At 39.5% G+C, this 144179-nt stretch overlaps 3 protein-coding genes across 5 annotated transcripts; 2 read left to right on the top strand and 1 right to left on the bottom strand.

The window, feature by feature from the left end:
* Positions 1-7104: 7104 nt before the first annotated feature.
* Positions 7105-58946, bottom strand: AP3S1 (adaptor related protein complex 3 subunit sigma 1). 2 transcript variants are annotated; one of them, XM_049771461.1, is made up of 7 exons: positions 58869-58946; positions 41870-41961; positions 35210-35321; positions 23162-23233; positions 17905-18012; positions 14429-14469; positions 7606-7815 (listed from the first exon to the last, which is right to left on the bottom strand). In XM_049771461.1, exons 1-6 carry the CDS (start codon positions 58935-58937, stop codon positions 14434-14436), a joined length of 489 nt encoding a protein of 162 aa, XP_049627418.1. In that variant the 5' UTR covers positions 58938-58946; the 3' UTR covers positions 7606-7815; positions 14429-14433. The 2 variants fall into 2 exon arrangements, with proteins under 2 accessions (XP_049627417.1, XP_049627418.1); XM_049771460.1 differs by lacking the exon at positions 14429-14469 and having other exon boundaries at positions 7105-7815.
* A 313-nt stretch (positions 58947-59259) lies between these two features.
* ATG12 (autophagy related 12) lies at positions 59260-66647 on the top strand. 2 transcript variants are annotated; one of them, XM_049771463.1, is made up of 4 exons: positions 59260-59447; positions 60354-60490; positions 65653-65715; positions 66539-66647. In XM_049771463.1, the coding sequence occupies exons 1-4, from the start codon at positions 59276-59278 to the stop codon at positions 66596-66598; spliced, it is 432 nt and encodes a 143-aa protein (XP_049627420.1). In that variant the 5' UTR covers positions 59260-59275; the 3' UTR covers positions 66599-66647. The 2 variants fall into 2 exon arrangements, with proteins under 2 accessions (XP_049627420.1, XP_049627421.1); XM_049771464.1 differs by lacking the exons at positions 60354-60490; positions 66539-66647 and having other exon boundaries at positions 65653-65714.
* An 8809-nt stretch (positions 66648-75456) lies between these two features.
* CDO1 (cysteine dioxygenase type 1) lies at positions 75457-88741 on the top strand. Its single transcript, XM_049771459.1, has 5 exons — positions 75457-75663; positions 79191-79268; positions 80990-81144; positions 86872-87041; positions 88305-88741. The coding sequence occupies exons 1-5, from the start codon at positions 75494-75496 to the stop codon at positions 88332-88334; spliced, it is 603 nt and encodes a 200-aa protein (XP_049627416.1). The 5' UTR covers positions 75457-75493; the 3' UTR covers positions 88335-88741.
* Positions 88742-144179: the final 55438 nt, after the last annotated feature.

Consider the following 144179-nt stretch of genomic DNA (forward strand, 5'->3'; position numbering starts at 1 on the left):
ATTGCCTGAAAGTTTCAATTTCTGGAAACTGAAAATTATTAGATAAATATATACTTACATGCTTAAACAGATGTAAGAAAATCAGGGTTTTAATTAGTTTCTATTAAGCAATTAATGACTTTTTATGAAGGATGTGATAAAATTTATTGTACTCTTCTTATATCTTTTCTGAAAAAAATTAAAATATTTTCCAAGAAAAAAAAAACTAAAAGAGAATGATGTCCCAAATACTACATAGTTACTAGTTTATTTCACTCAAAAGTTAATTTACCAATATCCCTAATTTTCTACTTTATTGTAGGGCACCAGTAATCAGCTCAAGAATAGAATGAATAGTAAGTAACCAGTTTCTATTGTTTCTATAAACAACTGCTATAAAATATACCATATGTCTAGGAAATGGCACAACTTTCTAAGGGAGGCCCGGGCCTGCTCACAGAAACGGTACACTGGGGAGGAGGCAGTGAGAAAAACAGGGAAAGGAAACAGTGATAATTAAAGGGTGGGATGTGAAAATAATCTCATTAGGTCTTTATATTGGAGGGTCTTAGGAGAAAAAAAATCTTGCCACATATTCTAAATCCAGAATAATGGTTTTGTAGTTTGGGTACTATTGTCTTTTCTGAAAGACATGAAAGAACTTATAAAAAACGAACCCTAGGAAGTAGAAGAAAAATCACAGAGAGGAGTTTTATATATAATAATTCAAAATCCTGCCTTCCAAAATTTAGACAACGTTATTTTGGAAAAGTCTTTGATTTTTTAAAAATGGAAGGGCTGTCCAGTCATTATTTACCTTAAAAATACATTATTTTTTAAAATACTTTGTTTTTTGGTTTTTGGCCAACACCCAGCAGCACTCCTGGCTCTACCCTCAGAAATCACTCCTGGCAGACTTTGGGAATCATAAGGGATGCCGGGGATTGAACCCAGATTGGCCGCTTCTAAGGCAAATGCCCCACTTGCCACGCTATCGCTCTATCCTGAAAAATACATTTTTAAAGTCACTGTTTCATTGAATCCTGATCTGATGGTTGATACTTGACATAGTTTATGATGTCAGTATTAGATGAGGGGACTGAGGATTCCAGTCTACGAACGGAGGGAACTAAGGCTTAAATGAATGGCATATAAGGTGTAGCCAAGTTAGGTTTATAGAAGAGGCCATTTTACTTTTAGAGGACATGCAACCAATTGCCCTTGAACATGCAGCACATGGGATTCTTTCAAGGAGTCAAGTGAGTCTCGAGCGATAGCACAGCAGGTAGGGCGTTTGCCTTGCACGTGGTTGACCCAGGTCCAATTCCAGGCATCCCATATGGTCCCCGAGCTAGCCAGAAATGATTTCTGAGTAGAGCCAGGAGTAACCCATGAGTGCCACCAGGTGTGCTCTCAAGAGGATTTAGGAGCCTGGTAATTGATCGGTCCTGGTAACTCTTTACCAACAAGGGCAGTGATTAAGGATTCAGTACTGCTCAGCCCTACAGTGCTTGGGATTACCTGGACTAGGTCCAATGGGGATTCCAGGGCTGTGCCCAGCAGTGTTCAGGTACCAAATGGTGTGAGGGTCAAATCTGGGTCAGCTAGTCACCTTATCTGCAGCCTGCTGCTTGGCTTTTTTTTTTTAACAAGGCAAATATTTTATTTATTTTTATTTTTAAATATATTTTTTATTTACGTAACATGATCATAGTTGGGTTACAGTCATAACCAGAACACCCCCCCTTCACCAGTGTAACATTACCCCTCCCCCCTTCCCATCCCCTGCCTGTATTCGAGACAGGCATTCTACTACAGTTATTTGTTTTTAAGTTCAGTAAGTTGTATTTTTTTTCCTTAAAGGATAAGAGTAAAAAAATATAGTAACGGTGTGATAGTGGCAATCGCCGTTGTTTGCATAGGTCCAGAAAAATGGGAAAATGAAAAAAAAAAATCCTTGACCTGATTACAAAAAGGCCTCACCCCAGAAGTTTATTGGCATAAGCCTGACTCTGGGTTCCAGGCATACCAGTCCGTCCAACCCGAGTCATTCTCTGTAGTCTCGGTGAAACTTTTTCACACTTTAGCTATTGTTGGTATCAGATTATATATATATATATATATATATATATATATATATATATATATATATGTATTTTTGTTTTGTTTTGTTTTGTTTTCGGGCCACACCCATTTGATGCTCAGGGGTTATTCCTGGCTACACGCTCAGAAATTGCCCCTGGCTTGGAGGGACCATATGGGACGCCGGGGGATCAAACCGTGCTCCTTTCCGTGGCTAGTGCTTGCAAGGCAGACACCTTACCTCTAGCTCCACCTCACCGCCCCCCAGATTCTTATATTTAAAGACTCTGGATTCTGTGCATTTCTTTCATTGATATCAGGCTGATGTGGAGCATCCTCTAGTTTCAGCATACCATTAAATGCGGAGCGATCTGCCCTGCATGCAGACTGTTGCTGAGTCGTCTGGGTGTTGGGAGCACTCTTTGGAGTAAGTCAATGCCAAAGCAGTGGTAGGTCTTCCCTGGTAGAGGCTTGGATCCTGGTAATGTTATAGACAACTGTGGTTGTTTCCATAGATGGTATCCATTGTTCAGGTGTGTGTGGGCGAAGCCCATTCTTCTGAGGCCTAACCCAAATCATTATGCCAATGTTCAGGGTAAAAGGCCTAATTACATTACCAAATTTGTGTTCCCATCTCTATTAGATAAGAACTTGTTTGCATATGTACTATTTTCCCATTTTAATGTGCCTATGCAAAAGAGAAGCAATGCTGCAAGATATTGTTGGTGCATCTGGGGGCCGACGAATAAAGTCCAACATTCCCCGTAACTTGGTTCAAACAGAAATCTATACAGAGATACTCTTCTACCAGTAATGCTTATAAAACAGATCTCAAAGGGGGAAAAATCAAACAATCAAATAACAAATCCAGTGGGCAAAATTGCCACTATATGAGGATGTTCAAAAAGAGTTATAGATGTTAAGGGAATACATCTGATATATACAAAGGAGATACTTGTGTCCCTTTTCTGTTTTAGAAATAGTCAAGAGGGAGGGGGGTGTTTCCGAGACACCACTTTGGTCTGTGATTTGGGCAAGCGAAGAGCACATGGAGCCATGTCCTCCCCTTGTTGCCTGCTGAAGCTTCCGACTCCCGGAGACGCGTTTGCTTCCTAATTGCTGGAAGTTGAAAGTTCACCGGTTCCCTCCCAGACCCTTGCAGGAGCAAAGAAGCCTGGGGTCTCTTTTAAATTGCACCTCACCGGAACCCACTTGCTGGGACCCTGAGCAGGTGTCCAGGAATAACCTTGGGGACGGGGAGGAAGGAGAGAGAAGGTTGTGGGGGGCAGCCGAGGCTGCATCTATCTTATCTTGGCCAAAAAGCCTACAGCATGAAACCTTACCATGATGCGTTGCCTACTGAAGCTTCAGACTCCACTCAAAAAATTACTGTGAAAGATATGTACTCCACCTTGGCCAAAACAAAAATCATAGTACAGAAAAATGGTTAAATGTGGGGTAACAAGATGGGAGGGAGTAAAGGAATAAAACGAGCTCCAGGACAGCATTCAGATAATGACAAGCAGATGAAACACAATGATATCCATATATTTGTCATAATGTTACTAGCCCCCGTGCAGCTTCACAATGCACAGATTTAATAAGGAAACTTCCCTGGTAAGTCCTAAAGCCAGAACCTATTGTGCTGCTATTCCCACCTCGCTGGCTTGCCCAGCCATGTGGCCAGAAAAAGCCCTGGAGTACTGGAGAAAGGAGGTAGAGGGGTGTTGGGGTGACCCATGTCCCGTACCCCTTTCTAGGCCTGGTTAAAGAGGCCTTTAGTATGGCGGAGGGCTGTCAATCGCCATGCTGGGAGAACCTCTCGGCTCCCAGAAAGGAAGGAGATCCTTCCCCAGCTAGAAGGCTGGAAGGTCAGAGCCCCTACCCCAGACCCTCCCTTTTTTGCCAGGAGGGAAATGGGGAAAGCCTAGGAAAACCAATAAACTCCTCCAAGGGACCCACCTCGCTAGCTTGCCCAGCCATATGGCCAGAAAAAGTCCTGGAGTACTGGAGGAAGGAGGTAGAGGGGTGCTGGGATGACCCATGTCCTGCACCCCTTCCTAGGCCTGGTTAAAGAGGCCTTTGGCATGGCAGAGGGCTGCCAAACGCCATGCTGGCAGAACTTCCCAGCTCCCAAGAAGGAAGGACTTTGGTTTTTTGTTTTTTTAACCCAATTGACAGTATTGCCAGTGAAAGAATTCAAGCATAAAAAATTAAAACTTTGAAAAACTTATCTGTCACTCCAAGCTTGACATAGGGCAAGAAATAGCTTCAGGATCTTTATGGTGATTTTCCTCTGATCTACAGATGTGTTGTGGGGTAACTGCAGCGCCTCTAGTCTCAAAGCTTGGAAAACATGAAGCCAGAGGTGTGTCACAGCCAGACTAGATCTGAGTTCCCTCAGGCACTCACTGCTTCTTGCTGGAAGGTTCTTCCCTGATGTGTCTTTCAGTCTGTGTGATTACACCGGCTTGCCATGACCTGGGGAGTCTGGAACCAGCTGCCCGCAGAAAACGTGCAGGTTGGTGTTAAGCCCATGAGCTCTCAGAATCCTTGGCCACCAGCACTATAGGAAATGCCTGGCCTAATCACATCAGTCCCAGCCTCGGCACAGGTGCTCTGGGTTCAGAGCCTTTCTCTCACAGAAAAGAATTTCAGGAGTCAAAATGGTAAAGCAAGATTAGTTCTCACTAAAATTTATTTAGAAAGATGTGAGGGGAAAGAAAGAGGTATGTACTCAAGAAACAACACAGTCTACTTCAGACTAGAAATAAGAGATAAGCAAGATACATGTTCAGAGGAGAAATGATTTTCACACACTATTTGTTGTTATCTTTCTATTCCAGCACAATGCCCTATAGGTTAATTCATGTTGTCATAAATGGAAAATTTCCTTTAATCAAATCCTTTTATCTTTCCATTGACAGTTGGGCTATTTTGTATTTTGGCTATAAAGATTAGTGCAGCAAAAAAACCATGGATGCATCTTATCTCTCTGATATCCTGATCTGGGAACATACATACCTACAAATAAAATTTCCAGATAAGATAGGCCTATTTTCTTTTCTTCCTTTTTTTTTCGGGCCACACCCATTTGATGCTCAGGGGTTATTCCTGGCTAAGTGCTCAGAAATTGCCCCTGGCTTGGGGGGACCCTATGGGACGCTGGGGAATCGAACCACAGTCCTTCCTTGGCTAGTGCTTGCAAGGCAGACACCTTACCTCTAGAACCACCTCGCCGGCCCCCTATTTTCAATTTTTTTGAGGAACCTCTGTATTGTTTTCCAGGACTGAACAAATTTGTTTCCACTAACAATGGACAAGGGTTCTCTTTCCTTTTTATTCTTACCAGTTGCTAATATATATAAAAGCATTTGTTGTTATTTCTTGTCTTCTTAACAGATTTCATTATCACAGGGGTGAACTGGACCACATTGTAGTTTTGAGAAAGCAACGACTGCCAGAGGGAAGCACTCAACTGGCAAGAGGAGCAGTGTGAAGTTGGCACAGTGTTACGTATAAAAACTTATCAGCAACAGCACTGTAAATCCACAGTGCACAAACTAAAAAACAAAAACAGGGGTGACGGGGAGTGGCTTTCCTAGAAGCAGACAGTGGATAGGTAGCAAATGGGGTGGGATGGGGGATACTGTTGGACAGAAGTGGACACCAATGAAAGGAATCTGTGTTGAAATATCTGTGTTGTATGTGTGAAACTTAATGATGAGTAACTTTGTAGTTTCATAGTGACTATAAAAACAGATAATAGTAAAAAGCTATTTTGCCACTCTCAGCCTAGCAATTACTGAGTTTTGCAGTGAAAGATAAGCAGATTTCATGGTCCTATATTTACTGCTTCAATTTCTTTTGCTGCACAGCAGATTATTCGGTCCTCTGTAAGGTTAAATAAGTCCTGTGTAGGCTGATCAAATGATGGAAAAGAAAAAGCTTTTATCTAGAACATGGATCAATTCTATTTAGGATTTAATTCCCTAAGAAGGCATATAAAATTACAAACTGCCAGTGGCTGTTTGTTTTCTTCGAGTAAGATGCTGTACCCAGGGACCCAGCATTCATCTCTGTTGTTGGTAGACAGGAAATTGGTTACAGATTGCTGAATCAACCTTGGTGAGTGGGAATCAATATTGTTGAGCCAATCTTTTCTCCAGCCTTGGCTACAACTGCTAACACTATGGTGGCCAATAACAAATACACACTATCTCCTCAGAGTCACTTTATTTTGCTCTATGGTTTCTCTTTTGTAATAGCTTCTCTCGAAACAATAATAAAAAATTCAAAAAGTCATACTTTGTTTTCTTCCCCAAAGATCCCTGTTCACAATCTTCAAATCCTCTTTTTTCCAGGTCCTTGACTAGTGAATTTAATCTATAAGTCATTTGCCTGAATTTAGGCCACTTTTATTTTCACACACAGTGGATACTCAAATGTGGATACACAGCTTTGCTCACTGGAAGAATTTCACCTAACCAGTACCTTTTCCAGAACAGTGAAAAATAAAACTGTGGTCAAGACTTACAGTGTATCCATGCCTTTTGGTTCTATTCTTTCCCATAAACTACTTACATCTTATTATAGATTCATGTTGGCTTTCCATTTATAGGGGTTATTTTTCAAATACACTGTTGACTGTTAATCATATTAATTATTTACATGGTTTTAAAAACTAGGCATACATCAAGAAGACTAGTTTTTATTCTCAGCTCTTTTCTCTGAATTCTCCTTTCACTACTGTTATTTGTATCCCCTTTATTTGTAGGGGATATGTTTTAAGATCTCCAGAGGTACTATGAATAATAATGACCTTTACATATAGTTTCTTAGATTTTCATATATATCACTTTTGATAAAGTTTAATTTATAATAAGACACATTAGAGACACATATATGCAGTATAAAGTAACAATCATAATATACAGTAGTGAAAATTCTGTGGTTTTCTCACTTGTAAAATAACAATTTTAGAATAAATCAATAAACTATGACTATTAAGTAAACAGTAAATAAATCAACATTAACTGCTGCTTTAACAGTGATAAAATATACTTTTATTTACCTTGAGTCAGAGATCATAAAAAAATTATTGCTAAAGTATGTATCAGGCAAACAGAAAGGTACTTTTGAAGTCCAGTTACCTTGGAGTTTATTTCAACTAAGAGAAAAGTCATGTTTTCATGCAATACATACTTGGTTCTTAAACAATTGCGACATATAACAGAAATATATAAGGAATGCTTCAACTGTGAACCATACAAAACACCAAACATTTTCAGGTTGTACATAATTGAAAGAAATGTCTCAAACACTTTTTGAAATACTGTAATAGCAAATACACAGAAGCATGCCTTAGGTGGACACAGGAATGCAGTTTAGGAAGAAAAAAGAAAAGCTCACCAGAACCACTCAATTTCTTTAAGATTACTGAGCAAGAAAAGGAACACTGAGCTTCCATACTGATTTAAACAATTTCTATACAGTACCTTGACTTAAATCCAAGAGCAAAAGTTAAGACTCTCCTCTCCTTTATTTTTGGTAAACAACTGCATGGTAAACTTAGATGACTTGTCCCCCCCTGGAGTTTTACCTGGGAGTGGCCTTTTTAATTGTTTATTTAAAAGAGGGCAGGTTTGGCACTTTTATACTGATGTCACCAATGTTAATATTTCTTGGGATCTCAGGAAGATTCATATTCTTTACAGCTGATACAGCACGGGCTGGAGCTCCTGCTAAGCCAGCCTGTATACAGAAGCAAATAAAAGAAAAAGAAAATGTATAACTCAGGTGTAGATCAGCAAAAACACAACGGAGGTCAAAGATAAGAATTTTCAAATAACGACTAAGAGACCAGATGGTAGTTTGGATTGGTATGGTATGATTACTTTGATACTAATCTATAGAGAAAACAGTTGACACGTTAAAAAAAAATACAGTGAATACATGCAATGATAACAATGTAAAGATTTAAATACAAAGTAATCTTTACTACCTTAGTTGTTATATTTAATATTCAAATGACAAATGCTTTTTCTTCTACATGACTCAACTGCCTTATCATAGAAAAAAGTTTAGATCAAATAACTAACAATAATCATAATAAATTTGGGGGGTGTTTGCTTTTAAAATGACATTATTAGGGCAGAAAGAGATTATTGATAGAGTGCATATAAAAAGCCGATGCCGGGGGCCGGAGAGATAGCACAGTGGTAAGGTGTTTGCCTTGCGTGCGGAAGGTCGCTGGTTCAAATCCCGGCATCCCATATGGTCCCCTGAGCCTGCCGGGGGTGATTTCTGAGCGTAGAGCCAGAAATAACCCCTGAGCATTGCTGGGTGTGACCCAAAAACCAAAAAAAAAAAAAAAGCCGATGCATATGGCATTGATCCCTGACTTCAGGAGCCAAACATCTGTTATCAGTATGTGATATAAAATAAAAATGGAAAGTAATAAATAGATTATGTATGTTTCTTGATGGTTAAGCCATTAAGCATTTCAAAATGATGAAAATTTTAAATTAGTTTGGAGGCTCTCAAACTTTTCTAGTAGAAATATTTTTTAAAATCACATTTCTTTTTAAAATAAAGCTTTAATTCAAAACGAAGTTTTGTTAAAAACAAAATAGCAAAAAGAGGACAACTGCAACACTTCAATGATTAGTAAAAATATAACAAAATATTTTTTCATATAAAGAGGACTCAATATATGTCTGGCTTAAAGTATGCAAAATTAAAGGACTGGAAAGTGTACAGTGGGTAGGGAATTTGCCTTGCATATGGTCAACCCAGCACCACATATAGTCTCCAGAACCTTGTCAAGAGTACAAAGCCAGGAATAAACACTGAGCAGTGCCGGGTATGGTCCCAAATAAACTCCAGTATACAAAATTAAAAACTAACAGAAATGTAGCAGATATCTGTTTTATTTCAGTAAGTACTACTCATGCATAATATTTGACTTTCTTCTTAGGAGAAACATTAACAATTTGTGAAGTAATTTTGAAAGAAAATAAATTTCAATTAAAAAGCTTAATATAATTTTTATCAAGTAGCTTTATATACAACTTTCATATTTTTGGGGGTTTAGTTTATATGTTATAGTTTATCAATTTTCTTTTGTTGTATATGGGACCACATAGGCGATGCTCAGGGGATTACTCCTGGTTCTGCACTGAAGGGACATTTGGGATGCTGAGGACTGAATCTCGATCAGCCACGTGCAAGGCAAGCCTCCCTTGCCCCCCACTGCTGTACTATCTCCCCAAATCTCTATTTTTATTCAGGCTTCATAAGAAAACTAGAAAACATATCTGAGTTCAGTGGTAAATATCATTTGGTACCAAATAAGCAACTGAATAATAAAAATAAGTCTTTAATTTTACTTAGATAAGGCAATGTTTTATATAATCTGAAAAGGGACTTATAAACTTTCATTTTGTAATTTTAGGGCTTTTTCACCTCATGTAATTCTACCTGTTTTGTTAATTTAAAAAATTAAATAAAGCTGTCACCTGAGAAAAATTCTGACTGAACATGTAGTAAACTATTTACTGAATAAGGTCACAAACATTATTAAGCAATGAAATAAAAGCCATGGATTGTAAATTCAGAAGTGGAAACAATAGAAAAATCAGTAAGACAGTATTAATGATTGATATGGTCCACAAAAGGCAATGAAAAGGGCGATATGGATGAAAAATCCCATAGCCAATTAAAGAGTGAAGAGGGCAGGATAATCCGTTTTTTTATAATTTAATGAAAATTAGGTGTTTTAGCATATAACTAAAAGTTTGCTTGATTTCCATATTTATACCTACCTGAAGCAATGAAGGCTTTACTATACCCTACTTCCCTCCCATTGCTCAAAAAAATTTTGGAGATACAAAAATGAGTATTAAGGTTGCATGAAACTTATTCAAAAGGGTTTTTAACTTGACAGTTTTAAGTTCAATGTTTAGCTACCAAAATATAAAAGCTTAATTTAAAGATAAAAGAATCCACTTCCAAGAGTTTTACCATCTTGCAGACCTTCTGACTTTTACCACGAAGTATGCTGCTTGGCAAGAAAACATACATAGATGTGCATGTTTATGGGTACGTGTATGTGTGTGAGAGAAAAAAGACTTCATGCTATGATTTACATTTGTACAGTTAAAAGTTTTTAGTATTAAATGTCAAGAAGAATAATGTTTTCCCAGAATATTCCGTACAATAAGTAGCTACACTTAATTTAAACAAAGAAAATGAAAATGCTTCTTGTTTCATTAGATTAAGTCGTTTCTTTACTCAAAGATGAAGCCAACTGTTTGCTGCTAACAAGAATACATAAAGTCAATATAGCAATTGATTTACATAACATAAATGTGCCAAGTTCTTATTATGTAAAGCAAAAAGAAGTTTCTGAATACAACAAACTACACATCTTCTAAATATAAGCAGCAAGCCATAGACATGCAAGTGAATCATGGTAACTATTAAGAACACGCAAATGAACAAGAAAATCAAATTATTTCTCAAGCATGTTCAATACTTTTGTGTAGTATGTCATGAATTGAAATGGTAGGAAACAGAAAGCTGTAATTTGTTCTCAGAAAATTTTAATTAGGTAGTTTTCAAAATTCAAATTCGTAGACTATAAAACGTGAAAGAAAAACATGAAGACTGCTGATCAGTAAGTTGATGTTTAAATGAGCTGTCAATGTTCATATAAAAAGCAGGGTATTAAAAAAAACTTCATGATTCTTAGGTAGCCAACACCAGAATTGCTATAAAACAAACTTTATTTTCAGACTTATACAAAAGTGAAGTCTGAAACATTTGGCTAAGGAATAGAATGTAAAAGATGTGATTTGCCATTAGAAAATTAGTATGTCAAGAGAGAGATATAAAGTAATTTTAATCTTGGTTAAGTTTTTCTTCAGTTAGATACACTCAAAATAGCAAGATAACTTTTATTAACATAAATTTTAAACACTAAATTAATAGAAATTAAGTTTTATATGACTTCTTGGTAGTACTGACAATTTAAAATGTAAAAGATTTTTGATTATACACATAATACTTAAGATACAAGATTATACAGCTGATACAAAGCAGGGTGGGGGAAAGAATGAAACCCTACTAGAGAAATAACTTGTTTCCATCCGTTATTATACTCGAGCACCACTATAGCAGGAAAACTGCAGCAACTCCACTAACAAAAACAAATATATGACTCCAAAGCAGCTAAGAATATGAATTATATGAAAGAGTGAAGTACAATATATAAAAGAATGGTCATGTTTTCTCTCCCATGAGATTAAATAAATTAATAGAATTAAGAGAAAGAAAACAAAATGAAGTCTGCAGTATACCAAAATGAGGCCAAACAGATAGAAGACTTATACAGACATACTCTCGGAAATTTCAAGCACTTGAATCACAGAGATAGTAATGGATGGGTATGATTTATTTTTTATTTTGTTTTTAAATTGCCAGACCCAAAAATAAACAAAATATGTGCAAGCAAAACTAAAAAAGCAGCATTACTAAAATGTATTTCAAAGGATCTGAAGATTCCCTTTTCCTCATGCAATAGGCTACTAACATTTTTTGAAAGGAAAAGGAAAGAATCTAGGTATTTATCTCATCTAAGACACAAAATCCTACCTTACCATCTTAAAGCATTTTTTTCAAGCTTCAATTACAGCATAGTAAGATGGTAGTTGGAATAATTTATATATTTACTAAAGCCTTTACCCACTCTTCCTGCTGGAAGTTGATATATGCACATTCATAATTTTGACCTAACAGCAAAGTGAAAGAACATCAACATTAATAAACACAGCATTAAATGGTTTCAGGCTCAAAATCATTAACAAAATAACGGCAGACTCTGAAAGCATGTTTTGAGCAAAATAGAAAATGTCACTTTTAATTTCTAACCATAAAATCGAATAACTGAATCTGGGTACCTATACCAGAGTTGGTGCTTGCTTTTAAAGACAGTAAACTAATACTGCAATTACAAATGAGAAAGTATAATATGCAATAACAACTTAGTATTTTATTAAGATTTTCGATCAAAATTCTAGTATTTAAAATGTTGATATCTATAAGATTAATAGTCATTTTATTTCATCTTTGTTTATAAATTTAAGTTGGAATAACACAGGGCTTACAACTATGTGAAATAAGTAGTCAAGTACTACTTATTATTAAATCATTAAAAGATTTAGTATGACTGGTTTTCCCTATTACAAATGGCCTCAGGGATCCTTACTATAACTGTAGAAGGAAATAATAATATGCATATCAAGGTAAAGGGGCAGAACCAATTTACTATCTTTCATAGCATAAAGGTAACTTCTTATTTTCTACTCTTTGAAAAATATACTTGATATTTTTACTAACTAAAAGGCTAATTGTCAGCTCTAATTAGTAACAGAGGTAGAGAATCAAGTTGTTGATTCTTTGCTAGAAAATAGTAGTCTAGTAAAAACTGAGTACAATACAGGAGTGATTTACATTAAGATGAATGATAACACAGTGTACTTTCTATTCCAGGAAGAAAGTATATTAATCCCAAGGACCAAAAGTCATAAGACCCACAGTTTTATGATATAGTCCAAGACCTTGGGATAGAATATTATAAAGCCACTACCTGCATATTTGTACTTCTCAAATTCATCCAAAATGTAAAGATAATGGCTAAATTCAATAATAAACTCTCAGTAGCATTTTGCATTCATAAAAAGTATAACTATCATGTTAAATTTAGGGGCCGGGCAGTGGCGCTAGAGGTAAGGTGCCTGCCTTGCCTGCGCTAGCCTTGGATGGACCGCGGTTCGATCCCCCGGTGTCCCATATGGTCCCCCTAGCCAGGAGCGACTTCTGAGTGCATAGCCAGGAGTAACCCCTGAGCGTCACCGGGTGTGGCCCAAAACAAACAAACAAAAAAAAAATTTATATTTTAGTTTTCCTTCATGGAACTCAACGAAGTGTTTTCCTTTAAAAATTTTATGGAAGGGCCCGGAGAGATAGCACAGAGGCGTTGGCCTTGCAAGCAGCCGATCCAGGACCCAAGGTGGTTGGTTCGAATCCCGGTGTCCCATATGGTCCCCCGTGCATGCCAGGAGCTATTTCTGAGCAGACAGCCAGGAGTAACCCCCTGAGCACTGCCGGGTGTGGCCCAAAAACCAAAAAAAAAAAAAAAAAAAAAAAATTATGGAAGCCTAAAAATATGATACTTTTTCCTAAAGTGATTTTATAAAAAAGTGTTTCATCACCATCTACATGAAAAAAAAAGTAAATTGCTGTTAACTTGTGGTATCAACAAAGTACAAAGGAAATATGAACAATTCAGTTTTATAAAGCAGTTGTCTATTTCAAAACATTTCAATATTTATCAAATGCTTTGCTTTTTATGTTCAGGTTTATAGTATTTTAATAGGTTTTATTATGATATGCTTAGGTGGCAGAAGGTTTTAGAGCAGAAATCCATTTTATTTTGATCAATATATTTAATTCAATTTTTTGTTTTTGTTTTTTGGCAATATTCTGGGATTATTTTTTGTGCCCCGGAATCAGTTCTGGCAGGATTCAGGGACAATAGGGGTATCAGAAATTGACTCTGGCCATCTGCATGCAAGACAAGCACTTTGCCCACTGTCCTATCTCTTGGGCCCTTTAGTCACATTTTTTAGAACAGTTAATTCAATCTTTAGGTCCCCTGTCTCTCTCTCCCCCTCCTTTTTTGCCACTTTTTATATGTACTTGTTACTCAAAATTGTATAAGCAACTCTGTTAAGACTTGGAAGCTGAAAACTTGTGAAGGAAAAATGCTATTTAAGTCACTATGCTAAAACCTTCACTATTTTCTACTATGTATGCAAAACTATAAAGACTGCATTAAGTTCCTACACTCACAGCATTTTATGAAATTCGGCAGACAATTTTATGCCAGTATCCTAATTTAGTATGGAAAAACATATCTGTGAGAGTTAAATTAAGATTGGTTCTGCCACATGATGCTCAAAATGAACTCTGAATTTCTGTATACAAATTAAATTGACATTTCTACAAATATATTTTGTCAGTTAAATGACAATATTTGGGATAAACAAAAAATTTAAATTTCTTTTTACAATGCAGGCAGACAAAACAGAACAAACATGACATCAATGATACACTACTAAAATATACTAAGTTCAATAAAAGATGAAACTACAAGGAGAAACTAGAATGAAAAATAAGCTACAGGGACTATATGGGTTCATTAACACAAAGAATTTTTGAGTCTGGCCTAAATAATTAATTGCCTTTGACATCATTTTGCTTTCCCTTTGTGAAAGTACATTTTTCTCAAAGTCAGCAATACCTTGTCTACCTGTCCTGTCTGGGAGATTGAAAGATAAAGGTCTGTAAAAGAGAAGAATGGAAAGAGCTAGAAAGATCAGGATGTTCAGAAAAAAAGAAGACTGACTTTTTTAAAAGTAGTGACTATATTCAGACCCATCATTTAACCACCTTAAAAAAATAACATGAAACATAAAAATTATGAAGTTTTCCCAGACATAGCCCTTCAACCCCACTCCCAGAGAAGTCTTTCATTCCTAGGCAGATTCCAAGGTACCTCTAACATTTCTCCCAAATCTCACAACCTCTCAGCTGAAACCAACCTTTCCCAAGATCCCAATGTTGTTATAAACCATTTTTCTATCAAAGCAGAATAGATAAAAATACCTTCAGAGTATATCTTTGTTTCTAATTTCCAAGGTCCAAGAGATCTTATATCCACTTGTCTAGGTAGATGGAATAAAACTGGCTCACTATTCTGAGTGATTGAACAAATCCTTTTTAAGCCTTAATAAGATCTTCCATTACTGACCAAAGAAAGGCACCTAAGCAAGCTTATGTTGTATTGTAAAAACTACAGCTTACTTATACCATGGCTGATTTTTAAAAGATAAATGCTATTATCAGCATAGCTTTTCTGTTTTAAATTTATAATAGCTAGATCTTTTTATCAACCATGATATTCCGTATTTTAGTTGTTTTTCTTTAGTAACAGTCAGAGTAAAAGCAGCCTAAATATTTTGTTCTCAAATAATTCTGAATTATTCTGTATTATATCCTACATTTAGTAAAGTTAAACAGCTTGACATGAAAATGGAATCCATTTAAAATTTTTGACATTTCAGTGCATCTGGTATAAAATTGGTAGCATTTCAAATGCACTTGAAGTATATAAAAATTACTAAAAAAGTATACAAAGGGGGACCAGAGAGATAGTACAGTGGGTAAGGTGCTTGCTTTGCATGTGGCTGCCTGGTTTAATCTCTAACATCCCATATGTTCTTCCAAGCCCATGAGGAGAGATTCCTGAGGGCAGAGCCAGGAATAATCCTGACCTCTAAGTTGGCCCCCAAACAAAGAAAAAAATATTATAGAAGGCAACATCTATAATAGAATTTCTAGGTAACAACTTATTACATGGGTTAGAAGATGACCAATGGTTGAGAAATATATATACCAGTATTAAAATTAACTTTGAACAACATTGCCTTTATAAAAGTTTTTTTTAAAGTTATATATAGCTTGGGGGCTTGAGCACAGTGGTGAGGCATTTGCCTTGCACGCAACCAATCCAGGATGGACCTGTGTTCGATTCCTGGCATCCCATATGGTCCCCCGAGACTGCACAGAGCCAGGAGTAATCCCTGGGCACCAATGGGTATGGCCCAAAAAGCCAAAAAAAAAAAAAGTTTTATATAGCACTTTTATAAAAAAAGAAAACATAGATTAATAAAAGCAAATATATACTACAGAATTACAATAGGCCTTTCACCATGTTCACACACAAAAAGACTACTTTAGTTAGTATCTTATACCATAAATTAAGGAGAAAAAATTTTTTCAAAAAGGACATTGCCAAAAAAATAAGATAAGTACCTGGAAATTTAAATATGTGAGACAGGAGATCAATATGATTTTACAGATAACTACACAGAACTCACAAATTACCACATATTGATTAATTTTATATTAATGAACTGATCACTTTCTGGGTATTTAAACTCTACATATAGATAACTTTTATTTTTCTTCTTTTTTCTTTTTTTGTTTTTGTTTCTCTTTCTACATAGAGATACTTTTTAAAGCAAAGTTTAACATCAAATACATTTCAAGTTTTCATTTCGATTATTTGGTTTGGGCCACACCCAGTGATTACACCCAGCTCAGAGGTTACTCCTGGCTCTGGGCTCAGAAATTGCTCCTGGCTCGGGAAACTATATGGGATGCGGGGGTAGGGGATCGGACTTGAGTCTGTCCTGGATCAGCTGAATGCAAGGCAAACAGCCTAGACTGTGCTACCACTTGCCCCTCAAGTTTTCATTTTGAGACAAAGAATTTATAGTATCTACAATTTAGTATGATACTAAATAAGAAATTGTAAGTCAACTATACTAAATACTGAAGCATTTTCCTGTCTTAGAACTAAGTTTTCTCTATCATTCTTTTTATGTTTTCTCCTTTCAAAAACTAATACTTTTAAAACTAAAAAGAGATCACATAAAATATATAGTTACTTAAGAGCTATAATTTTAAGCCATCATGACACATCTCTCTTTTGGAAAACAGCTGTGATGGTAAGATGCGAGAAGGAGGAATTCAGGACTATCTTAATTTAAAACAAAGCACTGGAAAACATTTTCACATACCGTTTCAAAATATTTCTAACCCTCAGGTTCATATATATCCACCATCCAGTGCTATATTCAATTTCATCAAATATATAGTAGGCAGTGTATATATGCATCTAACAGATACTTCTGTGTAATACTGATCTTTCACAGTGAAAAAAAGATAAAAATTGTCTAAAATTCACTTGCTACAATTAATGGTAGTATATTTTAATGTCTTGCTGCTTCTATAGTTCTTTTACTTTAACCAAATTCCTGAATTTTAATTACCAATAATTACCAATAAAATGCTTTTAATCTGAGTCATGACTACAATAGCAAAGTAGTCATAAAATATCCTTAATAAGAGTATTCCTAATAGTATAATAAAACTATTCTCAGAGCTAAATAAGACTTTAAGATTACTGACATTTCTAAACTTCTGTCTGCTATAGAAAAGAGCAACAACCAAAAATAATGTGAACTTGAGTATTTCAGCGATACCATCTGTTACTAATATTAAAAATTTGAGTAGTTTGGCTATAGCATCTATTACTGATATTAAAGTATTAGAGCAAAGATCCACAAATTCTAAAGTGGGATTTTACACAGTGTAGAAGTATTCACCCAATCTTAACACTATGCTAGCTCTGTATTACTAATAAAATAGTTCTTTTAGAATGCAGCCAAAGTTATGAGTACAGGAGTACAAAACATGTGACAAGTTAACTGGCAGTGACCATTAGGAAAGATCCAGAATTCTTTTTTCAAATGTGCACTTAGACTTGCCCACTTACATTACCTCTTCATGAGAACTTCATTTACTCACCTTTCTTAATGTGTATATCTTGAAAAGGTCACTTTTAAGATCCTTTGATTATTATTGTTTTATAAAGTAATTATTAATCATTTAAAATAATTTCTTTAAAGTAACAAGATCTTGGAATGTATTAACTACCAAGGGGGATCACTAAAAAAATAAACAAAACTTGGTGGTAAATAATAGTTATAAATCATTTAGCATACTAAATGTGCTTCTGCAGCTAGACAGTATAAATGAGCATATAAATAACAGAATAAAGAACAGAGAAAGCTACAAACGATGAGAAAATATGGTCATACTTTCTATGACTTACTATGCTTTATTTACTAAAGCACTGTCCTTTCTTACCTCAGATTTCTCCAGTTTGTTTTGTGCATCAATTTGTGTGACAATTTCATTCATGTTGGTCTCCAAAACCATTCCCCCCATCACCATTTCTGCAAGGATATTGTGAACCTAAGAGAAAAAGTAATACATAAAAATAAAGAAGTTTCTTAATTCAGAGGGATGGAGTAAACAGTACAGCAGGTAGAAAATTTGCCTGGCACGCTGCTGGCCTGGGTTCAATCCCTAACATCTCAAATGGTTCCCTGTGCTAGTCAGAGGTGTGTGGGTCAAAAACAAAACAAAACAAAAGTGTTTCTTGGGGCTGGATAGCATGGAGGAAGAGTGTTTGCCTTTCATGCAGAAGGTCATTGGTTCAAATCCTGGTATCCCATATGATCCCCAAGCCGGCCAGGAGCGATTTCTGAGTGTGAAGCCAGGAGTAACCCCTGAGCACTGCCGGGTTTGACCCAAAAAACAAAAAAAAAAAAAAAAAAAAAAAAAAAAAGGTGTCTCTCATAACTAACTCCAATAGCTTTTATTTCAAGTACTGCTGTATATTTTGCAAGTATGATCTGTAAAACCCAATTTGGAGTAGGATTCATAAATGCTCTAATTAGTTTTTAATTATTAATAAAATTTTAATTGCACCACTGTGAGATAGTTACAAAGTTGTTAATGATCGAATTTCATTCATACAAGGTTCCAACATCAATCCCTTAAGCAATGTACATTTCCTGCCACCAATGCCCCTGGTTTCCCTCCCGAACTCCCCTTGCTTGCAGCTCTGGCAGATATTTTTCTTCTTCTCTTTTTCTCTCTCTCCCACACTCATTTTACTTGATAGGGTATAATCCATAACACTTTATCTCCTTTTAGCACACAGTTCTTGTCCACAGTGATCTATTCCAACTATCATTCTAAAGCTGCTTAGCAGGGACTAGTCCTCCTGAAAAGCTGCCAGTTCAGATTTGATCTCTGACCCAGTATATGATTCGCTGAGCAGAGCCAGGAGTGATCCCTGAGCATGGCTCGTTGTGCCCTCCTTCCATGAAAAGGTTCTCTTTCAGTAGACAGTTATAGAATCTCTTTAAGTCTTGTTTTAGTAGGCCGTAAAAGAGATAGTGATCATTCTGTTTATTGAAAGGTATTATATTTTACACCACCTATTTATTCTAATACTGAAAGAAGAAAATATGGTCCTTGCTGAAGATGTACAATATATATAATCTATAAATATTACCTACTGTTATCTATGAAGCTTAATGCTTTTATTTGGTTTTATTTTGTTTGGGATTTTTGTTTGTTTTGGTCAACATTTGGCAGTGCTGTCCGAAGCACAACTGGAAGCAACCTTGAAGTATATACAGAGCCTGAATCAGCTGCCAGAATTTACTGAGTATGACCCTAACCCCTCATTTAAAAAAAAAAAAATCAGGTGTCTCTTCCTTCTGCAAAATATATAGCTCAGTCCATTTAAAATCTCAACCAAGGGCCAAAAAAAAAATTATAGCAGGTAGAGTGTTTGCCTTGTAGTAGACCTGCATTCAATTCCCAGCATCCTATTTAGTTCCCTGAGCCAGCCAGGAATAATTTCTTTTCTTTTCTTTTCCTTATTTTTTGGGGGGGTTGGGGGGGGGGTTGAGTCACACCCGGCAGCACTCAGGGGTTACTTCTGGCTCTACGCCCAGAAATCACTCCTGGCAGCCTCGGGGGACCATATGGGATGCCGAGATTTGAACCATCATTCTTCTGCATGCAAGACAAACACCCCACCTCTCCATGCTCTCTCTCTGGCCCAGCCAGGAATAATTTCTGAGGCCAGAAAGTAACCAGAAGTAATCACTGAGACAGAGCCAGAAGTAACCCTAGGGTTGCTGGTGTGACCCAAAATTTAAAAACAACAATAATAACAACAACAAAAAAGACTCATCTCAGTCTCACTTCTTGACCATCATAAAATTCCTAACCTTTTACTGAGTCTTGCTCTCCCCAGGAAACTTCATTGTGTGAGAAATCAATCTTTTAAGACCTCCTTTGTGCTGATTCCATCATCAGTATTTAAAAAATCACCAATTTTGGCTGAGTGGGTACGATGACTAATTCAGATAATTACTTATGAGGAGAAATTGCTAACATCGTAAGACAAAGCATGAAATATGAAATAGGAGGTAGGAGATTACACTATATGATAACCATTAAAAACTTTTTCTGTTGAGCTCCCATTCCATCCAGCTATACCACTCCTAGGAATATACCCTAGGAACACAAAAATACAATACAAAAATCCCTTCCTTACACCTATATTCATTGCAGCACTTTTTACCATAGCCAGACTCTGGAAACAACCAAGATGCCCTTCAACAGATGAATGGCTAAAGAAACTGTGGTACATATCCATAATGGAATATTATGCAGCCGTCAGGAGACATGAAGTCATGAAATTTTCCTATACATGAATGTACATGGAATCTATTATGCCGAGTAAAATAAGTCAGAGAGACAGAGAGAGATGCAGAATGGTCTTACTCATCTATGGGTTTTAAGAAAAATGAAAGACATTCTTGCTATAATTTTCAGAGACAAAAGAGAGAAAGGCTGGAATTTACAGCCCACCTCATGAAGCTCACCACAAAGAGTGATGAGTTTAGTTAGAGAAATAACTACATTGTGAACTATCCTAACAATGAGAATGTACGAGCGAAACAGAAAGCCTGTCTAGAGTACAGGCAGGGGTGGGGTGGGGAGGAGGGAGATTCGGGACACTGGGGTTGGGAATATTGCACTGGTGAAGGGGGTGCTCTTTACATGACTGAAACCCAACCACAATCATGTTTGTAATCAAGGTGTTCTAATAAAATATTAAAAAAAAAAACTTTTCTGGAACCGGAGAGATAGTACAAAGGGTACGGCACTATGTTGTTATTGACGAGCCCGGATTTTATCCATTGTATCTCATATGGTTCCCAGAGCTCATCAGGAATGATCTTTAAATGCTGCTTGCTGGTTTGGCCTAAATACCAAGAAACCTTTTTTGCTTCAATACAGAAACTGACAATATTTCAGACAGCTTACACCTAGGGAAGATGTGAAATACAATACAAATTAGGAATATTGTTTACAAATTCCTCCTTTGATTTGCTCAGTTGTGATCCAAAAGCACGCCAAGAGTTTTGTGGCAAAATTCACTATAAATGAGGCCAAATCTATAATACAGTGGGTACGGTGCTTACTCCACCAGTGACCAACTCAGCACCACTTTCTATCCTTAGCCCCACATATTGAGGAATCGGGTAGTACTGCAGGGTATAGACCAAAAACCAAAGAAAAATACATTTCAACCCCTTTAAAAAAATGTAAGTATTTTTCAAGGGGGAAAAGGAGTTTGTTAGATTACACCTTTTTTATCCAAAACAAAAATGATCTCTGGTTCCTTTGTATCTGTTTGTTTACAACTTGGTTTCACTCAAAACAAAAGATTATTCCAGGTTCCTTTGTATTTTTTATTTTTATAATTTAGCTTTACCTCAAAACAGAGAATGTCTTACATCTAAACCAGTGTGGGATTAGCTCAGGATAGCCTGAGCTATTTGTCCTTATCGTGTGTGTGTGTGTGTGTGTGTGTGTGTGTGTGTGTGTGTGTGTGTGTGTGAGAGAGAGAGAGAGAGAGAGAGAGAGAGAGAGAGAGAGAGAGAGAGATCCTCTAGTCTGGATTATTTCATGTAGTGATTCTGCGTTAGACTCATCTGGGGTTCGAGATATGGGGCGTGGGGTGATTTTACAGAGGTTCATCTTCTGAACATTACCTCTGGGAACAATCAATGAGCACAGAGCCAGAAGAAGCACCCAAGAACTATTAGGTATAGCCAAAAAGAAAACAAAACTATCAAAACAAACACACATAACTTGAGGGGTAGGATCAAGATGAGGGCCAAAGAAATGATGTTGCTAGGGTCTTCAAGTGCCAGGGATTTCCTGGGCCACCTTTACAGTACTGAGGACTCCAGAATAACATCAGTAGTGCCTCTATGGATGTAACCAGCAATGATCAGGGGACATGAGATATCAAGAATAGGACCAGTGTTGGTTTTATGCAAGGCAAGTACTTTAACCCATGTACAATATCTCAAGTACAACGTATTACTTTATGCTTGATGTTTTATGTTGTAGTGACATAACTACAAACATTTGTCAAAATTTAGTTGGCTGCATACTTAAAACTGATATTTAGGGGCCGGGCGGTGGCGCTGGAGGTAAGGTGCCTGCCTTACCTGCGCTAGCCTAGGAGACGGACCGCGGTTCGATCCCCCAGCGTCCCATATGGTCCCCCAAGCCAGGAGCGACTTCTGAGCGCATAGCCAGGAGTAACCCCTGAGCGTTACCGGGTGTGGCCCAAAAACCAAAAAAAAAAAAAAAAAAAAAAAAAACCCTGATATTTAGTTTCTAAAATTTTACTACATTTTGTATAATTGTATCAAAATGAAGTCCAGGACCAGAAAGACAGTACAGTGGATAAGACACTTGCCTTGTACAGTTGACCCAGGTATCACATATGTCACTGAACAATTCCAAGAATGAACTCTGAATGCAGAGCTACAGTAAGTCCCCAAACAAAAACAAACAAAAAAAATGAAGTCCAAAATTCATGGTATGGGACCGGAGAGATAGCATGGAGGTAAGGTGTTTGCCTTTCATGTAGAAGGACGGTGGTTCAAATCCCGGCATACCATATGGTCCCCCGAGCCTGGCAGGAGCAACTTCTGAGCCTGGGGCCAGGAGTGACCCCTGAACGCTGCCGGGTGTGATCCAAAAACCAAAACAAACAAACAAAAAAAAAAAACACCAACAAAATTCATGGCATAAAATGCAATTTAAAATTAGGAAAATCAGATTTCTATATTAAGATTAAATTTCTTTAAAAAAGCCTTTTAAAAAAATGTCTATAAAATCATGCTATTTTTTGTCTGAAATATCTACTATTTCCTTAAAATAAATTTACGCATATTTTCTCCAATCAACACTCTCTTAGACAGAGGCTAAAAGGTCAGTTGCATTAGCATTAATACTCTAAATTAATGTTATTAATGTTATTGTTTCCGCCTTCAGATGTGCGCATGCTTCTATGGCAGGGTACAATTTCTTCACCAAGCAATGACACTTAGTAAGCATAATTTATGAATTGCATAATAAATTAAAAGACAAAATAGAATGTTGTATTATGTTCATTTTTGCATATTAATTATTTTCTTAAATAAAATATGTGATAATACAGAAACAGTACCTTATCTACATGGAAAATTAAATCCAATTCACACACATTTTCAAAACACTTGTCCAGAGTTTCCACAAATACCTATAGAAAAAGAAAAAAATGTTTAATGTTTTAATTATAAAGTCCATTTAAATCTATTCTCTATAAGGCAGATCATTCTGAATTATAAATAAAAACTTTTCTAATTACATTTTAATTATTTTAAAGTTTTAATAGGAACAAGTAACTAATTATAAGCAATTCTTCATGAAAAATATTATTAAAAATAATTAGAGAATCTTAAAAGAACCCTAAGCTGCTGAATTGTCCTAGATAGATAAGTTTCTGGGCTGAGACTCTGAGGCCTATTCAGAATGCAGGAGGACAGATTCCCCTCCCTGATAGAAGGACCTGCAGCCCACACCAACACCCACCAGCCTCTGGCACAATAAACAACACTGCTTCACAACTGAACCTCATGATGGCACCAAAAAATCTCTACAGCTCCTGGAGTACATGGCTAAGTAAATGCCTATAAATTTCACAGATGGCAGCCAAGTACGAGCAATAAAGGCACATTTGATGGGAAAGTTGTACAGAAGCCTACCATGCTCAATGAATCAAAACAGTAAGACAGAAGGCTCAAATAACACGAACCAGGGGCCAGAGAGATAGCATGGAGGTTAAGGCGTTTGTCCTGCATGAAGGACAGCGGTTCAAATCCCAGCATCCCATATGGTCCCCCCAGCCTTCAAGGGACGATTTCTGAGTGTAGAGCCAGAAGTAGCCCCTGAGCACTGCCGGGTGTGACCCCCCCCAAAAAAAAATTAACATCAACCAGCTCAGAAAAAAACTCAGTGACTTTAGTAATATTGTGTGGTATAACAATTACCACAAATTGTTTTATTGGTCTATTTTGATCATCCCATATGCTATTTTGTTGTAATAAGCAATATGAATTAAATTTGTTTACACCTGCTAAGGGGCAGGTTTGGGTAGTGGGAAGGAAATTGAGGCTACTGGTGGAAGGAAGGTCACACTGATATTGGTATTGGAACATTCTTGTCTGTAACAACTATATTATGAATGACCTTATAAATCACATTTTAATTTTTTAAAAAAGGAACTACAAATTCTTTTAAAGATTAGATATTAAAAAAGAACAGATATTAATACCACTATCATTTACAAAAGCACTTAAAAATACTCAAATTAGGGGCCCGAGTTATAGTACAGTGAGTAGAGCTTTTGTCTTGCACGTAGTCAACCTGGGTTTGAACCACAGACCCAGTTTTGATTCTCAGCATCCAATATGGACCCCCAAACCTGCCAGGAATGATTCCGGAGCCAGAGTCAGGAGAAGCTCCTGAACACCACAGGGTATGCCCCCCCCCAATACAAACAAAAGAAAAATTACTCAGATCAAGCTGTCTGCCTTCATGTGAGAAAATTAGCTTATTAGAAACATTCATTTAGAGGCTTGAGAGATAGCATGGAGGTAGGGCATTTGCCTTGCATGCTGAAGGACTGTGGTCCGAATCCCGGGCATCACATCAGGTTCCCTGAGCCTTCCAGGAGTTATTTCTGAGCAGAGAGGCAGAAATAACCTGAGTGCTGGCAGGTGTGACCCAAAAACTGAAAGAAAAAAAAAAAAGAAAAGAAAAGAAAAGAAAAGACCAAAAAAAGACAAGAAAAGAGGAAGGAAGGAAGGAAGGAAGGAAGGAAGGAAGGAAGGAAGGAAGGAAGGAAGGAAGGAAGGAAGGAAGGAAGGAAGGAAGAAGGAAGGAAGGAAGGAAGGAAGGAAGGAAGGAAGGAAGGAAGGAAGGAAGGAAGGAAGGAAGGAAGGAAGGAAGGAAGGAAGGAAGACATTTATTTAAGAAAGACATTCATTTTATGTAGTCTATTTTTATTATTTTGTTGTGTTTTGTTTTGGGGCCACACCCAATGGTGGTCAGGGTTCACTCCTGGCAGTGCTTAAGAACTGCTCCTGGCTAGCTACTCAGGAATCACTTCTAATTGGGCCAGAGTAATAGCACAATGGGTGGGGCATTTGTGACCTGGGTCCAACCCGGGTTGGATCCTCAGCATCCCATATGGTCCACCAGAGGCTGCCAGGAGTGGATTTCTGAGCACAGAGCCAGGAGTAGTCCTGGGCACTGCCAGGTGTGGCCCCAAAACAAACAAACAAAAAAGGAATCACTTCTGGCAGGTCACAGGGAACATATCGAGTTTTGGGGATTGAACCTGAGTTGGCTACATGCAAGACAAGTTCCCTATCCACTGTACTACGCTTCAGCCCAATCAATTTTTAATTAGCAAACCAGTACACAAGATAACTAAGAATTTCTGGGGAATAAAACAGCATTTGGAATCAGATTTAACTGTCCAAACTCTAGCTCTTGTGCAGCTTTGTATGGGAAAAGGTTAACTCAGAAGACTTAGATTGCTCAAATTGGGCACTGTCCTCAGAATGACTTGCTTTCAGACTAGTTCTTGGCTAGATTCTGGGATCTGAATTCTGAATTCTTGCAATGTTCTGCCAGAAGTTTTTTGGTGTGCCTATACTCTTGGACCACAGCGAACAAGTCTGAGCAGTTTATGCTGTGTGATTCATGACGACTATTTTTTTTCTCAAGGGCTGGAGATCATATGCAACCTAGGTCAGGCACAGAGATACTACATGCCTGACCTCCAATAAATATCTTAGACACCAAGATTACGGTGAACTCCTTCCACTGGGACACTTTGTATGCTACATCACATGTTATTCTGGAGGGATTAAACACATCTTGCATGGCTCCACAGGGATGGGACGTCTGTACTTAATTTCCACAGATTTTAATATGCATCTTTCATTTAATAAGCATTAACAGTAAGTATAAAAACCTCTTAGTATATGAAACATAATAAACCACTGAGATGGTCCTGAGGAACTGTCACAAACCTTCAAAAGTAATCTGCTTTTTTCTTTTATTGCTTTTGGAGTCATACTTGGTGGTACTCAGTTGCTATTCCTGCCATTACGCCAGGAGATAAGTGTGCATATTAAGGGTTGGGGAGTGATGGGTCTCGTAGGATGTCAGGTATCGAACCTAAGCTTCCTGCACCAAAGAGCATGCTGTAGCTTATTAATCTATCACTTTATATCAAATTTAATTTCTCAAAATTCACCTTGCATAGTTTAAATGATCTATTCTAGTCCTATTTCTAGTTTCACTTTTTTCAAAAGTAACCATCATTAACATAACTATCATACAATCAAAAAAGAAAAAGAGCAAAAGGGAGTAGCTAGCTCAGGGGTCTCTGTACAACGTTTTGTGGCCCGCGGCCGGCCTTCAAATATCGCAGTATTCACGATTATTCGCTTACCAAATAATCGCAATAAAAATCGCATTAGTAAGAGAAAAATCGCATTAAACGTTCCCATACCCCGAGCAGTTCCGTTCAGGGTATGCAAATGTTTAATGTGATTTTTTTCTTACTAATGCGATTTTTTATTGCAAATATTTGGTAAGCAAAATCTCTATGCGGCCCTGCCTCACCCCGACTTTGCCTCCTGCGGCCCCCAGGTAAATTGAGTTTGAGACCCCTGAGCTAGCTATTAGTTATTATCTTACATAAACAGCCTCCACTAGTTGATATAAATCAGGACTCTTTCAAGAAAATGAAAATATGTATTTTCATATTCACCTTACTCATATGTGATCCAATGACACAGTAAACAGCTGATCAGCTGTTTACTAAACAGGCTGCTTACTAATCAGCTCTATATCCTATCTGCATCAACCTCTGGACAACTGACATAGATTCGCAATTCAAAGTTCTCTAATAGACTTTATATTGATTAATCATCCATATATATCCATATATGGTCAAACAAATTAGGTAGCTAATATATGACTATTATCAACTGTCTTACACTAGGAGTTGGCTAACATTTTCTTTCAAAGAAAATAAATATTTTTAGTTTTGAGGGCATATAACACAAAAGCAGTCAAAAACAATACATAAATGAGCAGATATGGCTCTGTTCTGATGAAACATTTGTTTTAGGGTGATACTCAACTGTGCTCAGGATTCACTCCTGGCAGACTCGGGAGACGTTATGTGGTACTGGGGATCAAACCCAGGTTGGCAGCGTGGAAGGCAAGCACCACACTTGCTATCTCTCCAGCCTCCAATGAAACTTTTTATTTATAAAAACAGACAACAGGTTGGATTTGACTTACACCTGATTTAGATCAAGGTCAAAAGAGAAATATATCTATAGTAACTAAGTATACACAATTTTATTCAAAATCCTCTTTTGGAAATTTAAAAAGCATTTAGGAGAAACAGACAAGTTATTAAGATTATTGAGAGGGCATATATACTTGAGATGAGCCGCAAGTAAATTTTTACTTTTTGTTAGTAGACTTCAACTATCACTAAACATTATCCAAACTCCCAACTTAATCATTTGTCTTTAAGTTCTTTGTGATCAAATACCCAAAATGCCTTTATGCAGTCTATTTCAACTAATTGAGATTTATTTTCCATCTTTCTCTAAAATATTCTAGTTATAAGAATTAAATGGAATGATGCTGCTTGAACACAGCCCTTAACAGAGGGGAAAGTAAAGCTAGAGGCAGAAAAAAATTTTCACTGAAAAATGAAGACAATATTTGATTTTGAATGAGTGTCTTGGAAATAACCTGAATACCAATTTATAAAATCATAAAGAAGTTTTCTGAAATAAAGCCATATCCCCCTTTAGTAATATAAATTAACCTTAAAGGGAGGGAAGGTGGGAGGGAGGCAGGAAGGGAGGGAGAGAGGCAGGGGAAGACCAGGAATTAAACTGGGACACTGGAGGCAGGAAATGTGCAGTAGTAAAGGAATGGGTGTTGAACACAGTATAACTAAAACACTATCATAAACATGTTACTATCTCACAATGATTCAAAATAAAATTAAAAAGAAAAGATTTTTAAAAGGTTAATAATAGAACAGCATTTATTATTGACTATAATGGAATTGCTATTGATTCCAGTGTTTTGAATAAACAGATCCTCTTATTGAATGCTTCACACTAATCCGTGAGGGTAGATAATTCAATTATCAAGCATTTGTAAAAAGAGTTTAAAGTAAGTAAACTGAAGAACCCACATTATTATTCACTAGTCACATATCTACTAATACCAAAAAATAGTATTCTATTTTCAATGTTATACAAAGTGATTCAAATTTTACGATACAGACATGAGTAAAGCATAAAAACTTAAACTTTCCATATCTCTATCATCTATATTAATGGAAAAACCAGACTGCATGTGCTATTGGAAATTTAATTATATTAAAAGCCTCTCTATTAAGAATGAATAAAATCTATATATTATATATAGATGTCTAAGAAGCAACCAGATTTTTACATCCGTAAGGTGAATAAATCAAATATAAATTTTAAAATCAAAGCACCTTCTGATTTCTGTATATAAAAGCTAATCACCTAATTCTTAAAAACATTGTCACAAATTATGAGAACAGTATTTAAACTCTGAAGATTTTAACTTTCAAATGAAATTTGTATTTAAAAATATTCTTCAACCTATAATTTAATACAGAATATCCAAAAATACTTACATTTTGACAAAGATTTAAAAATGAGGATGAAGTTTTTTTAATTAAATTTTGTGGGCCCGGAGAGATAGCACAGCGGTGTTTGCCTTGCAAGCAGCTGATCCGGGACCAAAGGTGGTTGGTTCAAATCCCGGTGTCCCATATGGTCCCCCGTGCCTGCCAGGCGCTATTTCTGAGCAGACAGCCAGGACTAACCCGTGAGCACTGCCGGGTGTGACTCAAAAACCAAAAAAAAAAAAAAAAAAAAAACAAAAAAACCTTTTGTACTCATTTTGATTAATAAAAATAGAAAGCACAATGTGTGGATGGAAACACCAAACTCCATTCTATGTTAATGAATGTTTAAACTCCACAGTATAATTCCTTCAGGAAAAAACTCATCATGCAAATCAAAACAACAATGCTGTATCATCTCCCACCACAGAGACTGATACACATCACGAAGAACAAGAAAAAACAAAGATATGGGAGAAAGGAACTCTTATGATGGGAAACTAGTCCAGCCTTTTGGATAATAATATCGATATCCTCAAAAAACTAGAAATTGAGCTTCCATATGACCCAGCAATACCATTCCTAGGAAAATACCCTAGGAACTCAAAAACACAATTCAAAACAGTCCCTTGCAGTCCTATGTTCACTGCAGCACTATTTACAATAGCCAGAATCTGGAAACAACCCAAGTACTGGAGAAAAGATGAGCGGATAAAGAAACTGAAGATATGAAGAATATTATGTATAAAGATATGAAGATTATTACACTGAGTGAAATGAGTCAAAGGGAGAGGAATAGACATAGAATTAATCTCACACATATATGGGATATAAACAAAAAAGATAGTACAATAATATTCAAAGACAATAAAGATAAAGGTCAGGAAGACTGAGTCCATGATAGGAAGCTTGCCACAAATAACAGGGTTATTTGTAGTAGTTAGGGCAGAAAAGGGACCACTATGACACTGATAGTTTGAAACAGTTATTCTATACAAGAGCTGGGTGCTGAAAAGAGATAAGGTGACAGACATGATACTCTTCAGCAACAATATTGTAAAACAGTGTCTAAAAATAAAAAGGAGACAGAGACAGAGAGATGGAAAGAGACAGAGAGATATACAGAGAGAGAAGTGTGTGCCCCAGAGGCAGGCAGAGGGAAGGTAGAAGGGAAACTGGGGCACTGGTGGTGGGAAATGTGCACTGGTTGCTGTACACTGTATGACTGAAACGCAGCATGAACAAATGTATTATGAACAACTGTGTAACCATGGTGTATAAATAAAAAATAAATAAATAAATGAAAAACAATTCAACCACCCCTGAAAAAGAATCATCAACAGATACTAACATTAATGCTCCAAAATTCAATTAGACAAAGAATTTTCAGGGTCAGAAGCAGTAGTATAGATTGTAGGGTGCTTGCCTTGAAAGTGACCAATGGGGGACCCCATATGGTCTCCCAAACTCCACTAGGAGTGATCCCTGAGAGTAAGCCCTGGACATTCTGAGTTTGGCCTCAAAATCAAGAAAAATGGAAAAGAATATTTGGTGAGGATACCTTAGCAGTGACTAAGGAACCCAGGAGACACACTTGGTGATACACAGCGAAGTGGGCAAGTCAATTCAATGCCAAGGCCCAAGAATGTGATCTGATTAGATACTGCAGTGCCACTGACCCCAAACAAACAAATTAATTTAAAAAATTGGGGGGGGGGGTGTGCAAAAAAATTGTAAGTGTATTTTGAAACACCAAGATCAAGGGGCTTTCTCCTTTATTAATTCCTCCCTGGAAATAAACCACTTTACCACGGAAAATAAATAATTTATCTCAAATAAAAGGAAAATTTTAGAAATGCTGACTATTTCTAAATATATAAAGATATGAAAAACAAATCCTATTTAAAAAAAGGATGTCAATATGCCAGCAGAGCTAGGACTCCCTCTTTCTCCAACAGGAAGAACTGCACATAGGAATGGGGGTTTCTATCTTTTTCATAGAGGGAGAGTACAATTTTCCATAATTCTCAAGTGCTAATCACAGTCAGTTGGTTTGTCAGACAGCATAGAAACCTAGAAAGCTTAAGTAATGAGTCTGATACCTCACAAGCCTACCCACTTAAAAGACAAAATGATGGGGCCGGAGAGATAGCATGAAGGTAAGGCGTTTGCCTTTCATGCAGGAGGTCATCGGTTCAAATCCCGGCGTCCCATATGGTCCCCCATGCCTGCCAGGAGTAATTTCTGAGCCTGGAGCCAGGAATGACCCCTGATCACTGGTGGGTGTGACCCAAAAACTACACACACACACACACACACACACACACACACACACACACACACAAAGACAAAATGATGCATAGGGAGAGGCAGAACTCCAAAGGCATACAGATTCTATGCTCAGTAAAACCTACCTACGCATGATTGCTCCATAAGAACAGTAAGATCAGTAAATACCTCTTCACTGAAGTATTCTTGCCTTTTGCTTTCTGTTTCCCCAATTAAGCTACTTAGTACTACATAGAATTCATGCTAATTCATCACAAAACACCAGGATTTAAAAAAAATCATCTCTTCTAAACATAAAAATGAAAAATAAAAAGGCCTTCTTTACCCAATTCACTTTGTATACTAGTGACCCTTTGCAAGCTTTCCTTATAAATGCTTTAGTTGGGGCCGGGCGGTGGCGCTAGAGGTAAGGTGCCTGCCTTGCCTGCGCTAACTTTGGACGGACCGTGGTTCAATCCCCGGTGTCCCATATGGTCCCCCAGGCCAGGAGCAACTTCTGAGCACATAGCCAGGAGTAACCCCTGAGCATTACCGGGGGTGGCCCAAAAACCAAAAAAAAAAAAAAAAAAAAAAAAATGCTTTAGTTACAGTGTTAGCTAAATATCACAACTACATATCAGTCATTTTGCAATGGCCTTAATCTATAATATAGCTATTTTAATTCTCTCACCTATTTTAGAACTGGAATTATTCTTACTATTGTTGCTTTGAAAATGAGGAAAATCAGGGTTAAAGAAGTTTACAAACATGCTCGAAGTCATGGGTCAGTAGAATGAAGCCCAAATGGTTTTAACCATTACTACTCTAGTTCTCTGATTTTTCTACCCACCTCATGAGGTGGTACACTTCGTGGTGAAAAATATACAGTCTACAGAAGGACTTGCTAGATATATTAAATCAGTATTGCCAGACAAAACAAAATGATTTTTACAAAGAATGATAACAAAAGTTAGTCTAATGTCAAAATAGTGACAAATGCTACATGTAAAATTTTTATGTATTTTATAAAAATGGCAAAAATCAGCCAAATAATCGTTTCCTTCTGAACAGCTAAGAAAAAATTTTGCTGTTCTCAATTTTTCCTACTTCAAATAAACCAGACTAATTGGTGATGATATAGCTGCTACAAGCAATAAGAATAAAAAAAATAGACTTCAGAATTATCTAGAGAACTTTTGTGCCTCCATTATCAGTTTGGCATAATAAATTAATTGAGGGCAAATAGACTGCTTATAAATAACCCAGACAACCAACGTTAATATTTTACTAAATTCTATTCTCACTCTAAATATTTTAACACTTCCAATGAAGACACACACACCAGCAGAAATGATTCTCTAGCCAGCTGCTAGTTAGCAACTCTAAAATTTGCTTACATGGGCAGTCAATAACATTAAAACAGTACATGTCAGAGGTACTGTTTTTTCAACAAAGAACTAAAACAGAATCTAGGTAAACATACTGCTATAAATTCTACATAGTTTATTAATATCTTCTCTCAGATTTTTATAAGATATAAATCTAAATCTATGACAACCTTAATGATTTAGAAAAGAAAATCTTTGCTTAAAAATACATGCATCCGGGGCCAGAACGCTACCACAATGGGCAGGGCATTTGCTTTGAGTGAGGCTGACCTGGATTCCATCCCTGGCATTCCCATATGGTCCCTCAAGCCTGCCAAAATTAGTTTCTGAGTATAGAGCCAGGAGTAACCATGGAAGGGATGGGGTGGGCCAATAAACCAAAAGCAAACAAAACATACATTCAAAAAAAAGGCTGCAATGAGGGTAAAGAGACAAGACGTTGGGTTTGGAGCTTGTCTCACGTAGCCCACCCAAGTTCCACCAAGTCCCACAAGGAGTGATCCCTGAGAAAAGAGCCAAGAGTAAGCCCTAAGCACAGTAGACTGTGGTCCCAAAACCAAAACCAAACAAAAATATGTGCTTCCATGGATCACTGAAATTGTATATTTTTTAACACACAAAAGAATAAATTAAACATGTTTAGAAATTACATGTCAATGTTTAAGGTTTCTTTAGATCTGTTAGCCATGGAAATATCAAATAGAAAAACACTTTGGTAAAAGAAACATTAAACAAAGAACACAATGGGAGAAGACCATGTAAATTTGAAGAATAGGTTGGTGGTGGAAGTGAAAGAAAAAATAAAGATTAAGTATACAATTTCGGGAAGGGACAGTATACATGGGGTTATTTGTAAAGTTATTTTGTCTTTTGTTTTTTTTGAGAAGGGAAGTAACTCAGAGTTTGAAGTGGGAGAATATTTCAACATTATCATTCTAGCTCAGGGGTGGCGAACACGCAGCTTTTGAGCCGCATGCAGCTCCTGGCCAAAATGAATGCGGCTCTTTGCCTCTTACCATTATTTTGTATGCTGTGGCTCTTTGCCAAGTTTGGATTTTGTTCTGCTGCTTCTGAGGGACCATCTCTGAGGAGAGATCTCCGAGCGTGTAGTCCCGTCTCTCATCCCTCGGAAACAACTGCATGGGCCAGCGAGTGGGGAGACCCATGTGTCACATGTTAGGTCACATCTTGCCATTAGTTCTGAGTGTGGAGGATGCAGCACACCCTCACCATCACTGCAGGATTTTGACCCTCACTCAAAATGGCAAAATACAATATGTGTTTAATAGATTATTGTTAAAATTAGATGCTTTTGTCTGTTTTGGCAGGTCACTGTGTGGTTTGGCTCTCTGACTCTCACGGTTTAAAATTTTGGCTCTTTGTGTCGAACTTGTTCGCCACCCCTGTTCTAGCTGTTCTGAAAAAAACTCAAAGGCTGTAGAGGGGAGTGTGGGCACGATAACCAATGAACTGAATATAGTAATAATTCTGGCAAAAAAAAATGTAGTGGCAGACTAGGACGATATCTACATCAACAATAGAACAAATGCCTAGCATCTGCAAAGTCCTGAATACCATATAGACCCTGTCTCCTAAATAGTGCTGGGTACAAAAAACAAAAATATTATATAACAATCTTAGAAAATAGGATGTCTTTGTCCAAAGCAAAGGGAAGATAAGTTTTTTCCTTTAGGAAGCAAACGTGCTTAGTATCCATTACAGAAATTTTGTTCTCCAAGCCTAGAATTCCTATTCTATAAATCAAGTGATCTATTTAATAGATCGTTAATGAATACAAGTACCAATTGGCTCTCTCTAGATTATTCTTTGAAACTCTAGCGATTACTTTATTAGCCTGAAAGTAAGGTAAACACGTAAAGGTTCTGAAAAAAATCTTCAAAGATTATAAAATAGAGGGGCCAGAGTGATGTCTCAGCGGTAGGGTGTTTGCTTTGCACGCAACTGATCCAGGATGAACCGCGGTTCAATCCCCAGGCATCTTATATGGTCTCCCAAGCCAGAAGCAATTTCTGAGTGTATAACCAAGAGTAACCCCTGAGTGTCACCGGGTATGACCCCCAACCCCAAAAATAGAAAATAAGAGAAGAATGATTATAGCAACAATGCTGGTAGAAGGTACTATTGTTTGATAACATAGATAAACCTAGATGTGTTTTAGAAAAGAGAAGAGTCAAAAAAAAAAAAGCAATCAAAAGCAAACTATAAATAGTTCAAGCTCAAGAATATAAAAAAAATCAGGAAAGAAGACTTATAGGTAATCAGGAAAAAAGATTTTGAACAAAAAGCGTAATTAATAGGAGTAAATAAAAAGGAAATTTCCAGTGACTGACCATGCTCTATAGGGATATTATGAAAGAATTTCAAGAGATAGAGACGTAGATCTGGGGTCCTAATTTGGATATATAAAGTAAGAAATCCATGATTCTTGATCTTTCTTTTTTTGTCATAATTTACATAAACAATAAAAGGGTATGGTGAAACTAGTTATGATTGGTTTTAATCAAATTTAACAATCTACTGTTTCTATAGCTTTTACCCTTGATTTTATCTATTCCATATATACCATGGAACACTTTTCTGATCAACAACTTTTTTTTTTTTTTTTTGGTTTTTGGGTCACACCCAGCAGCGCTCAGGGGTTACTCCAGGCTCTATGCTCAAAAATTGTCCCGGCAGGCATGGGGGACCATTAATCAACAACATTTAAAATAACTTAGAACACCTAAATTTTAAAAAATATGAATAACAAAACAGTTACTAAGACAGTAAGAGGTATATGTTAACTTACTTGAATTAAGTCTAAAATGCCAAGTTCACTTTCTGAAGAATCCACGCAGAAGACAAAATATAATGTTGCATAATGTCTATAAATTAGTTTGTTGTCAGATCCTCCAATTAATCTAAATGACAAAAGAAAATAAATGAAATGTTATAGGAAACAAAACAATTTCATTAGCTCATAATAACACATTGTTTAAAAATCTTTCACAGAGGCTGGAGAAATAATACAGCAGGTAGGGTACTTGCTTTGTACACAGCTGATCTGAGTTCAAGCTTCAGAAATGTCACAAATTTCTGCATGCAGAGTCAGGAGTAAACCCTGAGCACTGCCAGTTGTGCCCTCCCCCCTCCACACACAAATAAATAAAAAAACTTAAAAAAAAACAAACAAAAGGTCAATGAAATCTCAAGGCATTCAAGTAAACTTCTACCCAAGATTATGATAATAAATTAAAATGGTTGTTTAAAGTCACAGATGTCAGGTAAAAGTAAAGACTGTCTAACTTTTTTACATTCACTCATTAAATTACTGAGCACCCCACTCATTAAACTACCAAATGAGTACCTAATATAAGCTAGGCACTTATAGTAAGGAACAATACACAAAGAAAGAAAAAATTACCAGAATGGGAGGGGGGGACAGAGCAATAGTACAGTGAGTAGGGCATTTGCCTTGCATGCAGGCAATCCAGTTTAATTCCTGACATCCCATATGGTCCCCTGAGCCTGCCTGCCTGAGAGTGATTTTCTCAGTGCAGAATCAGGAGTAATCCCACAGTGACACTGGGTGCGGCCCCAAACACCCAAAAAGTAAAATAAAATAAAAATTACCAGGATGAAAAGCTACACAGAAAAATCTAATTAAAATGACATCAAACTTATGCATTTGCTAGTCAAATGGGCAGGGAGAGACAGGAAGAATGACTTTTCTGATAGGGAGATAGTTCTAGAGACTGGAGAACTTGTCTGATATGCAAAGGACCAAGGTTTGATTCCTAGGTATTGCATAGCTCTGAGTATCTATAAGAATAGTCCTGGTAGCCCTGAGCAACTGCTGGAAAGGCAACACCCACCCACCTCCACATGCCATTAACAAAAATAAAAGAGATGTTCAGGTTGAGATCTAATATGAATCAGCCATAAAAATATCTTTAAAAATGTTTCAGAGGCAAAGATAACAACTAATAAAATTGCCTTTTCATCAAGAACAAAATATTTTAAGTTCAGAAACAGAAAATCTATTAATAAGAAAGAGACATAAATAAAATCAAAGAAGTAAAGATACCTGTTAACAGGGAATTTAAAAGAACTTACTAGATTTAACTCCATTAAATTACACAGCTTTGTTAAAAATTAAATGTCTTTATTTTAAACATCATGGTTTACAGAATTGCTCATAATACAGTTATTTCTGGCATTCATTGTTTCAAGACCAATCCTACCACCAGTGTAATATTCCCTCCACCATTGTCACCAATTTCCCAACCTCCCCAAATCCTGCTCCTTGGCAGGATTTAAGTCTGATTACCAGCTCAAGGGAGAAAAAAAAAGCACTTCTTAAGTTTTGGACAGATTTACCATCAGAATCTCCAAACTATTCTGTTCTGGAATACATATGCAAGAAAATCGAACTAAGAGATTCCCAATTATACTCATATTTTATTTGTCTTTACTAGAATTTTAGAATTTCAAGAATAAATTGAAAATCACATCAAACATTTCTTATAGATATAATTTAGTTATTTCATTCTAACTTTAAAATTAACTAGTTCATCTTCTTAAAAGATGCTTTAATACAATAAAATATAAAAATGTGAATGCTAAATGTAATTAGAGCTAACTAAACTTTTAAATAGGACTCAAAAATAGTATCTACATTTTAGTCTGTAAAAGTAACAATAAACTCATAGTTCCATAAAACTGACTTCTCTTAAGTATATATCACCTTTATGCACTCTAATAGCAAAAGGAGACATGATCTTTTACAAGAATAAACAATTCTTAATATAATAAATTACAGACAATATGTTAAATTTTAAAATATGGGGATGAGGCTTCAGTAACTTAACTCGTTGGAGGGTGGGACAATAGAACAGGAAAGAGAACACACACTATGACAATGATGTTGGCAAGTTCTTACTCTGGGGTGTGCTGAAAAGTGGTAAAGTGTTAAGCATGAAATTCTACAAGTAGCAGAAAACCACAGCAAGTAAAATTAATCATGAAGTGCCTTTCATACAACAGAAACGAAGGGCAGGATAATTAGTCTTCAGTAGAAGCTTGCCTCTAAAGGGTAGGGGGGCACAAATACAGGAGGTAAGTTAGATAAGGAAACACCAGGATAAATGAGGAGGGGAAATGTGCCTGCAACAGAAGCAGGCTGGGGGGGGGCAGGAGGAAAACTCGGCACATTGATAAAGGGCAGTGGACACTCGTGAAGGGATTGGTACTGGAACATTATAAGCCAAAAACCCGGGGCTGGAGAGATAGCATGAAGGTAAGGCCTTCTTTACTTCTTCTGCCTTTCATGCAGAAGGACGGTGGTTCGAATCCCAGCATCCCATATGGTTCCCCGAGCCTGCCAGGAGCGATTTCTGAGCATAGAGCCAGAAATAACCCCTGAGCACTGCCGGTGTGACCCAAAAACCAAAAAAAAAAAAAAAAAAAAAAAAAAAAAAAAAAAAGCCAAAAGCCCTCACTGTGTCTAAATTAAATACATTTTAAAGTAAAATCTCTGCACAGCAGATCTACACAAAACATTAAAACATTAAAGTAATAATATGTATGCACACATTAAAGATTCTAAGAATCTATTTACAGACATTGAGCATAAAAGCTCCCCCTTTTTGAGGGCAGTGTTGGTGCTATATCTGGAAGTAAGGCTTACTCCTGGCTCTGTGCTCTCAGGGGTGACTCTTGGTGGTGCTCAGGGGAGTATATGCAGTGCCAGGGATCAAACTCAGGTAAGCCATATGAAGGCCTTAGCCCATGTACTGTCTTTCCAGCCCACATAAGTTCCTTCCAAAGGACAAAAGAAAGCACAAACTGCATGCTTTACTTCATCCTGAATCAGCAATTCTGTGATGACCTAAAGCCACTGTTTTACTCGATTTTAAAAGACGATGTGGGCCAGGAAGATAGCTCAAAGGGCTGAAATGTATGTTTAACATATGGGATCCACAGAATTGATGCCTCTGCACTGCTAAAACCAACCCCAAAGTACTATGCCAGGAGTAGGCCTGGTGTGGCACAAAAATCAAAATAGAATATAAATTAAAATAGCAATAAAATAAAAACAAACTTTTGAGAAATCTTAAGTTTTAAAAAGGTTACTAGTATTATTACAAAAATTAAAGCTTTTAATATGACAACCACATAATTTGCCTTTGAAAATATAGTTTTATGTTTAATAGGTAATACTGATAAATACTGCTAACAAATTATTTTCTTCCCTAGCTCTATTCTCAGCAATCATGACTGATGGGCTTAGGGGACTATAAGGGATGCCAGAGATCAAATGCGGATAAGTGTCATGCTAGATAAGCACCCTACAGGCTATACAATTCCTGTGGCCCAAAATTCTTATATAAAATATAAGACATCACGTAAAAATCAAAATGTTGGTATCTTCTTAGCTTTACTACTTTAATTTTATAGAAGAAAAAGCTAAGATGCCAGAAGTTGATACTGACCAAGAAAATAGCTCATTAATGATAAAATCGGATGATACCAGAAATGTACCATCATCATGATTAGGTAGATGTGTTCTATTTTTTATTAGTTGGTTTATGACCACAAAAATCAATGTTGTCCAGGAGATCATATTCTTGCAGAGCTACTATTTGCAATGCACTGTGGAGGATAAGTTTCTCATAAGAAATTAAGAGGCTTGCCCTGAAGGGAAGTAAAAGTAATATTAACGATGCTTAAATCTCCAACTTAGGGTCTGGAGAAATAGCATGGAGGTAGGGTGTTTGCCTTGCATGTAGAAGGACGGTGGTTCAAATCCCAGCATCCCATATGGTTCCCCGAGCCTGCCAGGAACGATTTCTGAGTGTAGAGCCAGGAGTAACCCCCGAGCGCGGCCGGAAAACAACAACAACAAAAAATCTCCAACTTAGATTAAAGAGAAATAAAGTACAATTAAATACAAAAAGTAAAATAAAAAAGCAAGAACATCTATATCAAAGAATTGCATAAAGATCAAATAGCAAATTTTAAAATTATGTATGTATTAAAATAAGAATCTACTGCATCTCAAATGAAAATATGACCAAGATAAAATGACCATCCATGAAATGGAAGACCATTTGGCAAGGGGTTAATATCCAAGTGGAGAGATGAAATGAACAGAAACATTCTCAAAGAAATACAGATGGCAAAAGGTATATGAAAAATGCTATACATTATTGACCATCAAATCAAAACAATAATGAGATACTGTTTCATACCAGAGACTAGCACACATCACAAGAATAAGAACCACCAGGGCTGGCGATGTGAGGAGAAAGAGACGCTCATTCACTGCTGATGAGACTGTCAAAACAATGTGGACATTTATCAGAAAATTCAAAATTGAGCTTCCTTATGACCCAGCAATACTACTCCTGGAAATATACCCTGGGGCCCCAAAACAACACAGAAAAGACATCGGTACTCCTATGTTCATTGAATACATAAATAGCCAGAATCTGAAAACAACCTAAGTGCCCAAGTATAGATGAGTGGATAAAGAAATTATGCAACATCAACACAATGAAATACTATGAAGTTGTTCAGAAAAATAAGGTCATGAACTGTGTTTATGCATCGATGGAGATGAAGATTATTAGGCTGAGTGAAATGAATCAGAGGGATAGGGATAGACAAAGAATGGCTGCACTTATTTGTGGAATATTAAAAAAAACATAGTAAGAGAATAATAATCAAAAACTCTAGACTGGTCCATAGTAAATGTGCCAAAAAGCTCTCATGGGGTCAGGGGAAGAGAGATGGGGGAATACAGTTAGGATATAGAGAAGTAGCCATTATAATAATGGTAGTTAGAAATGATCACTTTGAACAAGAACTGGGTGCTGAAAGGAGGTAGAAACATATTGTAAACCACAGTGCCTAAAATGGCAAGGAGGCATGGTAAAGAGACAGAAAAAAATGTCTACCATAGAGCCAGGCCTGGAAGGGGCAAGAAAGAAACTGGGGGTGTTGGTGGCAGGAAGTGTACACTAGTGAAGGGATAGGAACATTGTATAACCGAAATTCAACCATGAACATCTTTGTAACTGCTTATCTCACATCAACTCAGTTAAAAAAATTTTTAATAAAAATACATATTTTAAAATGTTAAGTGCAGATAATATAACTGTTTAAAAAATAAATTTTCTGCATAATTTATGGTCACAAAAGAATTATTGGTCTGGAGAGATAACACAGGTTTTAGGGCACTTAAGCATATGGTCAGCACTGGTTCAATTCCCACCATGATACTCAAGCACTACAAGGAAGTGACACTAAAGCACAAAGCTAGAAGTAGTCCCTAAGTACCACCAAGTGTGGTCCAATCCACCGAAAAATAATATTAACCAATTATATTATCCTCAAGATTTTTCATATTAATATGCATCATATATACAAAAACACATAAAAACATAGATGTATTTAACTAGTGTGATTATATTCATATTGACTCAGATAATTTAGTTTTTTAATTATCACTGACAAAAGCCTCTAATTAAGAATTGGGGGGAGGGGGCCCGAAGAGATAGCATAGCGGCCCTTGCAAGCAGCTGATCCAGGACCAAAGGTGGTTGGTTTGAATCCCGGTGTCCTATATGGTCCCCCATGCCTGCCAGGAGCTATTTCTGAGCAGACAGCCAGGAGTAACCCCTGAGCACCGCCGGGTGTGGCCCCCCCCCCAAAAAAATAAAAAGAATTGGGGGAAGGTGGAGGATAGAACATTTGGATAGGGTATTTGCCTTGCACGCATCGAACCCGGGTTGGATCTCTGGCATCCCATAAATCATATGGTCCCCAGAGCCTGCCAAGAGTGATTCCTGAGTGTAAAGCCAGGAATAACACATGAGCATCAATGGGTATGGCCCCAAACCGAGCTGGGGGTGTGTGTTTACACATAAAACATAAACCTTTTTAAATATTAAGTAAAGATAAACTGCAAGCAAAAAAATGTTTTCTATTATCAAGATTTTGGAGTTTTATGTTAGTCAATGCAAATTAAGTTTCTAGAAGTATACATAAAAACTGGAAAGAAGAGTAAAAAGTTGGAGAAAAACATTTTTAATTTAGGGCCCGGAGAGATAGCACAGTGGCGTTTGCCTTGCAAGCAGCCGATCCAAGACCAAAGGTGGTTGGTTCGGATCCCGGTGTCCCATAGGGTCCCCCGTGCCTGCCAGGAGCTATTTCTGAGCAGACAGCCAGGAGTAACCCCTGAGCACCGCAGGGTGTGACCCAAAAACCAAAAAAAAAAAAAAAAAAAGAAAACTTTAAAGGACTATATAGGTTAAAAACTCCTATATTTACAAGAAACATAAGTTAAAATTTATTCACCCTATTCAAATAACCAAAATCAAGAAATTTTTAGCATGCACTATGAAACAGAACTTATATTCTAGTTACATACTAAAAAATTATGTCTACAAAATGTTTTACTTACAATCCTCCTTCAAGGAAATTACAAACATTTTCATCTCTCTTAGATACCAAGTGGAATGTCTCCCTGATGATTTGCTGTTGTGTATCTTCACTCTAAGAAGGAATAATTTATATACATTAGGGTCAAATTTATGTGATTAACAAAATTTTAAGAATTAAAATGAAAGGTATAATGTCTGGAAAATTTATGTAATAGAGATGTCCTTAGAAACTCATAGATTATGTATTACAACATTTAAACATTTATTTAAAAATTAGATTGTAGTTTACTATTACAATAAAACAAACTCATTTCTATGTTTCAAAATCTAAAAGAAGGCCAGAAATATAACTCAATGGTTGAGCATGATGCATGAATGAGGCCTGGGTTCGATCCCTAATACCACATGATTATCGGAGAGCCATGGCCAAGTTCCTGAGCACCAATAAATGTGGGCAAAGATAAAGGCAAAGATATCTGACAAGCAATACATTAAATGATATTATTTTAGACTAGTGAATGGGAGATTAGATGATAGTCAAGCATTTTTTTTATTTTAAGACAAACAAGTAAACAGGAAGAGGAAAAGTTATAATTTATATAGTCTATATTTTGGGGGTAGAAAGATACTGAAGTTTAGAATGTCCAATTTAATTTAATTGCATACTGAGAGGTAAGAGCCCATCCACTTTACTCATATTTATATCAGAACAATCTATAAATAAGAACTTCCTTTAAAAGATTGGGGGCCAGAGTAAATAGTACAGCAGGTAAAGTGCTTGCTTTGCACACAGCCACTCAGGGTTCAATCCCCAACATCCCATTATGTTCCCTGAGCCTTCCAGGAATGACTCTTGAGTAATTTGAGCCAGGAATAACCCCAGAGCATGGCTGGGTATGACAGAAAAACAAACAAAAAGAATAAATAAATTAAATATTAATTGAATTTACCAGGTCATTTATATCTCAGTGAGAAAAAGAATTCTCAAACATTTAAATAGAAACTGGGCAATAAAAATATTTTTCTTGGGGGCTGGAGAGATAGCACAGTGGTAAGGCGTTTGCCTTGCATGCGGAAGGTCGCTGGTTCAAAGAATCCCGGCATCCCATATGGTCCCCCGAGCCTGCCAGGGGCAATTTCTGAACGTAGAGCCAGGAATAACCCCTGAGCATTGCCGGGTGTGACCCCCAAAAAAACAAAAACAAAATTATTTTTCTTTATTTACAAAGCACAGTGGTACATAAAAAATAAAAATATGCTAAATCTCATTAGCAATGAAGTGAATACAATTTAAAATAATGAAAGTGATGAGTATGTACAATATACACAAAAGTACAAAATTAGAACAATATCTAATACTAACAGATATAGAACCAAGAAATTCTCATGCTGAGACCCAAGAAACAGGTCAGTGGCTTAGAGCAGCAAGGTAAGTGCCTAGGTTCTATTTCTGAATAGAATAGCAAAACAGAACAGAACAGAACAGAACAGATGAACTAAGTTTAGTCCTAAAGATTGCTATTTTATATCCCTGGTCATATAGCAATCAAGTGTCTGTGAGCAAAACTAAAGGAAAGCAACACCCAGTAAGCATCTAAATTGAAATGTGTGAGCAAACCTAGAAGTGGGGTTCCTGAAAATCATGTATGTGTCCACTACAGTGGGCCGTGCTAAAACACTACAATTACATTTATGAACACAAAAATAGTGCAACCCCAAGTACACTTTTATACAAGCACTGCAACTAATAAAATATAACTCCAAGTACCAAAAGTACCACAACTGAAAGGCAAGTAAAACCAATTTTTAGAGCTTTGCAAATGGGAGAGGCTGTGGGTGACCTGTCGCCTTTCTGTGTTTCTCTACTCTCTGTCTCCTGAAATTCTCCTGAGAAGACCAAGAAGGCCCTAGCAAAAACTGTCTCCTAGAGGTGCCCATGTTGAAAGGCCAAGAAAGACTGAATGAAAACCGGCTACCAGAGGTGCCCAAGCAGAAAGGTTGGCTCCTTTGTCTGTGAAGGTGGGAGTGGTCTGCCCCTGATGTGAGCTTTGCAACTGGGAGAGACTGTGGGGGACCTGCTGCCTTTGCCTGTTTCTCTGCTCTTCTGTCTCCTGAAACTCCCGAGAAGGCCAAGAAAGGCACAGCAAAAACTGTCTCCTAGAGGCACCAGAAGAGAGTGGAGCTCCGCTTTGCTTCACGGCCGCGCACTTTTTCTAACTAATGAACGCCCCCATAACACGCAGAAAAAAAATCATACTACACCGTGACAATGGGGGAAACCTCACAGGCAAATACCATGCACAGAGAATTGAAGATGACCAAAAAAATGCCAATCTTCTGATTAATCTCTCAGATAAGGAGTTTAGAATAGAAATATGGAGGATCCTCAGAGAAATCAAACAAATTATACCTCAAGCTGAACAGAACACAAAGATAAAAATCAAGAAACTCCAAAGTGAAATAACAGGTCTGAAAAACATGGTAGCTGAACTGAAAACCTCAATGGAAAGTCTCTCAAACCTGTAAAAGTAATGTTTTTATATTTTAATCACTTTGTTTAAGCAACATGGTTACAAAACTGTTCATTATTGGTTTCAATCATACAATGTACATCATCCTTTCCAACCATTCCCCTCCTATCTCCCACCACTCACCTCGGCCTTGCTCTAGGACAGGTAAATTGCTTTCTCTCTCTTACTCTCTTTCCCATTTCCTTTTTTGACACTGTGGTTTGCACTACTGTTAATGGAGGGATGCCCTGCCAGTTAGTTTCTCCACTTTTGGCGGCCAGATCTTGTCCAGAGTGATCAGTCCACTCATCACTGTCCTAGTAAACCTTTCTCTACTCTAGCGACACTCAACTCTATTTGTGACCAGCTTTCTCCCCTGGGCTGGACCACCTGACTTTTGTCTCTGTAGTATTTGGGTATTACCACACGATCTCTTTTTTGTTTTGCTTTGCTTTTCGACCCCACCCAGCGACCCTGAGGGGTCAATTCTCTGGCTCTGCACTCAGGAATCACTCCTGGCTGGTTCAAGAACCATGTGGGTGCTGGGGATTAAAACAGGCTGGCCATGTGCAAGGCAATACCCTCCCCCACTGTGCTGCCACTCAGGTTCCTCTTCTTTCTTACATCCCATTCATGAGTGAGATTATTCTTTATTCCTTTTCCTCTGGCTCATTTCACTCAGCATAATTGTCTCTATGCCTATCCAGGTGTAAGCAAATTTCATGACTTCATTTTTCCCAACAGCTGCATAGTATTCCATTGTGTAGATGTACCAGTTTTTTTAGCCGCTCATCTGTTGTCAAGCACCAAGGTTGCTTCTAGATTCTGGTTATTGTAAACAGTGCTGCAATGAACAAGGAGTGCAACAGGCATCTTGGCTTTGTGTTTTTGTGTTCCTGGGGTATTCCCTAGGAGTGGTTTTGCTGGGTCATATGGAATCTCAATTTCTAGCTTTTTGAGGAATGTCCGTATTTTCTAAAAAGGCTGGACCACTGCTGCATTCCTCCAGCAATGAAAGAGAGTCCCTTTCTCCCTACATTCACAACAGCACTGGTTGTTCTTGTTCTCTGTGATGTGTGCCAATCTCTGTGGTGTGAGGTGATATCTCATTGTTCTTTTGATTTGCATCTCCCTGATTAGTGATGAGGAACATTTTTTCCAAGCCTCTGTATTTCTTTGAGAAAATGTCTGTCATCTTCTCCCCATTTTTGGATGAGGTTAGATGTTTTTTTTTTCTCTTGTAAAGTTCAATCTGCTTTCTGTATCTTAGATACTTTATCTGATGGTTATTAGGTGAAAAGTTTCTCCCATTCCATGGATAGACCTTGTTTCCTAGTCATTATTTTCTTTGAAATAGACGTTTCTGAGTTTAATGTAATTCAATTTGTTTATCTTTGCTTCCACTTGCTTGGCCAGTGTTGTTTCATTCTTGAAGATGCCTTTAGCTTCAATGTCATGAAGTGCTCTGACCATGTTTCTTCTATGTACCTTATGGTTTTAGGTCTGATATCAAGGTCTTTAATCCGTTTTGATTTTACATTTGGTTTTGTATGGTGTTAAGAAGATGTCTTAGTTCATTTTTTTGCATGGTGTTGACCAGTTTTCCAACCACTACTTGTTGAAGAGGCTTTCCTTGTTCCACTTGTGTTTCTTGCTCCTTTATCAAAAAAAAAAGTTCATAAGCCTGTGAGTCCAGCTCTAAATATTCAAGTCTATTCCACTCATCTAACAGAAAGGAAAAAATGGATAGATTTTTACAACCTTCCAAGGTTGAAGCAAGATTATTTGGAATATCTGAACAAACCTATCACTATAAAGAAATTGAAAAGTGTAAAATCACCCTATCTGCATTATCTCCAACCCCAGGTGAACGAGTCTAAAGCATAGTCACTACACGAAATAATCCAGACCAGGCTAAGGGTGAAACACAGGTATTCTGGCACATAATACAATCTCCATGCTACCAGATGTGCTCAGTAACCATATTCTGCAATGGATCAAATCCAGGATTCCTGTGTACAACGTATGCACTCAATCTCAGCCCATCAATTGATCTGTCTATCTAGCCCAATGGTAGTTATTATCATCATCCCTACTATCTGTGAGCTGGAGAGATAGTACAAGGGTTAAAACACTTGTTTTGCACTTGTTCAAACCACAGCATCACTTGGGACCTCAAGAGTAATCACTACAAACCACTAGATAGACCCCCCAATTTTAATTAAAAATTTAAAAAATATAACCAACGATAAGTGAATTATAGGCATGAAGCTCTATATTTATTTCCCCAAACTATAAAATTAAAATAAATTAATAAAATCAAGTTATATAACTAGATAACCTACAGAGACTTCCTAGTAAATGGCAAATTCTTTATTTTTTTTAATTTAAAGAAATAGTTGAAAAGGTAAGAAATACTGAAAGAGACTGAATCATGCTGGCAGCTGAAATGTGGATGAACTCAAAAACAAGGTATAATTGGCAGGATAAAAAACAAGGTATAATTGACAGGATACTGGATTAAGATACCAAGAAAATCTACAGGGAACAAAACGTTTTTTTTTCACTGAAAGGTGCTAGATACACAATATGTGAAAGAATGAAGTTAGAGCAATGACTATATCTCAGAAGTAGAGCATTTTCCTTGCAAGTGTGAAATTCTGAGGTCAACTTCCGACTTAGGGGCAAATAAAAAAATTGAGATCTCGATTCCACATCATAAATAAAACGACTACAAAATAAATTACAGACCTCAATGTAAAAACTAAAACTATAAAATTTTGAGAAGAAAAGTAGGTATTGGTCTTTATGGCCATAAGTTATTAGACCTTTAAAGGCATTTTAAATATAACTCTGAAAGCACAAGCAAAGAAAACATTGTATAAAAATTTATAAATTTGAGGCTGCAGCAGTAGGACCTTTCATGCGGCTGATCCAGAATAGACCTCGGTTTGATCCTCAGCGTCCCAAAGCGTCTCCCAGGTTAGGAGCAATATCTGAGCACATAGCCAGGAGTACTCCTGAGTGTCATTGGTGTGGCCCAAAAACCAAACAAAATATATATGGTTACACAATAATGTACAGTATTTTCCAGCATATAAAATGACTTTTTAACCTATGAAAAACTTCTTAAAGTCAGGGGTCGGCTTATACGCTGGTATACGGCATGCTGAAACTTTCTCCAGCTTCTTACCACCGCATCCCATCTAGCTACCAGGCGTCATCACTCAGTCCTCTGCTTGTCCTGATTCATCTTTCAGAGCACACAGAGGAGCTGAGTTACTGAACACTGCATCCCATCCAGCCAACAGGTGTCATCGCTGGTATGCAGCTTTCCAGTGCTCAGTCCTCTGCTTGTCCTAATTCATCTTTCAGGGCACACAGAGGAGCTGAGTTACCAAGCTCTGCATCTCATCCGAGGAGCCCCCACTCCCTGCCCTCAATGTAGATCACGATTAAAAATCACAGTCACTCACTACAAATGACAAATGTAAAATGACTGTTGGCACTCCAAAGTCTAGCTTTATTAAATATATACTGTTAATCTTTGAGGGTTCTATTTTTCTCTTCCATTTTTTTAATTTCCATTTGGTGTGCATTAAAAGAGAGGTAGTCTTATATGGCAAATATAGCCCAAACCCTATATTTTAACAAGAAAAGTAGGGGTCGTCTTATATACTGGAAATATATATATATATATATATATATATATATATATATATATATATATATATATCTCGTGGAAAGAAAATAAAAACATCTAACAACCACCCTCCAATAACAGAAATAAGTTATCTATGAGATTGGATGAATTGACAATCTACCCTCCACTTAATTAGACAGGCACAATACTGAAAACAATGTGTCTGAGACTTTGAAAGGAACTCTTTCTTCTGGGTTAACAAAGAGCAATAATGTCATCCAGTGATTGCTAAATTGCATCAGACTTCAAGCAAAAAGAGAAAGATATAAATGCAGGGTCAGAGAGAGTATATAGCAGATAGAATACTTGCCTTGCACAGAGCCAACCCAGATTCGACTGCCAGCATCCCATATGGTTGCCAAGCAACACTAGGAGTGATTTCTGAGTGTGAGAGCCAAAAATAACCCCTTAGCATTGCTGGGTATAACCCCAAAACAAAAAGAGAAATATGTAAATACTTCAAAGCAAAAGAACTGTAGTAGTAGTCTAAGCTATTTCTCAACTTTTTCTAACCTTGCTCCCTTCAAAATTTGTTTACCTTCCTGTAGTCCCCCAATCCTTCTAAGTGGGCACTTTGTCTTGGGCCCTGGGCTCTCATTTATAAAATGATCACCTCTGGCCCCCTGGAATATTCAAAGGGACCATGGGGAACAATATGGCCCCAGCTGAGAAAAATGGCCCATAAGGCCCAACAAAAACTTTTCTAACCTATAATTAATGTTATAGGGGAAAAAACTAATGCTTTTCTTCTGTATTAATTTATGGATGACTTAGGACATGGATCCAGCTTGATCACAGATATCATAAAAAAAAAAACCTGTGCAAAAACTGAGCACTGTGCTCACTCTTCACTCTCCAAATTCCAGTGATAACTAGGTAAAGAAAATAACGGAATAAAAGTGGTAACTGGGGCTGGAGTGATAGGGCATTTGCCTTGTAAACAGCTGACCCAGGACAGACCCGAGTTCTATCCCCGGCATCCCATATGGCCCCCTGAGCCTACCAGGAGTAATTTCTGAGAGCAGAGCCAGAAATAAGCCCCGAGTGCCACCAGGTGTGGCCAAAACTAAAAAAAAAAAAAAAAAAAAAAAAAAAGTGGGGGCCGGAGAGATAGCATGGAAGCAAGGCGTTCGCCTTGCACGCAGAAGGTCGGTGGTTCAAATCCTGGCATCCCATATGGTCCCCTGAGCCTGCCAAGAGCGATTTCTGAGCATAGAGCCAGGAGTAACCCCTGAGCACTGCCAGGTGTGACCCCCCCCAAAAAAAAGTGATACTGACTCTCCTGCAGGAATCAGAGACAACTGTGTAGCCCCTAGAACTGTAAAGAAAAACTTCCCTAGCCTTTGCCCTATGACCTATGCAAATAGCAAGATCTCCAGCTAAAGAGGCGGGATGTCATTACCCACACCTGAGCAGAAAGATTCCTGGCACCATAAAAAGACCTTGGGGTGTGTAAATGACTGAGTCTGGCGCCTGTTGTTGTTCCCATGGCAGTATGCATCAAGGGCAGAGAAACCCTGTATCTCTTAGGCCAAGGGAATTCCCGTTCTAATTTCACCAATATTTACCATACCTATGCCAAAAAAAGGGGGGGGGGGAGGAGAAACATACCCTTTTTTAAGAAGTTGCTGGTCTGTTTTGTTTTTTTTTGTTTTTTGTTTTTTTTTGGGGGGGTTGTTTGTTTCTTCGTAGCTGATGGTTTTGGTTTTTAGTTTATTCTTTATTTTTATTCTTTTTGTAATTTTGTTGTTTTTTGTTGTTTGTTTTGTTTTGTTTTTGTCTTGTGTGGTTTTGTTTTGTTACTTTATTCTTTTTTTCCCTTTCTTCTTCTAAATGGATATTTATAACACTTAGATGGTCTCCTCCTAGTCTTTCTCTTCTTTGTTTGCCTTTTTTTTTCTTTTCTTCTCCCATATCTTCTCCTATATTTCCAATAGAGCCACATTCCTGTAATCACCTTGTTCTGCCTCATAATTGGAGAGGGAAAAATGGATGGTACCAAGACCATCTAAAGTTAGTCATATGTTCATTTGGAGGAAATAAAAAATGATCAGACTTGAATACCAAATTCAAAGTCAACGACAACAGAATCGATACCCAATCTACAACAAGCTGTACAAGGGGGGAACAGTTGCACTACCATTACCGGGGTGGGGTGGGGATAAAGGAGGGAGATGTGGGATGCATGTTGGGAACAGGGATGAAGGGAGGACAACACTGGTGGTGAGAATGTCCCTCACTCATTGTCACTATATGCCTTAAATATTACTGTGAAAGATTTGTAATTCACTTTGACCACAATAAAAATAAAAAATAAATAAAAAAAACTAGAATGAAGAATTATCTTCATTCATTCATGGGAATAAGGCAAGTTATCAGACTAAAAGATCTGAAGAAAGAGCTACTTGATTCTGACCCCATCTTTCCTGCTGATCCCAATTCTTGCCAATGTTTGCTGTACCCCCAACTTCCTTTCTTGCTGTTCCTCAATACATTAAGATTTGTCTCAATTAAGGGATCCTGTACCTTTCTGCCTGAAATATTTTTTTTTCATATACTCCCTTTAATCATTCAGTTTTCTCGAATGTTATACTCTCAAAAGAGCTTTTCCATGAATTTATTTATTACAACCTCTTTTCTATCACTCTTACCCCTGTGTACTGTTTTCTCTAAAAACTAATCACAATATTTTATGTTTATTATCCTCTTATCACTGGAACATAAATTCATAGGTGAAGGATGGCAGCCATCTTGTTCATTAAAATATTACAAACTTTTACACAGGGCCATATAATATATATATATACATATATATACATATATGTATATATATATATATATATATATAGAGAGAGAGAGAGAGAGAGAGAGAGAGAGAGAGAGAAAACCCTAGTATCTCTTGAGAAAACATAGGTAGGGGAAGAAAAGGAGCATGCATTTGAACCAAAGAGATAATAAAGCAGGGAGCTTGCCTTGCATGCAGCTGACCCAGGTTTAATCCCCAGCACCCCATATGGTCTTCTGAGATCTGCTATGTACCATCTCTGAGTCCAGAGTCAGGATCTGGTTAAAAATTTCCTGAGAACCACTGGGACACTAGGTGTGTCCCCTCTCCCCAAAATAGGAAAGAAAGGCGTATGCACTGAATAGGTTAGTAAGCCGACCCCACATAAAGTTTTAAGAATTTACAACTTCTCAACCAGAATGTTCCCCTTTTTACTCCTACAAGCAACATCCTTCTCAGGTTCCTTGCCCTTTAGTAAAGGAAGTTGCTGATGTCACAGTTCTTTGATAAAAGGAAAGCTGACAGGGCAAATAACAAAGGATGTGCAAGTTTTCATATACAAGAGGCTGGGAAAAGAACTGGTTCATCAAAGTGATCTACAACTCATAACCATGTTATCTTATTATTAATAGTAAAAAAATTCCAAAACCGCAAGAATAAAGAAAATTCTAAATGCTAATGACAAGAAAATAACACTGGTTGCATATGAGCTCAATTTTTTAAGAAGATATATGCAGAGAAGAATATGAATACTACTCAGATACTATGAAGATATATTAACGTATTGTTTCTTGTCAGCTTGAGTGCCACACCAGGAGGGTGTTATTCAGGGGACCACGTGATCTTGGCCTCCCAGACGCAAAACATTTGCTCAGTGCAACCCACTGAACTATTAGGCCCTTATTATATTTCTAAACACTTTAGCAATGGAGTAGCCAGCCATTAACACATATGACTATCTTAAAGTCACAAATGTTTGGCAAATCCACCAGAAGTTTCAACCTATTTATTTTTAGTTGAAGTCTAAGAGGCCTAAAATCTGAACTAGTCACCTTTAATGCTACAAGTTCAGAAGGATACATAATCAAGCATCATTCCTGATATTAACAACCTCAGGCACAGTCTAAAACTATCAAGAAGAAAAATTAGCATCTACTCAAAACAATTGACACACCTTAAGTGGGAATAGGGGGCACTTATTTACTCACTTCAAATCTATTCTCTTAAATCAGGGGTCTCAAACTCAATTTACCTGGGGGGCGCAGGAGGCAAAGTCGGGGTGATCCTTGCGTGCAAAGTCAGTAGTAAGCCTTGAACATTGGGCGGGGGGGCATGTGACCCAAACAACTAAAATAAAACAAAACAAAAAAAGATTCCTCTAGGGCAGGGCCACAAAATGTTGTACGGAGGGCCCCGAGTTTGAGAGGTTTTAAAAACCTTTCCAACACAGTATCATTTTCTTTTTTTTTTTTTTTTTTTTTTTTTGGTTTTTGGGCCACACCCGGTAACGCTCAGGGGTTACTCCTGGCTATGTGCTCAGAAGTTGCTCCTGGCTTGGGGGACCATATGGGACACCGGGGGATCGAACCGGTCCATCCAAGGCTAGCGCAGGCAAGGCAGGCACCTTACCTTTAGCGCCACCGCCCGGCCCCATCATTTTCTTATTTCTACCTTCATTCTCACTCCCGGAGGAGATACTGATTACTTTAACTCTTATTGGTCTTGGATAGAAGTAATCAAACTGAATGAAAAGGCATATACAAGACTTCAGAAATGTTACTCACTCTTTCTAGACTAATTATCACTGATTTCAAGGGTGAAGGAAAATCAGCCTTTGTATAACAATTGCAAAGAAACAAACTGATCTATGATGACATAACTGATTTAATGAATCTTCCTATTATTTAGCCTTACCTATTACCCTATTTATTGCTCTATAAGATGCACCTGACCATAAGACGCAAATAGTTTTTAGACGAGGAAAATAAAAAAAAAAATTGTAAAGAAAATGGTATACTAAGATATTTAATAAACGCAATGTGAGACGCCGTCAAGAGATGGCAGCTGGGAAAAACCAGCCTTTGAGGGCGAAGTATATTTACAATATGCCGGTCCACAGCTAGTTAAACACATTTAACTAACTCATTTTCTTTTTACAACAAAACATAAAAAACATTTTTAGGACCCGGAGAGATAGCACAGCGGCGTTTGCCTTGCAAGCAGCCGATCCAGGACCAAAGGTGGTTGGTTTGAATCCCGGTGTCCCATATGGTCCCCTGTGCCTGCCAAGAGCTATTTCTGAGCAGACAGCCAGGAGTGACCCCTGAGCACGGCCGCGTGTGACCCAAAAACCAAAAAAAAAAAATTTTTTTTAAATACTTTTTTACTAATATAAAAAATAGTAGCAGCCACGATCAAATAGTCTTAAATGAAAGCTTTATATGTGACGATGAAAGTGGGTTAACCTGATTGCTTGTACTATGTGGTATGTCTGCGCAATAAAGGGGCCTAACACTGTGGATGTCAAATGGTTAGTGTATGTTCTCCTCCTCTGCACTCTGGCTTCCGCTCCAGGCAGCATTCGCTCCATAAGACACACAGATACTTTTCCCTCATCTTAAGAAAATCTGAGTCAAGCTATTTAAAACCCAATTTCTGTAGCTAAAAGCATTCTAGGTAATGTAAATGAAAATCAAACCATTTGGAATTATCCTGTTAACAAACAGCTTGAAATACTGTTTAATATGCATTTAACACCTTAATTAATACTTAGAAGTGTTGGCGATTAAACCTAGCTTATAGAATTAAGTCTGGCACTCCTACCTGTCACTTCATCTTACTAAACACAAGAAAAAGATATCAGTTAACATGGACACATATTAAGAATTTCTTAAATAGGAAACACAAACATACTTACAATATCATATTTTTAAGTGCACAAAGCTAGAATCTTAAAGAATAATCTTACAATCTTCATGAGCTTGCCTTTGGTTACCAAACATTAGCCTAATAATCATATATAGTCTTTTTTTTTGGGGGGGGGGTCCACACCCAGCAGCACTCAGGGGTTATTTCTGGTTCTACGTTCAGAAATCACTCTTAGCAGGCTTGGGGGACCATATGGGATGCTGGGATTCAAACCACCATACTTCTGCATACAAGGCAAATGCTCTACCTCCATGCTATCTCTCCCGCATCATAATCATATATAGTCTTAAGAAAACAGGAGCTGGGCCGGTGAGGTGGTGCTAGAGGTAAGGTGTTTGCCTTGCAAGCGCTAGCCAAGGAAGGACCGTGGTTCGATCCCCTGGCGTCCCATATGGTCCCCCCAAGCCAGGGGTGATTTCTGAGCGCTTAGTCAGGAGTAACCCCTGAGCATGAAACGAGTGTGGCCCCCCCCCCCCAAAAAAAAAAAAAAAAGAAAAAGAAAAAAAAAAAGAAAACAGGAGCTGGAGAGACAGTACAGCTTGTAGGGTGTTGGGTTTGTACGCAACCAACCTAGTTTCAATCCGCAGCATCCCATATGGTTCCCTAAGCTAGCTAAGAGTAAGTCCTGAGGGGCCGGCGAGGTGGCGCTAGAGGCAAGGTGTCTGCCTTGCAAGCGCTAGCCAAGGAAAGGACCACGGTTCGATTCCCCGGCGTCCCATATGGTCCCCCCAAGCCAGGGGCAATTTCTGAGCACTTAGCCAGGAATAACCCCTGAGCATCAAACGGGTGTGGCCCGAAAAACCAAAAAAAAAAGAGTAAGTCCTGAACACAGCCAGATGTGAGGGAGGGAGGAAGGGAGGAGAGGGAAAGAGGGAAGGAAGGAAAAAGGAAGGAGGAAGGGAAGCAGGAAAGAAAGAGAAGGAAAAGGAGAGAGGGAGTGAGGCAGTGAAGGAAAGCAAAAGGAAAGGAGGGAGGATGATGAAGGAAGGAAGGAAGGAAGGAAGGAAGGAAGGAAGGAAGGAAGGAAGGAAGGAAGGAAGGGGGGAAGGAAGGAAGGAAGGAAGGAAGGAAGGAAGGAAGGAAGGAAGGAAGGAAGGAAGGAAGGAAGGAAGGAAGGAAGGGGGGGAAGGAAGGAAGGAAGGAAGGAAGGGGGAAGTAAGGGGGGAGGTAAGGGGGGAAGGAAGGAAGGAAGGGGGGAAGGAAGAAAGGAAGGAGGAAGTGAGGGAGGAAGGAAGGAGGGAGGGAGGGAGGGAGGGAGGGAGAGAGAGGAAAGAAAGAAAGAAAGAAAGAAAGAAAGAAAGAAAGAAAGAAAGAAAGAAAGAAAGAAAGAAAGAAAGAAAGAAAGAAAGAAAGAAAGAAAGAAAGGAAGGAAGGAAGGAAGGAAGGAAGGAAGGAAGGAAGGGAAAGGAAGGAAGGAAGGAAGGAAGGAAGGAAGGGAAAGGAAGGAAGGAAGGAAGGAAGGAAGGAAGGAAGGAAGGAAGGAAGGAAGAAAGGGAAAGGAAAGGAAAGGAAAGGAAAGGAAGGAAGGAAGGAAGGAAGGAAGGAAGGAAGGAAGGAAGGAAGGAAGGAAGGAAGGAAGGAAGGAAGGAATGTAGCTCATGGAACTGGAGAGATAGCACATGGTAGGACTTTGCCTTGCACGTGGCCAACCCAGGACAAACCTGGGTTTGACCCCAGCATTCAATATGGTCCCACGAGCTTGCCAGGAGTGATTTCTGAGTGAAGAGCCAGGAGCAACCACTGAGCACCATCAGGTATGTCCCCCACAAAAAAGAATGCAGCTCATATAACAGATTGAAAGATTCCCATTTGTGTATATTTGCAATTAAAGTATGCCCACAGGGACTGGAATGATAGCAGAGCAGTAAAGCATTTGCCTTGCACGCAACCAACACAGGATGGACACTGGTTAGAATCCCGGCATCCCATATGGTCCCAAGCCTGACAGAAGTCAGGAGTAACTCCTGAACACCACCAGTGTGACCAAAAAAAAAAAAAACAAAAAAAACAAAAAACAAAAAACAAAACAAAACAAAAAAAGTATACCCACAATCTTTTTAATCCATGAAACCAACGAAAATAATTCACACAAAAGAAAAAAAACATTATTTTAATAAAGTACTTCACCAAAGGATATGGCATGGCTCATTAATAATATGAAAATTATATAGCTTGGGGCTGGAGTGATAGCACAGCAGCAGGGCATTTGCCTTGCATGTGGTCAACATGGGATGGGCCCAGGTTTGGTCCCCAGCATCCTATTAGGTCCTTGGAGCCTGCTAGGAGCAATTTCTGCGTGCAGAGCCAGGAGTAACCCCTGAGCGGTGCCTGGTATGGCCAAAATAAAACAAAACAAAAAACAAAAAATATTATATGACTCACAGGTTTTTATTTTGTTCTTGGTTGAAATGCAAAGCTCACTGCTCAATTATAGTAACGGCAAATAATAATGACCTGTTGCCAGTTCGTTGTGGCAAAGTATAAACCAGGGGTGGCGACCACGCGGCTCTCGAGCCGCATGTGGCTCCCGGCCAAAATGAATGCGGATCTTTGCCTCTTATCATTATTTCATAGACTGTGGCTCTTTGCCAAGTTTGGATTTTTGTTCTGCTGCTTCTGAGGAGGGACCTCTGAGGAGAGATCTTCGCCCCCAGGCTGCGACCCGTCTCCCATCCCTTGGAAACAACTGCACGGGCCGACGAGCGGGGGACCCCTGTGTCACATGTTGGGTCACATCTTGCCCTTAGTTCTTTGTGTGGAAGACGCAGCACACCCTCACCATCACTGCAGGATTTTGACCCTCACTCAAAATGGCAAAATGCAATATGTGTTTAATAGATTATTGTTAAAATTAGATGCTTTTGTGTAAGTGTTTGTCTGTTTTGGTCACTGCGTGGTATGGCTCTCTGACTCTCACGGTTTAAAATTTTGGCTCTTTGTGTCAAACTTGTTTGCCACCCCTGGTATAAACTAAATAGCCATCTACAGCAAGAAAAATACTTGGACTTGTACAGTTAGCCCAAGGATATAGATGGCAAAATTAGAGGAGGAAGCATCCACCCTTGAATTCTATGCCTGAACCAATGAATTCCGGTTAGTAAAACGCGTGTTTCCTATTTAACATGTCTCACACTTAACAACTGCTTTGAGACCAATCATTATAAAAACCTACTACAGGAGAAAACTGAAATATATGCTATAAAAGGGTTAAATGAATATATAAACTGCTATTGCATGAGAGAAGGCAGATGATGAATAGAAGTCCAATGAAATAAAGTGAATAGAAATGGACAAACAACTTAAGAGTGCTCAGCGTTTAACCATTATCGTTAGATAATGTATCTAAAGTTGTTAGATAAATCTAACAATTGTTAGATGACTATCAGCACCCCACAAGTGTATAAAATTGTTAATCCAGAAATACTCCTTGACACTTACTTTAATATGTAAAATTCAAACTCTCTTCGAAATTCCCTCACAGAAATTTTTCAAGGTAGAACAGAGAAACAGTTAAGTTACAGCCATTACTTTTGTCTTAAGGGCATGGATTCTTATAAACTTCTTTTATGAAGTACTGAATTTAATTTTATCATGGAAGCAACCGTAGCCTGTCGCTCCAAACTCCAACTCCATCCCAAGTAGAGAGACTCCACAGAATGCATCTGGCAAATTGACTCCAAGTTTTCTATAATCAAGACTCAATATTGAGTGATGAGAGTGACTCAAACCCATCTAAAACCTGATAGCTTGCCTCAAGGAATCTAAACTACCGAAAGGAATTAAAAGATGTGGAGCAGATGCACGCAGTACAATAAAGATAAAAATCGAATTCTAAGAGCCAAGAGACATCAATTCGTTTGAGGAGACCAAAAGCTTCCGGGAATGCTTAATGATACTTGAGCTAGACTTGGGATAAATGTTAAATCCTAACAAGAAAATAAACTACGACGCCCTTTACAAACAGACTCCATTTATAAGTGGCTACTGATTGTTCATATAGTCTGCCCTTCTCGCAGTTGTAAAGCAGAAAGTTCTTCGCAGACAGACCCTCCTAGGAGACTTTGCATCCGTAGCTCCTTCGGTCTAGATGAGAATGAGCTTTCTTAGATAGAAGTGTGGCTTTCCTTACTTCCAAGTGTTTCTCCAATGCAGTGGTCCTCAAACTATGGCCCGCGGGCCACATACTGTATTTGTATCTATTTTGTTTCTTCCTTGCAAAATAAGATCTATGCAGTGTGCGTAAGAATTCGTTCCTAAGTTTTGTGTTTAGTATAGTCAGACCCTCCAACGGTCTGAGGGACAGTGAACTGGCCCCCTGTTTAAAAAGTTTGGGGACCCCTGCTCCAATGCCTCCTTTGCAAGGAGAACGTCACTGTTTTAAACCGTCACTCCTCACAGCCCTTTATCATCCTTCCCTGCTTGAGTTGTTACAGGACGCAAGACTGTTTGACGGGCTATGCATTCTACCTACTCATTAGCCTCTTGTATGTCCTGCTGAAGGAGCAGAAAGTGACCATCTGTTCACCTCTAAATTGTAAAGCGTAGCCTGAGGGGGACCCGCTCGGGATGGGTATTCGCCGACACACCCAGTGACAGAATAAGACAGAAGAGTGAAAAGGGCCTGTGGCCTCCAAGAAAGAGGTCACGGCAGCAGAAGCAGCAAGTGTGGAAAAAGGAGCGGATCCTCCCTGCACGACGGAGATGAAGACGCTGCAGGCCTCGCAAGGGAGCAAAGAGAAAGCGCGAGGCGGCGGTGTTCGGCGTGGCCCGAGACCTCGCGCTCTTTCTGCCTCGGGCCCCGTTGGAGCAGCCCTTGGGGCAGCCGTCGCGGGCGCTCGAGGCGCGGCTCCCGCAGGAACGCAGCTGCTTCCCACCGGGGACAGACAGACGACCGCGCCGTCCCCAGTGCCGGGTGAGCCGAGGCGCGCCTGGCCCCGGCTCCGCGATGACGCGGCTTCCGCAGCTGCTCGCGGGCGGGCCGGGCGCGACGAGAGAGGGCCGGGCCGGGCGCGCCCGAGGACGGCGCCCGAGGCTCGCAGCCCCCCGGGGGTGGCTCCGGGGCTCCGGCGCGGGCGGGCGGGCGCGCTACTCACGTAGGGCTGGTAGAACTTGGAGAGCCGCGGCTTGCCGTGGTTGTTGAAGATGAGGATGGCCTTGATCATGGCTGGGCCGGGCGGCGCGCGGCGGGCCTGCCTCCAAGCTCCCTCCTGCCCGGCTGGCTGCCCGCCTCCGTCCCTCCTGGCCGCGCCGCGCCGCGCCGGGGCGGGCCTGGCCTGCAGCCTCCCCGCCGGGTCCCTCCTTCCCTCCCGCCCTCCCTCGCGCACGCGCACGCGCACGCGCACGCCTGCGCGCCCGGCTCCAGGGGCGGGGCCCGGCTCCAGGCGCGTGCGCGGCGCGGCGCGGCGCGGCCGCCCGACGGCGCCTGCGCACCGGCCTCCCGCGCAGCCCCGGAAGCCGCCGCCCGCCCCCTCGCGCCGCGCCGCTCCCGCCGAGCCGCGACATGGCCGAGGAGCCCGACGCCGCTCTCCGGCTGCCCGCGCCCGCGCCCGTCCCCGCCGCCGAGGGCGACGCGCCGCCCGAGGCGTCCCCCGACTCGGCGCCCCCGGAGCCGCCTTCCCCCGCCGCCGCCTCCCCGGGCTCGGAGGAGCCCGCGGGCGACGCCAGGAAGAAAAGTGAGCGCGGGCACATAGGCCCAGACTGGCACTGGGCGGGGAGGACGGCCCGACTCCAGCTCCTCACCCCCACCCTCTCCTGGCGTCGTGACACACAATCCCGCATCTTCTGCTTCGCTTCAAGTGCCCAGTTGCAGCTACGTTCCCAAGTGTACATACTCGGGGGTGTTGTCCCCAGGGCATGGAGGGGCCTGGAACGCAGGGAGGGGCATGATGAAGTCGCCCAGATCTCCCACTTCAACCCTATTCCCAAGACCATGCTCTAGAATTGATTAGCAGGAAGACGAGTGATGTACCTCTAGCTGCTCTCCTTCCTGGGGTCAATAGGAACAGATGGATCCCGACGTCTAAGGCCAGCCTGTACAAAGCTGTCATAGGGTACAAGTGACATTAGGGGGCAGCAGTGTTCTGTTTGTTTCTCATTCTGGAGCCAACACTGATTTGTCGGTTTCTTTTTAAGTCGAGTAACTGGAAGACACGAAGGTGTCTCTTGGGTTTCCTTTCTTCATTTTGCGTTACAGAATGTAAACATTCCTGTACCAGGAATGGAACCCCGACCCCCGTTCTCCTGGCAGGTAAATGGTCTACTATCTAACTATATCCCCAAGCCTCGTGAATATATATCTGCTTTTTACGTAAGTTTCATCATGATGCATAATATTTACTTAACCAGTCCTCTCTATTCAAGAGTATAAAAGCTCTGGGCCAGAGACAGAGTACAATGGGTAAGCCACTTGCCTTGTACCTGGCCAACTCTGGTTCTGTTCCTTCCATCATATATCATCTCCAGAGCACTGCTAGGAGTGATCCCTTCACAGAATCAGGAGAATAAGTTTGCTAAAGTCATTCACATCGTATTGTCTTTAGATATTTCAATATAATGGTCAGTATCTTTATGTCTTACAGTTGACATCTTACTAAAGGCTGTAGGAGACACTCCAATAATGAAAACAAAGAAGTGGGCTGTGGAGCGAACCCGGACTATCCAAGGACTCATTGACTTCATCAAAAAGTTCCTCAAACTTGTGGCCTCAGAACAATTGGTATGATCAATTCCCTTAAAAAAAAAAAAAAAAAGTCACAGTTTCTAGGTAACAGCTATACAAAGCTCCTCTCTGTCCTTTTATTTCCGGGGCTGTAGGACCACTTGCAGCATATAGGTCTTTTGACTTTGTTCTAGGTCCCAGTGCTAAGCTAGACCTCAGCACTGCATTGTTGTTCCTTCCTCCCCTACAAAACAACAATAACAACAGCAGCATCAACAAATACTAGCCATTTTTATCTTCAAATTACAGTCTAAGCCAGTATTAGCTAACAAATAGTAGTAATAAATGGGTTAAATAATTTCCTGAGTCTTTAAAATTTACCAGTTAAGAATTGGTGTATATGGGGCCCGGAGAGATAGCAAAGCAGTGTTTGCTTTGTAAGCAGCCGATCCAGGACCTAAGGTGGTTGGTTCGAATCCCTGTGTCCCATAGGGTCCCCCGTGCCTGCCAGGAGCGATTTCTGGGCAGACAGCCAGGAGTAACCCCTGAGCACCGCCGGATGTGGCCCAACAACCAAAAAAAAAGAATTGGTTATATGACCGTAGCCTCTTCTGAACATTGAAGTGAGACTGGATAAAAAATAGTTAACTTATTAAAGGTTTTTGGGGACAATTTTTTTTTGTCAATGAGGAGGAAAAAATCTGACTCTGATCTAAAAGGCTGGCCGTAAGTGACTCACAAAGGAGATGTAAATGCAAGATAGATAAATCATCTAAATGCTCATTTGAGGCAGTAGCACAGCGCCAGGAATTTCTCCAAAGGAAGTATCTTGAAAACTTTAGGAGTTTTGTTTGGTTTTGTTTCTAGACCATACTTGGCAGTGTTACTGGAACTACTCTCAACTTGGTGCTCAGGGATCACTCCCTTATATGTTCCAAAGGCCTACCTCTGCACATCCCTCTGCCATGCAAATCAGGCATATTAGTTCTTTACATTATCTCCACGGTCAAGAAAAGCTTTGAGTGTTACAGGTGAACCTATTATGTGACTAGAGTTTAAATAAAAAGTTTCATATTCTATACAGAATTTAATCAAATGTCAAAAATGAACTAGAAGATTATCAAATTATCTACATGCATATGTTGGTTAAAATTTCAGAAACAGGGCCCGGAGAGATAGCAGAGTGGCGTTTGCCTTGCAAGCAGCCGATCCAGGACCATAGGTGGTGGGTTCGAATCCCGGTGTCCCATATGGTCCCCCGTGCCTGCCAGGGGCTATTTCTAAGCAGACAGCCAGGAGTAACCCCTGAGTACTGCCGGGTGTGGCCCAAAAACCAAAAAAAAAAAAAAAAAAAAAATTTCAGAAACAGCCAAGCCTAGAGTCCCTGTATGTATCTGAGGAAAGAGAACATTACAGAAATAATCAGATACATAAGGGTCACGAAACAATGCAAGATGAATCATACCAAATAAGACATTTTATTTAGAAATATATAGATAGAACATAATAATTATAAAATACTATACAATTTATGAGAAAGGAATGTTAGTATTAGTCTTGTCATTTTGTATTGTACATATCCAGTAATCTGAAAGGACATGATGGCAATAATCCATCTCACTTACCTGGTTCAACTTTAAGCCTTTTCTATGACTCTGATTATCTCTTTAAGCAATAGAAGGCAAAAAAAAAAAAAATTTTGTTTTTTTTTTTTTAAATCAATTTTCTAAGCTACTTTTGTTTTTGCATCACACCCAGCACTGCTCTTTGTTCTGCACTCAGGAATCACTCCTGGTGGGCTTGGACCATATGGGATAATTGGGATTAAACCAAATTGGCTTGGTGCATAGCAAACACCTTACCCACTGTGCTCTTGCACCAACCTCTCAGTTCCTAAATTTAACAAGCTCTTCTGACTTTCTTCTTGCTTTGCCTCACATTATTTTTAGCAAATTAGTTGTCAAAGAGAAAACTGATGCTGGAAATCCTGACAAGATAGTACTGGAATGTGAAGACATAATTGAATCCCCAAATTGCCATAAAAACTAGGAGCCAAGGAGAAGGCTTAGGACCCAGGGACATGTTTGTATGTCAAGGCCCTGAGTTTGATCCCTACTGCTGGGTCCTTCGTGTCTCCTACCCCTAAGTAGTGGTAGGCCCTATCATTGTACTACTACCAGTTGACCACATCTTACTGAGAGTGACCCATCGGTCCACTGAGCACTGCTTGGTTTCTTCCCCTAAAATAAAATAAAAACAACAAAAGCCAACTAGATAGTGATACAAACAAACAAACAAAAATTCAGCAAATAACAGGATTGGTATCTGATGGCACAGATAAAAAGGAGAACCTAAAGGTAGCAGGTATTACAATGTATTCATAAAGATGTGCAACAAGTCTCAGATCTCTTAAAACAGGCTCAGCCCTTCGCAAATAGGAAAAACTTGGAAATCAGACAAAAATAAGAATGTGCAAACATGGGAGAACATCAAAACAAAGGGGAGAGGGCTGAAAAAACTCAGAAAACAGTTCTCCATCCCTTTCATATCTTGCCAGAAGAAGTTCTTCAGTTTATAAAATTTCACTTAGCTACTTCATTGCATTGCATTGCATATAAAAAAATAAAAGCTACAAAGTAGTGTCAAGGTCAATTTCCATGCATTATAATAAAAAAAAAACTAAGGACAAGAAAATGTTTCCCTATTAGGCCAATAACAGCTAACAGCAAACTAAAAGACATTTTAAAATAATGTAGCATTGGGGACCGGAGAGATATCATGGAGGTAAGGCGTTTTGCCTTACCTTGGTTCAAATCTCATATGGTCCCCTGAGCCTGCCAGGAGCGATTTGTGAGCACTGAGCTGGGATTAACTCCTGAGTTAATCACACCACCATCAGCGGGTGTGACCCAAAAACAAACAAACAAAACACTAGTATAAAAGAACAAATCCACTAAAGTCAAATTCTTAGGAAAAGATTTAAAGGAGAAGAGAGAGAAAGCTCCTGTGTGTGATATAAGTGCTCCAGACCTTTGAGCTATTTCTAGCCCCATTTGTATTTTAATTATTCATATATATTTTTCAGTGAAATGAAGTCATTAAGAAGAGATTATAATTTTCACGGTTCTGAGTATAAGCCTTGTATAGTTTATAACAAAATAGACAATCACCAAATGTTTGATTGTCATCCAAAGCCCTTGTTCTAATTTAAATATCCAAAAAGTAAAAAAGCTTTACTCATAAATTTCAAGGAGCCAAATACAAACTCATTAAATGTGCATATTACCAAAAAATTCACATTAAAATGCATACTGAAAAAAATGCATACTGATTTATATTTTTGTCTAGAACTTTAACTGCCTTAGCCTTGAATTGATATTTAAGCATGAACTTGCACTATGTTTTTTGCTTATTTTGGGGTCACTCCAGGCTATGTTTAGGAGCTACCCACATCTTGTCATGGGGCTGCTTAGGTGTAATCCTGTGTGGTGCTCTTCATGTGCAAAGATGCCAGGAATAAAACCTAACTCATTTCAAATAATCTAAAGATATAAGGGATGAGATAGTTCAATGGACTAGAATGCATGGTTGCAAAAAATCTTGGATTTGTTTTCATCCAAATCAATTACCATAACTAGCTAATTATGTTAATTAGTTTATATTAATTAGCACCTGCTGAGTACGTATACCAAAAGTACAGATGATTGATGTGCATCATTTCATTTTTACCAATAACCCCAAGAAGTGCTGGTAATATTTGCAAATAAGGGAACAGCTGAGAAGAATTAGTTTTATTAGTGCCAACATCAAAACCTAGATCTTTGTCAATAGCACCTCTTATTTTAACTAGTAATAGACTAGTAATAGTCTTCATTGTATTGCCTAGGTTTTTATTACTGGTGACTCATTAACAGTTATTTTGATAACTTATTTTAAGAACTGAAGAAACTTTATCCTTAGAATTCTGATGGTAGGTAAGAGGAAATTAATATTACCTACTAAAGCAGTGGTCCTCAAACTTTTTAAACAGGGGGCCAATTCACTGTCCCTCAGACCATTGAAGGACCGGACTATAGTGAAAATAAAAACTATGAACAAATTCCTATGCACACTGCATATATCTTATTTTGAAGTGAAGAAACAAAGCGGGAACAAATGGAATATGTGGCCCGCGGGCTGTAGTTTGAAGACCCCTGTTAAAGTTTTATTTTCTAAAAAAAAAAAAATTCTTAAAGCCAATTTGACACAGATATTTTTGTTTCCATATCTATTAGAGTTTTTAGTCAAAACAGACTAAACTGAAACGTTGAAAATGAACCCTTTGAAAGAACTAGATTCTAAAGGTTTTAATTATGTTACTTTGTTTTCTAACCCCTAGATTGCAGCTACTGACTTTTTAGTAGTACCTTTGAGAATTTTCAAATCTGGAAGATACAATGTTTGTTAGAGTTAATTTGTTTAGTCTGTTTAATAGAAGATATTTGTCTGTTATCCCAGAAAGGGGCACAGACTACCTCAGATTTGACCCTTGATCATGAGTTGTCTGTAAGATTTTATTAAATTAATATATTCTAAGATGTCATCTATTGAATTAACTTCCTGTAAAACTTTCTGTAACTTTCTGTGAAAGCTTTCTGTAAAAACTTTTTTTTTTCTGTCTTTTTTAAAGAGGAGCTTCCCAAAAGGTACTTGGTTCCAAAAGGAACCCCGAGTTCACACACTGCTGTTGACCTAGCATTTTAGTGCCAAGGTCTGAAAGTATAGGTGCTCAAAACTGCAGTGTAAAACTCCAATGATGCTGGCGGGCCTGTCTCCCAAAACCCTGTAAAAGCACCGTTGGACTATTTAATCATTATAAAGCATTTGGAGCCACTATTCTAGGAACAAAGTTTTATATTCTTCCAGAAGAAAGGTAAGATCTCTAATTGACTGTACTTTGAGATTCAGAAAAAGGTGTTTAGGAATGTCTTCAAGTCTAAAGGCAATTTGAAATAGCCAACTGAAGAAAATGCAGATTATTTAGTAATCCATATTACAATTAAAAATAAATTGCCATGAGAGGGTTAAAGAGAAGGGAGGGAGATGGTATACCGGTGATGGCTGTGGTTTTGGAATTATGTCTGTGAAAGAGAATTAATAATAGTATTATAAGCCAAAAATTAAAAAAAAAAACTTTAAAACAATGAATTGCCATATATTCTCTTTTTTCTTTTTTGTAGTTTATTTATGTCAATCAGTCCTTTGCCCCTTCCCCAGACCAAGAGGTTGGAACCCTGTATGAGGTAAGACTGCTTTGTTTTCAGTTTTCATTGTCATTATTTTGAAGAGGTTATTTCCTCTTAGTATCTGTCTATTACATCTCAAAACCTTGCATCTCAATACTTAATTACTTGATCTCAATACTTACACAGTGATTAAAGAATGATAGTGAAAAATAACTTTATAGTGTACCCAGATAATAAGTTTTTTTTTTTCTTTTAGCCTACAATCTAGATACTTCTACAGTGTTCATATAATTTGTAATCCAGATCTGACACACACAAAAAAATTGAAACAGACTACACTAGAATGACTTTAGGGGACAGGGAGATAGTATGATCCCCAGCACCCCATATGGTCCTCCAGCTGCGATCCCTTTTGAGCACAGCCGGATTTAGCAACAAAACAAAGGAACGATTTTATTTATTAAAATGATTTTGTTGGTATGTTTATATTTTTTTGTTGTTGTTGTGTTGTGTACATGCGCACTCATGTGCCCTTATTCCCACTAATAAGGTCTGTCTACTCTCTTATCCTCTGGGGACCATGTGAGATCCGGAATCAAGCCAGGGCTTCCCACATGCAAAAAAGCATGTGCTCCATCTTTGTTAGGATTTCTCTCTGGCTTCATTTTTTCCATTTTGTGGCAACAATGATTAAAGTATACACACTAACATCACAGTAGGAAACAATTAAGCATTATAAAGGTACAGAGGGATTAAAATAAATAAGTCCAAAAATAACCTCATTTAGAAGATTTACATATACATGCATGAAAATATTACACTTTTTTTCTTAAGTATGATGAAATTTGAGTTTAATACTGCTTTCTTTTTTTACTTGTAGTGTTTTGGTAGTGATGGTAAACTGGTCTTACATTACTGCAAGTCTCAAGCCTGGGGATGAGCAACAGAGAATAAGTTCCTGCTAATTTAAAATGAATCTTTATAAAGGATACAGTTCAAAAGTTTGGATAATGATGTCAAGAGAATAGGATCTCTTCAGAATGTGACCCACATTATTCATTTTAAAAAATTCAGAGTGGATGGACTTATATAAACCTCATTTGTATAAACATGGTCATAAAAGATTGACATCCGAGTACTCAGTACTACAACGATAGCTCTAGGAATTTTCCCAAGGTGTTGGAAAGGGAATTAACACTGTAAAACTTTTGTGGTTTTGCGAATGATTGAAATGGTTTATTTATGTTCTTAGCACTCTGTTGCCTTTTTTCTATTGCAAAAGTCAACTTAGTAAACGATTATTTTGTATTTGTTCAGTCCAATTTGTGTGAGATACTGTTCTCTTTTTTCTTTGTTTACAGTGTTAATAAAAGTCTCTTTAACTTGCTTGATGTATACCTCACATCGATCCAGCAGAGGGCAGCCTATTGGCAGAGTTAATCTGATTTGGTATTATGTCTTTGATAAATGATAAGGAAGAGGAAAGGCTGCTCTTGGTTTCTGGCAAATATCTAGCCAAAGAGAGCCAGCTTATTTAGATACTGGAAGGGTATTTTAATGGTTATATAAAGCTTAAATTTTAATTTATTAGAAAACATGGAATTTAATCATTTCTGGACAAAATACAGCTGTTTTCAGTTCTGTCAATGATTCTTGAGTATATTGGATATAATGTAACGTCTCATTTTTACAGTGTCAAAAACACTCGGTAAAACTGACAGAACCCTAATTTTTTATTTTTGCATTTTCTTATTTGAAAATGTTCAAAAGAATATTGAAAAACAAATTTAGATTTTTGTCTTTTTTACCCCATTCTGAAAGTAATTTTTAATTGAATGCTATTAAATTGACACTTGCTTGAGGTGAAAGATTTAATTTTTTTTAGTTGTTTTCTGTATTATAAATTTAATGCAGCATATTTTTTAAGCCAACAAACTGAATCAGCTATCCAAGTAAGATCTAAGGTATATGAGAATTCTGAGTGTTTCTTTTCTTTCTCTTTATTTTTGTTGTTCTTTTTGGCTCCCATTCGGCAGGGGTTACTCCTGGCTCTATGCTCAGAAATCATTCCTGGCAGGCTCGGGGGACCATATAGTATGCCAGGACTCAAACCACTGATCTTCTGCGTGCAAGGCATGAAGGTAATGCTATCTCTCCGGCCCCTGAGTGTTTATTTCAAAGGTATTAGGAATGGTGTGATTTGTAAAGATGCTTGAATTATTGGTCCCTTTATATCTCTTCAATACCATTATGTGCATTATGGTTAATCTGCCAAATTAGCAGCATTAGAGATTGCTATGAAACTGTTCCATTTACAGTGATAACATTACTGTATAAGCTTCATTTTATATCAAGGAAGAATTGTGTCATCCCCTTAATGTGATATCTCTGGAATAAATTTATAGACTTAATTGGTACTAGAATAATACAGTTTAAATTTTACAAGTGTATCTTCTAAGATTAATAAATGTATGTGTTGAAAAATGGAAAAAAAATTTTGTTGGTTTTTTTGGGTTTTTTTTGTTTTGTTTTGTTTTGTTTTTGGGCCACACCCGGCGGTGCTCAGGGGTTACTCCTGGCTGTCTGCTCAGAAATAGCTCCTAGCAGGCACGGGGGACCATATGGGACACCGGGATTCGAACCAACCACGTTAGGTCCTGGATCGGCTGCTTGCAAGGCAAACGCACCTGTGCTCTCTCTCCAGGCCCTTTTTTTTTGGGTTTTTGAGTCACACCAGCAGCACTCAGGGGTTACTCCTGGCTCTACGCTCAGAAATCGCTCCTGGCAGGCTCGGGGGACCCTATGGGATGCCAGGATTCGAACCACCATCCTTCCGCATGAAAGGCAAATGCCTTACCTCCATGCTATCTCTCCGGCCCTGAAAAATGGAAAGAATTTTAACAAGTTGAATATAGGAAAGATCTATTCATGTAGTTATGAATATAGTTTACTAAAATATGTTAATATATTTATTTGCATATGTATTTAGCAAATGTATGCTTACAAGTAAGGTTTCCAGTGATGGAATATTTATAACATCTACAGTGGGTTTGAATTTGTGGGATCAGCTTTATTTTTCTGTTTTGATCTATGTAATTTACAGTTTATTAAATTTAAAGATAACTATGTTTACCAATTACATTGTTTTCTTTAGTATCCTTGAAAAATATATAGGTTTTTTATATATTTCAAACTATACTTTTTAACATTTTATCAAACTTTACGCAAGGTAAGCTTTGCTCATTTTGCAACATTTCTCTTGTATTCACAAATATTTTTTAAATGATTTTTATTGAGACAAAGTGAATTACAAGTCTTTCACAGTTATATTTAAGGTACATAGTGACAGTGAATTAGGGCAATTCCTACCACCAGTGTTGACCTCTCTCCGGTCACTCTTCCCAGCATGCATCCCATATCTCCACCCATAGCCCCTGGAGTGCTAGTATAACAGGTTCCTTTTGCATATAGCTTGATGTAGTTTGAGTCTCTTGATTCTATAGTCATTGAGTTTGGGTTGGGTATTTAGGCCTGATTATTTATTTGTTTATTTATTTATTTATTTATTTATTTATTTATTTTGGTTTTGGGGCCACACCCATTGACGCTCAAGGGTTACTCCTGGCTATGCGCTCAGAAGTTGCTCCTGGCTTGGGGGACCATATGGGACGCCGGGGGATCGAACCGTGGTCTGTCCAAGGCTAGCGCAGGCAAGGCAGGCACCTTACCTCTAGCGCCACCGCCTGGCCCCTTATTATTTATTATTTCTACTCAGTGCTTGAGACCACTTTGATTAGTGGCAATTGTTATAGTCAGTCTTCTGTAATTAGTGTTCTTGGCCTAGAATGAAGTGTCTTCTGATTTCATCTCACCGTTGGCAACCTGATCTTAGATCAAGTTGTTGCTGTTTCCTTGTCATCAGGATATTGTATACACCTACCCTGGCACAAGTTGGTATTAGGGATTCCCGCAGGGGGAGTTTGAGTTTCACAAATATTTTTATAATGTCTGATTCTTAATGAAATCAAATTTGGGAAAAGTAAACCTTCAGTTTACCTGTATATAAATAATCTAACGTGTTAAGATAAGGTTAACTTATTTAACTCTTAAATATAAGTTAAAACTTGTATTTAAGTTTTCCATATTTATAAGAAAGATAATGCAGTAATGTCATGCTTTATCTCTGTTTTCTTGGGTGCCATGACAGGATATTTCTGACTATGCACTTAAGAATTATTCCTGGTGGGTCTCAGGAGACTAAAATCAGATCCAAGTAGGCTGCATGCAAGGCAAATGCCCTGCCAACTGTACCAGCAGTCTGGCCCCTTTATCTTACTATGCATAGGTGACTCATAGTATATTTTGTTTGTATTAATGAGATTATTATTTACCAAGGACTTCATAAAGAGTTTTCCATATTTATGCTAAACTATAACTATAATAAAAGAGTTATAGTTATGCTTTTCTAGACATTTTTATCTTGAAAGCATCATAAATGTAATATTCTTTAATCAAATTAAAAAACTGAAGAGAGGGGGCCGGAGAGATAGCATGGAAGTAGTGCATTTGGCCTTGCATGCAGAAGAATGGTGGTTCGAATCCCAGCATCCCATATGGTCCCCCGAGCTTGTCAGGAGCGATTCCTGAGCGTAGAACCAGGAGGAACCCCTGAGTGCTGCCGGGTGTGACCCAAAAACAAACAAACAAACAAACAAACTGAAGAGAGGACTAGAGTGCTAATACGCAGATAGTGTACTTGCTTTATATGCATTCTGGATCCAAGTCCCAGTATCCCTAGCCTTTCAGGAGTGATTCCTTACCACTGATTCAAGATTAAGCCCTGAATACTATTCAATGTGGTTGAAAATAAAAGTAATAATTGAAGAGGAGTCAAAGAGAAACTTAACTGACTAAATACATTCTTTGCATGCAAGAGGCCTAGATTTGATACCTGACACCACGTGGTCCTCTGAGCACCAATGCTAGTAGTACCCAGCACTACCAGGTATAACAGGAAAGCCAAATAAATAACAATAACAACAAAAAAACTTGGAAAATGCCTAGGAATATGACTCAATGGCAGATTACATGCCTAGCTTGTAAGAGTCCTGAGTTCAGTCTCTTAACATTCTCCTATCTCTCCTCAAAATAAATAATATACAGACTATACTTAAGTCATACCTTAGATTATATAGAGCATTAGTCATTGACTATAGAGTACTCTATTTCAAAATGGGAAAGCCTATGATGGTCCAGGAATATAAAAATGAAAATCACTGTTTAGTTTCTTTTGGGTTGGGGCACATCTAGTGGTACTCAGGGGTTATATCTATCTGTCTCTGCATTCAGAAATCATTCCTGGCAGGATGGAGGGACCATAGGTGATGCCAGAGATCCACCCTGGGTCTGCCATGTGCAAGACCTACCCATCATGTTCTGGCCCCATTCTGTTTTCTAAAGATTATGTTGCAACTATGAGGTACCATCTCATGCCATAGATACTGGCACACATTACAAAGAATAAGAACAATCGCTGCTGGTGGGGATGTGGAGAGAAAGGAATTCTCATTCACTGCTGGTGGGAATAGCTGTCTGGTTCAGCCTATATGGAAAACAATATGGAGAGTCCTCCAAAAACTGAAAATTGAGCTCCCATATGATCCAGCTATACCACTCCTAGGGATATACCATAGAAACACAAAATAATAATTCAAAAATCACTTTCTCATACCTATATTCATTGCAGTGCCATTTAAATAGACTGGGAACAACCAAGATGCCCTTCAACAGATGAATGGCTAAAGAAAGTGGTACATATGCTACATATACACAATGGAATATTATGCAGCCGTCAGGAGAGATGAAGTCATGAAATTTTCTTATATATGGAATATATATACATGGAATCTATTATGCAGAGTGAAATAAGTCAGAGGAAGGGAAAGAGAGAGACTTAGAATAGTCTCACTCATCTATGGATATTTTTTTCTCTTTGGTTTTGGGTCACATCCAGCAGCACTTGGGTTACTCCTGGCTCTACACTCAGAAATCGCTCCTGACAGGCTTCAAGGACCATATGGGATTCCGGGATTCTAGCCACCGTCCTTTTGCATGCAAGGCAAATGCCCTACCTCCATGATATCTTTCTGGCCCCTCATGTGTGGATTTTAAGAAAAATAAAAGACATCATTGTAACAATGCCCAGAGACCATAGAGATGAGGTCTGGAAGGACTGGCTCACAATATGAAGCTCACCACAAAGAGTGGTGAGTGCAGTTAGAGGAAAAACTACACTGACAACTATGGTGACAATGTCAGTGAGTGAGAGAAGTAGAATGCCTGTCTCAAAAAGAGGCGGGGGAGAGGGACATTGGGGACATTGGTCATGGGAATGTTGCACTGGTGAAGGGGGCTGTTCTTTTTATGACTGAAACCCAACTACAATCAAGTTTGTAATCAGGGTGCTTAAATAAAGATAATATTTTAAAAATTAAATAAAACAAAATAAAATAAAGATTGTATTGGCTAAAGTAAGCTGGAAAAGACCACATTATAGAAGGAAAATATTCAGAAGAGCTGAGCAGGTGTATTATCTTACAAATGCTATTTTGCTACAATTTTTTTCTTTTTATTTTTTTATTGAAGCCAATGTGAATTACAATTCTCACAGTTTTTTTCAGGCACATAGTAACAAGAAATTAAGGCCATTCCCACCACTAGTGTTAACCTCCCTCCACATATCTCCCAGCATGCATCCCGTACCTCCACCCTTAGCCCCCTGGACTAGTGTAACAGGTCCATTTTGTGTTTGGCTGGTATAGTTTGGGTCTCTTGATTCTATTGTCGTTGAGTTTGGGTTGGGTATAATTTTTATTTCTACTCAGTGCTCCTGAGACCACTTGGCCACTGGGTACTATCCACTTTTTCTTCACTCAGTTTGTAGGAGGACACAGAATATGAGGTAGAATAATATGATTCATGTTCTATGGTTCTGTAAAAAAAAAAAAAAAAAAAAAAAAGGCAGGTGCCCCTATCTAGAAGCTATAAAAAAAGAAAAAAAATTTTTTTTTGGTTTTTGGGTCATACCCAGCAGCGCCCAGGGGCTACTCCTGGCTCTACGCTCCTGGCAGGCTCAGGGAACCACGTGGGATGCCGGGATTCGAACCACAGACCTTCTGCGTGGAAGGCAAACACCTAACCTCCATGTTGTCTCTCCGGACCTATAAATTAAATTAAAAGAAGAAAAAAAAATAGAAGAAATTGGGGCAGATGTGGCTTTTTTTTTTTTTTTTGCATAGGCACAGTAAACATTGGAGAAATTATAAAGGAAATTCCCTTGGCCTAAGAGATGCAATGTGTCTCTTCCCTTGAAGCTTACTGTTAAAAGACTGACTGTAGTCTCAAACTCGCGCCCACAGGCCGTTTACGCCCTCCATACAACATTTTGTGGCCCTGCCCTAGAGGAATCTTTTTTTGTTTTGCTTTGTTTTAGTTGTTTGGGTCACACACCCCAACTTTCAAGGCTTACTACTGACTTTGCACTCAAGGATCACCCGACTTTGCCTCCTGCGGCCCGCAGGTAAATTGAGTTTGAGACCCCTGGCTCAGTGCATGTTAGTTGTCAAATCCCAAGGTCTTTATGGTCCCAGGAAAAATCTTTCAGTCACGGTTGTTAAAGTTAGTCTTCTGTAATTAGAAATCTAGTTAGGAGGTCAGAGCAGTGGCACAAGCGGTAGGGCATTTGCCCTGCACCTGACTAACCAAGGATTCGATCCCCCAGCATCCCCCAAGCCAGGAGTGATTTCTGAGTGCATAGCCAGGAGTAACCCCTGAGATTCACTGGGTGTGGCCCAAAAAGCAAAAGAGAAAAGAAAGAGAGAGAGAGAGAGAGAGAGAGAGAGAGAGAGAGGAGGGAGGGAGGAAAGGAAGGAAGGAAGGAAGGAAGGAAGGAAGGAAGGAAGGAAGGAAGGAAGGAAGGAAGGAAGGAAGGAAGGAAGGAAGGAAGGAAGGAAGGAAGGAAGGAAGGAAGGAAGGAAGAGAAAGCTTGTTTAGGTAGGTGGTGTAAGGCAACCTGCCCTTAGATCAAGTTGTTGCTGTTTTCTAGTTGTTAAGGGATCATATGAACCTACCCTGGAGCAACTTGGTGCCAGATATTAGGGCAAATAGTTGGCTGATGACCTTCCTATGGAATTATCCTGGCCAACTATCAATGTGTTTTTCCTAATCTCACACCATCTTTGCATAGACAGGGCACTGTGTGGGAGTTGAACCTGGGTCAGCCCTGTGCAATTCAGGCACCCTTCCCACTGTACTATCTCTAGTCTCTGGGATGATATTAAAAAAAAAAAGTAGATGAGGGGTCAGAGAGATAGCACAGTGGTATGGCATTTGCCTTGCACGCGGCCAACCCAGGATGGACAGTGGTTGGATTCTTGGAGAGAGTGGGGGGAGGAGAGGGAGAGAGAGAGAGTAGTAGATAAAGGAGTATTTTTAAAGCCACGGAGAGAAATGTGTAGGAAGTAAGAATTAAAGTTTCTGTGAAGAGGGCCAGAATGTACTACTTACTACAAGTCAGTCTCTTGCCTTCTATGTAACCTACTTTGGCATCCCATAGGGTCCCCCAAGCCCTACCAGGAGTAACCCCTGAGTGCAGAGCCAGAAAAAAGTCCTGAGCACTTCTGAGTGTGACTCCTACCTCCCCCCCCCCAAAATGTTCATGAGAATAAGTGGTCACCTGTATTTTACTGGTAGATCTTAAAAAGAAAATAATGCATCTACCCCATCTGAAAATGGGAAGAATAGATGAACAGAAGCTTCTAGAGAAGAAATACAGATGGCCAAAAGATACGTGGAGAAATGCTCCACACCGTTAATCCTCAGGAGAAGCAAATCAGAACAGCGGTGAAATACCTCAAACGTCAGAGACGGGCACACTTCATATTTGACACCGCACACATTGAACTAGATCCTAGGGAAAAAATAGCATTTTTCTGGAAGCCTTAATGTCTAGTGCTCGCGAATCCAAATCCTCCTCGGGTCCGTGTATAGTGAACGAGAAGGAAACGCTCTTGTCACTTGTACCCGTCAGGTTCCATCATACTTCGTGGCGTTCTCGCTCGAGCGCTCGGCGAGAATGGAAGGAGACACGGTCAGTGGGTACGGTAGGCGTCGGGCAAAGTTTGGCTTTAGGATCCAGACAAAGAGCTGTCGCGTGGGAATGAAGGGTGCCTGCGGCCATCGGGCCAGAGAGCCCGAGAGCCGAAGCCCCGTCGGAGCGCGGGGTGCAGCGTGGGGACTGGGCCGGGGCCTCTCCGCAGCAGCGCGAGGAGATGAGCTGGTGCCCGGGCGCGAGCTGCGCGCTGCGAGGAGGGCAGCGCTGTTCCCGGGCGAAAGCTTCGGGAGCAGACGTCGCGCCGAGCGCAGGGGCGCGGAGGGAGCGGCGGGCGCTGGGCGTGGGCGCGGGCGCGGGCGGGCGTCCGGGCCTCCCCGCGTCCCTCCTCCGGGGCGGGGGCGGCCGGGCGCGCCGGGCGCTTAAAAGGGGCGGCGGCGGCGGCGGCGCGGCGAGGGGACGTCCCGGAGAGCGAGCGCGCGCGTGGCCCGGCCGCCCGCCCGAGGGACTCGCCTGCGCCCGCGGAGCCCGCGCCCGGCGCCGCCCGCCCGAGGGACTCGCCTGCGCCCGCGGAGCCCGCGCCCGGCGCCGCCCGCCCGAGGGACTCGCCTGCGCCCGCGGAGCCCGCGCCCGGCGCCGCCCGCCCGCGAGTGCGAGTGCGAGTGCGAGTGCGAGGGGAGCGTCGCCGGTGGGCCCGCCCGGCTCGCCCGCGCCCGCAGCCCCGCGATGGAGCGCGCCGCGGTGCCCAAGCCCCGGAGCCTGCAGGAGCTGGTGCGCGCCCTGCACGCGCTGTTCGCGGGCGACGCGGTGGACGTGGACGAGGTGCACGCCGTGCTGGAGGCCTACGCCAGCGACCCCGCCGAGTGGGCGCCCTACGCGCAGTTCGACCAGTACCGGTGAGCGACGGACGCGGCCCGGCCTGGGACCCCCCGCGCCGGCCCGGCGGACCTGTCCTAAAGACAAGGGGCCCCGCCGCCCGCGACCCCGCTGGCTCCGCCGCCTCGCCTCCCCGGAGGCACGACAGATGTCACGATCGTGCATGTGCGCTCTCTCTAGGCAACAGCTGCCGCGCGTCGGCAGCTGCGCTTTTGTTCTCTCCGTGTGGCGAACCCGAGCGACTGCTCGGGGTCTGCTCGCGGACACCCACGGTCCGGGCCGCCCCTCAGACCCGCCAGCCCCCGAAGCAGCTCGCTTTCTCCGGCCCTTTGTTCTGGGGTCTCAGAGACCTCCGCTGCTGACAGGCGCGCCCGCTCGGTGTGGCCGCCTTGGGTGCAGCCCTCATCAGGCTGGGAAAGCGAACGAAAAGCATCTCCCTCGGGTCTAGGACAGAAATCGAATCTCATAACTCCACACGATGAGTTTCGTTCCTGACCCACAAAAATAAGGGGGCCGGCGCTGGGACGAGGCGGTAGAACTCTGGTCCTGCCGCTGGGCAGCCCTGAGTCCTATACCTACACCGGGGGAGAAAAAAGCAAGAAAACGAAGGAAAGATTAAGCTTTCCTTGGAACCACTTTCACTGACTTAGTCACCTTACCTCGATACTGTCTGCATTTTATCAGGCTTGATAAACCTTGGGAGCTGAAATTTTAAGGGAAAGCCTCTTTGGAATCTCATCTTCCACTTGCAAATGTCTTGGTGAGATTGGTCCCTATTAATCCCTGGCTAGTTTCTCTGGTGACAACCGTCAACCTAATTGTCAACTGAGGGTTTGTTATGGACCTGGGACTCTTCTGATTCTCCTACACAAGTACTGTATTTACCTCATAACCCTGCTTGAGATATGTATCATTATTCTCCTTATCTTATAAGCAATAAAAGCTTGGGTTACCTCATAGCCTCCATTTAGATCTTCTATCAGGCCTTAGCTCCTGGATTCGAATAAGCCTGATTATTTTGGAGCCCATACTCCAAAACCACTACAAAATTCCCTGCATGTACATCATACCCACGGTTTTCTTCTCCCTGAATAATTAACCAAGGGAAATTATAGTAGGTAGCTTGTAAGGGATCTTAATTTAGAACTGTAATGTTTAGAGCCTGAGAGATAGCATGGAGGTAAGGCGTTTGCTTTTCATGCAGAAGGTCATTGGTTCGAATCCCGGCATCCCATAAGGTCCCACGAGCCTGCCAGAAGCGATTTCTGAGCGTGGAGCCAGGAGTAACCCCAGAGCGCTGCCGGTTGTGACCCAAAAAGCTGTTTAGAAGGTTGGGTGTTTAGAGGGGCGCTGCCAAACTGTTAACCATTTTATTTGTAAACAGTTGGGCCCCTCTGTTGCATAGGATTCAGAATTGCACCCAAGTTACTGTTACCTGCCCCTCGGACTGGACAGTTGGTGTGAGAGAAAGGGAAGGAGAAAGAAAAGCAACAATCAGTATGATCAATGTGCTTTGTGAAGAATAGAATCCTAGCACTATGAAGGATTCTGACCTTTTGGCCTGGAGAAGACCAGTGCCAAAGACCAGAAAGAAGAGTTAAGTTTCAGTGTGAACCAGAGTAAGTTCTCTGGAAGAAACCTGAGAGAAGCATAAGGAGTGGAGGAAGAATTTAGGGATCTGGAACAGGAACTGAATTAACTGTGGAACTGAAAACTGTATGCATAGCCTCTTGAGAGCAGGCACCAACAAAGGATGGAAGATGACATTGAAAAACATCTTCCTACTCCAACTCAGAGATACAGGACAGAATTTGAGAGTAGAGGCCAGAAGTAAGGACCTAGGTTTAATTTCTGAGACACATTGTTTTCATTTTTTAAAATTAAATAGATGACCATTTCATCAGGCATTATTCCCAAAAGGGTCAAGATTCCTAAAATGTCTTTAAAATTTCTTTCTTTTTTTTTGAGGGGGGGAAATTGGGTGGCTGCCCCCAGCTGTGTTCAGGGAGTCTTCCTGGCTCTGCACTCAGGAATCATTCCTAGTGGTGTTTGGGAAACCATATTGGATGCCTCAAATCGAGCCCAGGTCAGTCATGTGCAAGGCAAGTGCCTTACCCCCTGCACTATCTCCCCAGCTCCTAACTGACTTTCTGGTTTTTGTTTTTGTTTTTTTTTTTTGGTTTTTGGGCCACACCCGTTTGACGCTCAGGGGTTACTCCTGGCTATGTGCTCAGAAATCGCCCCTGGCTTGGGGGGACCATATGGGACGCCGGGGGACCATATGGGACGCCGGGGGATCGAACTGTGATCCATCCTACGCTAGCGCTTGCAAGGCAGACACCTTACCTTCCCGGCCCCCCTAACTGACTTTCTTTTTTTTGTTTTTTGTTTTTGTTTGTTTTTGTTTTTTTGTTTTTTGGGCCACACCCGGCAATGTTCAGGGGTTTCTCCTGGCTGTCTGCTCAGAAATAGCTCCTGGCAGGCACGGGGGACCATATGGGACACTGGGATTCGAACCAACCACCTTTGGTCCTGGATTGGCTGCTTGCAAGGCAAACACCGCTGTGCTATCTCTCCGGGCCCCCTAACTGACTTTCTAAATGAAAGTTTATTATCGGGGCCAGAGAGATAGCATGGAGGTAAGGTGTTTAACTTGCATGCAAGAAGGATGGTGCTTCGAAGCCCAGCATCCCATATGGTCCCCTGAGCCTGCCAGGGGTGATTTCTGAGCGTAGAGCCAGGAGTAACCCCTGAGCGCCACCGGGTGTCACCCAAAACCCAAACCCCCCCCAAAAAAAGTTCATTATCAAAATGGTATTGATTACAGTGGTGTCAATATTCCTGCTTGGAATAATATAAACTTTAAAGTGGATTCCCCCACCCAATGGTGTGCTTATAGTTGGGTTTTTATGAATTACCACTTTTTCCTCACCATTAAAGGCTTAAGTGTTATGTGACTTTTCATGATGTCTCGTTTGAATTTAGTTTGTGCCTGGACCTTACTAAATTTTTCTAAGAAATACTCCGGAAGTTATTTAATGAAACCTTGTTGCTCACAGTTATGATTTAGCTACTTGAAAGAAGGGAAAAAAAGTGCTTGTAGAGAATAACACACTTCGCAAGTAACTTCTTACCAGTTTAAGGCAGTCATGTGAATTTGTGAGTTTTTTATTTTCTCTTACTGTCATTAATTAAAACAGAGCATTTCTTGTCTTTTTTTTTTTTTTGGTGGAGGAATGTAAGTTGCCATAGATCTAATCTAAAGCCTCCTGTCTGCACAGCATGCACTCTGCCACTGAACAATAGCCTTGCACAGAAATAGAGCAGCTTTAAATGTGGTGATTTAACATATAAAAATGTCCAAGCTAAACTGTGAAAAGAAGTATTGATATATATTTGTGCCAGATTCTAGTTTTGATTAGAACCATGTGCATCTTTACTTAGAAGTAGAAAAAAAATGTGAATGAAGGAAACTTAGCGACACTTGTTTTTTACAGTTTTGGTTTTATGACCCAACTTTTAAACTTACTTCTGAATATTTTTTTAGATACACCAGAAACCTTGTGGATCAAGGAAATGGAAAATTTAACCTTATGATTCTGTGTTGGGGTGAAGGACATGGCAGGTAATCGACTTATTCATTGTGGTTTGTTTGTTTTTTTTCAGAATATTTACTCCAGCTTATAAAATATACAGTGTCATACGGTCTATAGATTAGGAACCTTAATAAAATTATTTAGCATACCCCTTTAAGTTTCAAAAGCAGTCCCCCAGATGAATAGTAAATTCATGTAGACTTAATCACTCTTTGTTTTCTCTAAGGTTAAACTTTATATAGATTTGTACTAACCCTCGACCTTTGTGGTATTTGAATTGTGTAAATAGCTTGGAGACCAAAGACCAAGGCCTCCAGATTTGGAGTCAGAATAGCTATTGATACATTTCAATTTTTATTTTTCCTTCTAATTGTTTTCTTTATATTACAGATATAAACTCAGAGATTCTTTGAATTATGATTCTCTAATTTTTCTTTACTTGATAGGTTAGCAATTCTTTTTACCAATTGAATATTGTTATCTTTTTGAGCCACTCATCAGAATTCTGAACATGTCAAAAATAATAATCCAGACCCATTTCTGATGGGAGAAAGGAATCATGAATGTATGCATTAGTAAAGTTATGTGTAGAACACATTGTTTTTATTCATTCACTTAAAAAATGGGATAGTGGCCTCCACAGTGCTACTTGGTAAAGGAGAATAAACCTAGGGCCTTATGCATGCGAGGCTCATGCTCCTTCCCTTTGAGTTGTCTCCTCTACCCTTCCCTGAATCTTTTCAAACCATATATATGGCAGGAGAAGAGTAGGACTCTGAATTTTAGAAAGTTCATCTAATGATGTATATGATCTATAGAACTTAGCATACAAAATAGATGCCATTAGCTTATAGAGCTGCATCTTTTTTTTTTATCAATTATACAGTACTACTAGTCACTGAATTTAAATAGTACTTACATTATAATTACATGCATTTAAAGCATTTCCCCAAATCTGGTGTACTTTCTCCCACTACATTGGAAGATAATCACAGATGGAGTATTCAAGATTTATAAAATATTGAACTTATTTATACTTTACAGTATAATATTTGACTAAAAACACATCACATGCATTTCTTTTTCCAAAGGAAGGGGAGAATTGGTAAAAAAAAAAAAAAATAAAACTCTAAATATAGAGCACAGTCAATGGGCTGCAAATTATAGTAGTTATTTTATCCTTTCTAATATTTTTCTATTTTGCTTTACAATCAAGTTCTAACTTGATTATAGTTTAATTGAGTTTATTAAAATGTGTATCTTAGAGCCAGAGAAATAGTACAGTGAGTAAAACACTTGTTTTACATATAGCTTATCCTGGTCCAATCCCCAGTATCACATATGGTACCCTGAGCACCTTGAGGAGTAGCCCCTGTGCACTTCTACTGCTTGGTGTGGCCCCAAAACCAAATGAACAAAAGCTGTATCTTGGAGAAGAAAAAAGTTTCTGCTGTGTTTATGTTATCAAAGGAGTATCAAACAAATTTAAGAAAAATTAACTTTTCTAATAGGCCTCTTAAAATGCAACTGTCATATTCAACTCTCATATATATTGATATGGAGGACACTTCATACTTTTCTCTAAGTAATGTTGAATTCTATGTGAATTAGTTTTAAAATTCATCTGAAATGAATCCTGGATGGGCAGCTGTCCTGTTGACAGTCTACAGCTAAGCTTTGGACTCACCATTCCTGTCTCTTCCGGTATTGGCCTCCACTGAGCTCCATTTGTCTCTTTATGTATCTGTAGCAGTATCCATGATCACACCGACTCCCACTGCTTTCTGAAGATGCTGCAGGGAAATCTAAAGGAGACATTGTTTGCCTGGCCTGATAAAAAATCCAATGAGATGACCAAGAAGTCTGAACGAATCTTGAAGGAAAATCAGTGTGCCTACATCAACGGTAACAATGATACCTTTCTCCAGGGGCAATTGGTGGTGCAAGGTTTTTCTCACCCGGAATATTGGTTGCTTACTTATATGCAGTGATATTATGATAATGCACTTGACATTTCAAATACTTGAGCAAAGACTCGGGAGGTGTGTGTGTGTGTGTGTGTGTGTGTGTGTGTGTGTGTGTGTGTGTGTGTGTGTGTGATTGACTCAGGGGGCTGTGTGTGTGTGATTTTTAAGCCTTTATACCTGTGTGTGTGTGTGTATGTGATTTTTAAGCCTTTACATCTGGATTGGAATTATTTCCTAAAAACATATGCTTGCAGTGAGAAAGTTATCTGCCAAGTCTTAGTACATTAGAATCAAGTATGAATTTCCATAAGTAAAAATTTTAAATAAAAAGAATGAGGTCAACTTGGAAATATTAGGTTTTGCTGTATAAAATAGAAATAAATATTATGTAAATTTATTATATTATTAATGTTAGCATTATTATCGATAATTATACGTAATATTATAATATTAATATTCTGAAATTAAGAATGCTTGCTAGTCACTGTTTTTCTAAAATGCATGTATCATGGAAGAGTGTCCTCATAGTAAACTTTATAAAGTACATTAATTAGCAGTGATATATAGATATGTTTATTTTCTTTTCTTTTTTTTGTTTTTTGGGCCACACCAGATGATGCTCAGGGGTTACTCATGGCTATGCTCTCAAATCGATCCTGGTTTGAGGGACCATATGGGACACCGGGGGATCGAACCACGGTCCGTGCTAGGTTAGCTCGAGTAAGGCAAGCACCCTACCGCTTGAGCCACCACTCTGACCCCACATATGTTTCTTTTTATCTTTTTTTTTCTCTTTTTTTTTTTTTTTTTTTTTTTTGGTTTTTGGGCCACACCCTGTGACGCTCAGGGGTTACTCCTGGCTATGCGCTCAGAAGTTGCTCCTGGCTTCTTGGGGGACCATATGGGACGCCGGGGGAATCGAACCGCGGTCCGTCCTAGGCTAGCGCAGGCAAGGCAGGCACCTTACCTCCAGCGCCACCGCCCGGCCCCTTTTTTCTCTTTCATTATTGATGATTGCAGGGCCTCTTCCGGTGATGCTTGTGGATACCATGTGTTGCTTTGGATCCAGTCAAGGGCCTCACACATGAAAGACATGTATCCGATTTCTTGATGCACATCTGACATCTAGATACCATATAAGAATTTATTTTTTTGTTATAAATGTATATGGAAGAAAAAATTCTTTTCAGGAGAGGTATAATTAGCATTTACATTTTATTTTTGTTTATTTTGTTTTGTTTGGAGGCCACAGCAGTGGTGCTCAGGGGTTATTTCTGGCTCTGTGCTCAGAAATCCCTCCTGATAGACTTGGGACCATATGGGATGCCTGGAATTGAACCTAGGTCAGCTGCATGCAAGGCAAATGTCCTACCCAATGTGCTATTGTTCCAGCTCCTAACATTTACATGTCTTTTTGTTCTGTTTTGTTTTGTTTTGGGGCCACATCCGGCGGTGCTTAGCGGTTACTCCTGGCTCTGCGCTCAGAAATCACTCCTGTCAGGCTCGGGGAACCATATGGGATAATGGGAATCAAACCCAGGTCTGTCCTGTGTCTGTCACACGCAAGGCAAATGCCCTACCACTGTGCTATCTCTCCGTCCCTAATATTTATATTTCTAACAGGGATAATACTTTTTCAAAGGGTCATCAAAGGTTATATGGAATCATTTAAAATTCCCATTTACAGGTAAGATTGCCAAAACATAAGGAGATTAAATAGCTTACCCAAGACCTTTTAGTATTTAAGTGGCAGCCTGGATTTGAGCCAAGCAATTTGATTCCAAAGGCTAGACTTTTCATCAGGATGCTACTATTCCAGTTATATAAAGTAAAACTTCAGAAATTTTCTGACAAAGCTAATCTTATTACATATTTTTAAGTCCAGTATTTTTTATGACAATCATATCTTTATTTAAGCACCTTGATTACATCCATGTTTGTAGTTGGGTTTCAGTCATTAAAAAGAACACTCCTCTTCACCAGTGCAACATTCCTACCACCAATGCCCCATCCCCCATTTCCAACACCCCCACCTGTATTCGAGAAAAACATTCAATTTCTCTCACTCACTACCACTGTCATGATAGTTGTTAATGTAGTTATTTCTCTAACTGAACTCACCACTCTTTGGTAAGTTTTATATCATGGGCCAGTCCTTCCAGCCCTCATCTCTATTGTCTCTGGGTGTTATTACAATACTGTCCTTTATTTTTCTTAAATCCTACAAATGAGTGAAACTATTCTGTTTATCTCTCTCCCTCTGAATCATTTCACTCAGCTTAATAGTTTCCAGATCCATCCATGTATACAAAAATTTTATGACTTCATTTATCCTGATGGCTTCATAGTATTTATTCTATTGTGTATATGTATCACAGTTTCTTTAGCTACTCATTTGTGTTTTTTTTTTTAACTTTATTCATTTATTGATTGATTCATTGGTTGATTGGTTTCTGGGCCACACCTAGCAGAGCTCAGGGGTCACTCCTGGTCCTGCACTCGGAAATAGCCCCTGGCAGATTGGAGGAGCATATGGGATGCCAGAATTGAACTGGATTCCTCCCGGGTCAGCCGCATGTGAAACAAACACCCTACCGCTGTCTATCTCTCTGGCCCAGCTACACATCTGTTGTTGAGCATCTGGGTTGTTTCCAGATTCTGACTATTGTAAATAATGCTGCTATGAATATATAGGCATGCAGAAGGTACTTATGTATTGTGTTTTTGTTGTTCCTAGGTTATATGCCCAGGAGTGGTATAGCTGGATCATATGGAAGATTAATTTCCAATTTGGGGGGGAATCTCTATATTGTTTTCATAAAATCTGGACTAGATGGCATTCCCACCAGCAGTGAATGAGAGTTCTTCAGTCCAGTATTGACATTGATACTTAACCAAAAAATGGATTTGGTGATTAGATTGCTGGTCTGAATACTACTATGCTCCAGCACTGCATTTCTCTCCTAACCCCATCTTCACTTCCAGATAACTTAGGAGAGACCCCACTGATCTGGAAGTAGCTCCAGCATGATTTGACCCAAAAACCCTAATGAAAACAAATATGTACATAAAACATATCAGACTTCCGTGAAGTGTGTGGCCTTTTCTAATTCACAGTTAAGCCAATCACAGTTAACTCACAGTGATCAATTACTTCCACTAGAGTCATAGATGACATCTTGAAGGCTAAGTTAGCTAATCTTGGTCTCTGTGCAGAACAACAGGTAGGATAAGTGAGTGACAAGGCCACACCCACTCTAAGGAGGTGGTGGTTCTCTCCTGTAAGATTTCCCTGATTTTTTTTTCCCCCCCTGTGGAAGCTGAGAATTCTGATTTTGGTGGAAAATGTTGCCCACCAGTAAAAGATGGTGTGGGATAAGCCAAATATTTACATGGACAAAAGACAAAGGTAACTCAGAATCTACAGATTGTCGACCTTTAATTTTTACAGATGAAGGAGGAGGAAGATGTAGGAAATGGATAGTCAGCAGGGGAAGAAAGGCTTCAATTCTGGGGAAGAGCATTTGTGAAGGCAGTCATTGCAAATAATGAAGGCAATTCAGGAATGATCTAGCTAGCTAGGAGGGAAGAAGAATGGCAGAACCATGCAGGAGTCTCATGGGAAGAAAGTCAAGTGGGATCAGAATCTGTAAGGACTGCTTCAGCTTTCTTTGGACAATAGAATTTTAGATGGGAATAGAACAATAGAACAGGAAGAACAAATGGGAGCAGAAAGGTCAAATTACTCATGTTTAGGATATATTTTAAGTTTTTTCTTTGGGTATTTTGTTACTGGTCTGATTATGGAAACCTTCCCTTATTGCTCGGATATTAGACTCTGATATTTCTTCAAATCTTTTCTATTTTCTGTCTGTTTTTCTTTTGACTTTTTTATTTTTCTTTGGAGGCTATCCCCGCCTCTGTGCTGGGTGTACAGGGAATGGCCAACGGTGACAAGAATCAAGCCCAGATCCCCCAATGCAGAGTTCATGCACTAGCTCATCTTTCTTACCCTCTTTGTCTTTAAGTCTCCCTCTGCTGCCTCATCCTTCTCTTTAGTTTTTTCTTTCTGCTCTCTCATTTCGATTCCAAATGATTTCTTGATTCTTTGGTTCTTCTAATTATCTTCTCTTGCCTATCTGAAACATACTAATGATTTTTTTGTTTTGTTTTAAAAAAGTCTTGAGTTAGTGTCAGTTGTGACAATTTTTTTTTGGGGGGGGAACCACACCTGTTTGATGCTCAGGGTTACTCCTGGCTAAGCGCTCAGAAATTGCCCCTGGCTTGGGCGGACCATATGGGATGCCGGGGATCAGAACCGCGGTCCTTCCTTGGCTAGCGCTTGCAAGGCAGATACCTTACCTCTAGCGCCACCTCGCCGGCCCCAGTTGTGACATTTTGATTTTATTTACAGTCTGGCCTCTCTGTCTTCCATATTAGAGACTTGGCTAACATGTCTGGTGACTTTGGCTGTTTTTAATTATTTAAATAAAATAAAAGTGCATTGGTAGCTCTCAAATATGGATGGTGTTTGTCTGAGAGACTTCATTCCATGATAATTTAGTAGAGTTTTCTCTTTGAGCAAAGAAACAATGACTGTATCTCCTGAGCTTTCTCTTTAAGCTGCTCAGATTGCAAGAGAATTTGCCTCCTGTCTCCTGCAAGAGACTAATTCCTATATATCAGAGTTCTGGCACGAAGGTGGTAAAGAGAGAAGAGAGCTAATTATTCCCGGTGTAAATGTCCATTGTTTTTCTTCTGGAACTCACCAGAATTCTCCTTTGTATATGTTATTAGAGCATAGGTCTTGGACTTTGAAGGAAAAGTGAAAAGGATTTAAGATTCTTTTTCAAAAATTCTTCAACCCTTTCTGCTGTTTTTAGTCTTACCGTAACTTTTCTTTTCAGAAATACCTATAAGCTGCCAAATTCTGAGATATAAAATCTCACGTTATTCCTTTTTTTTTGGGGGGGGGGGTCACACCCTGCAGCGCTAAGGGGTTACCCCTGGCTTTACACTCAGAAATCGTTCCTGGCAGGCTCGGGGGACCATATGGGATGCTTGGATTTGAACCACCAACCTTCTGCACGCAAGGCAAATGCCTTACCTTCATGCTATCTCTCCACCCGCTCATGTTATTTCTTGACTGTTCCCTTAGGTGGTTTCACATTTAGCTTTCTCTCCACTTCAAAGCCTTTCTTCTACTTTCAGGCTTTTAAACGTTAATGCATGTTTTTCCTTTTTCCCATTTTGGTTTGTGTTTGTATACACAAAATGCCTTTTTTTTGTGTCCTCTTCCGCAATTGTAGAGGTTTTAAGAAAGAGGAACCTGCAAACCAGTTACAGATTTTAACTGGAGACTGAATTATAACTCTTAGTCTCAGAACAATAGTACAAAGGGGCCCCTACCATGCAGCCAACCTGGGTTCTATCCCTGACATCCATATTGTCCCCAACACCACCAGGAGTACTCCTGAGTGAACCGGGGGTTGCCCCTAAGTACTACCCAGTGTGGCCAAAAAACAAAACAAAACATTTTTTTAAAATTCTGACTATTAATTCACCATATATACAAATTGAGTTACCTTCTTAGATGAATAATTTGGTTTTTACTTACATCTATCAACTAAGCTTCATGTGTTCTTTCTTCCACCCTGGATTTTAGATTCTATCGGCTTACACCGGGTAGAGAATATCAGCCATACAGAACCTGCCGTGAGCCTTCACTTGTACAGCCCACCGTTTGATACATGCCATGCCTTTGATCAAAGAACAGGACATAAAAATAAAGTCACCATGACTTTCCACAGCAAATTTGGCATGAGGACTCCATTTGTAAGTATAATTGTTCTCTCCTGGTTGTTTTTTTTTTTTGTTTTGTTTTGTTTTTGTTTTTAATTTATTTCACACCCAGCAGCGCTCAGGGGTTCCTCCTGGCTCTATCTCAGAAATTGCTCCAGGCAGGCTCGGGGGACCATATGGGGTGCCGGGATTCGAACCAGCATCCTTCCACATGCAAGGCAAATGCCTTACCTCCGTGCGATCTCTCCGGCCCATCTCTCCTGGTTTTAAATGCTTTTTTCCATCATCACATTACCTTGTATTTCTTTTTCATTTTTTGAATATACTGTTTTACATGTTCTTTTTTTTTTATTATTACATGTTATTGAATTGAGCAAGAGAAAACTTTTCTCAAGGAAAGCCTCATTGTATCCTCAATCTTTGACTTTGGAGACTGTTTTTAATTTCCTTCAAAAACACAACTTATATAAAACTTGAGAATATGAAAGCTAAATATCTGATATAGCTGCTAGTGTAATGATTTAATGTTCAAAAATATCATTTGCGGGGCCGGGAAGGTGGCGCTAGAGATAAGGTGTCTGCCTTGTAAGCGAACGGACCTCGGTTCGATCCCCCGGCGTCCCATATGGTCCCCCCAAGCCAGGGGCAATTTCTGAGCGCTTAGCCAGGAGTAACCCCTGAGCATCAAACGGGTGTGGCCCAAAAACCAAAAAAAAAAAAAATATCATTTGCAATACAGGTAACTTCCATATTTAATATCTGCTAAGCTGAGACTTTATTCTGGTTGTATAAAGCAGCGTACATGCTTTGACACCTAGTTGCCTTTCCTTTGACTAGTAATACCATAAATAAATCAGTAGACCATAAATAAAAGAGAATAGATTGTACCTTTAAGGGACAAGTGTTTACTTAAAATTAACTTAAAAAAAAATAGAATTTTAGGTTCGGAAGTCTTCTACCTCTGGTGAACTAAATTGGCCACGTAGGCAAATGAATGGTCCTTAGTTATTCCAGGGCCCAGAAATGGACAGTGAAGGACAGAAGAGACTCGAATATTCCTCTGAAAGCCTCTGATACAGGTACAGCTTTGGAGAGATAAAGTAGGCCAGGATTTTCTTAAATTATTGCCCTGCTTAGTTATCTGCATTCTGGTCCCCAAATGCAGACTACAGGAACAAGGAAACAGTTCCACTGACATCGCATAGTTTCCCTGCCCTGTTCGAAAAGGACCTCTGAGAGCAAGCTGAAATGTCCTCGCTGATGTTCTTACGCAGCTTTCTTTCTGCTTTCTTCCAGACAACTTCAGGATCACTAGAGAACAACTAACTGAAGATGCCTGAGACCCTCTGAGGTTTAACTGTATGTTTTGCTGTGGTTGAGAAGGCCTGTCTCCATTTGCTCTCTACTAATATGCCACTACTTAGGAATGCTATACGGCAGAGACTAATTCTAAGGCACTAAATAAGCAGATCGTGCTATTATATTATAGCAGAAAATTTTCATTCAAGATACAAAGGGGGGTGGACTTGTGATTTTTAAAGGCCAAATCAAGTGTCCTTCTAGTTTCATCTTCAGATTAGAACCATACTGAGAATACCAATGAAAAGAGTTTTTTTGGTGTTGTTTTTTTTTCTTTAATGTTTTCTTTTCGGGTGTTTTTAATACATAGTCTTAAAAAAATGCTTTGACCTCTGACTCATGATTAGCTACAAATAAAACCGAGAAACCACACACATCAAAGCCTGCCTATTATTTAGAGAACTAAATATAAATAGATGTCTTTAATACTCTTTCTATCTTATTAATATTTGAAGATAATTTTTTCAATATGTGGATTTTATTTTCCTTGTCTTATTTTATAAATTTCTGTGCTATAAATAATAGGTTATCATGGATCAACTTAAGGCATTTTGCCATTCATAATGAAATCAAGGGCAGAGAATTTAGGAAATGCAGGTATCCAAATCCACAGCAAAATGAAAATAGAAACTCATATCAGAGTTGTCCAGTGGTCTTTGTCAAAGACTTTGTACTGCTACCAAAAATTATGGACTAATTTTAATAAAGTTGGATTTGAATATAATTTGTTGTCTTTCTGTCGAATATCAAAATTTTATATAATATTTTTTATTAAAATATTCGGAAGCTTTAGACACTTCTGCATGCCACCAACTGAGTTGTACTCTGTTGTTTTTACTTTTTGTTTTCTTTTTTTTGTTTGTTTTGTTTTGTGGTTTTTGGGTCACACCGGCAGTGCTCAGGGGAAACTCCTGGCTAAATGCTCAGAAATTGCTGCTGGCAGGCACAGGGGACCATATGGGACGCCAGATTCGAACTGATGACCTTCTGCATGAAAGGCAAACGCCTTACTCCATGCTGTCTCTCCGGCCCCTGTTTTTACTTTTTAATTGTGTCCACTGATAGCAGTGCTTGGGGCCAGTCTAGTTTGGTGGTTAGGGAATCCTGCAGTGTTGAGGAACAAACCTTGCATATGACTTTTATGTGCTCTACTGTAAGTATGGAAGTTCTCAGTTGTGCATGTATTTGGGGCTACACCCAGTAGTATGCAGGTTTTAAGGATCACTTTTTTTTTTTGGAATTTTTTTTTATTCTTTTGCAGTTTGAGGAATCAAACTCAGAGACTTGCACATGTAGAGCATGTGTTCTGCTACTGACCACATCTTTGGTCTAGGTCACATTTTAAACTGTAGTCATAGGCTTGGTAGAGGCTTAACTATTGGTGTGGGTTCATTAACCAACCAAGAACTTAGTTGAATGAACGACTTTCAATATGCTTCATGGGTGGGGATAGAATTATTTGTTCCATTTAGCAATGTTCACACTGGTTTTTAGTTTTGTTTTGTTTTCAGCTCATGGTCTGCTTTCAAAATCTTAGTAATTTGCTTCTTTCCAGAAAGGCTACCATGTAACAAATGTATACAGTTTAGAAAAGATTTCCTGAAATTTCTAGAGACTTGCTGTATGTGAGCTAAAATATGTGGGAAAGGATGACTCTTACCCTCCTATTCCTATTTGTGGAAGAGGAGAACATTGACCAACTGGACTACTAGGTTACCTTTTAAGAGTTACAGCAGAATTTCTAGGAAAACCCAAATGAGGCACTATCTTGTACAAGGCACATCCACACATTTCACAAGATCTGTTGTCTACTTTGGAAAGGTATTTAAGACTTTCACAATTTGGTTGTTACAATGGGCAGAGGATTTCTTTAAAAACTGTACGTGGAGTAGGGCTATAGCCAGACACAGGATACATTCCACTTCTACCCCTACAGGATGCCAAATCATAGGCACTGAAAGTTGACTAGAGGAACCCAGGTTCAGTAGAGAGGGCGGTAGAAACTTTTGTTGTTCAATGGGTGCAGAGTTTTGACTGTGGACCATTAAAGTAAAAAATAATTGAGGTGTAGCAGTCATGAAGGATATGCAGCATTGTAACTGGATTTGGCATCACAGAATTGCACGTATATGTATAAGTTCAATGAATAAAATTTCATTGTGCATATTATCTATCTTAGTCATCTATCCACTGAGATTTTGAGATGGTACACAAAGAAGTTAACAGTTTGTGTGCTGTTTGGAAACATGGGATACTCAATGAGAGATTCACAAAGAAACCAAAATCTGTGAGAGAATGATATTTACTCTGATTATGAGCACTAATTTTAGCTTCCATCAGTAGCCTGTGTCACTCAAGAGGAGGTGGTGGTCTTTGAATGTATCTATGTAGTCATATGCTACGATTCACACCGTGAATCAATCCTTGCATGTGAGAGGTAAAATTATAGAACTAGAAAGTAAACTAATGCAATTGAAAGTCAACCTTCAGTGCTAAGAGACTTCTGTAATGTCACAGCACAAAGAAAAGGTATCCTTCCACCAGCAGATCACTGCTAGAGCACTGCTGTGCATGTTACAGGAAAGCTATGTTGTTACCATTACTTTATGCAGGACTCATCTCATTGTCAAATATAAAATAGTGATTATTATGAAATCTCAAAAGTGACATACTTGAGTAAACACTGAGTTAAACCTTGATAAAAGAAGAGAGATGGAAGATAGTGAGGTTCAACTCGATCCCCACAACTCCATACCTCCCAATGTGCTGATTCATACAGCCCCAAGGAAGCTGATAAACAGCAATCTGCAAACTGGTTGGTGACCTAAATTGACCATAGTTAATTGTGGAGATCTCTCAATGCCATAAATCAGGGTAGATCTTCTCCCAGAGAGCCTGAGATTAAATATTGATCTAAAGACCACCATCCTTTGAATTGTATTGAACATCTAATATTTGAATCACTTTTGCATGCATAGGTATATGATATTGTTGCCTTGGAGAAATGGGAACGGGGTCTCTCAAGTGCTGCTTAGGAGACCAGGGCTAAGGGGATGGGGGAATGCCTTCCACAGATTTTTGTCCAACTATACCAGAAATTCACAGCAAAAGCTTTTCAGGCCCTGAGGTCCTTTTGGGGGGTGGGGTAGTGAGAAAGGATCATATATGGTGCTAGGAAATGGTTGTTTGAAGGCAGTGCCTTAACTATTTATCCAGCCCCAAGAAAAAGTTTTATTTTTTTATTTGGGTCACACCTAGTGATGATTCTGTACTTTGGGCTCTGCACTCAGGGCTCAGGGACTAGATGTGATACTGGGGATAAAAACAGAGTCAGCCAACACAAGGCAAGAATCTTAACCCTATACTAGTATCTTCCACACCTGAAAAATCTTTTCAGAAAAAATAGTAATATATCTTCTCTTCCTATCTCAGAAACAAGAACATTTAGGGATCTGTAAGTGGAATATTTTATCCAATGACACACAGCTAGTTAATGTACACCTTGGACTTTTAGCAAAAGAGAAACATGATTGGCTTTTTTTTTTTTTTTTTTTTTTTTGGTTTTGGGGTCACATTTGGTAGTGCTCAGGTGTTACTCCTGGCTCCACACTCAGGAACCATATGGGATGCCAGGGATCGAACCCACAATGGCCACATGCAAGGCAAATGCCCTACCACTGTGCTATTTCTCTGGTTCCCAAGAAAGAAAAATTATTATGCAGGAAAGAAGTCAATGCTGTGGCCAACAAAATAGGGACTCTTGTGAATTTTCTGCTTAGAACCTCTCAGCAGGGCCCTAACTTCCTGGTATAAATACAGCTCTGATGAACTCTGGCTGAGAGAGACAGGAAAGTGCATTCACATTCCTAAGAGAATTGATGAAGTAAGTGTTGAGCAATAGTAAAGGACTCCTACTTTTTGGAGCATCAAGTAGAACAGTGCTCCTACTTATTTGACAAAACATAAGTTATAAACTTGCGGGTTAGCTCATGGTTATCCCCAGGGCACCAGACCAGTATTCCAGGCTGTTTTAATTAGTACTCTATTGCCAAGTGACAAGCTGTTACCCAAAATGACCAGGACAAAACAAACACCTATCATGATCATGATCGGAATGTCCAGGGGGTGTTCTGCAAGGGACACCAGATGGAAAAGTTGAAATGGCTGCCCTGAAGCCTTTTTTCCTTCAGAATGATGGCCGCTTAATTTAACTCTGGAACTATATCCTTGACCATCATTCTTTATACATATGCATTTTAAAATTGCCTGAACATTGGTTTACAAGTATGTAAATGTTTGAATGCATTAGAGATTTACTTACCTTCACCTTCACCACCAAAGTGCCAATATTCTCCCCCCCCACTCCCCCCCCCTTTCTCTGGACTTAGCCCATATCTCACCGGCCCACCCCCAGCCCTCACCTCCCATAACCTCAGTTCTGTGGTCAGAGTCTAAGGGTTTGTTTTCATTAAACATTGTTTCCTTGACTGTTTTTTAATAGAACACATGCAAATGACACCATCCCATATTTGTCTTCTTTCACTTAACGTGACCCCTTCCAATTTCATTCCATACAAAAAGGCAAGACTTCACCTTTTCTTATAACTGAGTATATACCATTATGTGTTTGTGGTATATATACCACACCTTGTTTACACATGGGTAAATTTGTTGTCACAGGGAAATTGAATTGTTTCCAGATCTTGGCTATTTTAAATAACATTGACAATTAATATGGGCTGCCTATATTGAAAATTTTAAGTTTGAATATTTGAATATCTCAAACCAAAATTGTACCTAGATTTTCCATTTCTGAAAGTTACACTATGTAAAAAAACAAAGTTCATTGTGACAATCTGCATACATCTATATGCACTGCATGACTGATACCATGACCTGTTGTCAAAAGGAATGGGGGAAAAAAGCAGTTAGTTGTGGGAGTCTTTGGTATTATAAATATCAATGATCACAGAGACTACTAGTTTTTTCCTTATAGATTTACATGGAGCTATGTTATTGCCTTGACAACAGGAGCTTGGACAGGGAGTATTCTCACACAATTATCTTGGATTTGAAATTTCTTTGCCTTCATTTTGTTTAGTTTGATTTGGTTTTAGGATCACACCTTACAGTGCTCAGGGCTTACTTGTGGCTTTGTGCTCGGGTTCACTCTTGGTGGGCTACTGGAGCCTTATGGGATGCTGGGAATTTAACGTGCATTAGATTTATGCTAGGTATCTCTGGATATCAGAGATAGAAAACCATAACAATGCACATACTCTGGACAAGTAAGTCAGTGTTAGTGAATTCTTCATATCTTAGGAAGTAAAAGTTCTTACTATTGATCACAGAAATTTCAAATCCAGGGGGTAGGTTGTTGACTTAGCAGAGGTATGGGAGCAATAGCACAGCAATTAGACCATCATCATCTTTTTATCCCTGATAAAACCAACTTAAACAATTATCTAATTGGTTTTATTTTCTTTCTCTTCTTTCTTGAGTAAAACTTGCAGAAGCATCCCCATCATTTCATAGAGAATTTACAGGTAGCTTCAGTGGTGTTTATGAGATCTAAACTTCTCCATTAATACCAACCCATTTCAAAATTATTCCACCTGGATGACAGCTCTGGGTGATAGGAAGTGAAAAAACTTTCCCATTATTCCAGGATCTAGCTCAATCCTAAAGCTGAAACTTTGAAGTGTCAAATACATTCATAGTATACAAATTACAGATACATCAATGAAAATTAAAGTTATTCCCTTAAAGATAATTAGGACTTAGCAGGTCCTGTTCTGATTACAGTGGCCCTCCTTCCCTTCTACGAAAGAGAGGAGTCAGACTTTATAAGCCACTGTGTCCTTCAAATTTCTCTGGAAAAGGCCATTTCAAATTTGAAGCCACTGCCATGGCTTGACCCACTTTACATTCCATCCTGTTTTCTCTCTAAATTTGCCTGTTTTCATTCCTATCTAAGGTCTCCCTGTGCCCTGGCCTTTCTTTCTAGCTCTCTGATTTTGTTTTCTGCCTCCTGTTTAAAATGCATTCTGCCCCAGGACTCTGCCTTCGAGGGAAGTAGCAACTCCTCTCAGGCCTAGCCAATATCAATTCTTTTAGAAGTTTCCCCGGTTATCAGAGAATCTCTCCATCTCTATTTTTTTTTTTTCAAAATTTTATTTATGTTTCCTTACATCTCTTGCCACAATTTTTGTTTCATGTTCAGCCAGGTTGCAGACTCCTGAGGCTCTGGAAACAGGCCCCAAAACAGAAACACTGAGTGTCAGAAGACCACTGTTTGTGTTTTGAGCATACTTAGTGATGTTCAGGTGTTTGGAGATACTCCTGTATTAGGATGATTTGTTGCTGGGGATTGAACCCACTTTTCTTGAATAAAAAGCATGTGCCCAGCCATTTGACCTATCCCCAAGAGATAATGTATATATTTAGGGATTTTGGGTCACCCCCAGTGGTGTTCAGTGCTTACTCCTGGTTCTGCATTCAGGGAACACTTATGTCAGGACTATATTATATGTATATAATATATATATATATATATATATATATATATATATATATATATATATATATATATATGTCAGGATTATGTGTAGTGCTAGAAATTGACCTAGGTTGGCTGCATGTAAGGCAAGAAACATGGTATACTGTCACTCTGGCCCCAAGGAAGACAGTCTCTTAAAAAAATATTAATCAGACTTGATTTTGCTACCTTAGAGAAATTTTTAAAAACACGTATGTGGAAAAAAAAATTCTGGTAAAGGTCAAAATATAAAAATAAAGAATGGGGGCTTGAGAGATAGCATGGAGGTAAGGTGTTTGCCTTGCATGCAGAAAGACGGTGGTTCAAATCCCAGCATCCCATCTGGTCCCCCAAACCTGCAGGAGCAATTTCTGAGCATAGAGCCAGGAGTAACCCCTGAGTGCTGCCTGGTATAACACAAAACCAAAATAAAATAAAGAATGGGGCTGGAGCAATAGCGCAGCAGTAGGGCATTTGGCTTGCATGCAGCTGATCCAGGACAGACCTGGGTTTTATCCATGGTGTCTCATGATCCCCCAAGCCAGGAACAATTTCTGAGCACATAGCCAGAAGTAATCCCTGAGCGTCATTGGGAGTGGCCCCAAAATCAAAAATAAAATAAAATAAAAAATAAAGAAAAATAAAGAAGAGGAAGAACAAGAAGGAGTAGAAGAAGAAGAGAAGGAGGAGGAGGAGGAAGTTTTTGTTATTTTGTATTATTGTTACAACACAAAAGCAAATGGAAATATCAAAACTTAAATCAACAAATCAAACACGGGTCAATTTGAAATGCTCATTATAGCTCTTCATGGTGTTACTAAAGTCAATGTCTATGGATTTACTGGGTGTGGGTGATGCTAGTTGAGCCTTTTAGGTTACTGTTAAGGCTCACCTATGTTGGTAGATTACTGTGTAACTTGCCCATCAGATTTCCTGTGGCACTATTGGACTGACACTATTAGAAAATACTGAGGTGTCACATGGCCACCGACAGCCACACAATCCAGGACTTATAGATGTAAAACAAATTTGGTGACTTGGAAGTTTGATAAGGTTAATTCAGAGAACGGGACAGTTTCTATCAGAGGGTTTAGGATGTGGCATTAGGTTACTGTAGTTCATGCATAAAGGGGAGGCAATATACTATACAGAGTTTTTTTCCTTTGTGCCCAAGACCTTTATGAGATTGTGTAGCATTTGTAGAGATTTATGGGTACAATGCAAAGTTGGATCTTGCAGTGGAGCTGTGGTGTCCTCTCCTGAGTCACAGGCATTCAGTGATGCCCACAGGGCTCAATCTCCAGGAATCATTGGCAGTAACCACCGGGAGCAAATGGGATAATGTCATTGTTTCTCCAGCAGACAACATCATACACATTCTTCATAATACCTAGGGATTAGTGGGTTACCCCAGATTTGTTCACAGTCTATTTCTTGCTCTATGCTTGGGGGTCATCCAGAATCATGCTAGTGGAGTCTTCCACTAAATTGTGAGTCAATTTAATAGAGATGTGATGACATGAGATTACAGTGGCTGCAGGTGAGTATTCATTAGAATTTGATAGATGGAGTATCTCTTCTAGGCCATACAACTCTTATCTGGTGCCTCCACATTTCACCTTTTCAGGGAGTCTCTAACTCTAATTTCCAGTTCCAGAGAATGTCACTTCCTTTTCAACAGTCATGAGTGTGCATTAATCTCTATTAAAAATGAAGTTCATTAACACTAAAATAAATTTTACCTCAACAATTTGTAATGAACTGCTAAATTTCAATTAATGATAAAACAGCAGCATTCTCTAGCCTATATGTTCATAATTGTTTATACTAAAGTAGTGGACAAAAATATTTCTAGACACTTCGAAGTGTTTTGGTATGCAGAACCAGATTCTATAATGACATTTCACAGTGAGAGCAGTTTCACGGACATCCCCTCTGGATTATTTGTTCTTTCTTTTATGCCCACTGGGGGCATTGCATCCTAGCACTCAACAGCAGAGTCCTGCTATCTCATTCTCCTCTTAATGACAATGGCCCACCTTTGTATGTTCCACTTTCTCATTTCATATCTAGAAGGATGCACTCCAGAGGTGATTACCAACCTAACGTAGACTGGTATAGGAATATCCTTTAGATCCACAAGATTATAAGCAATGGCTTGATTGTACCTTCTTCGTGAAGCAGAGATTATAGTAATCTATTAAAAAGACCATTTCTCAATAAGCTCACTCTATTCTCAAAAGAGATATAAACCAAACTGTGAAAAACTATAGGTACACTGGCCACATAGCTGAATGCTGTCAATCTCTAGAGGAAAGGGAAGGCCAGGTCCCTTCCTTGTTGAAGCCACACCTGCTGTACCCGTCACCCACAATGGCAGTTTCACCAATGGCCCTGCTTCACCACTCTTCTGTGACTCTCTGCAGAGACAACAGTCTGATTGAACCCAAGTATGCTGGTATTTGGGCTGATATCACTGGGACATTTTTTGGAGTAAGTGCAGGCAACCTTCCCCACCTTCTTGTAATTCTAGAAGACCTGGAAGCTAACTTATATTCCACAAAGGCCACAATATCAGCAAAAGTGCTTGTACTTCCTGGAATTTATGGCCACATTTGTGGCATTGTGACAACTTTATTTTTGTTTAATACTGTCATTCAGTTTGTGACACACCAATTAGAAGCCAATATGTATCTAAAACTATCTAATGTTCAGAAATAAAAGAAGTAACAGAAGGGTCTACTAGCAACAAGAACTTACTAAACCTTCTGACAATGACTTAATGAACTCATTTTGAGATATACTTTTCATTAATTCTTTATACTCCTTTTTCTTCCTTTTCTGTTCTTTACTTTTCTCTTTTCCTTTATAATAATTTTATTACCACAAACCCAGAAACAAATATACTTCAACTATGTCAAATGTGTGATACATGGTGTTTAAATGCAGTAACTTAAGTTTTAAAAGAATCTATTTATCTGTCAGGAGAGATGAAGTCATGAAATTTTCCTATACATGGATGTACATAGAATCTATTATGCTGAGTGAAGTAAGTCAGAGGGAGAGAGAAAGACGCAGAATGGTTTCACTCATCTATGGGTTTTAAGAAAAATGAAAGACATTTTTAACAGTATCTCAGAGACAAGAGAGATGAGGGCTGGTAGGTGCAGCTCATGACATGAAGCTCATCACATTGAGTGATGAGTGCAGTTGGAGAGATGACTACACTGAAAACTATCATAACAATGTGAATGAATGAGGGAAGTAGAAAGCCTGTCTCGTGTACAGATGTAGGGGGGTGGGGAGGAGGGAGATCTGGGAAATTGGTGGTGGGAATGTTGCACTGGTGAAGGGGGGGTGTTCTTTACATGACTGTAATCATACAACTATAATCATATTTGTAATCACAGTGTTTAAATAAAGATAATTTGTATATAAAAAAATAAAAGTCATGAATTGAAAACAAAAAAAGAATCTATTTATCTTACTAGACATGACAGATTGCCTTTTTATCAAAACAGCAGTATAAATATCTCTGAGTTTACATGCTCTTTCTTTCCACTTGCCCTTTCTTCATCTAAATTTGGGCCTTTGATCATCTCAAATGACAGAATAAAGCAGACATGACTCTGTGTGGATGCCAATGCTGGACTTGGTACTAGCCACCCACTTTCTACATGCCAGTACCCTTTTTCTTCCTTTCTCTTTTCCTTTCTCTCTTAACATCACTCTTGGCACTCAGTCACATGCCTCCAGGAGGCCCCAAACTGTGCATGTAGAGAGACCACACAGAGGGGCCCAATGAACAGGAACTGAGGCCACCAGCCAACCATCAATGTAAACTGCCAACTCTTAGAGTGCCAACTCTTAGACTTTCAGATCATTCCAGATATTGCTGCAGAGGTGCTGCATCCCTAAGCAAAACCTTAGTGGGGTCAGAAAATCCTCACTGGAAGAAAGTGGGTACACAAAGCGGACGAATATGAAATGTGAAATAATTGAGACCACACAAAATGCATTGTATGGGGACCCACGTCCATGAGACGAGAGACGAACTTTACTGTTCAGCCAGTGACATTTTAAGCACAAACTCTGGTACGCAAGGTGTCTTCATGGAAAAAAAAAGAGTAGGAGATCATCCGGAGGGGCAGTACGATGAGACCCCGGCCCTAGAATCTACATATCAAATAACTACCCGAAGTAGGTGAGAAAGAGCCCTGCTAGAGGGTTGGGTGAAAAGATGAGGTGGAGGTGTTTTGGGGTAAGCAAAACAAGGTTTCTCAAGAAACCAGGAGAAGAGAGACAGGTTTTGGAAGAAATGTATTTGCAGTGGCTGGAAAATGGATTTTTGGGGGGACGGAAATAATTGTTTACTGCTATGGAGCTAGACTCAGAAAAACAAGCTGCTGGCGCCAGGTTATACTTGAAGTAAGAGTCACAAATAAACTAGCCAGTGGACAGCTTGCGGGCTTTGTACTGAAATTCCTTTGTGAGTGTAGAAAGGCTAAGGCCGAATTTCTGTAGTAGAAAAGAAGACACAAATCAAATAAAAGAAAAAGGGAAAATGTAATGTCACAGCCGTGTCAGAATTATAGCCAGTCATCCACACAAAGGGTGATTGATTGACTTCTCTAATAGGTCTTCTGGCAGATAATTCTTGGGAGGAAAATTAGGCACTGCACCACGTCTGGTGGTCTGGTGCGTGCTTCCTTTTGTGACAAGATATCACGGTGCAAAGGAAAACAAGCCCTTTGTGTCCTGTTTTGAATTAAAAAAATAAGAATAAAGGGGCTGAAAGAGAGCACAGCGGGGAGGCCATTTGTCTTGCACATGACCTAGCCAGGTTTGATCCAGGAGTGATTTCTGAGTGCGGAGAGAAAAAGTAACCCCTCAGCACCTGTGGGTTTGGCCTCTCCCCCAAAATAAAACCCAACATAAAAGACAAAAATAGGGGTCGGAGAGATAGCACAGTGGTAGGGCATTTGCCTTGCATGCAGCTGATCCAGGACTGACCCTGGTTCAAATCTCCTCTTAATGGTCCCCCAAGCCTGTCAGGAGCAATTTCTGAGTGAAGAGCCAGGACTCACTCCTGAAAGCCGTCGATGTGACCCCCCAAAACAAAACAAAACAAACAAACAAACAAAAAGAGTGTTTGTTTTACCCCATTACTTTCTGGGATAACTTATGACAATATCATAATAATTAAAGCATGCTGATTGAAGAGACATTTATTAACTGCAACTAGACTTATTGTCTTCACAGAATTTCTACTTCTATAGTCTTGATTTTTCTTTCTCGTTTTTGTTTTGGAGCCACAGCTGTCGGTACTTGGAGGCCACACTAGGCAGTGCTCAGTGCTTGGGAGTCAGACATAGAGTGGGAAAGATTGTCTTGGTTATTGGCAATATTAATTAGTAACTTGGCCTCCATGAGACATTATCATTTACAGAAGACTATTGCCCTTCTCCTCCCTCAATCCTTTTTTTTTTTATCACATACATTTTCCCCCAGGAGTAGATATCTGGCTCCCAGACCGAGAATGATCTAACTAAAGGAGGGGCATGCTCAGTTTCTTTGCCCAAACTAATTCATGGCCTGGCTCTATGGAGAACATCCTTTTCCTCCCAGCAGTCCAATCAATGTGAACAGATTTTAGTATTTTTGTACCACTGGACAGCTTTCATGCAAGAACAACCACTTACCACATTGTGACTGTTTAGTATGTTTCCTAAGTATTTTGGGGGGAGAGGATGATATATTTGGTGGTGCTCAGTAAATACTGCTGTTTTAGTGCTGAGGGGAGCATATATGGGACCATGGATGGAACCTGGATCTTCTTCAAGTAAAGCATATTTTGCATGCCCTTTGCCTATTAAGCTATCTCTCCTGCTCAACCTTTAATTTTTTTCCACCATCACCCTTTTCTAAATCAGGACTGTGATTTACTAATTACATATTTCCGACATACTTTAAAAGAAGTACTCAAGTATTAAACATTAGGCACCATTTAAAATACTTTTATGAGGCCGGAGATAGCATGGAGGTAAGGCGTTTGCCTTGCTTGCAGAAGGTCAGTGGTTCGAATCCAGGCATCCCATATGGTCCCCTGAGCCTGCCAGGAGCAATTTCTGAGCCTGGAACCAGGAATAACCCCTGAGTGCTGTCGGGTGTGATCCAAAAACCAAAAATAAAATAAAATAAAATTTCATATACTAATATGTAATATAGAACATAATTTCACAATAAATATGTTTAAATTAATCATATATAATGATAGTACTAATTAGTGTTATATTTGGGGAAATTATGCTTGAAAAGTTGACAGAGGTACCCCACAAAATATGTAAGTTGTCTTATGGGGGGCCATACCCAGGGAAGCTTGGGGGGTTATTCCTGGCTCAGAGCTCAGAAATTACTCCTGCCAGGTTCAGGGAATTCATATTGGATGCTGGGGATCAAACCTATGTTGGCTATGTGCAAAGAAAAATGCCCTACCTGCTGTGCTATCACTCCAGCCCCTCAAAATATGTAAGTTTTAACTAATTCAGTGTTTGGTCAAGGGTAAATAGGAAACATGAAAATATTACTAAATTGTTAAAGTTAGAGAAGACAGAGAGATAGTATAGTGGGTAAGTACTTGTCTTGCACACATCCAATTCAAGTTTGATACCTGGTATTCCATGGGGTCTCCCAAGCTTACCAGGAGTAATCACTTAGTGCAGAGCAAATAGTAAGCCTTGAACACTACTGGGTGTGACTTCAAAACAAAAACAATAAAAAATTTGAAGTTAGAAATTATCTTTACAACTTTTTTTGAGAAGGGACTGCTCCCAAGCAATGCCAGGAGGCCCTAAGGCCACTCCCAGTGATATGCTAGGGTCTACTAGTACTTGGGGTCACCAGAGTCCTCTGGTAATACTTGGGCAGGTGCAGTACTGGAGATTGAACTGGGGCCTCCAACTTTGTGAACTATCTCCCTTTCCTACTCTTTTCCCTCTCTTTTGACAATATAATCCATATTATATAGAACAGAAGCAGAGATTTATAAAGTGGGAACATGAAACATATGATTTTTTATGGAGACTTATGGCTTACCTGTGTTGCCGGCCACAACTCTCCTACCCATTATGTCCCCAATAAGCAATCTGAAAGTTGTGAGATAGACAGAGACAATATATGTCCAGATGTAAAGGCCTCTGGTATAGGCAGCCATGACCCACAAAGACGACATCTTTCCAGCTGTGTCAGCTATATTCCCACCAAAAATAAAAGAAATAAATCTTTATTACATAATAAACTTGTCCTCTAAGACAAGGAATCTAGGATTTGTGGTTAAATTAATTGCAGAAAGAAAGGTTGCTTTGGGGAAACACTATTCAGTGAACGAATTTATCCATTTATTCAAAACATTTTTCTCCCTTTTCTGAGGGCTGGGGAGTACATCTGGTTATACTCAGTATTTGCTCCTGGCTCTGCACTATTATCATTCCTAGCGAAACTCAAGGGACCATATGTAGCGCCAGAGATTGAATTGGGGTCAGCCCAAGAATTTTACTTCCTGGTCTCATTTCTTTGAGCCTAACCCTCCTTGAGTGAGGGTCCAAACCTGTGTAAGGAATTGCAGTTAATTCAAATAGAACACAGTTCTCATTCTTATGAGAAATACTTAAAACATAAACATACACAATAGATATCAATCTAATAATAAATGTCATGATGAAACTATAAAGCAAGAATCATGGAAATTGGAAATATTGGAACTTTCATACCTGAAGAAAAAGGGTAGGAGGCTGCAGACATAGTTCAAAGGACTGAGCACTCAGGACTTGCAGGCATGAGGTCTAATTTGAAGGCACAAATATCCAAAAAACACCAGAGGCACCAATCCCCAGCACAGCAGGGTATGGGTGCTCAACCAAACAAAAGATCAAAGAAAGGGTAGGTTTTTGAGGCCAGAATAATAGCACTGAGGGTAGGGCATTTACTTTGCATATAGTTGACCCAGAGTTAATCCCTGGCATCTTATATGATCTCCTGAGCCTGCCAGGAGTAATTTCTGGTGTAGAGGTAGGAGTAACCCCTGAGTGCTACTGGGTATGCACCCCCCCAAAAAAAACCCCAAAACCAAAACCAGGTAATTTTTACAGATAGACACAAAGTGTAGACTATTGTAGAGAGCAGGAAACTCCTACAATAACCATGAAAATCTAGATCTACTTATTTTTGTTACGCTTTTCCTTTCCCTAAGTCAGGCCTGGCGAACAAGTTCGACACAAAGAGCCAAAATGTTAAACTGTGAGAGTCAGAGAGCCACACCACGCAGTGACCTGCCAAAACAGACAAACACTCACACAAAAGCATCTCATTTGAACAATAATACATTAAACACATATTGCATTTTGCCATTTTGAGTGAGGGTCAAAATCCTGTTCTCCACCCCTGCCCTAAGATATAATTGCATGGGCATATGTCAATTCAAGTCTTGTTTTCCCCTATCCGGCACAATTTGAAGACTAAGGCAATTATTGTTCTTTAGAGTCATGCACATTCTTTCTTGGCCCATACTATATAAATCACAGGAGTTTGCAATAGACCTAATATTCATTTTAATTTAGTTTCATTTTTAATCTGTACAAGCCAAATCCAATGTCAACTTTTTAATTTCAAAATCAGAAATGGTTGAAAAATCATAATATACACAGATTTTTTTCAGCATATAAAATATCTCCTTTTACTCACTTGGCTTCATTTCATAAAATGAAAAGCAAAGATAAAAACAAAACAACATGAACAAATTTATCTAAAACTATGTCAGAGGTTCAAGTGAACTGAGTTCCAGAAATCTAGTCCAGTTTACCTCCAGGCAGGCGAAGTCCCAGAAAGGTGCTAGGTCCTAGCTTGAGGGGCGATTTTGCAATATAGTAATACCAATTTACAAGGGGAGAGCTAAACCTTGAGAACTGAACCAGAACTCCTTGGCTGAGGACATCCAGGGAATCTGGAGAGCTGGGATCATCCCAAGATAATAACAATTAATAAAAGTAAAAAAGAGCACAGCACTGCTCAGTCATATGTCATTTCATCAACAACACAACCTTGTGAAGGTGGGTCCTTATCTGTGAAATAAATTTTACAGATAAGGACACCAAAGATTCAGAGCAGGCTTGGGGAGGCCGACTTCTGCTGGGGGCCAAGTTTTGCCTGTCTCTTCATTGCACTCCACTGGTCTTGCTTCTATGGCTCCTTAGTAAGTTCTCTCATACACGAGCAGGTGGCCAGAAGATTCTGGCTGAGTAGCTCATTTGCTGAGAGCCAGGAAGTCAGGCCCATAGACAAAAAACAGACTCTTCTCAAATTCCCCTGGTGAATGATCCTCATTTTAAAAGTACTAATATTTTCATTCCAGTGGAGGTTCTGACCAAATTTCTTTAGCTCATTATAGATACTTTTCTGCTAATATATAATTCCATGGCATTTAGAGGTTCAGTTGTCTCCCACAGCAAACACATCTTGTTGGTGTTTTGCTTTCTTGCTCTCTGAGAACTTTAGAATCCTTACTCCTTCCCTTATCTTCTACCCACACCCCAATTCTTATTTGCGGAAATACTTTGATATTTTGAAGTAGGATGAGACAAGAGCAGCTGTCCTTGTCCCAGAATAAAAAATACGGCAGCTTAGGCCTGGAGAGATAGCACAGCTGCGTTTGCCTTGCAAGCAGCCGATGCAGGACCAAAGGTGGTTGGTTTGAATCCCAGTGTCCCATATGGTCCCCCGTGCCTGAAAGGAGCTATTTCGGAGCAGACAGCCAGGAGTAACCCCTGAGCACCACCGGGTGTAACCCAAAAACCAAAAATTATATATATATATATATATATATATATATATATATATATATATATATATATATATATATATATATGGCAGCTTGGCTTTGATTTACCCTTCACCAAGTAAACCCCAAGGCAAGTAGTCTTCAGTAATAACCTAACTTTCTTTTCTTTTGCAGATAAGATATAGTGTGCCTCAAGGGGCCAGCCCAGGGAGAGTTTATTGTTTCTTTTTATTTGTACAGGCTCCCACTGGTCTGAATCTTTTTTTCCTGTGGGTTTTTTTTTTTTTCCTATGCAGACCTTTTTCTCATGACCATGCAGAGTATGCTATCTTCCTATTTTCAAGTAAAGCTCTTTCTTGGCCTGTCATTATATCTCTATATGTTCTTTTTTTTTTTTTTTACTTGCACATGTCCTTGAACTAATCTAGTGGAAGAGTATTTGACACAAAGCAAAGTCCCAATGCTTTGTCCCAATTTATTTAGATTTATATTTAACAATGTGTGCTTCAAGGTTCGTTGCTCATCTTCTTGCTTCTTCTCCTGTGTTTCCAGCTTGAAATGCTCTTTAACCTTTTCATCAAGCAGGATGTTGTGTATGTAAACATTTTAATGGGATTATTATGTTACTGACCCTACCCTGATAGGTGATTGTGCCCTAACCTAGGGTGTGACCTGGCATTCTGCTTCCACCCTAGGGTGATACCTGATTCTGCTCCCACCATTGGGTGGTACCTGATTCTGGGGCATAAAAGCAAGGGTCTGTGGAAGGCGAGGGGCATTTTTCCCGTGGCCTATTCTTAGGCCTTTTGGCTTCGGCCTCTTCAAGGAATTAAGAGCTGTTTTCTTCAGAAGCTTGACTGCCTGTTGACTTTCTTCCCGCCGCCAGAACCGCCAACAGAACAGGGTAACAGATGCGTGGTCCGAGCTGGAGGAGAAAGGCCTCATCCTCCATCCCTCCATCAGTCAACCTCTTCGGGGGCTGACTTGCAACACAATACAAGTGGGATGTGAGGTCTAGTCATCACATAGCTATTGATGTTTCTTTTTACTCAAGAAGTAGAAAGCCTACACTCCTGTAGAGTAGACTCTACAGATTACATTCCTTACTGTTCATGCTCGATACATATGATTGTACCATCATCTGACTTTCATTCTAATAATGGAATGAAAGTCTAGAAGCAATCTGACACTTCGTCTTTTGTCCTGAATCATGTGAGAATTTTATCTTTTAACTTTTTTTTTTTTTTTTTTTTTTGGTTTTTGGGTCACACCCGGCAGCGCTCAGAGGTCACTCCTGGCTCAACTCTCAGAAATTGCCCCTGGCAGGCACGGGGGACCATATGGGATGCCGGGATTCAAACCACTGTCCTTCTGGACTCAAGGCAAACACCTTACCTCCATGCTATCTCTCTGGCCCCCTATCTTTCAACTTTTATCTCTGAAAACGTACTTGGAGGTAGCCAAGAACTTATTTTTCTTATCCTGCCAGAACTCAGTAAGCTTTTTTGGATGAGGACATCAGTCTTTATTTAACCAGAACTTTTGTTGTTGTTTTTTTTTTTAATTTGGAAATATGTCTTCTGCTAAGCTATCACACTTACCAGAATTCTTCGTTTCATCTCTTCTCTTTCCATTTTCCTCCCACCAAATTATTTAATTTCAAACTATGGCAGGATGGACAGAAATGGACCTAAATTTTTATGCTGTAACAAAACCTTCTGCAGTGAATACTTATTTATTATTTATTCACTGTTAATTAGCATTACTGTTCTTGGGCCACACAATCAAAATTGTGCTTCAGGGAGAAAACCCTTGGACTGATGGTCGAATCTATACCTGGCACATGCAAGGCAAGTGCTCTGCTACTTAGGCCACACATAATGCTCCATTGTGAATTTTTACTTTTTGCTCCTTTGGAAGAGCTTGGATCACACCCTTCGGTGCTAGGGGAATGGGCAGAGCATCACTCTCCCCATATTCAGGGAACTATGAGGCGCCAGCTCCAGCATGGGCAAGGCAAACTCCTACTTTTTCTCCCTCTCCTCTTTGCTTATTTTTAAATTTGTCTTCTTTCTTCTTTAGCATTTGCTAAAAGTAAACACTTTTTGATTTGTTGTATTGTTGCTTTGCCATCTTTTTTGATCGTCAGGTTGCCTAATTTTATAATTATTTTGTCTTCTTTTCTTCTTGATTTACTCAGAAGCAATGATGCCAGTGAAACTGCAGTTGTCTCTATCTCTGCGGCCTTGAACGAGCCTGCAAACTGAGATACCTTTTCTGGAGAACTTTTCACCTCCCATTCTCACCAGAAAAGACTGGGTTACCTCTGGGAAAGAAAGTTCTCTCCTGTTTAACTGTCCCAAAGTAATCAACAGGTTTGTTTTCTGAACCACATCCCAGTCTTTTCAGGCAGCTCCTGGAGACAATCATTCCCTAAGATAAAAGTCCCCATCCCAGAATTTTGGGATATGCTGCTTTATATCTAACAGCTTTATATTGAACAAGCAATTTACATAAGGCCTTCAAACAGACTTCTTTTTTCCTTCTTGGGGGTGTGAAGAGTGGTCATTTGATGTATCTGTGGTTTAGAGACTTACACAAAACTTACAATCATATTTTGGCATTTGGGATTTAAAGTAAGCACAACCACTAGTAATTTGAGGCCTTAAGTCTCTGAAAAATGGAAAGACTGAGCCAGAGTGGTAGCACAGCAATAGGCCATTTGCCTTGAAAGCAGCCAACACAGGATGCACGGTGGTTCGAATCCCAGCATCCCATCTGTCCCCGAGCTTGCCAAGAGAGACTTCTGAGCTCAGAGCCAGGAAGAAACCCTAAGCACCGCCGGATGTAGCCCATAAACCAAAAGAATAATAATAACAACAATAATAATAATAATAATTGGAAGGCTGAATGAAGTTTGCGATCTTAGAGACATGTCATTGCCATCACTCACTCACTTGCAAATCAAAATTTATATCAAATTTTGCAAGTTTTCCAACTAACTGGAAGTTGAACTCAAGAGCTGATGCAATAAACAAACTAAGTAACAAATAAAGACAGAGTGTGGCTATCTGACATCCTGGAATCAGGGTTGACTGTGCCTGCTCCTCCAGGGCCTCCTGCCTCTAGTGTGATGGCCAAGTCTCCCAGAGCTGATTCCAGAAGCCCACTGCCTCCCACATGCTCCTTGACAGGCCTCTGCAGCAGTAGAAAACCTCTTTCAGTGAGTGCTTAGTTATATCCACAGGATGCAGTTACCCACACAGTGAGAGGACCCTGGGCTCACCCTGTTATTATGTCCGGAACTCAGGATCTGCCACCCAAAAGACCAAAGATACAGGCAGTAATGTAAACGCACATCCAGGCATGTCCCCCTCCCAATCACTTAATGACAGAGGTAATAAACCTATTGGTATTGCAGCATTTGCCTTGCATGTAGCCAACTTGGATTCTGACTCTGGCACAGCATGATTGCTCTCCTGTGTATAACCAGGAATGATCTCTGAACACTCAGAGCCAGATAAAAGCCAGATAAAGCTCTGAGTACTACTTACTGTGGCCTCTCTTGGTGAAAAACTAAAATAAAGTCATCACTTTTGTGCAAGACTCAGAGCTTAGAAACCATGCCAGTTAAAAAGAAATGATGTGTAAAATATAAACACATAACATTCCTTAGGATAGAAATCACCATCTATAGGTTAATGATAACAATAATAGATATTATAGAAAATATTTGAAGCATATGGTTAGCATCTCAAACATATAGAGAATTCCTATTCCTACCAGCGGACTTGCCTGCTTCAAGTGAGTCGAACTGTCCACAGACTGATCCCTGCTGATTTCTGCTGGGCGCCAGGAGCGCACACAGTCACCTTGGGCCTTTGCTGCTCCCAGCGGCCTGAGACTAAATTTCCTCAGCATTCCTACCGGCAGACTTGCCTGCCAAAGGTGAGTCGAATTATCCACAGACTGATTCCTGCTGATTTCTGCTGGGTGTCTTCTACCTAATGAATACCACCATAGTACGCAGAAAAAGTCACAATACAAGTGTAACAATGGGGGAACCTCGTAGGTAAACACCATGCACAGAGAATGAAGATGATAGTTCTGATGGCCCAAAAAATACCAACCATCTGATTAACCTCTCAGATAAGGAGTTTAGAATAGAAATGAGGATCCTCATGGAAATCAAAGAAAATATAGCTCTAGCTGAACGGAACACAAAGACAGAAGTCGGAAAACTCAAATATGAAATAACAGATCTGAAAAACATGGTAGCCCGGGGCCTGAGAGATAGCATGGAGGTAAGGCATTTACCTTTCATGCAGAAGGTCATCGGTTCAAATTCCCGAGTCCCATAGGGTCACCCGTGCCTGCCAGGAGCAATTTCTAAGCACAGAGTCAGGAAAAAACCCTGAGCACTGCAGGGTGTGACCGAAAAAAACACAAAAACAAACAAACAAACAAAAACCATGGTAGCTCAACTGAAAAACTCAATGAACAGCTTCTCTAGCAGGGTAACAGAAGCCGAGGACAGAATCAGTGAACTGGAAGATCAAATGCAGAACAACTCCATACAGCAGAAGAGATAGGAAAAGAACCTTAAGACAAATTATCAGACAATGGAAAAAGTACTCAAAGAATGTGAACAGATGAAAATAGAAGTCTTTGATAAACTCAACAAAAACGACATAAGCTTCCTGGGAGCCAGGAGCTTTTGCCAGCCATGGGAATGTCAGGCCTCCGCCATGCCAAAGGCCTCTTTAACCAGGCCTAGGAGGGGTACGGGATTTGGGTCACCCCAGCACCATTCCACCTCCTTCCCCCAGAACTCCAGGGCTACCCCTGGGCTGCACTCCAGGGGGCCTGTGAGGTGAGTCCCAGCGAGGAGTTTGGGGAGGACCCTGGGCTCTCCCCTTTTCTCACCCAGCTCTGGAGGAAGGAGGTTTTGGGTGGGGGTGGTGAGCTTCCAGGCTTCCAGCTCTTGAAGGATCTCTTTCCTTCCTGGGAGTCCCGGAGCTTTTGCCAGCCAGGGGAATGGCAGGCCTCCGCCATGCCAAAAGCCTCTTTAACCAGGCCCAGCAGAGGTGCGGGGCTTGGGACACCCCAACACCCTTCCACCTCCTTTCCTTCCCCCAGAACTCCAGGGATCCCCCTGGGCTGCACGCCCAGGGGTTTGATGAGGTGGGTCCCGGCGAGAAGTTTGGGAAAGACCCTGTGCTTTTTCCACCTAGCTCTAGAGGCGGGAGGGTTTGGGTGGGGGTGGTGAGCTTCTGGGCTTCCAGCTCTTGAAAGATCTCTTTTCTTCCTGAGAGCCGGGTGCTTTTGCCAGCATGGGGAATTGCAGAAGTCTCAGGCAACTTTCCTTTCTAGCCCTGTCCATTCTGAAACTGCGCAGGGGCTAGTGCCCCTGTGCGAAAATATGGACAATTATTTGGATATCATTGGGTTTAATCTGTTTGTCATATACAGAATGTCTATATTGTATACTTTTCTTTTCCCCTTGGCTCACCACCCAGTAGCTCATTTTTAGTCCTTTACTCCCTCACTTCCACCACCGATTACCCCACATTTAACCATTTTTACCCTCAGTTCTTGGCTCCCCACCAAGCACATCATTATCCCCGCCCAAGCGAGCTGCCATACAGTTACCAAATTGGAAAAAATAGACTCTAAGTCTGAGAAGAATCCAGTACTTTGTTCCTACTTATCTACTCTCAGCGACCTCCTTCCTTCACTCTGTAACTGTGATTGCTACCATACTAGGTCTGATTAGTTCCCACTCAAAGGCAATTCCCTATATAGAACTGCTGGGAGTCATTTTGCAGACTCCAGAAGGCCAAATCACAGACAAAAATGGAGTCCAGGATTCAGCACTCTCCTCCCGACAATTTCTAGTGACGTAAAAGGAACATGTATATCTCCTTTGAATATCCTAGAAGTATTACCTTAACGGCTTTAAATCTTATTGACTATCCTCTTTTACAGTGACAATTGTGCCCACTGTTTTTTGTAAGCTTGTTTTTCTTTCTTTCTTTCTTTCTTTCTTTCTTTCTTTCTTTCTTTCTTTCTTTCTTTCTTTCTTTCTTTCTTTCTTTCTTTCTTTCTTTCTTTCTTTCTTTCTTTCTTTCTTTCTTTCTTTCTTTCTTTCTTTCTTTCTTTCTTTCTTTCTTTCTTTCTTTCTTTCTTTCTTTCTTTCTTTCTTTCTTTCTTTCTTTCTTTCTTTCTTTCTTTCTTTCTTTTTCTTTCTTTCTGATTAGTTCAAAAAGGAATTCTGGTAGAACAGTCTTTCACTTTAGAATTTACTTTAGAAACAAGTTAAGGGGATTGTTGGACTTGTTCCCTCAGCTCCCCAGAGGCACCAATAATACATTGTGGCATTGTTCTTTCTTTAATAGGTGCATTAAAATGGGAAAATACTACATATGCAAACAAGTTGTTGTCTAATAGAGATAGGAACACATATTTTGTAATGCAGTTAGGCCTTATACCCTGAACACTGGCATAATGACTTGGCTCAGGCCTCAAAAGAATGGGCATATCCCATACACGCCTGAACCATTGACCATCTATGGAAATAACCACAATTGTCTACAACATCACCAGGAAGCAAACCTCTACCAGGTAGACCATACCACTACCCTGGCATTGACTTTACTCCAAGGAGTGTTCCCTTAACACCCAGATGACTCAGCAACAGCAACAACTTGCTTCTAGGGCAGGACACCCCACATCTAACGGTGAGGTGAAAGTAGAGGATGCTCCACATCCTGACTTCAATGAAACACAGAAACCAGAATCTTTAACTACAGAAACCGAACTCCAATAACTAATGTGTGAAAATTTTTGCCGTGACCACAAAGAATGATTCAGGGGTTGGACAACATAGTATGCCCGGAACCAGAGTCATTCTTATGCCAGAAAACTTCAGGGGTAAGGTCTCTTTGTATTTAGGCTAAGGCTGTTTTTTGTTTGTTTGTTTGTTTGTTTTGTTTTTTCCATTTTATCCATATTTGCCGGGCCAATGCAAACAACAATTGCCACTCTCACACCATTATTACTGTATTTTTGAACTCTTATCCTTTAAAAAAAACTTTCTGCTGGTGCTTCAATGAATTCACTGTGAGTCAAAAATTTTCAAAAATATTCTTTCCTTTCTCTTCCATCTCTTTAGTTTTTCTTTCAATTGTCTATTTAAAAAAAACATGTTGTTTTTAGTCTTCCTAAAATGTATTATTATCGGTTATTATAATTATGTAATGCATTCTCTTTAAATAAACTAATTAAAACAAACAAATAAACAAACAAAGAACAACATGAGAATCATTGGAGTCCCAGAGGCCCAGGAAGGGGATCCACAGGAAGAATCAACAGTCAAAGACATCATCACAGAGAAACTCCCAGAGCTAAAGACTGCATGCAATCAAATCCTGCATTCCTGAAGAGTACCAGCTAAAAGAGACCTGAAGAAAAACATCCCAAGACACATCCTACACACAAGGATGAATCCTACAGATTGAGAGAGAATACTGAAAGCAGCAAGATCAAAAAGGGAAATTACATTCAAAGGAGCATCCATAAGATTTACAGCAGACATGTCACAAGAAACTCTCAAGGCCAGAAGATAGTGGTGGGATATTGTGAAAAGACTGAATGAAATGGAGGCTTCTCCTAAAATACTGCACCCAGCCCAACTCATGTTTAGGTTTGAAGGAAGGATACATAGCTTCATGAATAAGCAACAGCTCAGAAACTTCACAGATGCAAAACCAGCCTTAAAGGAAAAACTGAAAGGTCTATTTTAATACAAGACAGACCAATAGACACATCAAACTTATACACAAAGATGACATTAAATCCCATGACAATAATCTCCCTCAATGTCAATGGACTAAATGCACTAGTTAAGACCTGGAGTGGCTAAATGGATCAAAAAGATGAATCCAATGTTCTGCTGCCTACAAGAAACACACCTGAATAGTCAGAACAAGCAGACTCAAAATTAAAGGCTGGAGGAGAATCATCCAAGCAAACAACACCCTTAAAAAAGCTGAGGTGGCCATATTAATATCAGACGACACAAACTTTAGACTCAAAAAAGTTGTAAGGGACAAAGATGGACACTTTGTACTAATCAAGGTATATGTGCAACAGGAAGAAATCAGACGACTAAACATATATGCACCCAATGAGAGATCAGAAATTATCTAATCTAATTATTGACAAATTTGAAAGAAGACATCAATAATAACACAATAATTGTGGGAGACCTCAACACGACCCTTAAACACTTGATAAGTCAACCAGACTGAAACCCAACAAAAATATACTAGGCCTGAAAAGAGAAATGGAAGAAAAAGGCCTAATAGATATATATAGGACACTCCATCCCCAGAAACCTGGATACACATTCTTTTCCAAAGTACATAGGTCATTCTCCAGGATAGAACTCATGCTGGCACATAAAACATACCTCCATAAAATCAAGAGGATAGAAATTTTGCAGGCTACCTATGCTGACCAAAAGGCCCTGAAATTAGATGTGAATTACAAAGGGACACAGAAAAAATACTTTAACAACTGGAAATTAAACAGTCTACTACTGAAAAACCAGTGGGTCTGAGATGAAATCAAAGAGGAAATCAAAACTTTCCTGGAAACAAATGACAATGAAGACACAAACTATCAAAATCTATGGGACATAGCAAAAGCAGCACTGAGAGGAAAATTTATAGTTTTGCAAGCACACATCAGGAAAGAAGAAGTGGCATAACTCAATAGCCTATTGACACAGCTCATAAAATTAGAAAATGATCAACAAAAGGAACTAAAAAATAGGGAGCCAGAAGGAAATAACAAAGCTTAGAGCAGAAATCAATGAAGTGAGAACCCAAAAAACAATCTGAAAGATTAACGAAAGCAGAAATTGTTTCTTTGAAAAAATAAGCAAGATTGATAGATCATTGGCAAAACTCACAAAGAAACAGAGAGAGAAACTTGATCATCTGTATTAGAAATAAAAAGGGGGAGATCACTACAGATATTGCAGAGATTCAAAGGGTAATTGGAGGCTACTTTGAGAAACTTTATGCCACTAACTATAGAACCTGGAAGAAATGGATAAATTCTAGGACTCTTAAAACTTTCCACAGTTGAGTAAGGAAGATGTAGCATATTTAAACACCTCCCTCACTATTGAGGAAATTACAGGGGTAATCAAACGTCTGCCCAAAAAGAAAAGCCCAGGCCCAGATGGATTTACTAATGAATTTTTTCAAATCTTTCAAGACGTACTATTACCAATCCTAGCCAGACTCTTTCATAAAATTAAAAAAACAGGAACACTTCCAAACAGCTTTTATGAAGCCAACATTACCTTGATATCAAAACCAGACAGAGATGCTGTCAAAAAAGAAAATTACAGACCAACATCCCTGGTGAACACAGATGCAAAGATCCTCAACAAAATCCTGGCAAATAGGATACAATGCCTCAACAAGAAGATCATTCACTGCAATCAAGTAAGCTTCATCCCAGGAATGCAAGAATGGTTTAACATCTGTAAATCTATCAACATAATACACAACATCAACAACAAGAAAAATAAAAATATGATCACATGATCATATCAATAGATGCATAGAAAGCATTTGATAAGGTCCAACACCCATTCTTTTTTTCTTTTTCTTTTTTTTTTTTTTTTGAGAATATGTATTGAATTCCAGAAGTGTAAAGTGGTGGGGAAACCAAGACATTTTCCTTCTTGTAGAGAAATCAACACCAACTTTTCAAGAGAGGTTTAAATGTCTTGTCTTTGATATTCCTACTTCATAGCTCCTCAAAATCTTCAGAAATCATTTATGGGTAGTTATCAGACATGGAGATAAATTGCTGGGTTTATTATGTTCTGATTCATTGTAAACAATCAAGGTAGAACTTTGAGTTGAAAGGAAATGCTGGTTCTCTGTTTCTCAGTTTCTGTCTCTCTGCCTCTATCTCTTTTTTTTTCTCTCTCTTTTTCCAACACCCATTCTTGATCAAAACTCTCAGCAAGATGGGAATGAAAGGAACTTTTCTCAATATAGTTAAGGCCATCTACCACAAGCCAATGGCATATGCTATCCTCAATAGAGAAAAACTAAAAGCCTTCCCTCTAAATTCTGGTACAAGACAAGGCTGTCCACTCTCACCACTCCTCTTCAACATAATACTGGAAGTACTTGCAAAAGTGATTAGGCAAGAAAAAGATATCAAGGGCATCCAGATAGAAAAGGAAGAAGTCAAGCTCTCACTGTTTGAAGAAGACATGATGCTATATTTAGAAAACCCTAAGGACTCTACCAAAAAGCTTCTAGAAATAATAGATTCATATAGCAATGTGGCAGCCTACAAAAGTCACAGAAGTCAATGGCCTTTTTATACACCAATAATGATAGGGAAGAATGGACATTAAGAAAACAACTCCATTAACATTAATGCCATACAAACTCAAATAACTTGGAGTCAACTTGACCAAAGACGTGAAGAACCTATTCAAAGAAAACTATAAAACCCTGCTCCAAGAAATAAGAGAGGACACAAGGAAATGGAAACACATACCCTACTCATGGATTGGCAGGATTAACATAATTAAAATGGCAATACTCCCCAAAGCATTATACAGATTTAATGTGATTCCTCTAAAGATACTCATGACATTCTTCAAAGAAGTGGACCAAACACTTTTGAAATTCATTTGGAGCAATAAATACCCTCCAATAGCTAAAGCACTCCTTGGGAAAAGAAATATGGGAGGCATTACTTTCCCCAACTTTAAACTGTATTACAAAACAATAGTCATCAAAACAGCATGATACTGGAATAAAGACAGACCCTCAGATCAGTGGAATAGGCTTGAGTACTCGGAAAATGTTCCCCAGACATACAATCACCTAATTTTTGAAAAAAGAGCAAGAAATTCTAAATGGAGCTAGGAAAACCTCTTCAACAAGTGGTGTTGGCACAACTGGCTAGCCACTTGCAAAAAATTAAACTTAGACCCCCAGCTAACATCATGTACATAGGTAAAATCTAAATGGATTAAAGACTTCAATATCAGACCTGATTCCAAAAGGTATACAGAACAACACGTAGGTAAAACACTCCATGACATTGAGACTAAACGCATCTTCAAGGAGGAAACTGCACTCTCCAAACAAGTGAAAGAAGAGATTAACAGATGGGAATATATTAAGCTGACAAGCTTCTGCACCTCAAAGAAAATAGTGTCCAGAATATTAGAGCCACCCACTGAGTGGGAGAAACTATTCACTCAATATTCATCAGGTAAGGGGCTAATATTCAAAATATACAAGGCACTGGCAGAACTTTACAAGAAAAAAACATCTAACTCTATCAAAAAATGGGGAGAAGAATTGAACAGACACTTTGATAAAGATGAAATATAAATGGCCAAAAGGCACATGAAAAAATGCTCCACATCACTAATCATCCAGGATATGCAAATCAAAACAACTATGACGTACCGTCTCATGCCACAGAAATTGGTGCATATCACAAAGAATGAGAACAAGCCGTGCTGGCAGGGATGTGGAGAGTGTGGAAATATTAGCTTTATTCGGTGGACAAAACTGAAGTCCAAAGACTCAGCCTCAGTTCCAGCAAAAAGCCTCTCGCCTTCCACAGACCCTTGTTTTTATCCCCCAGAATCAGGTACCACCCAATGGTGGGATCAGATACCAACCAATGGTGGAAGCAGAATCAGGTACTACCCTAGGGTAGGGGCAGAATGCCAGGTCACACCCTATGGTAGGGCACAATCACCAATCAGGTTAGGGTCAGTAACATACTAATCCCCTAAAATATTTACATACACAACAGAGAGAAAGGAACTCTTATCCACTGCTGGTAGGAATGCCATTTAGTCCAACCTTTATGGAAAGTGATATGGAGATTCCTCAAAACACTGGAAATTAAGCTCCCATATGATCCAGCTATACCACTCCTAGGGATATACCCTATGAACACAAAACTACAACACAAAAATTCCTTCCTTACACCTATATTCATCGCAGCACTATTTACAATAGCCAGACTCTGGAAATAACCAAGATGTCCTTCAACAGATGAATGGCTAAAGGAACGGTGGTATATATATACAATGGAATATTATGCAGCCTTCAGGAGAGACAAAGTCATGAAATTTTCCTATACATGGATGTACATGGAATCTATTATGCTGAGTGAAATAAGTCAGAGGGAGAGACATAGACACAGAATAGGCTCATTCAGCTATGGGTTTTAAGCAAAATGAAAGACATTCTTGCAATAATTTTCAGACAAAAGAGAGGGTCACTGGAAGTTATAGCTCACCTCATGAAGCTCACCACAAAGAGTGATTAGTGCAGTTAGAGAAATAACTACATTGAGAATCATCATAACAATGTGAATGAGTGAGGGAAGTAGAAAGCCTATCTAGAGTACAGGTGGGAGTGTGGTGGAAAGGAGGGAGATTTGGGACATTGATGATGGGAATGTTGCACTGGTAAAGGGAGGTGTTCTTTACATGACTGAAACCCAAACACAATCATGTTTGTAATCAAGGTGTTTAAATAAAGATATTAAAAAAAGAATTCCTAAAATGAAAAATTTAAGTGTCCCATGGAAGATGGATCTCAGTTAGCATGTCAGAAGGAATTCAAAGTATTAAAAGTTAATAAAAGATGAGCAATTATTTTAGAACAGATCGAAAATTTGTAGTTTATTTCAGGAATAAATAAATTCCAACTTCTTCTGACATGAGGGAAAGTTTCTGCTAATGAAATAAACAAATTATACAAAAAAATTAGCCTTGTAGCTTCAATATATTCTTTTTCTGAGTGTCTGAGATGTCCAACACATTGTTATTTCTTAAAACATCAACTATGATTGCCTTTCTTTAGTTGCCTTTCTTTATTGTTTATTTTAATATTTAATCTATTTTAAATATTTATCTCCTTCAGGCTCTTTGCTCAGGTCTCACTCCTGGTAGGTCTCAAGGAACCATATTGGGTGCTAGGTATCAAACCTGTTGTGTACAAGGCAAGAACCCTACTCACTGTACTCTCTCCAGCACGTCTTCACATAGCTTTATCTTGCTCAATAGGTCAAAACAAACTTACCACCTCTGCTTTGAATGTCTCCCATACTAATGAACACTCAAAATTTTCCTTCTAGGAGGGCAGAGGAGGCAACAATTAGCTATTTTGGTACCATTCTGTCTCACTTTCCCCATAAGGTCTCTGAATAAGAATGATTCCCCATCCTCTTAATTGCAGTGCTTTGCATCTCTACTCAAGAGCTGAAGTATGCCAAAATAACTAATGACCTCCATATTAATTTAAATCTGTCCATTAAGAGATCAATAGTACATTATTTTAACTCGAGTTTGGATCTTTAATAAGGAAATGAGAGGGAGATCATATGAGAGAGGAACATACTTAAAAAGGAATGAATGATAGTTGGACAAGGCAGTTTATAATGAGCTTTTTAGACCATTTTCACTCCTGAATTTGAGAATGTTAATCTTTTCAAGAGAAGATAGTCTTAGGAAGTCCCCAAATAGTCTACTTAATGTTGGAGAAACATTACCTTATTTTTATGTCATTAAAATTAAATTGAATCACCATAAAAAATAGTTACAGAGTTGTTGATGGCTGAGTTTCAGTCAGAAAGAAGAGAGACAACACTTTAAGAAATAATCCTTAGTCCATTTTTCAGATATAAATAATTATTGCAAATGATTTTTATATCATTTCTGACATAGAAACTCAAAATTCAAAATTCCTTACAAAATTCTCAAGCAAATCTCTCTCTTCTTAAAACCTATGCCTAGCATAAGTTTATTCTATGCACCATGCCTAGTTCCTTCTGTATGTATGTAAAGGGAAAACAGAAACACACAGTGCTTCCAGTTTTCCCTGTAACACGCAATTCATCTGTACTCCATGTGCCTGCTTTTGCTGAGTGTGCGAATGGTTAACATTAGAAGTTCATCTGAGGTCTTCTGCTTTGTTTTGCACAAACTCAAGTCCCAGCTGTATTCTCCAGTGTCAGATGTTCTCTAGGCTACTCCCACCTGAGGATGCCCATTCCATTCAGTCACCTGGTGTTGCAAGAGTTCCCAGACCCTGGAAGAACTTTGTCCCCAGAGCCTGGAGGCTGCCCAGAAAGCTGACTCAGGCTTTTGTGACGATTGCGTGTTGGCCACCTGTTGTTTTAAGGGGTCAAAGATAATTTTTGCAAGAATTCAATAAGATTTTTCCTGTCTAGTATCTAGGAGATGCACTTGATTCTGACATGAAACACACCACAGGGAGACATTTTGTTTGTTTTGTTTTGGGGAACCATATCAAGCAGTACTCTGGCATACTCTAGAATCTGTGCTTGGGAATCACTTTCGGAGAGCTTTGGGGACTATGTGGGATACTGGAGATCTAACTGGGGCCAGCTACATGCAAGGCAAGTACCTTACACAACTTACTATCTCTCCAGTTCCTGCGTGACCTTCTTGAGTACCATATCGAAATGGGACAAACACTGGCAACTTTCAGTGAATTAAATTTCTGAGGGATGACTCCCAAGCAGAGTGTGAAGTTCTGAGACCCCTATGCCAAGGCCTGAGCATGTGGTGCATCTCAGCCTCTGTGATGCTGAGAATTGAATCAAGCTCTGCTGCCAGCATAGCACTGCCCTAACCCCTGAACTCACTCTCTGACTCTCTGCATTAAATTATTAAGGAATCAGCTAAGAGAAAATTGGCTGGGATTTCCAAAAAGACTTTATAGTACTCAGGACTTAAGAGTAGGACTTTTCTGGGACCAGAGCAATAGCACAGATGTATTTGCCTTACATGCAGATGAGCTGGGACGATCAAAAGTTCATAGTGGTATTTCTTAATTATATCTTTTGATCATTATTTTAGCTATTACTTCAAAATGATTCCTTTAAAGTCTCATAAACGGGGTTGAGCGATAGCGCAGCAGTAGGGTGTTTGCTTGCACATACATGGCTAACCTAGGATGAACAGCGGTTCGATTGTCCCCAAGCCATGAGCAATTTCTGAGTGCAGAGCCAGGAGTAACCCCTGAGCATCACCGAGTGTGGCCCCCAAAACAAAGCAAAACAAAAAAGTCTCATAGGAAATGTGTTATATTACCCAAAACTTCTAGAAACAATAGACTTGTATAGTAAAGTGACAGGCTTAAAAAATTAACACAAAAAAATCTATGGTGTTTTTATATATAAATAAAGAGAAGAAAGAAACATTTAAAAATAACCTCATTGACAAGTGGTCAGCCACATGCAAAAAAAGTGAACTTGAACCTCCATCCAACACCATGCACAAAAGTTAAGTCCAAATGGATTAAAGACCTTGACCCATTGGTCTTGATTAAAGAGCCAGAACTATAAGGTATATAGAAGAACAAGTAAGTAAAACACTCCATAACAATGAATATAGGTGTAAGGAAGGGATTTTTGTATTGTATTTTTGTGTTCCTAGGGTATATTTTAGGAGTGGTATAGCTGGATTGTATGGGAGCTCGATTTCCAGTTTTTGGAGGAATCTCCATATCACTTTCCATAAAGGTTGAACTAGACGGCAGTCCCACCAGCAGTGGATAAGAATTCCTGTCTCTCCACATCCCTGCCAACACTGTTTGTTCTCATTCTTTGTGATGTGTGCCAATCTCTGTGGTGTGAGGTGGTACCTCATAGATGTTTTGATTTGCATCTCCCTGATGATTAGTGATGTGGAGCATTTTTTCATGTGTCTTTTGGCCATTTGTATTTCTTCTTTGTCAAAGTGTCTGTTCATTTCTTCTCCCCATTTTTTGATGGGATTAGATGTTTTTTCCTTGTAAAGTTCTGTCATTGCCTTGTATATTTTGGAGATTAGCCCCTTATCTGATGGGTTTGGGTGAATAGTTTCTCCCACTCAGTGGGTGGCTCTTGTATCCTGGGCGCTATTTTCTTTGAGGTGCAGAAGCTTGTCAGCTTAATATATTCCCATCTGTTAATCTCTGCATTTACTTGCTTGGAGAGTGCAGTTTCCTCCTTGAATATGCCTGTAGTCTCAATGTCCTGGAGTGTTTTGCCTATGTATTGTTCTATATATCTTATGGTTTCAGGTCTAATATCGAGGTCTTTAATCCATTTGGATTTTTACCTTCGTACATGATGTTAATTGGGGGTCTAAGCTCAATTTTTTGCAAGTGGCTAGCCAGTTGTGCTAACACCACTTGTTGAAGAGGCTTTCTTTGCTCCATTTAGGATTTCTTGCTCCTTTATCAAAAATTAGATGATTGTATGTCTGGGGAACATTCTCTGAGTATTCAAGTCTATTCCACTGATCTGAGGACCTGTCTTTATTCCAATACCATGCTGTTTTGATAACTATTGCTTTGTAGTAAAGTTTAAAGTTGGGGAAAGTAATTCCTCTCATATTCTTTTTCCCAAAATCCCTTTCTTACACCTATATTCATTGCAGCACTATTTACCATAGCAAGATTCTGGAAACAACCAAGGTGCTCTTCAATAGACGAATGGCTAAAGAAACTGTGGTACATATACACAATGGAATATTATGCAGCTGTCAGGAGAGATGAAGTCATGAAATTTTTTTATACATAGATGTACATGGAATCTATTATGCTGAGTGAAATAAGTCAGAGAGAGAGAGAAAAATGCAGAATAGTCTCACTCATCTATGACTTTAAAAAAATGAAAGACATTCTTGCAATAATAATTTTCAGACACAAAAAAGAGAAGGGCTGAGAGTTACAGCTCACCTCATGAAGCTCACCATAAACAGGAATGAGTTTAGTTAGAAAAATAACTACATTTTGAACTATCCTAATAATGAGAATGTATGAGAGAAATAGAAAGCTTGTCTAGAGTACAGGCGGGAGTTGGGTAGGGAGCAGGGAGATTTGGGACATTGGTGATGGGAACGTTGCACTGGTGATGGGTGGTGTTCTTTACATGACTGAAACCCAAATACAATCATGTATGTAAACAAGTTGTTTAAATAAAATATTTTTAAAAACAAAAAACAAAAACAACCCCACTCCATAACATTGCAACTAAAGGCATCTTCAAGGAGAAAACATCACTGTCCAACAAGTGGAATCAGAGATTAACAAATGAGACTATATTAAACTGAGAAGCTTCTGCATCTCAAAGAAAATAGTGACTAGGATACATAGGTCAACCACAGAATGGGAGAAAATCTTCACCCAATACCCATCAGAGAAGGGTTTAATATCTAAGTTATAAAAAATACTGACAAAAAGAAAAAGTACTGACAGAACTTAACAAGAAAAAATATCTAAATCCATCAATAATGGTGAAAAGAAATGAACAGACACTTACTCAAAGAAGAAATACAGATGGCCAAAAGGCACATGAAAAGTGCTCCACATAACTAATCATCAGGAGATGTAAATCAAAACAACAATGTGTATGCCACAGAGACGGGCATACATCACAAAGAACAAGAACTACAAGTGCTGGAGGGGATGTGGGAAGAAAGGAACTCTCACTGTGGTAGAAATGCTGTCTAATCCAGCTTTTATGGAAAGCAACCTGAAGATTAAAAAAAAACCTAGAAATTAAGCTTCCATGTGATCCAGTAATACCAGTGATATGGATATACCCTAAAAACACAAAGACACGAGGTTGGGCAGACATCTGGCTTCCGGTTTCCTCTTTGATTCTGGAGACCAGCTCTTGCCAGGTATGGGTTTGGGGAGGCCCCATACCGGAGCCCTTCTCCCTGGCCTGGGGAGTGCTGGGAGGCTTGGCAGGCCCCCAGCCATCCTTGTCTTTTTCCCCTGACTCCAGGCCTTCCCTGGGTGCCAGCTCAGATGGCCAGAAGTGGGTTCAGGTGGACTCTTAGTGGTCCTCAGGTTCCCCCCTCCCTCCGTACTCCAGAGGGAGGTGCATGGGGAGGAGGGCGGGCAGACATCTAGTTTTCGATTTCATCCTTGATTCTGGAGACCAGCTCTTGCCAGGTATAGGGTTTTTCTCCCCTGGACTTCTGTTTTTCCCTGGGCACCGATCTAGGTGGACTCTATAGGGGTCAACAGGCTTTCCCCCTATCTCTCCCTACCTAATGGTAATGCGCTCTGGGAGGAGGGCAGGCTGTTCTAGCACTGGTTTATATTGGGACAGTCAGTGGAAATTTTTTCTCTTTGTTTTCATATTGATAGTATTGTGTGCATATATTCTATATATTCATAATATCCATCTTGAATTGGGACCTTGATACTGCCCTACAAAGCTCATTTCTAATATTTTCTGCCTCAGTCCCAACCCTTACTTCCCCCATCCTCCCATGTAGGTACAGCTAATGACATGAAGCTCACCGCATAGAATGATAAGTGCAGTTAGAGAAATAACTACACTGAAAACTATCATAACAATGTGAATGAATGAGGGAAAAAGAAAGCCTGTCTCGAGTACAGGTGTGGGTGGGGTGGGGAGTAGGTAGATATGGGAAATTGGTGCTGGGAATCCTGCACTGGTGAAGAGGGGTGTTCTTTACATAACTGTAATCATACAACTACAATTATATTTGTAATCACAGTGTTTAAATAAAGACAATTAAAAAAATAAACACAGAGACACAATACAAAAATGCTCTCCAGCCCGGAGAGATAGCACAGCGGCGTTTGCCTTGCAAGCAGCCGATCCAGGACCAAAGGTGGTTGGTTCAAATCCCAGTGTCCCATATGGTCCCCCGTGCCTGCCAGGAGCTATTTCTGAGCAGACAGCCAGGAGTAACCCCTGAGAACTGCCGGGTGTGGCCCAAAAACAAACAACAACAACAAAAAAAAAGAAGGACTCTCCTAAAAAAAAAATGCCCTCTGCACTCCTATGTTTATCACAGCATTCTTTACAATAGCCAGAATCTGGAAACAACCCAAATGCTCAACAATAGATAAATGGGTAAAGACCATGATACATCTACACAATGAAATACTATACAACCATTAGAAGAAATGAATTTATGAAATTTGCTTATACATGTATGGCTATGTAGATTATTATAATGAATGAAATGAGTCTGAGAGACAGGGATAAAGCTAGAATAATCTCACCCTTCTGTAAAATATAAGTAAAATAAAAGTGTAGGGATGATATTCAGAGACAATAGTGATGAGGCTTAGGAGAACCATTTCATGGAAGGATGCTTGCCACAAGGAGCAGAGAGTGCAGTTGGAGTAGAGAAAGGTGTACTATGTACGTGACATGCATGACATACCTTATTGACAGTAGTGAAAACCATAGTATCAAAAAAGAGAGAGAAAGTGAGAGAGATGAGAGAGAAGAGAGAATGAAGTAAAATGTCTGTCCCAGAAGCATGTGAGTAGCATGGGTGGGAAGAAGAGGCCATAAAGGAGAGTAAGAGAGAAACTATTGGCATTGGTGGTGGGAAATGCTAACTGGTGAAGGTTGCTATACATTGTATGACTGTAACTCAATCATGAGCATCTTTATCTGCGAAAACAAACAGTATTATCAACAACCTTGTAACCCGTGTTTAAATAAAAAAGAAAATTTGTTGTATTGTTACTAGAAGGAATACTATTCAATCTGTAATTCTATCTTTCGATGGTGCAATGACAAATTATTCCCCACCCCACCCCCGTTGTATATTCTTTTACTTTCCAAATGAATAGGTGATATCAGAGTCTAGATTTAGACGTTCACTGATTAGCTCTGTTATCAAATACCTGTATAACAAACTGCTGATCTCAATTTACTTTCCACTTACCCACTGTACTATTCCACTGGCCCTTATTTTCCCACTCCTAACATTTCTTCTGAAGAGGTGTCTATTACCCATGATGCACCTGGCCTTTCTTTTCACCTCTTTCACGGCTCCATTCCAGAGGAGTGCCTCCATACCGAAGTGTATGCTAGAGGCTGGACAAGGATCTCATCCCTTTCTTACCAGTTCCTGGTAGGCCTAATGTAGGGAGGATGAGTTGATTGTAGAGGAGTGTTGTTGCAACAAATCTGGAAACATAGGGTGTGGATTTGATATGGGTAGAAAGATGGCAGTTTTATATGGAAGCTCTGTGACAGTATGGTTTAATATTGTCTGTTACAACAGCTGTTTCAGTGGCTTTGAAATGCTGTGTCCTGGTCAGAATCTTTTGGGGGTGGAAGAGGATTTGTGGATCACGATTAGAAGTACTCAGGTGCCCTAACCCCTACACTATTTCTCCAGTCCAATATCATGGATTTTTTCCCTGAAACCAGGTGACACTATGAACTTATACATTATAGCTGCTTATGTGGTTTTGCTATAAGTCAATGACAGTCTATGGAGGCAGACCCAGCAAATGTACTGAGATATCGCTTCAGGAAGGTTCGTGTGAGCAAGTAGATGCTGGTCTTGCTATTCTTAGAGAAAAACATTTTTCCCAAGTAGAGGACTGCATAGACAGTTTGTCCTTGTCTACACAGGCATGTGTTTTCTGACTCCTAAGCTTCTTGTGTATCAGTATTTATGAAAAGTATTAATTTCTGGAAGATCTGAGGCAAGCCATTCAATTTTAGGGAAAGATGGAGTCTTTGGAAAAACATGCCTTTGCAACTTTTAGACAATAGTGCAGGGCCAGACTAAGAAATCATCATGCTGGCCCATGCTTTATGTGCAGAATGCCTGGATTTGAATCTAGACACTACATGACCCCTCTGCACCACTAAATATATAGTGAAGAGTTGTCCTTGAGCACTTTTGGATGCGACTGTCCAAAATAAAAAAATTACAGTGCAGAGAAAGAGTGGATGTGTACACGTGCACAAGTGCATACATGTTGCAGAGGATTACATTTTGTAGAGAGTACTTATTGAGCTCCTTGCATCCAGTTCTGCTTCCTTGACTCAGGAATGAGCTGTCACAAAGGTCTCTTTGGTGCCCAAGATTTGTGAAAAGATACAAGACTCAGTCCCTAGGCCTGAGGGCTAGCACAGGAGGCATTGTACTTGTCTTGCTTATTGCTGAGCCTGGTTTCATACCCAGCACCATATGGTCCCCTGAACACCAGTGGATGGAACACAGAACCAGGAGAAACTCTAAGCATTGTTGGGTGTGTCTCAAACCGCCCCCAAATGAATGAATAGCAATTTGTCTAAATTTTTGTTTATGATTATTATTTTCTGAAGTAAAAGTAGATTTTTTTAAAGTTCTGAGGTAAAAGAGAGATAATTACTCAAGAGAGAATACAGGATTCTCCAGAGTAGAGAGAGTCTATGCTTGTTTAAAATAATATAAATTACTTTATTTAAAGACCATGGTCATAATACACTTGATTCCAAGTAATGGGAGAGAAAAATATTAACAAAGAAAAGAAAGAAAGAAGAAAGAAAGAAAGAAAGAAAGAAAGAAAGAAAGAAAGAAAGAAAGAAAGAAAGAAAGAAAGAAAGAAAGAAAGAAGGGAGGGGAGGGAGGGAGGGAGGGAGGGAGGGAGGGAGGGAGGGAGGGAGGGGAGGGAGGGAGGGAGGGAGGGGAGGGAGGGAGGGAGGGAGGGAGGGAGGGAGGGAGGGAGGGAGGAAGGAAGGAAGGAAGGAAGGAAGGAAGGAAGGAAGAGGAAGGAAGGAAGGAAGGAAGGAAGGAAGGAAGGAAGGAAGGAAGGAAGGAAGGAAGGAAGGAAGGAAGGAAGAAGAAAGAAAGAAAGAAAGAAAGAAAGAAAGAAAGAAAGAAAGAAAGAAAGAAAGAAAGAAAGAAAGAAAGAAAGAAAGAAAGAAAGAAAGAAAGAAAGAAAGAAAGAAAAAGAAAGAAAGAAAGAAAGAAAGAAAGAAAGAAAGAAAGAAAGAAAGAAAGAAAGAAAGAAAAAGAAAGAAAGAAAGAAAGAAAGAAAGAAAGAAAGAAAGAAAAAATAAGAAAAAGAGGAGGGAGATCTGGGACATTAGTGTTGGGAATGTTGCACTGGTGAAGGGGGGAGTGTTCTTTACATGACTGAAATCCAACTACAATCATATTTGTAATCAAGGTGTTTAAATAAAGATATTAATAAAAAAGAAAAAAGTGTATAGCAACAAGAAAATTTGTGAAAATTATTGTATCTCACAATGAAGTCATTGTCAGAAGGTGTAGTGGTTCTTGTTGCTAGTTGATCAACTGTTACTTTTGTTTGTTTCTGAACATTAGATGGCTTAGGATACACACTGACATTTAAATTGGTATGTTCCTATGGAAATGACAATATTTAAAGAATTGGAGTTGTTCAGGAATTCCAAGTAATACTGCTGAGAGTGTGGATTTTGTGGGGCATTTTTTCAGATGCCAGGCCTTCTGGAAGTATGAAGGTAGGGATCAGGTACCCACACTCATCCTCAAAAAGTCCTGGTGATGTCATCCTAAATACCAGCATACCTGGAGTTTTGGTCAGATTGGTGTCTCTTCAGAGAGCATGAGAAGAGCGGTGAAGCAGGGCCATCGGCAAAACAGTGATCTTGAGTGACAGGTGCAGCCGGCATTGCTTTGGCAGGCCAGGGAATTGACCCATCTACTTCTCCCAAGATTGCCAGCTCTCAGGAGTGTGGCAGTGTGCACATGGTTCTTTATGGCTTGGTTTACATCTGTTTCAAGAACAGACGGAGTCTGTGGAGCTGGCCTGGTTAGAAATGGCAGCTGCATTTCTGTCGACTTTTATTTTGAAAAAGTATTGCTTGTCAGGGCTGGAGCGATAGCACAGAGGTAGGGCATTTGCCTTATACGCAGCTCACCCAGTTTGGACCTAGGTTAAATTCTAAGCATCTCATATGGTACCCCAAGCCAGGAGTGATTTCTGAGTGCATAGCCAGGAGTAACCCTTGATCATCACCGGGTGTGGTCCAACAACCAAAAAATGAAGAAAAAAAAAGTATTGCTTGTCACCTTGTGATCTTAGTATTCAGTTTATTTATTATTTTTGTTTTCGGGCTATAACTGAAAATACTCAGGGTTATTCCTGGTTCTGCACCCAAGGACCACTCCTAGAGGGCTTGGGGGACCATAGATGATGAAAGGGATTAAACCCAAGTTGACTGGGTGCAAGAAAGCACCTTACACTTTGTAATATCTCTTTGATCCCATTATGTTTATTTAAAAGGACATTCTTAGAACTCATGATTCATCAGCAAAGGGTAATAGAAAAAATTTTAAGGTTAAAAGCAAATGCTTATATAAGTACACAAATGACTGAGGCTGATGTTCAACTCGGTGTTGAGTTGCTAGTGAGAAAAATTGTGGAGATCTGTAAATCTGTCACTTTTTCATTGTTTTGGGAGTCATACCTGCCAGTGCTTTGGATACATTCCTGTGGGTGTCCTTGGATTGTTGGATCGTGGAGTGCCCAGGCTGAGCCTCATGAGTGCCTCATAACTGAGCAGGCTATCTGCATGCAGGGCATGTACTCCAGACCCTGGAGCCATCTCCGAGCCCAGTCTGTCACATCTAGAAACATATCTTCATGGCTATCTAACTTGCATTGCATATGAGTCACTTTGGATCTGTAAATCAAAACTAATTGATGGCAATACATGAAAATGCTTGTCTGTAGATATGGCAGTGATTTCTTTTTGTGGAAGGAAATCCTCATCCACCTCTCTGTGCAAAAAAACATTATATGTTTATTTGCTTTTTGATTTCAACATTTCTTACTCCATAAAAATATGAATATTTTGACTTTTCCTGGGAACCTGTTCATTGGTTCTTTCGTTTAATCATGCTTTCAATAAAAACAATTAATATGAGTTTATTTTCTTCATTTTTGGGATTGGGGAGGAGGCACACCTGACAGAGCTCAAGTTTTTTTTTTGTTTTGTTTTTTGTTTTTGTTTTATGGGCCACACCCGGCGGTGCTCAGGGGTTACTCCTGGCTGTCTGCTCAGAAATAGCTCCTGGCAGGCATGGGGGACCATATGGGACACCGGGATTCGAACCAACCACCTTGGGTCCTGGATTGGCTGCTTGCAAGGCAAACGCCGCTGTGCTATCTCTCCGGGCCCCAGAGCTCAAGTTTTACTCATCGTGCTTTGCTGAGGGATCACTCTTGACAAAACTGAGGACCATTTAGGGTACCTGAGATTGAACCCAGGTCAGCCGCCTGCACTACTGCCTGCGCTGCTGCCCACTGCACTACCTCTCTGATCCTCATTTTTATATCTGCATATGACATAATTTTATTTATTTTCATTGATTTCTTTCTTTCTTTTTTTTTTTTATATATATATTTTGTAGGGTAGGGCTATGTCTTTCCTGTCTCTTTGCTCAAAATCATTCCTGGCAGGACTCAGGTCACTTTAAGGCATCCCAGAAATCAAACCTGGAGTAGACCACATGTAAGGCATGTTCTCTACTTGCTCTGGTCATTATTTTCCTTTTTAAAAATTAATTTATTTAGGAGAGATAGGATAGCAGTTAAGGCTTTTGCCTTGCATGCGGCCAACTCAGGTTGCTCTGGTGTTCCATATTCCAACACAATCCCATCACCAGTAAAACATTTCCTCCACTATTGTCTGCAGCTTCAAGCATGCCTCCTTAGCAGATATTTATTTTATATGGATATATATTTTATTTCTTGTTACAACTAAGTTGTAATAGAATGATAGGGAAAAAACTTCAGTAAGAGAATATTTGTGGAACTGGAGTGATAGCATAGCAGTAGGGTGCTTGCCTTGCACGCAGTCAATCCTGAATGACCACAGTTCTATTCTCGGTATTTCGTATGGTACCCTGAGCCTGCCAGGAGCGATTTCTGAGCTCAGAGCCAGGAGTAGCCCCTGAGTGCCTCCAGGTGTGACTCCCCCACCCCAAAAAGGAGAGAACATTTGTGAAATTGTATTATACTATCTTTTCTTTCTTCTTTCTTTCCTTCCTTCTTTCTTTCCTTCCTTCTTTCTTTCTTTCTTTTTTTCTTTTCTTTCTTTTCTTTCTTTCTTTCTTCTTTCTTTCTTTCTTTCTTTCTTCTTTCTTTCTTTCTTTCTTTCTTTCTTCTTTCTTTCTTTCTTTCTTTCTTTCTTCTTTCTTCTTTCTTTCTTTCTTTCTTTCTTTTCTTTCTTTCTTTCTTTCTTTCTTTCTTTCTTTCTTTCTTTCTTTCTTTCTTTCTTTCTTTCTTTCTTTCTTTCTTTCTTTCTGTCTTTCTTTCTTTGTTTCTTTCTTTCTTTCTTTCGTTTCTTTTTTTTTTTTTTTTTTTGGGGCACACCCGGCAGTGCTCAGGGGTTACTCCTGGTTGTCTGCTCAGAAATAGCTCCTGGCAGGCACGGGGGACCATATGGGACACTGGGATTCGAACCAACCACCTTTGGTCCTGGATCGGCTGCTTGCAAGGCAAACGCCGCTGTGCTATCTCTCCGGGCCCTGTATATTATACTTTCTAATTAGGTCAATATATCATTATCAAAAGGTTTTGTCAAAAATTTACTAAGCTATTTTGTCGCTAGTTGATCATTCAGTATTATTGGTTTTGCTAATCTGGGATGGCTTCTATGCTACTTTGACATCTAATTTAGTGCATTCTCTACAAGGGTGTCAGTACTGACAGTTTTTGAGGTATTATGTGGCCACCTATGTGGCTGCATACTCTAGGAATTCTAAAATCTGTGGAACTGGGCTATGAGCTAACACAGTGGCATCTGTTTGTGGCAAACATGTTTGTGACTGCAGGGATACTAGAAGTATGGTGTGACGAGAAGACTGCCCACCCTCACTCTGAGAACACACCAAGTTCTCAGCCTCTAAAATGGCTTACCTGGAGATTTTGGTGGGTCAGATGTTTTTGTAGAGTGGAAAAGGGCCATTGGCATGGCAGTGATTGAGGAATCAGCAGGCCAGGGACTTGTCTCCTCTTACCTCCCCTCCAATAGCACTCCAGAGTTCTAAGCTGTGAGACCTAAGTATCCATGAATTTTTGTGACTTGGCTTACATGTCATTGGAGAATAAAGGAAGTCTATAGAGCTAGCAAATGAACTATAGGCAATGGCTTGTGGACACGTCTCTATTTTTTCTTTCTTATTATAAATGCTCTTCTCTGAGTTGAGTTTAATGTCCATAGGTTGATTTCTCTTTAAGTCAACAAAATTTATAGTTCCAACAGCAATGTATTTCTAAGAGATGTTTTCCAATCATTTTGTAATGTATAGGTCATGAACTCTAAAAAACTAAAATAAACTGGCACACTGTAGCTCAAGCCTGGAAGATAATCTCCTCCTTTCAATGCCAACAAATCTCTGTTGTATTGTTCCAACTCTTTTGATTTAGACTAAGTACTAAGTTTGGAGACTATAATGTGTCTTGGCTAGCTGACATAGGTCCTTTTCTAAAATTTGGAAGATGTCAAGCTAGTTCTATGACAGTGTGTGTGTGTGTGTGTGTGTGTGTGTGTGTGTGTGTGTGTGTATGCATGCGCGCGTGTGTTTGGGTCACGTCTGCTGATGATCAGGAATTACTCCTGGCTGTTGCATTCAGAGATCACTCCTGAAACTCAGAGAACCATATGGGTTGTCAAGGATCAAACCTGTTTTAGTCACATGCAAGCAAACACCCTACCTGCTATGTCACTCAAGTCCAAGTTCTGTGACAGTCTTACATACCCGATAAAGTAACTCTTTGAACTTCTCTCAAGGATTACTCATGAAATTTGACATTAAGCAATACCAGTTATAAGAATTGCATTTATTATGGTTAGACAGCCTAAACTCTAAGATGGTGAAAGAATGACTCAGCTCAAGATGGAGAATACTTCTATTAAAATTAAACAAGAAATTGAGAAGGGTAAATTTTGGGTATGGGGATTTGGACATACCAGGCTGTGTTGTGTTCAAGGTTTACTCTTAGACTGTGTGAAATGGCTGGTGTTGAACTGGGACTGTTGATATGCATGGTAAGTGTCTTAATCCCAGACATTAATGTTTTTGCATTTTAATAATAAGTCAAAGAAAATTGATTCTGGAATTTCAATTTCTTCAGATTGTACTATCGCCTGGTAAATTGGCTTTAGTTTGTGACTCCCAGGTGCTCTTTGAATGGGAGTTTATAATCATTTATATTTTTAAGTTGAGACTTAAATGGTTTACAGTACTATTAATAATAGTTTTTCAGGAATATCATTACAACACTCCACCAATCACCAATGTACCCATATTCCTCCTCCAAGTAGCACAGCATCCCTCCTTTTCTTCTTCTTTGCCCCAATTCAATTGTATGAAGTAGTTCTCACATTTTGTTGCCTTTGAACCTTTGTTTCAATATGCTAAACAAGATACACATTGTTCTGTATTTTTAGGACATACACATAAGAGAGATTATTCTTCAGTCATTTCTTCTGACTGACTTCATTTAGCATGATATCCTCTAGTTCCATCCATGTTGTAGCAACATGCATTATTTTGTTTTTCTTACACAATTTCTTTTCTTTTTTTAAATTTTATTTCATTGAAACTATTGTGATCTAAAAAGTCCTCCAGAGTTGGATTTTAAATATACAGTGAATCAGGGCCATTCCCACTACCAGTGGTGAACTCCCTCACCAATGATTTCAGAGTGTATCGATACTGCCACCCTTTGCCACTGACCTTCCAGCATGACAGGCGCATTTAAGTTTAGACTATTAAAGTTTAAGTCTCTTGATTCTATTGTTTACTCTGTCCTGGATATTTAGTTCTGTCATTTGCTTCTCCACCAATGCAGAAATATTATGAGGTAAAAAAAGTAATTCGTGGGGCCGGGCGGTGGCGCTGGAGGTAAGGTGCCTGCCTTGCCTGCGCTAGCCTAGGACAGATCTCGGTTCGATCCCCCGGCGTCCCATATGGTCCCCCAAGAAGCCAGGAGCAACTTCTGAGCGCATAGCCAGGAGTAACCCCTGAGCGTCACAGGGTGTGGCCCAAAAACCAAAAAAAAAAAAAGTAATTCGTGTCCCAAGGTTCTATAAAAAAGGTGGGAGCACTTATCTAAAATGTAAAAAAAGGGGGGCCAGTGAGGTGGCGCTAGAGGTAAGGTGTCTCTCTTGCAAGCGCTAGCCAAGGAAGGACCACGGTTCCATCTCCCAGCGTCCCATATGGTCCCCCCAAGCCAGGGGCGATTTCTGAGCACTTAGCCAGGCGTAACCCCTGAGCATCAAATGGGTGTGGCCCCCCAACAAAACAAAACAAAACAAAAAAAGATAAAAAAGAAAAATAAATAAAAAGGAAAAAACAACAACAGGGTGTGTGTGTGTGTGTGTGTGTGTGTGTGTGTGTGTGTGTGTGTGTGTGTGTCAGGGTGGTTTTGTTTGTTTGTTTTGGCATAGGCACAGTAAAAGTTGGAGAAAATAGAAAGGAAAAAATTTGGCCTAAAAACAGTAGGACCCTACTCATGAAGCATCCTGCCATAAGATCGAATACAGGCTCTGTATATGGCATAGTAAGTTGTCTAAACCCAAAGTTTACACATGATCCCAGGAAAAGTTCTTCTCAATTACAGTTGTAACATCATTTTCTGTAATTGGAGATCTTGGTTTTGCACAGATCCTCTATGAAAATCAGGATGCCATGTAACATTTCTTAAATATCTTTATTTATACAATTTGTTTACAAACATGATTGTAGAACACCCCTTCACCAGTACAACATTCCCTTCACCAATGCCCCAAATCTCCCACCTCCCTTTCATCTCACTGTTAGGTGGTGAGGCATGGAAACCTACCCTGAAAGCAAGTTGCTGCTATTTCCAGGTGTCATATGAATCTACTCTGAATCAAGTTGATGCTAGGACAGTATTAAAGCTTTCCCTAGTGAAAGTTTGATTCCTAGTGCTGGTGAAGAAAACCATGCCAGTTCCAAAGATGGGATTAAAGGCTCAGGGGAATATGTCCACTATCTAATCAATCAAACCTAAATTGAGTCAATTTGACAAATGTTCTGAGTGAAAGGCTATACTGTAATTAAAATGTATGAATTCCTATCCATATTAGAAGAATTTCTTTCCATATGTAGGATTTCCCTATTTTAATGTGCCTATGTAAAAAAAGAACAATGCCTTCTTTCCCTCCCTCCTTTTCTTTCCTTCCTCCTCCTTCCTCCTTCTCTCTCTCCCCCCCTCCCTTCCTTCCTCCCTCCCTCTCTTCCTTCCTTCCTTCCTTCATTCCTTCATTCTTTCCTTCCATCCTTCCTTCCCTTTCTTCCTCCTTCCCTCCCTCCCTTCCATTGGTGCATGTATGGTGCCAGGCTATCACCCACCCACCTCCTCTGCAAAAAAAAAAAAAAAAGAAAGAAAGAAAAAAAAGAACAATGCCACATGATACTACTGGTGCATATGGAGTAAAAATAACAAGCTAAACAATTTCTATAACCTGGTTCTAACATAAACTCAGAACCCAAGAGAAACTTATCTACTAGAATTTCCTATTAAACAAATCCAATAAAGGGAAAAACTACAACTACATAAGGAAATACCCAATAAGAATCATACCTATTAAAAATTTATCTAAAGAAATATACAAAGGAAATATACATATCTTTAAGTCTTTGAAATAGTCTGAGGGAGTGAGGGAATAAAATCTGGGGCACATCTGAGACATGGTCTGTGGTTTCTGAAAAATGGCTCCCAGAAGTCACAAATCAGGAATGTCCTGAAGCTGGGGGTTTTCTCAAAAAACTGAATCCAATAGTGAACAGGCCACAACAAAGGGGAGGAGGGAGGAGAGGAGATGCCGAGAGCAAAATCAGTGGTGACAGCTTCTTCCTGGGCTGAGGCAAGGAGTGCTGGGAAGCTATCTTTTTACTTTGGGAGTTGGTTGGCAGCTGTTTGGTGTGGGGTAATGTTCCAATTCCTGAGGAGTTAAGAACTGAGGGTAAAAGGGTTAAATAAGGAGAAATAACAGATCAGGAGTAAGAGAGTGAAAAGATAGTAAAGGATTTGTAAGTGGTAAGAAGAATGGGGAAGGAAGGGGTCTTTAAAACAGGGGGAAGAATTATATACAACACAGACAGACATTAGATAAATGTAGAGGTGGCTAACACATATACTCATGCACACACATGGACAATGAAGATCGATCCATAGGTTGAAAATTGACCCAGGTGGAATGGGTCAGAATGCTTAAAAAGTATAAAGCCAGCAAATCAGATGAAAAAGATTTCCATTTTTTAGCAAATCATCATTAGTGAGGGCAAATTTTACTGAAGAAAGGCTTCCTGGGTTAGATTGTGCATAGAGCATTCTTTTTCTTTTCTTTTCTTTTCTTTCTTTCTTTTTTTTTTTTTTGGTTTTTGGTTTTTGGGTCACCCGGCAGCACTCAGGTGTTATTCCTGGCTCTATGCTCAGAAATCGCCCCTGGCAGGCTCCCGGGACCATATGGGATGCCGGGATTTGAACCACCGACCTTCTGCATGAAAGGCAAATGTCTTACCTACATGCTATCTCTCCGGCCCCAATGCATAGAGCATTCTTTAAAACAAATCATAATTTAAGTCTAGAATACTAAGCAATATGATAATGAGCAATAAAATGGACTCTATACTCCGAAGTATAGTCTAACAGGTTTTGAGTATCCAGGTTCTTTTTTCTGAAAGCAAACAAATTTTTGAGCATTATGATATAATAGTAAACTAACTTGAATTGAAAATAAATTGTAGGGGTCAGAGTGGTGGCACAAGCAGTAAGGTGTCTGCCTTACCAGCGCTAGCCTAGGACGGACTGCGGGTTCGATCCCCCTGAGTCCCACATGGTCTCCCAAGCCAGGAGCGATTTCTGAGTGCATAGCCAGGAGTAACCCCTGAGCATCACCAGGTGTAGTCCAAAAAATTGCAATAACATACTCAATGAATGAGCATTGTAGCAAGAGTTGCCTATTCTAATGTTATCGGTGGGCATAAACATGAAATAATTTGTTGATATGGAATCAAATAAAAATGAATAGATTAGAATATTGTCAAGACATCTTAATGTAGCACTGTATTTGGAGGTCTAAATATACTATAGTACTGCAATGCGAAACTAGGACAACCAACCTATATCTCAAAGAACCTCTGTGAACCAGAAGGTTAAAGAGTTAGTGTAGACATATTAAAATTAAGACAATAGAAATTCTTAATTTTAAATAAGAAATAAAACTCAGAGTGAGCACTGTAGTGGGAATTCATGGCATCCAAATGCATTCTGCTGCTGGAGGTCTCTTTGAAAAATAAAAGATAATATAAGCTTTTGTGTTTCTACTCTTCCACTCAGTTTGTTTCTTTCTCCTTGCTATACCTGGAACCAATGGTGTTCAAGACAACTACCATTTCCAGGGGTCCTCAAACTTTTTCAACAGGGGGCCAGTTCACTGTCCTTCAGACTGTTGGAGGGCTAGATTATAGTAAAAAACAAAAATTATGAACAAATTTCTATGCACACTGCATATATCTTATTTAGACGTGAAGAAACAAGATGGGAATAAATACAATATGTGGCCCATGGGCCGTAGTTTGAAGACCCATGATAGACCATTGTATTTCTTCTTGCAGTTATTCAAAATATCAAATGTAAGTTATATCATTCTGTATTTATCCTTTTCCTTCTGGCTTATTACATTTAACATAATATCTTCCAGTTCTATCCATCTTGTTGAAAATTGCATGATTACATCATTTTTATAGCTATGTAGTATTCCATTGTTTAGATGAACCACCTCTTGATGATCCACTCATATTTGTTTGACATCTAGGTTGATTCCAAGTCTTAGCTATTATATTGTGTGCTACAATGAATAACAGTGTGCAGAAATTATTTTGGATGAATTTTTTTCTGTCCCGGGGTATTGTTGGTCATATGAATAGCTCAATTTTTGTTTATAAAGGCCCCTCCATATTGTTTTACCACAGGGTTGGATCAGGCCAGAATTCCCTGCAGCAATGGAGGAGAGTTTCTTTCTCACCATATCCTCACCAACAGACATTGCTCCCATTTTTTTTTTGCTCCCATTATTTTTGATATGTGCCATCATCACTGGTTAAAGATGGCACTTCATTGTTGTCTACATTTGGATTTTCCTATGGATAAGTTATGATGAACATTTTTTTCAAGTGTCTGTTGGTCATCTGTTGGTCTTTCTCAGAGAAGTGCTATTAATTTCTCTCTCCATTTTTTAAATTTATAATACCTGTAATTAAGCATCTTCATTACAAATATGATTGTGATTAGGTTTCAGTCATGTAAAGAACACCCCCCCTCGAGTGCAACATTCCCATTATCAATGTCCCCAAATCTCCATTCAGTCCCACCCCACCACTCACCTGTACTCCAGACAGGCTTCCAGTTCCCTCATCATATCACATGATTATGGTAGTTCTCAGTGTAGTTATTTCTATAACTGCACTCAACCACTCTTTGTGTGTGAGCTTCATGAGGTGAGCTGGAAGTTCCAGCCCAACTCTCTTGTCTCAGATTCGTTGCAAAAAATGACTATTATTTTTCTTTAAAACCCATATATGACTGAGACTATTCTGTGTCTCTCTCACTCCCCTCTGACTTATTTCACTCAGCAAGATAATTCCATGTACATCCTTGTATAGGAAAATTTTCATGACTTCATCTCTCCTGATGGCTGCATAATATTCCATTGTGTATATTTACCACAGTTTCTTTAGCCATTCATCTTTTAAAAGGGTATCTTGGTATTTCCAGAGCCTGAGTATTGGGTGGAATAGTGCTGCAATAAATATAGGTGTGAGGGAAGGAGTTTTTGTATTGTATTCTTGTGTTCTTAGAGTATATCCCTAGGGAGTGGAATAGCTGGGTCAAATGGGAGCTCAATTCCAATTTTGGAGGAATCGCCATATTGCTTTCCAGAGAGGTTGGGACTAGACTGCATTCCCACCAGCAGTGGATAAGAGTTCCTTTCTCTCCACATCCCACCAGCACTGATTGTTGTTTGTGATGTGTGCCAATCTCTGTGGTGTGAGATGGTATCTCATCGTTGTTTTGATTTGCATCTCCTGGATGATTAGTGGATGAGGAGCATTTTTCATATGCCTTTTGGCCATTTGTATTTCTTTTTTTTATCAAAGTGTCTGTTCATTTCTTCTCCCCATTTTTGATAGGGATTAGATGTTTTTTCTGTGAAAGTTATGTCAGTGCTCTGTAATAATTTTGGAGATTAGCCTACTTATCGGATGGTATTGGGTGCAATAGTTTCTTCCCACTCAGTGGTTGGCTCTTGTAGTCCTGGGCACTATTTCTTTGAGAGTTGCAGAAATTTCTCAGCTTAATGATATTCCCATCTGTTTATCTCTGCTTCCACTTGTTTGTGAAAGTGCAGTTTCCTCCTTGAAGATGTCTTTAGTCTCAATGTCATGAGTGTTTTTACCTACGTGTTGTGTCTATATACCTTATGGTATCAGGTCTGCTATCAAGGCCTTTAATCCGTTTGGATTTTACCTTTTGTACATGTGTTAACGGGGGGTCTATGTTCGCTTTTTTGCAAGTGGCTAACCAGTTCTGCCCTAGCACCCACTTTTTGAAGAGGTTTTCGCCTGCGTCCACTTAGGATTTCTTGCTCCTATTGTCAAAATAGGTGTTTGTATGTCTGGGGAAGTTTCTCTGAGAACTCAAGTGCTATTCCACTGATCTAAAGGGTCTGTCTTTATTCCAAGATCTATGCCTGTTTTGATAACTATTGACTTTGTAGTACAGTTTTAAAGTTGGGGAAAGTAAGTGCCTCCCAATACTCTCCTTTTCCCTAGGATGTGCTTTAGCTGTTTCGAGGGTGTTTATTGTTCCAGATGAACTTCATAAGTGGTTTGATCCACTTCTTTGAGAATGTCATGGGTGTCTTTAGAGGGATCGCATTAAATCTGTATAATGCTTTGGGTGGAGTATGCCATTTTAATTATGTTAATCCTGCCAAATCCATAGCAGGGTATGTGTTTCATTTCTGTGTGTCCTCTCTTATTTCTTGGAGCAGGGCTTTATAGTTTTCTTTGTATAGGTCCTTCACGTCTTTGGTCAAGTTGACTCCAAGATATTTGAGTTTGTGTGGCACTAATGTGAATGGGGTTGTTTTCTTAATGTCCATTTCTTCCCTATCATTATTGGTGTATAAAAAGGTCATTGATTTCTGTGTGTTAATTTTGTAGCCTGCCACCTTGCTATATGCATCTATTGTTTCTAGAAGCTTTTTGGTAGAGTCTTTAGGGTTTTCTAAGTAGAGTATCATGTCATCTCACACAGTGAGAGCTTGACTTCTTCCTTTCCTGTCTGGATGCCCTTGATATCTTTTTCTTGCCTGACCGCTATAGCAAGGACTTCCAATACTATGTTGGAGAGGAGTGGTGAGAGTGGACAGCCTTGTCTTATACCAGAATTTAGAGGAAAGGCTTTTAGTTTTTCTCCATTGAGGATAATATTTGCCATTGGCTTATGGTAGATGGCTTCAACTAGATTGAGAAAGGTTCCTTTCATTCCCATCTTGCTGAGAGTTTTGATTAAGAATGGGTGTTGGACCATATCAAATGCTTTCTCTGCGTCTATTGGTATGATCATGTGATTTTTATTTTTCTTCTTGTTGATGTTGTGTATGATGTTGATAGGTTTATGGATATTAAACCATCCTTGCATTCCTGGGATGAATCCTACTTGGTCATAGTGTATGATCTTCTTGATGATGCATTGCATCCTATTTGTCAGGATTTTGTTGAAGATCTTTGCATCTGCATTCATCAGGGATATAGTTCTGTAATTTTTTTTTTTTTTTTTGGTTTTTGGGCCACACCCGGCGGTGCTCAGGGGTTACTCCTGGCTGTCTGCTCAGAAATAGCTCCCGGCAGGCATGGGGGAACTATATGGGACACCAGGATTCGAACCAACCACATCAGGTCCTAAATTGGCTGCTTGCGAGGCAAACTCCGCTGTGCTATCTCTCCGGGCCCTGGTCTGTAATTTTCTTTTTTTGGCAGCATCTCTTTCTGGTTTTGCTACCAAGGTGATGTTGGCTTCATAAAAGCTGTTTGGAGTGTTCCTGTTTTTCAATTTCATGGAAGAGCCTGGCTAGGATTGGTAGTAGCTTCTCTTGAAAGGTTTGAAAGAATTCATTAGTAAATCCAATCCACCTAGGCCTGGGCTTTTCTTTTTAGGCAGCTGTTTGATTACTGTTTCAATTTCCTCCATAGTGATGGGCATGTTTAGATATGCTACATCCTCCTTACTTAACTGTGGAAGGTTATAAGTGTCCAGGAATTTATCTGTTTCTTCTAGGTTCTTATGTTTAGTAGCATAAAGTTTCTCAAATTAGTTTCTGATTACCCTTTGGATCTCTGAAATATCTGTCTTGATCTCCCCTTTTTATTTCTAATATGGGTTATCAGGTTTCTCTCTCTCTCTTTTTCTTTGTGAATTTTGCCAATGGTCTATGAATCTTGTTTATTTTTTCAAAGAACCAACTTCTGCTTTCGTTGATCTTTTGAATTATGTTTTGGGTTTCCACTTCATTGATTTCTGCTTTCAGCTTTGTTATTTCCTTCTGTCTCCCTATTTTTGGTTCCTTTTGTTGGTCATTTTCTAATTTTGTCAGCTGTTTCATTAAGTTATTTAGGTATGCCTCTTCTTCCTTCCTGATGTGTGCTTGCAAAGCTACAAATTTTCCTCTCAGGACCGCTTTGGCTGTGTCCCATAGATTCTGGCATTTGTGTCTTCATTATTATTTGTTTCCAGAAATGTTTTGATTCCTCTTTCATTTCATCTTGGACCCACTGGCTGTTCAGTAGCAGGCTGTTTAATTTCCAATTGTTAAAGTTTTTCTTCTGTGTCCCTTTGTAGTTCACATATAATTTCAGAGCCTGTGGTCAGCAAAGGTAGCCTGCAAGATTTCTATCCTCTTCATTTTATGAAGGTATGTTTTATGTGTCAGCATGTGGTCTATCCTGGAGAATGACCCATGTACATTGGAGAAGAATGTGTATCCAGGTTTTTGGGTGTGGAATGTCCTATATATGTCTTCTAGTCCTTTTTCTTCCATTTCTCTTTTCAGGGATAGTATATTTTTGTTGGGTTTCAGTCTGGTTGACTTATCAAGTGTTGACAAAGCCATGTTGAGGTCCCCACAATTATTTTGTTATTATTGATGTCTTTTTTGAGATTTGTCAGTAATTGTATTAGATAATTTGCTGGTCTATCATTGGGTGCATATATGTTTAATAGTCTGATTTCTTCCTGTTGCACATATCCCTTGATTAGTACAAAGTGTACATCTTTTTCCCTTACTACTTTACTGAGTATAAAGTTGGTGTCATCTGATATTAATATGGCCACCCCAGCTTTTATAAGGGTGTTGTTTGCTTGCATGATTTTTCTCCAGCCTTTGATTTTAAGTCTATGTTTGTTCTGATTATTCAGGTGTGTTTCTTGTAGGCAGCAGAAGGTTGGATTCATCTTTTTGACCCATTTTGCCACTCTTTGTCTTTTAACTGGTGAATTTAATCCATTGACATTGAGCGAGATGATTGTCATAGGATTTAATGTCATCTTTGTAAATAAATTTGCTGTGTTTGTAGGTCTCGCCTGTCTTAAAGTAGACCTTTCAGTTTTTTCTTTAAGGCTGGTTTTTCATCTGTGAAGTTTCTGAGCTGTTGTTTATCCATAAAGCTATGTATCCTTCCTTCAAACCTGAATGTGAATCAGGCTGGGTGCAGTATTCTCGGAGAGGCTTCCATTTCATTCAGTCTTGTCACAATATCCCACCACTGTCTGCTGGCCTTGAGAATTTCTTGTGACATGTCTGCTATAAGTCTTAAGGATACTCCTTTGAATGTAATTTCCCTTTTTGATCTTGCTGCTTTCAGTATTCTATCTCTATATGTGTGATTTGTCATTGTAATGAGGATGTGTCTTGGGGTGTTTTTCTTCAGGTCTCTTTTAGTTGGTACCCTCGAGCATGCAGGATTTGATTGCATTTAGTCTGAGAGTATCTCTTTGATGATTTGATGATGTCTTTGACAGTTGATTCTTCCTGGGGATCTCCTACCTGGGCCTCTGGAACTCCAATGATCCTTATGTTGTTTCTGTTGAGTTTATCGAAGATTTCTATTTTTATCTGTTCTCATTCCTTGAGTACTTTTTCCATTGCCTGATCATTTGTCTTAAGGTTCTTTTCCAATTTCTTCTGTTGTATTGAGTTTTTTTGCATCTCATCTTCCAGCACATTGATTTTCTCCTCAGCTGCTGATACCCTGCTGGCGAGGCCATCCACTGAGTTTTTCAGTTCAACTTCAATCTTTTTCAGATCTGTTAGTTCAGTTTGGAGTTTTCTGATTTCTGTCTTTGTGTTTCTTTCAGATCAATCTATGCCTTTTTTGAGTTCTACGAACATCTTTCATATTTCTATTCTAAACTCCTTATCTGAGAGGTTAATCAGATGGTTGGAATTTTTTGGGTTGTCTGAGCTATCGTCTTCATTCTCTGTGCATTTTGTTTTCCTGCGAGGTTTCCCCATTGTCACGCTTGTAGTGTGATTTTTTTCTGCGTGTTGTGGTGGGGTTATTGGTTATAAAGAGTGCATGGCCGCGAAGCCGAGCAGCTGCTCTCTTCTGCGTCCTCTAGATGACAGTTTTTTTTTTTTTGGGGGGGTGCACTTTCTAGGCCTCTGAGGAGAGCTTTAAGTATTCAGGAAAGACAGACAATCAAAGCGAAGAGTTCCCTTCAAGTCCTCAGGGTCATCCAAGGCACAGCATGAGCATGGAGCCAGCCAAGAACTCTCTGTAGCAGGGAGAATAGCAAGCAGGAATGCTGATGAAATCCAGTCTCAGGCAGCTGGAAACCGCATGGCCCAAAATGGCTTCTGCACCCTTCTGACTCCTGGCAGAAACCAGCAGGAATCAGTGTGTGTGCATTCAGACCCACCTCTGAAGCAGGCAGGATCACCGGCAGGAACACTGATGGAATCCAGTCTCAGGCAGCTGGAAACTGCATGGCCCAAAATGGCTTCTGCGCCCTTCTGACTCCTGGCAGAAACCAGCAGGAATCAGTGTGTGTACCTCCCGATCCACCTCTGAAGCAGGCAGGATCACCAGCAGGAACACTGATGGAATCCAGTTGCAGGCAGCTGGAAACCGCATGGCCCAAAATGGCTTCTGCCTCCTCTCTCCATTTTTAATGGAGTTTTTAGGTTCTGTGGAGTTAAACTTAGAGAGTACTTTGTACATCCTAGATATCAAACCTTTATCTGATGTGTTGAGGGCAAAAATTTTTCTCCCATTCAGTTAGCTGCCTTATAATTTTAATCCATTTTTCCTTTTGACATACAGAAACTTTTTGGTTTGATGTAATCCCATTTATTTAGATTTGATGCTATAGCTCTTACTATTGGCATCCTATCATCAAAGACTTCTTTGAGGTCTAAATCTTGGAGTGTTCTGCCTATGTTTTACTCAATGAATTTCATGGATTCAAGTCTAATTCATAGGTCTTTAATCAAACACTTTGAATTGACTTTTGTATAAGATGTGAGATATGGATTGATCTTTAATTTTTTACATGTGGTTATCCAATTGTTCCAACACCATTTGTTGAAGAGACTGTCTTTGTTTCATTTAAAATAATTGACTCCTTTTTTAAAGATTAGTTGACCACATGCTTGGAAGTTTGTCACTGGATATTCTATTCTGACCTATTGGTTTGAGACCCTGTCTTTGTATCATGCTGTTTTGATCACTATGGCTTTATAGTAAAGCTTCAGGTTAGGTAAAGAGATGCCACCCAGTTTCTTGTTTTTCAGTATGGATTTGGCTAACCTGGGTCTTTTGTGGTTCCACATGAACTTTATGATTGATTGTTCTAAGTCCTTAAAAATGATGTCTGAATTTGGATAGGGATTGCATTGAATCTATATAGTAGGTAAGATAGTCATTCTGATTATATTGATTCTTCCTACCCATGAACATGGAATGTTCTTCTTCCAACTCCTTAGGTCCCCTTTAATTTCTTTCTGAAGTGTTCTGAAGTTTTCTTTTTTCTTTTTCTTTTTTATTCTTTTTTTTTTTTTTGGTTTTTGGGCCACACCCGGCAGTTCTCAGGGGTTACTCCTGGCTGTCTGCTCAGAAATAGCTCCTGGCAGGCACGGGGGACCATATGGGACACCGGGATTTGAACCAACCCACCTTTGGTCCTGGATCGGCTGCTTGCAAGGCAAACACCACTGTGCTATCTCTCCAGGCCCCTGAAGTTCTCTTAATATAGTTCTCTCACTTCTTTCTCTGTATCTCATTTTTTTGTTTGTTTGTTTGTTTGGGGGTCACACCCGGCAGTGCTCATGGGTTCCTCCTGGCTCTACTCTCAGAAATCACTCCTGGCAGGCTAGGGGACCATAAGGGACGCCAGAATTTGAACCACCATCCTTCTGCATGCAAGGCAAAGACCCTACCTCTCTATCTCTCTGCCCCCACTCACCTCTCTTTAGT

This window comes from Suncus etruscus, chromosome 4 (genome assembly GCF_024139225.1).
Source record: "Suncus etruscus isolate mSunEtr1 chromosome 4, mSunEtr1.pri.cur, whole genome shotgun sequence".
Lineage (NCBI taxonomy): Eukaryota > Metazoa > Chordata > Mammalia > Eulipotyphla > Soricidae > Suncus > Suncus etruscus.

What these genes read in the sequence shown, in the direction of transcription:
- ATG12 (XM_049771463.1), top strand. Translation starts at nt 59,276, where the DNA reads ATGGCCGAGGAGCCCGACGCCGCTCTCCGGCTGCCCGCGCCCGCGCCC. An exon ending in TTGTGGCCTCAGAACAATTG is followed by an intron (nt 60,491 to 65,652) that starts GTATGATCAATT and finishes TCTTTTTTGTAG; the next exon opens with TTTATTTATGTCAATCAGTC. An exon ending in AGGTTGGAACCCTGTATGAG is followed by an intron (nt 65,716 to 66,538) that starts GTAAGACTGCTT and finishes TTTTACTTGTAG; the next exon opens with TGTTTTGGTAGTGATGGTAA.
- CDO1 (XM_049771459.1), top strand. Translation starts at nt 75,494, where the DNA reads ATGGAGCGCGCCGCGGTGCCCAAGCCCCGGAGCCTGCAGGAGCTGGTG. An exon ending in TGGGGTGAAGGACATGGCAG is followed by an intron (nt 79,269 to 80,989) that starts GTAATCGACTTA and finishes ATGTATCTGTAG; the next exon opens with CAGTATCCATGATCACACCG. An exon ending in TTGGCATGAGGACTCCATTT is followed by an intron (nt 87,042 to 88,304) that starts GTAAGTATAATT and finishes GCTTTCTTCCAG; the next exon opens with ACAACTTCAGGATCACTAGA.
- AP3S1 (XM_049771460.1), bottom strand. Translation starts at nt 58,937, where the DNA reads ATGATCAAGGCCATCCTCATCTTCAACAACCACGGCAAGCCGCGGCTC. An exon ending in TAATTTTCCATGTAGATAAG is followed by an intron (nt 18,013 to 23,161) that starts GTACTGTTTCTG and finishes TTTTTCTCTTAG; the next exon opens with GTTCACAATATCCTTGCAGA. An exon ending in ACAAACTGGAGAAATCTGAG is followed by an intron (nt 7,816 to 17,904) that starts GTAAGAAAGGAC and finishes TTCTGTATACAG; the next exon opens with GCTGGCTTAGCAGGAGCTCC.